Raw genomic sequence first — 143837 nt, forward strand, 5'->3', positions numbered from 1 at the left:
TGGCAGGGCTGGAGATGAAATCCTGAGGAGTCTTGCCACAGCCAAGTGGAGCACACCAGAGCAGAGCTGCCTTGCCCTAGGGCTCCTTCACAATCATGCTGTTCCGCATCTCTGCTGAATCACAATCGAACTGTTTGCACTGAGTAAAGTTTCCTTCTTCACACTCCAAATTTGGGATTCTATTTGGCATTGAATTGACGACAACCACCTGTTGACAACACTTAGTGTCCTGCTCCCATAGTCTTGATTTCTCCCCCTAAAACATTTACCTTTTATATTATCTACGTTTTTACTCTCTGTCCAGGGGTTTGGTCCTCTAGTTCACACACATTTTGTGGAGGGGTACACTTCTCAAAGTTCATGAGCAGATTTTAGAGTGCTTCCTTGTGGTACTTGTCCAAACCTATGTTCAGAATCCTATGTTCTGAATCCTACACAAACAGTGCATACAAACACACATACCCTCCCCTGAAATAAACATAAAACCTGCACATGCTCATAAACTTGTAAACACACACAAGCATGTATAAACTCCCCAATGAATAAACAGATAAACACAGCAACACACACAAACATATAAACTCGCTCAATCCTGCTTGCTGTCTTGGCCCTGGCAGGTCCCATTTTCCCTGCCTCTCTTCAGAGGCCTATGCTACATGAGGCTGGAAGGAAGTGAAACCTGCCTTGACAGGAAGTGAAACAGAATGTTGAACTTTTTTTCTCTTGCTTCTGACACAGCTGTTGAGGGGACTAAGAAAACAGTCTACAGTTTCTGGAGCTGCTTTAAGGTAATTGGGACCCCCTGGGGTGGGGGTCTGGATGGAGCACTGGGCTTATGAGGTTACCACGGGTAGCTGGGAAGTTGGGCACTTAGTCTTTGTTCACCTGGGAGGAGCTGTCCCCACTTTTCCCCTTTGGTGGGGTGGAAAAACTTAGGCTTTTCTCCACAACACGTTTTTGAAAATGGTTGTGGTCCCATGGACATTGACTCAGAATCACAAGTGCATGATCTGTTCCTTTGTTCTCAATCTGAAAACAAAGTATTTTTATAGAGTCTTCATTCACCCTCTTTTCAAAGAGAAGGAAGATGGGTAAACATAGCAATAAGGGACTTTTCCCCTTATGCTTGACCAAGCTGGTTCTGACCAGTATTAGATAAATTTTGTCTGGCAGGCCAGGAAGAGTCTCCAGATGCTGAGCCACACAAATACTTTTAGGGTTTTTAGAGAGGATGGAGTGGAGATTTTGGAACTTGGTGGCTTCCGTTATGTGTCACTAGGAAAAGAGGGAAAAAAGCCTGGGGCCATTGAGTGGAGGATGCAGCATGGAGGTAGATGGAATGGCAATGTGGATGTCGCTGTCCTCTTGTCTTAGAGATTTCAGTTGCAGGCAAACACTGTAGTCTGAGGAGAGATTCGAGGACTTAATGAAGATGAAGAGTTCTTCAAAAGTCTGGCTCTCTGGTTTGGAACTATCTATAGCTCTGACCATAACTGTAAGACTAGAGTAAGTGCTGGTCCTGAAAAGAATCTGGGATATAATGTATTTTGGTGATTACCAAACTTTCTATTTTTTGTCATATCCCTGTACCAATATTTACATAATATATTTCTTTAAAATAACTTGCTTAAAAAATTTTTTTTATTCAACCTAAACAGTGATATTTTGTATCACTGAAGATACATATATAGCACTTTGTGAACCACCGATATAGTTTAATTCACCCTTTTTACAGGTGAGCAATCTAAGACCCTTAGACATTAAGTAATTTGCCCAAGGTCTTACAAAGACATACTAATTTGGGACTGTTCCTGAGGTCTCCTATTTTAAGGTCTTGATTTTTTCCAGTATAAAATATTATACTTTCAAGTATGCAGAAACAATTCATAAATGTAATTCAAATAGATAATCATGTAAAGTGCTAAACATAGGGCCTAGTAGGAGACTCAATAAATACAAGTTTCTTTCCTTCCTCCCTTAAATCCCTACTCACTGCCCACCTGGAATAGCCACTCTCTGGAAGCTTTTAGAATCATTTAAATGCTAATATTTTGAAATGTCAAGACATGTATCTTGGTGTCACTATTGAGCAATTGGCTGTGCTAGGTAGGAACTCAACAAGTCTTTTCAATCTAGAGACACAAGTCTTCAGTTCTGGGACAATTTCTTGTATTTCCTTTATTATCTTATTATTTATTTATATTATTTGCATTAATTTTTTCCTTTTTCTGCCATTCATTTTTTTTCTTCTGAAATATCTATTATTTGGGTGTTGGAGTTTCTGAACCAATAACCATCTCATTTTCTTCTCTACTATTTTGTCATACTTTCTAAAAACTTTTTTCAATTCCATCATTTAATATTGCTTAGTAAAGTTTTAAAATTTTAGCTTCATATTTTAAGTTTTAAAAGCTCTTTCTCATTCTGTTTATTTTTCTGTTCCTGTTTTATGGATACGATATCTTTTCTTACCTCTGTAAAGATATTTATTATAGTTCTTTTGACTTTTTCTTTTATTTCCTGCGCTGTCTCTGTTTCTCTTTAGTTCCTTGTCTGTGTTTTATTTTTAAGTTTCTCTCTCATGTTGGAGCCTTTTTTTCATATGCCTTGTGATACTTTGCTCCATAGTTATATTTAAAAGTGAAACACTAAAAATTTGATTGTAATGTCTTGCTCTATGTGTAAGCAGGCCTTGCTGACCAAAAAGCTCCACTACAAGGAGTCCTCATGTTAACCTTTTATTTGGGAAATCCCTCCTTATCTGTACTTGGAGTTCTTTTCTCTGTGGTCTCAGAAAAAAATCCTTCGATATGCTACCTCCTGGTAATCTGAGAACAGGGTGTGAGAATCTGTAGATTTTCACTTACACGCTACCTTTTTTAGACCCATTGAGTCTCCATCTGAGCAATTGCCTCTCTTCCAGGCATCTCAATATTGATGGGTGGCCCATCTGTGTGGCCAGCTCTGCTCTCTCTGCTTTTGGCGGTGGCAACGTCTTTTTTCTGCTCAGCCATACCCATAGATGACGCACGAAAGCAGCTGTTAATGAGAGAGAAGACGATGCAATTGGGGGGACAGCTGGTGCTGACGAAAGAAGAGGAGCTGGCCAATGAGAGACTCATGGCCCTCAAAAGGGCTGAGATGAAGCAGGCCATGGAAACTCAGAAGTTCCCACCCAGCATGCACTTTTTCCAGGCCAAGAATCTCATTGAGAAAAGCGAGGTGTTTAATATCCTGAAGAAGATGCCAAAAGGTAGAGATTTGGAGGGATGATTCTGGGGTTCTGGGAAGTTAGGAGGAAACTAAACTTGGAGCTGTTATTGTTATTGGAGCTGCTGTACTAAATGGAGCAGAGAGAATGCCACTCAGCTACTTTGTGCCTTGTTCTTCCTGGCAAATGAGGAAAGGTGTTGTTCAAAGGTGGCTGCCGTTTCGCCCTGGAGACCAAAAACCCTGCTTCTTAGGAGACTCAGCCTCAGAGAGAGAGCATAAAGTGGGCTCTGGGTACCACTGATCTTCTCTGATAGAGCTGGAAAAGCATCCACCCATAAGACAGTATCCTGGGCTCATCGGATCCTAGTTTTCCCTTCATATCTTCCCTCACATTCCTTTCTTCTAGCCTTTTTCCAGGGGCTAAGTTACCAAATAGGATATATGAAATAGCATCTTGGATAAACACATTTCTAGTAGTATATTTCTACAGTATAAACACATTTCTTTGGATAGTAAAATAATTATCGTGCACATGTAAATTGCAGTTTGCAGCTTACAAAGACTTTACCTTTTAAATTTAATGTTATAAATAGAGATTAAAAAAAAATAAAAACTATGAGGTTGGTAAAGTAGCATCCCCAGCTGATGGAGAATGTAGGGTTTAGAGAGGGCGACACACCAAAGCTCATACAGCTGGGACACCTGCCAAGCAGCCACTGCCAAGGCCAGGTGTGAAGATGGAGCAAGAAGAACAGAGGGACATTGTATACTGTGCCTTGAGGAGCATGAGGGTCAAAGTTGGTGTCAGGTCTGAAGGACAAGCCTGGGGCCTCAAATGGTAAAACCTGTAGGACAGAAGTTCAAGTGGAAAGATATTGGTGGGGTGTTGGGGAGCAGGGTGAGAGGATCAAGGAAAACTGCAAACAGGACTGGGGAGGGAGCAGGGACTGAGGCTCATTCTCATTACATCCCTTCATGCAGTGTTGGGTGACAAGGCTAGAAGCTGATGGAGCCCTACCTCAAACCCTGATCTTTTGCTTCAAAGCCGGACACTCTTCCAGCCTACCGTGCTGCCTTTGAAGCTAAGGAAGCCTCATTTTTAAACTAGAGCAAAAAAGGCAATGGTCGTCCTCAGGAGACAAAGGCAGTGTAGAGTTCTTCGAGCTGGACAGGGAAGAGTACATTATGTTCAGTTCTGAGGAATGTGGTCAGGCAGAAATCCTTGAGCTTCCCACCACTTCTTGTCCATCTATACTGGGCTCATAGCCCCCAAGCCCTGGAATCTGGACTCAGTGCTCAACCTACCCCCTGTCCTTTTTCTTCCCTTTCCAGGGGCTGCTTTGCATGTCCATGACATCAGCATCTCGAGTATGGACTGGCTGGTGAAAAATGTCACCTACAGGCCCCATTGCCATTTCTGTCTCACTCGAAGTGGGATCCTGATGTTCAAATTTGCTTACCCAACTCCACCCACACCAGCAGAATGTTCAGAGTGGATTTTGTTGGAGAAGTATCGAAAGAAGCTATATAATGTCACAGAGTTTGACAACAGGTGAGTGGTGGTTCAGAATGTGTCATGTGCCTATCATAGGTGGGTAGAGTGCCGGTAAGTCTCCCTTGGTACACACCCATATGTAAAAATCTGGCCTTAGAAAAATCAAGAGGCTTTTTCTTTTAACTTCACAGGATACTTTGCTGCAGAAAGGCATTCAGCACTTCTTCTGTCCATAGGAAGTACCTGATATTTAAAATTCAGTTTGATCAGCAAAAAATATTGACAGCAATACTGTTGTTGCATCAAATGAAATTTGTCTAGATGTTCAATAAGACCAGAAAGAAGAAAAGTTCCCAGCTCCTGGAGCAATGACAGTTCAGCTGGTGGATAAAACAGCTTGGAAATATGATGGAAAAAATTTCCTAACAAACTTGTATAGTAATATTATAAGTGATAATTATTTTAATCATATAATCATCTGTAGAGTACTTTCATGAGGTTATTTCCTTTTATAAATAAAAAAAAACATGAAGCTCAGCATGGTTAAGGAAGTTGCCCAAGGCCACACAGTTGGTAAATGGCTAGTTGGGGATATAAACCTGTTCACGTAGGGCCACATCCAGAGTTATTTCAATCGGACCCACTGTATTAGTCTGCTAGGGCTGCCATCACAGAACACCACAGACTGGGTGACTTAAACAACAGAAAGTTATTTTCTCATTGGTCTGGAATCTAAAAGTCCAAGATCAAAGTGTAGGCAGGCTTGGTTTCTCCTGAGGCCTCTCCTTGGCCCTCCTCTCTGTGTCCTCTTGTGGCCTTTCCTCTGTGCACATGCATGTCCTGTATCTCTGATAGCAATCCTATTTGATTAGGGCCGTACCCTTATGATCTCATTTACCCTCAATCACCCCCTTAAAGCCCTCGTCTCTAAATATAGTCACACTAGGGGTAGGGTTTCAACTTATGAATTTTGTGGGGACAAAATTTGGTGCGTACCACCCCCCAAAACGAGCCTGGTCTAGGATGTAAGTACAGCAGGGTCAGATTGGCTAAGCATGCGAAGGGAAGCACGAGAGCCTGGTTGGTGGGGACGTTCTGCCTGAGCTGTCTCCTGTGGGTAGGAAGTGGGTCTCATGGTGGAGGCCTCCACTAAAGAGCCCGGATGCATCTCTTTGCCTCTCACCACTGCTCACAATGATGCATACCAGTTTCCTCTGGGTGGGAGACACAAGGCAGGGCTCCTGCAGGTGCCTTGAGGTAATAATGGCCTGAAGCACGCCTCCTCAACAAACCTCCTTTGTGTTCTGGACAGCCTGCTGAGCAATTTCACTCTGATGACCAAGAATCCCGAGGTGACTTATGCAAACCAAGATATCATCTGGTCTAAGTTTGAAACCATATTCTTTACAATCTCTGGCCTTGTCAACTATGCACCGGTGTTCAGAGACTACATCTTCCGGGGCCTGGAGGAGTTCTACCAGGACAATGTGTTCTACCTGGAGCTCAGAGCCATGCTGTTCCCGGTGAGCCAGTCTTTATTCTCTTCTGTGCTGGCTTGAGTTTCATCTTACCCTGTAAGTCTTCACAGGTTTCCTACTCTTGTACAGTACAGGACTGAATGATGGCTTCGTCCCCAAGGGGACATGTGCCTTTTCAGGGGCCACCATGAGCAAGGAACCCTGAGATAGACTGGGCTGGCCTAGCAAAACTGTGAATGTGACCCTCACTGCCTTTTTACCTCCCTTTGCTCATGATCCCAACTTCTCACCTTCTTGCCTGCTGGGTGCTCAGGGTTCCCTGGCCTTGGACTCTGAGCAATGTCTTGTGCCTAGACCTTTTTGATTTGTCTTCTTTCATATCAAAATTTAGCTTCCCCGAGTCCCTCAGGACAGTGCTCTTATTATGGGACAGGTGAGGAATGCGGTAAATGGATCCAGTTGCATGTAACAGTGGGGCTTGGTAAGTTCCTGGGGGCCCTTTCTGTGGAACCCAGTAGCATTTTATCTGGGGTCTTCTATGGGCAATGCTGCCATCATCACATAGGAGCTGGTGAAGAGCCTTGCTCCTTCCCAGGTTTCCCATGTGCCCATGACATTGTCTCCTAGCAGAGGTCAGGGCATGGCTCTGGTGGACTGACAGTGCTGGCTGAAGTGTCTATGTGGAAGGTAAGGGCCTTGTGACCCTCCACCCCCCACTTCCCTTCCTCCCTGGCTGGGGCCCCTTCCCCTCTGCCATCATCTGCTCTTGGTCAAGGCCCTGAGTGGCTTCCTACACGGTGCCTTTCCCTTCACCTTCCTCCCCTGTGGGGACGACAGACGCTCCTTGCTTCCTGTCTGCTCCACCGCAGGAGCGTCCTCCCTGATTTCTCTTCAAATCATTCTACACCCAACCTTTTCTTCAAGCTTGGTGGAATAAATTTTAACTCTTTGGCATGAAATGAGAACCTCTCACGTCTAGAATGTATGTATTCACCGCCTCAATGTTATTACTCTTTTTCTAACCCAACCCCTCCCCCCTTTTCCCAACCCAACTCCTCCCCCCTTTTCCCTTCCTCCCTATCTGTTTCTTTTTCTCTCCCTTTCTTCTTTCATGTATTCACTAAACATCTGCAAGCTCCTCCTCTGTGTCAAGCACTTGTTAGGTGCTGGGTGCACAAAGTCATATAGGACAGAACCTAAATTTAAGAAGGAAACAGTTTCTCTCTGGGAGACCATGGGTAAACAAATACATGTGACCGATATTCTTGCAGATGTTAAAGAACCATTACAGGATATAGAGAGAATACAAAGAAAGAAATGGGTTAGTGTTACCTAATGGGTGGGAGGAAAGACTAACTATGCATTATAGAGGAAGGAGAATGTTCTAATGAGTCCTGGAAGGTAAGGATGGGTTCACCAAGTTGAAGGGCAAAGGTGAGTGAAGGTATTTCCATCAGTGGGAGTAGCATAAACAAAGGTATAGATTTCTTAGACACTTATTTGGAGTCTATTTGGGACTGTAAGGAGTTCATCATGACTAGAGCCTAAGATTCTAGGGATACTCATTGAAAATAAGACAGGGGAGGTAGACAGGAATAATTATTAATAGTTTGGGCACCATATTAAATGTTGTGTTCTGGAGGTGAAAGGAAGCCACTGGATGGTATTAAGCAAGAGACTGTGAACACATTTGCAATTTAGGAAGATCACTCTGGTGGCACTAGGGAAAATGGATTACAGTGTAAAGGGACCCCCTGGTGAAAAAGGGAGACGGTTAGGGACTGGGAGACCAGTAAAGAGACCAGGGAAGCTGCAGGTACAAGATTGTGGAAGACAGAAGCAATGAGAAGGAGGAGATGTATCCAAGCCAGGTGCAGGAGGAAGAATCTATAGGTCTGGTGATGACTATACAGGGTGAGAATTCTACTATGACTTGCTGGCATTTGGCTTGAGTTTATTGGTGGTGACTGTTATGAAGATAGAAAATGCAAGTGGAGGAGCAGGATACAGAGGGAGAAACAGTCACTTTGCTTTTGAACGTGTAGAGTTGGAGATGCCTATGAAACATCCACATGAATATGTCGAGGAAGTGGTTGGATACATGAGTTTGGAGACCATAGGAGAGTTGTAGCCTGGAAACATAATGCTTGACATTCATCTGCAGAAAGGTGATCATAAAAACTGAGAGAGGATAAGGCTCCCATAGAAGACATTAGATAAGAAGAGGAGTGGGCAAAGAGGGGAGCCCTACAAACATCAAATACGATGTACAGTTTACAAAGTGGACTGAAAAGGAGCAGTCACAGACGTAAGAGGGGACTAGGATGAGCTCTTCTAGAGGTCAAAGAGAAGGGGGTTTCACATGGCAGGGTGAGGTCAAGAAACGTGTGGATTGGAAAGAGCCCATTGGATCTGGAAATTAGGAGGTCACCTTTGAGTAGTTTCAATGTTATGCTGAGAAGAGAAGCCTAATTTACAGGAGTTAAAAAAAGGAAATGCACTTGATAAGTTTGGGCCAGTTTTGGCTGAATCAAGACCTTGCCTGTGATTTGAGAAAAAGAAAGAGGGAGATAGCTAGGAGAGAACACTGGGTCCAAGAGGGTCTTTTTAGGGTGGGACTTACTTTGCACATATAAGGAAGGAGGCTGGAGAGGTTGAAATAGAGGGAAGAAAGAGGATAAAAGATGACATGATGTTCCTTAGGACAAAAGAAGAGGTCACTCCAGCAGGCAGGAAATGAGACCGCCCTTGTACCAGAGAACATTCTCCAAGACTGGAAGAAAGGCAGGTGAGGGTCAGATACAGACATTGTAAGGATAAGAGTGCAGAACTGAGGGAGGAGGTCCTTCCTGCCTCCCCTTATTTCTATAACAGGAAAGCAAAGACATTCACTGAGACTAAGGGAAGAGTGGTGTGTGTTTGAGAGAACCACCTTGGGGGATGGTCAAGTTGCTGATCCCAGAAAGATAAATTGATTCCTTAGATCTCAGAAGGCCAGCCTATAATGGAGACAAGATCTCTGGTAGTTCATGCTGGTATGTGATTCCCTTCTGTATCACCCTACCCATAGATATAGAAAATGGTTTGATGGAGCCTAGGTTAGCAGGACAAACAAAGTGGAAGTACCGGGATGAAGACCTGAGGATAATGACAAGGACGTGATGGGAGTAATGCTTCATGGGTCTCAGCTGGAGAGCACAGGGAGTGGGTCAATGAGAAGAGTGGATGCATGGAGACAAGGTGAAGGGTGGCTGGTAAGGCAGTAAGCAACCTGGAAAGACGGGAGGCAGGGAAGAAACTAGTAAATTTGAGTTTATCAGAAGCGGAGCTGCTTGGGTGATAAGCTCCTGAGCAAGATCCATGAAGTGTCAGTTCGAAGGGATGTGTATGTCCTTGGGATTTAGCATGCCCAGAAAGACCTAAGACGAAATGGCTTAGGAGAATGGCAGGAATTGGGGTGTAGGAGAAGGGGCCTCTCCTAAAGTAAGCTGAGAAAATGGGGTCTTTGGACCACTCTAAGAAAAGGTTAAAGATTATTTTGTTGGTTTGATTTTAAGGAAGGAAGTTTAGAAAGAGTAGAATGGGGAGAATTAGGAAGAATCTAAAAGAAGGGGGATCTATGCAAAATATATATGTTGGAAAAAACCCTGACTTTAGTGTCTTGCATTTGGGCCAGAAGCAAAGGATGATTGAGATTTCTAGTCCTCTGAGACGGACTGACCTCAGATTTACAGACTCCAGCTGGTGGGAGCTCAGGCCTTCATGCTTGAGGGAGGCATCTGTTGAGGAGAGAAGTCCTAGGTGAGTAAGGGGCTGCTAGTTGATTCTTTTGGTCAGTCTATTGAAGTGAACTTTCCTGAGGACTTTTTTGATGGGGGTTTGGGGTTTCGTGGGAGTGGGCTGGATTTCTGAATTTTCTATTTGGTAGGTTTACGAGAGTTTGAGCTTGTTAAAAGTTCTGAGTGGCTTGGAGAAAGTGACCCTTGGGTAGAGTTCTCTTCTACACTGTATCTAAACTAGTTTGGTCATTTATTCAAATATTTATTGAGTATACCAAGGCCATAGTGACTGACCTTCAAGTTTGGGTCAGGATCCATAGGATGGCATTAATTTGGTTTTGTTACCATATTCCATGGTCTTTATGGGCTCAAAAATTTTATTGTCTATACACCCAGAAGTGATAGGGCTCCAGAGGACTAACACATATTGATCAAATTCATTGACTAAATTCATGAGAGACAGATATATAAATAAGAAAGTTCAAATGCTGTTTTTCAGAGAAAACTATCAATCAGACTAGACACTTATGTTTATGTTTCCTGCTTGGGAAATTCTCTCCTTGAAGGCAAATCTTAACCTTTTCCAAAGCTAAATTATAGCTGTAAGGGTGTTGGTAAGCCAGAGTCCTAAAAAGCCCTGTCACTGGGCTCTGAGTGTCTAAGGGAGTTCATAACAGTGTTCTTAACTTTTGGAAAATCTGTTGCAAGCTATCACCCTTTCCCCAGAAGGAAAAAAAAGAAAGTACTAGACTAAGACTAAATGACTATCGAAGACTGTGTTTTCACATGTATCCATATATGTCTATAAAATTTTCCTGGAAATGCAATGTATAGCAACTCTGGATATTTTTACATTCTAAAATTTTAAAATGCTAGGATTCCTAAACTGACTTTACTACTCCCAGTTTGATTTAATGGGTTCAAGGACCCTCTAAGTAAGGATGCACCTGCACCAAGAACCAGTAATTCCAGTTTGTGGGTCGGTGCTCCTTTCTCTTCTTCTGAAACAAAAGCTTCTTTGACTCTCAGCTCTCCCTTTCCCTGCATTCTGGACCCAACTTTACTCTTAGCTATGTTAATACCTTCCTTGAGGTTAGCTCCAGGCTGGAAGGTGAAGAGTATTTTCTCAGGTGACAGTGTTTTATCTCCTCCAGGATCTGATGTTTGTTTGATAGTTTAATTCTGAATATAGATGTGTGTTTCTATATCTGTGTTCTTGGATGGGAATGAAGCTTACCTTTGCACCTCAATAGAGCTTTCATAAGTTTTGTGAGTACAGTAAATAAGACCTGGGCACAAACAACCCATTAAAAAGAAAAGAGAGGGTCCAATCTATCGGCTATTAAGAGAAGGATTTCTGAAGGTGAGGGGACACTGGGCCTGGACTCTGTAGGGTATTAGAAACTGCTCTTCTCAGAACAATTTCTTTCCATGTTTTGACCTGGAAAACCCTTCTCTCTCCAAGCATGGGGTCCACCCCCTCTAAGTCCATCCTTCTCTCTGGCTCTGGCCTAAGTCCCGCCTGATTCTTGTGTCTGTGGGGGTCCATGTCTTTCCCTGGAAATGCAGTGTCTCCTGTAATGTTGATTTGTTGTCTTGTGTTGTCTGTGTCATAACACATAAGCCCTGGTTTTTCAACTAGATTGCGAGCTACTTCAGACTGGCACCAAATCTGACATTGCCTGGTGTCTTCAGGAGGCACCAATAAGGATAATCATGCTTGGTAGTGGTCCTCAAACCTGGGTGTACATGTGAAAATTTGGAGACACTGTTTGAACCCCGACCTCCCAAGATTCTAATTCTGTGCTCTAGGGTAGGGCTAGGAAGCTGCAAAGTTAACCAGCCCCTCCGCCCTCCTCCTGGTGATTCTAATGTAGATAGTCTAACCTTGATCTTTCAAAGCACTTGATCTGAATTCATCGCCTCATTTGAGCCTCACAACAACCCTGCATTTTGCAGATGTGGAAACTGAGGCTTGCAAAGGTCAAAGAACTTGACCAAGGTTATGTTGGTGATAAAGAGTGACCAATAAGGTAAGGAGTAACTATAGCAGCCACACTCCTCTCATCCGGCTTGATTCTCTAGTCCTTCCACCAGAAATTGAAAGCCCCCAGGATGCACTAGGCTGATGCTTTACCCAGAGGGAGTTGGCCCCTGCTAGGGGAGTCGCTTCCTGTTGGGCCAATTCTGGCAGCTTTCTCAGTGTGGGGCGTAGTGAGGGAGATCCAGGTGGAGCAGAGGGCAGCAGTGGGTGGGAGAAAATTGCAGAGAGAGTTGAGTGTGGGTGGTTTTGAAGGCTGTTGATTTTCATCTTGAGCCTGGTGGGGAAGTATTTGGGGGAAGTTGTTGAGAAATTGAATTGGAGGGACAGAAAAAGGCCAGAGCCTGATTTCCTGTCTAGCCTTCCCCATTTCTGCGGTTGACTCTACCACCCTACCGAGCGGGGAGACTTGGACTCCAGGGCATTTACCCTGGGGACCCCACCCAGCTTTTCCCCTCTCCCCACTCTGCCCTACCCCCCACCGCCCCCCCCAGCCTCGCCATCCCGCGCCCCCCCTCCCCCCCCCCCCCCGCCAAGTCTTCCTAGAAGGTGGAGGGCTGCTGGGATTTGGGATTCCGGTAGAGGCTGAGGGGGATGGGATTTGACCATTTGTTCTGGTCTGACCCTGGAACAAAGGCCTCTTGCAATAGAGAGTCTATGCCTTAATGCCCCACATTAGCCAGGGTAGGGGGAGCCATCAACACATTAACAACTAAAAACCGTCTGCTCTGGAATTCTTTTGCTGAGCCGCACTACCTCCCCCTCTTGCTTGTGGGGCTAATTCAGGGCCTGGGATGATGTTGATGGACTATCCTGGCTGCTCAGCCTCCTATTGTGTTACTAATGCTTGATAACAAAGGCTACTTGCCTTTAGCAACAGTTGCTAGGCGGGTCTTATCTCCTGGGCTTCAGTCCCTTCCCCCAAGGCCTGAATCTGAGATGCAGACGAGGTCCCGGCCAGTCTTCAGAGTGGAACTCTTATAACCTGAGAGTTATCAACAGGAGATGGCTCTGCTGGTACTTACCGATGGTGGTGGTGGTTGGGGAAGGGGGCAGGGGGGTCTTAGGAAGAGAGAGGTCAGTGGCAAAGAGAACCCATGATGGTCATTCGAGACACTTCTTGGCTGCTGTCACTTGTGTACAGGCAGTGCTTGTGCACCCCTCATCCCCTACCCCCTAGATTTTTCCTGGATTCTTAGCATAAATCAAATATTTCGCCGTCATTAAATGTTTCACCTGGCTTTTTGCGACATGCCCACTGTTTCATGTTATTGGTGTTACTCTGTAGTACTGACAGTAGCATTTATCTTACCAGGCTGTAACTGCTATTCACCTGTCTGTCAAATTGACAAAACTGGTAGGTCTTAACCCTAGCTGTACATTATACATTAGAATCACCTGGGGGAGTTAAAAAATAAACAGGTTCTAGCCCAGAGATTCCCTAGGTAATTCTAATGTGTAGCTGGGGCCGAGATTCTGAGATGCCCTGACACTAGAGTATACAGGTGAGGGCAGGGTCACTCCGATGACAGGAGACACTCAGAGTCTGCAAGATTCTGAAACCTGGCAGACCCCCAGCTCCGACTATGCAGTAAGACTGAGTTACTTAACCTTTTTCAGCCTCAAAATCTTTATCCATAAAATGAAACCTACCTAATAGTGTGGTTTTGAGGATTAAATGAGATATGATATAAAGCTTTTGGCATATGCCTGACACACAGAAGCTCAATTAATGCTTGTTAAATGAATCATGTTCTAGTGGTGAAAGCCATTTGCCTTGGGAGTTAGAAATTCTGAGTCCTAGTTTCTGGTCTGATGCAAACTAATTTTTGCGTTTGTGACCTTGAGCAACTCTGCTCCCAAACTTCCCTTCTGTTCCTTTCAGCTTCAAATTTTTGTAAGTCCGTGATATCAGACAATAAAACTTTGTAATCTTATATTGGTTTATGAAAGTAATATGTAGTTTGAATAATTTTTCCAGAAATTTACAGTTTCCCAATTAAACTATAGTTAAAATTGAGATAATCTAAATTGAGTCCAATGTGTTTTTAATTCAAGAAGACTTGTTACATAGATATAGCAGTTTTTGTATCATTTAGTCTTAGATGAATGACACAACATTGTCTACTTGTACTCACAGATTGTTAGGACAACTGCAGATTTCGAGTTATTTTTCTGTATCGTGATAAAATTGTAATGATAATAATGTTATTAATAGTTATCATTTCTAAGTGATTTACAAATATTAACACTTTTCATCCTTGCTGTGATTCTATGAGATAGGATTGATGTGAGACAGAGTGTATCTGCACTGGGAACTTGAACCCAGAAGGCCGACCAGAACCTTCAAACCAGCTGACAAGTTTCCTCCAACACCTGGCTTCACAGAAGTGTATTAACTGCACAAGCTGGGAGACTGGGAGGGGTTGCAGGTGTCTCCACTGGAAAGGGAGCACTCTTAAGCATTCAGATTCTGTCTTAGGTGCTTCTAGTAATCCTGCAATTTCTTTGCCAACGGCCAGAGGCCCAGGAGTACAGGGCACCAGGAGACCAAGAAACGCTCCGGATGCAGCTTTAGCATCTGCAGCCCCAGAAGCCAGATCCTGTCTCCATGGCTGCCCGTGTTATGGGAACTTGTAGTGGGATTGGAACGCCTGGCTTTTCCTGGGATAAGGACTGGAATGACAGAATCGGTGACTTGGAACCTTTGCCATATGCAAACCCCCATCAGGCCTCTGATTGTATCATTCTCGCATCTCTCCATACCTGTTTAATCTATCAGATACCTTCTTTTAGGTAGAATTGTTATTTGTTGATTTTTTTTTTTAAGGTTCTTTCTTTTGTCTTCCTTCTGTTCTGCTAGCACTGCTCCACTGGTCACCTCTCCAAAATCCATCTATTCATCCATTCACACATGCTGCCAGGGGCTTAGTGCTTTTAAAACTCCAAGGAGACAGCGCTCTTCTTAAGTTAACGCTTCTTTATGGAGCTCCCGCTCTGGTGCTATAGGGCGGTGGTCCCTAACCTCTTTGCTCCTATAAGAATCTAATGCCTGATGATCTGAGGTGGAGCTCACCTCCTGCTGTGTGGCCCAGTTCCTAACAGGCCACAGACCAGTACCAGTCCATGGCCCTAGGGTTTGGGGACCCCAGCTGAGAAGATCAAAACTACAAACTATGTGGACCATACCCTCATGGGTTTACAATCCAGCTGGGGTGGTAAACTCTGGACAGGTGACTCAGCGGTCAGACTTGGGGCAGAAAACTGTTCTTCCCTTCTGGGTATCAGTTAGGTTATGCCAAGATGATTTCAAGTAACAGTTCTGGGTTGGGTTAATGCAATGATTCTCAAACCTTTACACTCAAAAAATTTTAAGGACCTCAAAAAGCTGTTGTTTTTATGGATTATACCTAGCCTATCCTGTATAATATAGTGTGTATTAGAAAATACAACTGAGAAATTTCCAAAGCACAAGACTACACAAGCGCACAAGTCATTATCTGTCAGAGCAATGTTGTCACTCATTCATGATGTAGCTTCAGGAAAATTCTGAACACTTTTTGAGAGATTAACATTGAAAATGACAAATAACATCTTAAAATTTTATGAATAGAGTTATGACTTCGTAGACTGCCTAAAAAAGTCTAGGGGACCCATAGGGGTTCCCCAATCACACTTTGAGAACCTCTGGGCTACAGCATATAGGTTCTTGCAGCATCAAAGATTTGAAGATTCTAACAGAGTGCTTGGAAGTCTGTCCAAGCTTTGGTCAGTGACAGGAAAAGCTCTCTTTAAAAATCCTTGGTAAAGTGAGAAAGAGAAAGAGAGAGAGAGAGAGAGAGAGAGAGAGAGAGAGAGAGAGAGAGAAAGTAACTTTTCCTTTGTCTTTGGTTGTGTTCTTGGGGCCTGCAAATTAAACTAACAAAAGCCAGATTAACAGAAGTAAAGACATTCCACGTTAATATTTAATTTTTATGTGCATGGAGGCCTTCATAGAAAAGAGGTGAATACCCAAAGAAGTGGCTAGACCAGGTGCTTCCATACTATTTTAACAAATGACGATAAATCGATAAATCGTGGAGAAGTGACAAGACAAAGAAAAAGAAGTTTGGGCTTCTAGGGGCAGTAAATTGGGGGAAGGTAAATATATGGGGGAAAGGAATAGAAAATAAAGGTTATTTTAGTAAGGTTTGTTTCTGCAGACCCACCCACCCAGGCACTGATTTTCTGTCTCAGGGATAAGAATTGTACTCCTGATACAGGAGAGGGGAAGGAGACATGTCCACAAACAAATTTATGTCTGTTTAGGCAGAAAGAAGAGGGCAAAGACTACTGTCTATGTTTGCTGCTGTTTAATTACCTTCAGCTCAAAATTATCCTTTTGTAAAGTGGCATATTTTGGGATAACATATGATCGTACTGGGATCATACCAATCCCCTTGAGTAAATCATAATAATGATGGGCGATACTACATACTGAGGTAACAGTACCTAAGGTTCTGCCCTCTGGGAAGTCCTGGCACCCTTTAACAGTCAGTAAGCCTGAGCAGGTCCACTGGCCGAGGCAGAGCAATCCAGGAAATTCCAGCCGGGAACAGTGCGCCCAGGGGGCTGAAGCGACCTTGGAGGGGAGTGCATGGAATGCCAGGCTTCACTGGGGCAGCAGCAGAGGAAACCAAAGAGCAAAGGCCAGTGGGGCCGAGAGAAGGGGCGGAGAGGACTTCCTGCTCATTCCACAGCCCAAGCCGCAGAGTAGATCCCCACCCCTCTGCCCGAGAGAAAGAGCAATAAGGCTGCTCTGTGGGTCTGGGGAGAAGAGGCCTGCTGGGGAGGCTGACCAGGGACAAAGGGAAGGACCTGCAGTGGTGCAGCCAGGTGAGAAATTGGAGGTCTCCTAGGCTGGGGAGAGTGGTGTGAGGCAAGTACCTGGTGGGAATCGAAAAGAGAGCACCTGGCTGCTGTGACGCCCAGGAAATAAATGAGAGCTGACTGTGGAGCGCAGAAAGGATTTTCTCCTCCAGGATGATGAGTTCCCATTTCGCCTCTCAGCCTCAGCCCTCTGAACCCCCGGCAACTCTGGCTTTGTGTAGAGTCCCTGTTTCCTAGGCCAGGACCAGTAACCCTTCAGCCACAGGCCACCTGGGATTAGCTAGTTTGCTTGCAGAGCCATCTCTCCATTTCCTGGTTATCAAACCCTTCTCACCTCTGAAGGCTCCACTCCAGTGCTGTTCCCCCAGGAATGCTCCTACCCAGTTCAAGGAACCCCTTTTTCCTCTGAGACCCCATATATTTGTATTAGTGGAGAGTCTCGCTCTCCACTAAATTAAAAACTCCTTGAGGCCAGGCGTCCTGTCCTATAGCATTTGTTTACCCCTCCCAAGGCCTAGCCCAACGTACTGTCTTCTGTGGGCCTTAATTGATGTCCATGGAAATAAATGGAATTCTGTGTATAATTTCTTCCCATCCTCCCTCACCCTACAATCTGCAAAAACTCCCACATTTTGTCCTGACCTAGAACTGCCAACATGTGCTAACTACCACTTTGAGCCGGGTGAGACCTGGCCCAGTGACGGGGAGGGCTGAGGGAGCTGCAGGGGACAAACTCCTCTTACAGCAGCAGTTTGGACTCAACCTGGGAGTGGGTGCTTTAGAGGGGTCTCCTTCACGCCTCTTCCCTGTTATGTTTCCCCCTTCCCCACTTCATCTCTTCCCTTTGTTTTGCCTACTGTCCATTCCTGGATCTTCTAACCATGTCACTCTTGGTGTCCCTAGCAGCTGTGGCCACCTCAGGAGTACTCAACTTGGGGGTGGGACAGGGGAGATGAAGTGGGTCTTTGGACCATGCTTTCTGACTCGTGTCCTGCCCCAGGTGACCTGTCCTTCGTTCATTATATAAATACTTACTGAGCACCTACCATGTGCCAGGCACTGTTCTAGGTGTGGGGACCCAGCAATGAATGAGACAGGCAGACATCCCAGCCACATGGCATCAAAGAGCATCATCATCCCAGATGGGGCTAGGACTGTCTCTGATAAATGTCAGAGGCTGTCAAAGGCATTGAACAAATAAATTGCAAAGTGCAACTTGGTTTTAGAGATAATTGGTGGTGGGGATGAAGTTTTGCTCTGCTTACCTCTGATGCCTGGTCAGGACCATGCTTCTCCCCTCCCTAGGTTTATGAACTGAACGGGATGATCCATAACCAAGAGTGGTCAGTGAGGACCTACAGAGAAGTGGCTTGTATGTTTGCAAAAGAGCATCCTGGCTTTATTGGACTCAAAATCATTTATTCGGATCACAGGTGAGAGGGAACATGGCTGAAACTGCAAGAGTTGGGAGAATGAGATGTGGGCAGAGCCCCTAGGCTGGGAAGGGATCAGGGAGGAGAAAGAGGGGTAAGAAGGGAGGCTAGGGGCCAGAGACCCCTCCATGCCAAAGGGCCCTGGGCTCGGCTTGTGTGTTTGTGTGTGAGTGCAAAAACCTGTCTCTGAAATCGCTTCTAGTTTGAATCTCTACAACCAGACTGAAATGAAGAACTGGGGCAGTTTTCCAGATAATTCTAGGCAGTGATCCTGCATCTGCTGAGGTTACTCAGTTACAGGTATAATGTTTTTGCCTGGATGTTTGGATAACGGCCCGTTTCTTTGTTTCAACTTGCCACCGGGGTTCTGCCTAAAGTCAACCTTGTGATGTGTGTGGCTTTGTACAGGGCTTGGTTGGTACCAGCCCCTGCGTGACAGCTGTCTCAGCGTCTGTGTGTGACTTCGTAGCAGCATGCATGTATGTGGCCAGGTGGTATGAAGAAAGACACATTCTTTCCCTAAGCAAGTGCAGAAAGCCTTAGAGCTTCATTTTCTTTCTGATTTTACCAAAGAGCTCTCCATTCTTGCCCAAGAGCAGCCAGTCTAAGTCCTGTGACTGCTCAAGCCTAGAGATGTAGGGGCAAGCAGCCATGGGGATCACACCCCTCAGAGCTCTAAAAGGCAGTCAGACTTCCCAGGAGCCTCCTCTCTGGCCCCATCCCCTGATCTCCTCCCCTCCATGTGGGGATCTGGGGCCCTATGGAGCTGAGGCCTGCATCTGTGTGCTCGTCAGCCAGGACGGACCCACTGGTTCTGCTCAGAGGTTCCCTGTGGGCCGAGGCAGGGAAGTTGTTAGGGCTGAGCTGCAGTGTTCCCAGAGGGCTCTGTAGGAGAGGGAATGGGCAGGGTGGGAGGACAAATTTGGGCCCACAGAAGTGAGGATTGGAACAAGTGAGCCAGTTGCCAGGCAGAGACCTTCATCCCCTTGCTGAGTTGTGCCAGGCCTTTTCTTTTGTTGCTTCTGTTGATGTGCTGCTCGTCCTGTCCCTATTCTGTACTTGAAGGGAAAGAGGTGCAGAGGGAGGCAAGAGCTTGGTTAGGTAGTTTCTGGCGTGCTCAGGCCTTGCTGACTTCAGAGGATGAAGATACGCAGATGTCAGGTCCAGCCGACCCAACAGGGACTCAGGTGGCCTGTGGCATTTCACAGGTGTCCAGTGAACAGAGAGCTGGCCTCTGTACTGCACCCACTTCCAGGACCCACGCTCTTACAGATATGGGACAAGTTTTCGACAAGGCCACTTTGCTTCATCCGGATGCAGACCAATAAAACTTGTCTCATGGGTCCTCTTACCTCGCCTGCTTCCCAGACTGTGGGGCCGGCTTGAGCCAGCCAGAGTCCTCAACAGGCATAGATTTGGGTAAAATATCTCTTGGCTGTAGCCACTTAAAGGGCTCACGATAGCCCAGTTGAGGCGGGCTGCGGGGACAGTGTGCTGAGGGTTTCGGAAATGGTCACCACGTACCCTGGACTGGACGAGACCAGACCAGCCGTGGGCACTGAGGGAGCTGCTGGGGCACACAGCTCCCTCAGCACCAAGCCACACTGTCTCCCATGCTTCTCTCTGTCTTTCTCACAGATTCAAAAACGTGTCCTTCATCATGAAATCCATCCAAACAGCCATGACGCTTCGAACCGGGTTCCCCAGGACGGTGGCAGGGTTTGACCTGGTAACTTTCTCCGCACAGCAAGGCGGTTCTTGTGGAGGGCCGGGCAGTACCCGCAGAACCCCCCCCCCCCTGCAGAGGCTCAGGTGCTGACCGCCTGCTCGGAGTTTAGCGCTGACCCTTTCTAGGGACCTGCAGGGGCATGACAATCATCAGAGAAGGGGAAGCAGAAAAGGCCAGACTGCTATGACGGGAAGTCCCAGAACAGGGGAGGGATTCAGTGAGTTGGAGCAGTAATGGTGCGTGGGCTTGTTCCCACTCCCTTGCCGTCCGTCTGTCTTCTTTCCTAGCCTGCTCTGCTCACCTGCATCCGCTCCTCAAAGCTCAGCACACGGGCCAGTGTCTGGAAGTGGAGAGGCCACACTGCCGGGGCTGTGAAAGCTGTCCCCCCCCTCAGCCCGTTTGCTCCTCCAGCTGTGTTTGGAGTGCCGCATCCATAGGTGGTGTTGCCACCCCTTGCCCCCCACCAAATCGAAGCCAAAGCTCCGTGCCGGCAGCCAGGCCATACTTCCCCCATGATGACCCATTAATCTCATTCAGGCACTCTGATGCTCTCTTATAGAATCTATACGTTTTCCCGGAGACTGCATAAGCCCTTGCCTCTGGAAGTGGATTTCAAGGAATTGTTTTGTTTGGACCCAGGATGTCCTCCTATGATCCTTGGGGGTGGCTCAAAGGGTCTGCTCTCCAGAAAAGGAGCATAAGTCCCTCTCATCTCAGCTTTTCCCTCTGTGTGCAGCACTGACAAAGGCAGCTGAGTGGGATTACTTCTAGTATGGAGCTTTTGGAAGAGTCCATATGAGGACTATAATGAACAAGTCCTCGTGGGGAATGGGAGTCCAAGGAGCATTAGGTAGCTGTTCAAGGGGTCCCCTCACAAGCTCCAAGTTTCTTTCAAGCCTACGCTCCATTCTACTACACTGAATATCCATATTTGCTTTATTATAAAAATGTGTCATCTCCTCCCCAAATTATAATTGGTGTTCTGAAGGTACTCTTACTACTGACATATAGTTACAAAGCCCCGGGGCATGTGTGGCTTAGATGAAAAGTATGATTTGGGAGTGGTTGCTTCTCTGGTTAGTTAGAGCTGAGTAGCTGAATTGCAGAGGGATTCTGCCAGGACACTGACCCACCCAGGGACCCACCTGGGATGAGTGGCTGAGCAGCATCCCCACTTTTCCTGGACCAGTTCTCCTGGCTCGCTCGCTCTACCGCTCTCCCCCTCACCTCTCTCTGTCTCTTTCACTCTTAGTCTCTTGCTCTCTTGTTCTCTCTGTCACTGTCTCTCCCCTAAGGAGCTCAGGGCTAAAGCATAGGGACTTGGAAGGTAGAGGAAGAAGACAAGGTGGGAGGGCTGAGAGGCTACGAGGCACACCTCTGACTAAGGGGGAAGTCATTTTGGGGCAAGAAAGCAGTTTTTTTCTGCCCAAATTCTACTATTGGTTATTCTTAAAAGGCTGCACAACTAAGGCCTCAAGCAGTAGTGGCAGGGTATAAGAAAGGGTGTTCGCAAGCTACAGGAGGTACCATCAACAAAGCAAGGTACAGACCATGCAGACAGTTCCACATCCCTTCTTCTCTGTCCTGCAGGTGGGGCGTGAGGACACTGGCTACTCCTTATACTACTACAAGGAGGCTTTAAGGATTCCAGCCTTGCAAGTTTTAAACTGCCTTACTTTTTTCATGCTGGAGAGACAGGTGAGCCAGGTGGAGATAATTAGGGGGGCAGAGGAGGTGATGGTCGGGAGGGCTCCGCATTGTCGCTCAACAGTATTGATGGGATTCCAGGGCAGTATAGTTATAGTCAAGTCTTTTTATGACTCCTGTCCCTTTCAAATGTATTATCTCATTTAATCCTGACAATAAAGTTAAATCTTCAGAGAAGGAATAACAATGCTAATAACAGTATCGGGCACTTTACATATATTATTTCTGATTCTCACCCCAGTCTTGCTAGGAAGGTGTTTTTATTCTTATTTAATAGATGAAGAACCCAAAGCTCCAAACTTAAGTTGTATTGTCCAAGGGTAAGTAGTGGAGTCTGAATTTGAGCCCTTTCTGATGGTCTTCATTTCGTAATGAGTGAATTGTGCCTGAGAAGTAAACTCACCTGTTTAAAGTCACACACTGGTAAGTGGCGGAAGAGAGACTAGAACCAGGCTTGCCCTGGCATCTAGGAGGCTCTGTCCACACTCTTCAGTGCTGAAAAGGGGACCCCCCCCCCCATTTGCAAGGGGCCTGACTGCCATTGTTTCTGAAATTCCATTAGCCCAGCACACCTTTGTTCCCAAAAGCTCAATTCGAGAGCTCAGTCATCTCTCAGCCCCTGCCATATTCCAGTTCTTACAATGCGTAAACCCTAAGCAAAAGGACTACCAGATCATGGCTGCAGTTTTAGATCAAAATGAAAATTTTGGTTCCTAGACCAGGAAGAAAGCTTGCTGCTGATCACCCCTGAAATCCCTGAGTACTTTAGGTACATGTCACCCTCAGGGGACCAAGGAGATGAGGAGAGAGCAGTAGGGAGCTTGAATCTGACAACCAGTCTTAAACCTTGGTTTATCAAACGATCTCTCAGAGGAAGAGTCTGAGTGCATTTACCTCTTTTTCTTGACATTTCAAGGCAATTTAGATCCAATTTAGATCAAAGCTATTCTAGAAGAGTTAAAGAATTGTTTATGGGGGATTCAGTAAGGGGATTGTTAATGTCGAAGAGCCTGTGATCTAGTTGGGAAAATCATACTTACCGATATGAAATCATTTCAACAGTGTGAAACACTGTAATACAAGATCCAGCCAAATTCTAAGATGCATGGTCCTAGGAGATTTTGCCAGGACTTGGGTATTTAATACTCAAGAGTAAAGTCCTTGTATTTTTTTTTTTTTAAAGAAGAAATCTTTGAAAAGCAAGTACTAGATAGGAAACCAGTGAAAATCCACCTAAAACACTTGCCATAATCGGGAGTGGGAATTCTTTGTTTTATTCCTAAAAATAAGAAAAGTGGAATATTCATATTTTACATTCCTCCTGGGCAGGGCGTGCATGCATCCCACAGGTTTTACAGTAAGGTAATTTGTTTATCTCACATAATATGCAGTCTCTGCAGTCCTCATTGAGTCTGGGATTTCACCTCGCTTTGTTGTGAGATGGTAAAGTCATTCATATTCAGGCATGACATCTAGTGAAGCGGAAAAACAAGATGTGTCCTCCAGGGCGTCTCTTTTTATTAGGGAGGAAGCCCCAGGAGCTCCCTACCAATAACCTCTCAGGCCAGCATTAAGACTGTCCTAGCCGCAAAGGAAGTTAGGAGAATCAGGACCTGTCATTTTCACTCTCAGCAAGGAAGGTGAAGTGGGATGTCTGGGAGTAGGCAGCCAACAGCATCTGCCACCACTCTGTTCGTACCGGCCATTGTGATCTTGAAATTGACATTGTCCCAAGAGTACTGTTAAAGATATAAATTAAAGTAAGTACATACAAATAATTATATTGACAGAGTCTGCAATGCGTTCTTATAAATATTATAAACAAAGTTCCCAGAAAATAGGTCTGGAAACAAACAAAAAGTGGAAAGGAATGAGACTGTAGGGTGAGATAAATTAAGGTTTGAAACCCAGTTTTGCTACTTACTAGCTGAGTATCCTTGTTCAATTTATAAAGCCTATGTAAGTTTCAACTTCCTCATTTGTTACATGCATATACATACATACACACATACATAAAATAAAGGCATGCCATACCTCTCTTTAACATTTTTATAAGGAAAGTGTGTGTGTGTGTGTGTGTGTGTGTGTGTGTGTGTGTGTGTGTGCGCGCACGCGCGCTCCTGTTCATTTATCTTCCTTTTCTTGCTTGAGGTGTCTGGAAACCTTTAACTGAGGATGATCTGTAGGTCAGATCCATCCTATTGAAGATTACCCCCTTTATCCCTAGATTGGCAGGGTACTTCCATAGACGGAAACCTTCTGGATGCCCTGATACTGAACTCTACCAGGATTGGCCATGGATTTGCTTTGACCAAACACCCAGCAGTCTGGACCGAGTCATGGAAAAAAGACATTCCCGTAGAAGTCTGTCCCATCTCCAATCAGGTGGGCATGATCCATGGAACCCATCCATATGATCGTCTCCTCTAACCTCAACCTCTGCTCTGATTCCTAAACTTCTTGTATAATTTCTCCTTAACCCACTTGTTTTCTGTATTCCTCCACTCTCTTACTCCAATTAATAAAGTTATTTAGGAATGTCCCTTTGCCTAAGTCATTCATAATAATGAGGCAGCAGTGAGGGTCCCCAATGGGGTGGCATTTTGGACAAAGCTGTGGACAAAGCTAAAGGGACATTGGGGTGGCCAGTGAAGTGGCAGGGGTGATCGATTCTGCTGCTCCTGCACTTGCTCAGTGCTCTCTGAACCTGCCCGTCTTGCTGTGTTCAGGAGGGCTGCTCTGAGTAGGACCAAGAGGACGACCGGATGCTTGTAGTGGTGATGAAACCTGGAGGAAGAATGTGAGGACTGGCTCTGCTCCTTGCATTAAGACTTTACCCAGAAGTCATCCCAATGTTCGGAATGGGGATGGGGATAGGAAATATCCTGAATATGCTTCACGGTCTTCCTTTCGACAACTTTCTTCATGGATTGAAATTTTTCCTTCTCCTTCGCCTCCTATGGGCAGGTTCTGAAACTGGTGTCTGACTTGAGAAACCACCCTGCAGCTGTTCTGATGGCCACTGGGTACCCCATGGTAATCAGCTCTGATGACCCAGCTGTCTTTGGTGCCAAAGGCTTGTCCTATGATTTTTACGAGGCCTTCATGGGCATTGGTGGGATGACGGCTGACCTGAAGACACTCAAACAGCTAGCCATGAACTCTATCAAGTGAGTGACCTGTGTGCTTTCCAGATCCCAGCTCTCTCACTATTCTACAACTTGTGTTTACCTCCCTTAGAGGTTTGGAACAGAAGCCTGGAAGGTTTCTGCGGGTTTACCCCACACTGTGGCTGTTTGGTTATTGCTCTTGGACTGGGCAGACATGTGTTCTGCTAGCATCTGAGGTTCCCTCATACTTCCTACCCTGTTCCCCAGCCCTTTGCCTGGGCCTGACTTGGGTGCCTCTTCTTCTACAGGTACAGTACCCTGTTGGACACTGAGAAAAAGGCTGCCATGAAAACCTGGGAGGAGAGATGGAATAACTTTGTAGCTGATCTGGCCAGGAGGCCAGAGTGAGAAGACAGCCGTTTATTACTCCGTTCCTCGGCTTCCTTCTGCAGGCTGTCTCCACTTTCTCTCAATTATTCTCAAATCCGCTCCAGTATATTCTCTACCTCCATTTATTTACAAAAACCAATCTTGTGAAAGTATCAATGGCTTCTATATTGTTTAATGTCTCAGAAATACTTGATCAGTTGACTGAAAATACGTTTGAAATACCTTGCTCTCAACGTTAGGGACATCGGCTTTCTTGGTTTTCTCCTTTTTCTCTGGCCATCGCATCCGTGTCCCTTTTCCAGATGCTCCTGCTCTGTCTGATCTCTCTGTTGGATTTTCTCAGGACTTACTCCTTCTTCTATTCCGTTCTTGTCTCTTTGCTTCCCTTCTCTTCTTTTCTCTTCTCACTTAATAATCTTTTACTAGGTAGTCCCTTGCATTCTTTTGCTTTTAAATACCACTTATTTGCTGACGATTCCTAAATCTATTTATTCATTTGGATGGCTCATGGAAATCTCAGAATCCTACTATGTGCAATTTTGAACTCTCAGTCTCTTCCTTTTCACCCTTTTCCTGGTCTTCCCCATCCTGGTAAATGACACCTCCATCCATTGCACCCAGCTGCTCAAAGCAGAAATTTCCAGTGAAGTTCTCAATACTGCTCTCTCCTCTGCTCCCTGCACAAAATGTATCTTGAATCATCCATGCCTCCCACCTGCCACCGCTTGCCTGATTTACAATAGCCTTCTGATCGATTGCCCCTTTCTTCTTTTTGCCTTTTCCAATTCATTTTTCACAGAGCAATGAAACCTTGCTTGTTTCCTTCATGACTCGTACTACGGTTTGTAATTTTATGTTTATTTCTGTGTTCATAGTCTCCTTCCCGCCAGACTGTAAGCTCCATGTGGGCAGGCACTAATGATTATTTCATATACACTATAAACACAGAGCCCAGCTCCATGCCCCAAACCTAGTCAGTACTCAGTGAAAGATGTGTCGAATGAATGGACATAACCTGTATGTACCGAGCTGGTTGCTGAGATAGGAAGGAGCAGGGCAGAGTCTCCCCAAACAGAAGACCTCATGTGATCAGATTCGGGTTCCTAGCCTGGTCTTTGGGAGAAGGAAGGAAAGAGGCCATCCCCATCCTCACTTGTCTAAAGATGTGAAGGAGAATCAGAGAATTCATTAAAAGTCCCAAGTAAATGTCTTCTCATCTGTTATCCATCACCTGATCAGAGCTCTCAGGCAGCAGCCAACCCTCTCTCCATTTGTAGTTTATCACTGTTAGTTTGTGACACTGGGAAAAGCCTTGCTGACTAGGGGTCCTCAACCACAGGCTGGTACCTAGATGGAACAAGATGACTGCTAAGATCCTGTCTAAATCTGAGAGTCTTTGATTTATTGCCCTCACCAGTCTTAGTAGATGGTGCATAGATCCCAACTCAGCTGACTTACATTTAATAAATAGTGAAAATGGAACTTAGCATAGTGGGCTTCTGTAGCAAGTTGCCATAGCTAAAGGGTCTCCCAGGAGTGTATTTCTCTGGTCTGGACTCGATGTGATCTGTTTTGGCAAAATAAACTGACTACAGTCTTGCCTTCATGCCTGGCTCAAAGGCTGAGTCCTGACAGAGAACTAGAAACACCAACAGAACCAATCTCTGAGTTACGTATGAAGATCTGGGAAACAGTCTGCAGCGTCCTCAGACCTGAGTAACGATTTTGCTAGGGGGTGGACAAGACAAAGCTGATTTCACTCATTCTTCCTGTCGGACTTTCCAGAGGGTACTCTGCCATTTACGCCTTTTGGAAAAATGTGCGCATTGATTGAATTTTTGTAAATGAAATCGTGATACACTTGGGGCATCTGCAGCAGAGCCTTCTGTTAAAACATCATTTTGAAATTTGAATTCATGTACTTCTTATTATTTATTTATTAGAATTAGGTTAAATCTTTTTTATTCCTTGTCAGATAAATTGTCTGAGCTGGAAAAAATCTAAAGGCCAAAGACACGGAGAATTTCTGACTTGTAAGTCTTGTTGCACCGCAAGTCCCCATAACCTGGCCCATGACGGATTCTGGTTGGGCCTCTTCCTCCTGGGTCCTGGAGCTTTTGCTTCAGTCAGTACAGCTTCTGGGGGAAGGTGGGGCCTTTGGGAAATTCAGACTAGGGGATTGTTGTTGCAGAGGCGAATCATCCTCTTTCCCGGATTAGAAGTTGGGATCCAACTTCGGGAAAAACCATGGAACATTTGTCTTATTATCTTAAAATAATGTGAAACCATCAGAGAAGTTGCAAGAATAGCACAAAGAACTCCAATACACTCTTTGCCCAGGTTTCCGAACTGTCAACATTTTATGTTTGCTGTATTATTCTCTCTCTCTTTTTCTGTATCTATAGATCTCATTGTTTCTAACTAGTGAGACTTAAGATTCAGACATTATGCCCTATTACCTCTAAACACTCCAGTGTGCATGTCCTAAAGACAGCGCCATTTTCCTGTTTAACTATAGTACAACTATTAGGTGAAATAGCTACATTTCAAAATCAGAAAATTAGCATTGATAAGATACTACCATGTGGCCTTGACCTTTCAAAGCTTTTATTTATTTTTTAATGAAAAAGTATTGGAGTGACGTGGATCAACAAAATCCGAAAGTTTCAAGTGTACACTTAACGGTATGTCGCACGTATTGCATTGTTTCACCGCCCGTAGTTAGATTTCCTTCTGTCATCAAGCATTTTAACCCCTGTCTACCTCCCCGCTCCTGCTTTCCCTCTGGTAATCACTAATGCATCGTCCATGTCCATTATCTGTTTGTTGTGTTTGTCGCTTTTAGATTTATATCCCACATATAGGTGATATTACGTAGTATTCAAGTTTTTCTGTCTGACTTATTATTTCACTTAGCATGATTCGAAGCTTTTTCTTTTCTGGTCCAGGACCCAATCCAGGATCACATGTTACATTTAGTTATCATCTCTCTCTTATCGTCTCTTTCAGTCTGGAACAAACCAGTGGTGGTCTGAAATTGGTAATTGTGGGATTTTGTTACACCACAAGAATCAGCAAATGTTATGGATCAGCGCTCAGTGCATGTGCCCCCTGAGCCAGCTGTTGAGCATCGACCAGCCTATGATGTCAATTCGGCCCATTACAATGATGTTAACTTTGATCACTTTGTTAAGGTCATGTCTGCCAGGATTTGCACTGTGAGGTTTTTCGCTTTGTGATAAATAGCTATATTTAGTGGGAAAACACTTTAATTCTTTGTAAACATCTTATTCCTCATCAAACCTTACCCATTGGTTCATCCATTGAGGACTATTGTCTGAATCTACCAGTACAAAGATGGTTGCTCTCCCAGTTATCTATCATGTGTAACAAATTATCCCAAAATATAGTGGCTTAAAACAATAGTAAAAAGGTATTATTTCTCACAGTTTCTTTGGTTCGGGGATTTGGCAAGGGCTCACCTGAGCAGTTCGATTTGGGGTCTCTCATGAGTTTGCGGTTAAAATGGTACTGGAAGCAGCCAGGGTTGGCCAGTCTCTGCACAGTCTTGGGACTCGGCCATGTAGTTTCCACGTGAGCTAGTGTGGGCTTCCTCACAGTATGGTGGCCGAAGTCGTCAAGAGTAAGTGTTCAGGGAACACAGCAGAAGCTCTATTGGCTTCTCTGATTTAAACTTGGAAGTCACGTCACTTCTGTCATATCTCTCTAGTCTAAACCCTCCTAGTTTCAAAAGGAGGTGACAGAGACCCCATCTTTTGATGGAAGACTGTCAGTTACATTGTAAGAAGGACATGTAGGATTAGAGATATTGTTAGAAAACATTTTGGAAAATGCAATCACCAAATGATGATTTTCTAGTTTTACTATTTCTGCCATAGTTTTTAATTTTAATTTTTAAATAATAACACTATATTTTTACATTATTAGGTGAAATAGCTACATTTCAAAAACTGTTTGTATAAGATAATACTTTTATTTATTTAAAAACATGTATATATATTGGGAAAAACTCTGGGGAAAATAGAGGTGCAAATGCATCTCTTAAGAGATGAAACTTGCAACCAAATATTTAAACTTCATCTTTACTTTTTATTGGCTAACATATAAATTTCAGGTGTACGACATTATATTTGACATCTGTGTACTCTATCGTGTGCTCCCCACCCAAAGTCTAGTTTCCTCTGTCACCATATATTTGACCCTCTTTACCCAATTCACCCTCCACGCACCCCCCCCCTCCACCGGTAACCACCATTTTGTGATCTGTATCTATGAGTATGTTTTATTAGTTTGTTACTTTTTTGTTTTATACTCTACATATAAGTGATATCATATGTTTTTTCTCCTTTTCCATCTGACTTATTTTACTTAGCATATTACCTCAATATCCACCCATGTTGTCACAAATGACAATATTTCTTTTTAATAGCTGAGTAGTATTCTATTGTATATATGTACCATATCTTTTTTATTCATCTGCCCATGGACACTTAGGTTGTTTCCATATCTTTCTGTCATATTTATTAGTTGCCATTCTATTGTAAGGAAGAACTTTCTCTTTTTTTATTTATCAGTATGGCTCATGAATTCTGATTCTAGTCAATGGACTATAATCTATTACTATCATTATTTATTTAGATACTCACTGTTCCAGCTTTGGCCATGGGAATCTGTTATACTGGCTCCTGTGACTGTGATAAATTCTTATATTTTCAATACTTCCTTACTTCCTGACACAATAAAAAGTCTTACATTAATTTTGTACTTTTCCTGTCTCATGCCAGAGAGCAATCATTTCTCCAAAAACCTCTGGTTCCTTTTAGTAGGGAATAATATTTAGAAGCCTCGATCTGGGCCTCAGATGTGCCCATTGCTACTGGTATATGTGTGTATACACACAAATAAATGTAATTTTTATATGTATATATACTAATATAATTTATAGATATTGAATACAAATATATGTATTTAAACACATTTATATCTATTTCCAAATTTATCTATCCATATTGAAAAAACTTGAGTTTGTACCCATACCTCCAATTCCAGTCAATACTATAGGATTTATTCTAGCTTCCGCCCTTCCCATACCTGTAATTCTGTTCCCTAACAGTGAGAAACCTGGCTCCCACTGTCCTCAACGTGTCCTCATCATTGCTGATTTCCATTGTATGTAGTCCGTACTGCCACCTCTGTAGCTTCCCCCACAGGTCCCACTGGTCCCAGATGCCTCAAAAGAAGATAGGGGAACCAACAAAGAAAACGAAAAGGAAAAGAAAAGGAAAATATTTGGAAGAAGAGAAACCTACAGACTTTCTAGAGCTCGAAGTGACCTTCCTGGAATGGGAACAACAGATTACTGGTTTATTGAATCTTCTGTTTCAGGGGCTTGCACATGCATGGACCTCTTCTAAGAGAAATGGTGTATTACTGATTTTTAAACTCTTCCTCTTTAAGAGGGCCCTTTAAATACGTGTAAGCCTCAGGGTCCCGCAAAATCTGGATCTAGGCCTGCACTAGGTCAGGTCTTCATTTGGAATGAGGAAAACAAGTGAGGTTGAGAAGACTAGCTAAAATGAGATAAACATCGTAGGGTCCTTAGCCTGGAAGGCACCCATAACGTCTATCTAAACCATCTCTCACCTTCTAGAAATGCTGTCTGAAACTTCCTTAGGAAGATGTGCCTGTTTAATTTTTAAAGCTCATCGGAATAGGATTCTGGAAATTGCCTATGCCACCTAGTACAGAATCCCAAAATGTCCTCTTTCCCAAAGCTGGGAGTTTGAATGGCCAATGTAGTCATGGGCTCACAACAAGAATTGATCACTTGAGGATTGGATATATATATAAAAATATATCTGTAGGCCAACATTAAGTTAACATGCTAGATTATAAAAATATTCTTTTCACATACATAATATATATTCCTTTAAATTGCAGTCATCCTAAAAATAACATAACCTTCTTTGTCCTTTCTTCTCTGTCAGGGAAGGCTGTAAATAAAACCTGTGGGGTTGGAAGAGCTGCTGAGGTGTCTGGGAGCATGGTGGGGGCCAGGAGCACTTTTGGATTGGCTTAGCCCTGAGCCACATGCCTCAGTGTTCACCTGTAATGTGCTGCCAGGGCAGAGCTGCTGAGTTTTATTGTGTCCAGACTTTTTAACCAATACCCTCTTCCTCCTCCACCTTCAGGGTGACCTGGATACAACCTTCCAAAGGGCCTTTGCCTGGGGAGTGTCCAGAGACCAAATGTTAGGGAGATGAGGTCTCTTTCCATCCAGCCAGACCTCTCTAGGGCTGACTAAACCGTCTGGAGTGGGGAAGGATGAGAGGATGGGGAATTTTTAGATTCATGGGAGATCAGAGTTGAGAGAGGCCTAAAGATCATCTTATCTAACCTCTTGGTGTTAAGGCCCAGAGGGCGTAAATAACTTTCCCAAGGTCACACAGTAGGTGACAGCTGGTTTCCTGCACATAGCTCAGTGCTCATCCTACAACACAAGGCTGATTCTCTCCTTGTCTGCAGGGCCTCTCAGTGGACTTACTTGGAAATGGGTTCCCATAAACTCCTGGTGGGCCCAGGTCAGTTCTCTGGCTCAGAGGGAGGAGTCTGAGCAGCCTCAGCCCTTACCCTACGCTTAGAGAATCCCCTTCACCCCCTCCTTGCTTCTAGAGAGCAGAATGCATCAACCCTACTGGGAGCAACAATTTCCCTCCAGGGACAGACTGACCCCTCCTGTGACCTCTGACTCTCCTTTGTCGGCCTCCCAGTCCCGGAAATGGCCTCAGTTTCCTGTCTCCCACTCCCTGGCTCCCCACCCTGCTGCCAGGAGGAATGGATTCTTGGAAACCAGGGCCTCAGCCCAAGAGCCTTCCTTTTGTCCAGGGTCCCTGGGCGGAGCGCTGGTCCCGAGAACCTCCGCCAGTTTCCCTCCCCCCAAGCCTGCAGACAGCCGTGGCCCTCCGAGACCCCAGTGACTGCCATTTAGTGGGAAATGGCCCGAGACAGAAGCATGTGGAGAGCAAATGGCGATTAATGCGAGAATGAGGATGGCAGGAAGGCTCTTCCTCAGAGGGAGCCTCGCCTAGTCGGTCACCTGTGGCTGGTGGCTGGCAGACTGCGGGGTGCTGTTGACCCCTACTGGCTACTTTTGGTAGCACAGGAATGCCTCCAGTCTCTCCCGCGCTCAGTTTGCTTTCCGCGTTCTCTGCCGAAGCCTTCTGTCACTCCTGGGAATTACACTTAATAACAATGCTTTCTGACTGTAAAACATGGCGTGGTAGCAGATTTGTAAAACTCAAGAAGTGTAGGCTAACACAGAAGTCACCCATAATTCCACTGCTTTTGATATTTTGGTCCATTTCCTTCCCACGGGGAATAGTTCTTAGGTTTGTCTCATTCTGGCTTCCCACTTCTCTGCTTTGTCACTTGCCACTACCTCCCTTACATGCTTCTGCTGCCACATCGTCCCTCCAGGGTAAAAAGGCCTACTCTTGACATTAGAACATCCTGTATGCTGCACAAATTTAGAGTAGATGGTACAGGGTGGGAGAATAGTGCCATCACAATTTTAAATTTTTATTACATTTAAAATAAAAAGTTTGAATAGATATGCAATCACATTTTGAAAATCAAAAATTATGAATAGGGATACATTGGAAAATCTTACGCCCGTCCCTACTTCCCCCAATCCTCTTTCCCACCCCACTAATTTTTTCCCACCATGTTTATTAGTTTCTTGATGCAAAACAAACAAATGCAAATATAAACATTCTGTTTTCTGATATAACAGATGCATATTATCCATACTGTTCTGAACTCAGCTCTTTTTTTATGTAACAATATGCCCTGGGGATCTTTCCACTGAGATACATAGAGAGAACTTTTTTTCTCATAGCGTTATATTGTGGGAACACATCATAGTTTAATTAACAAGGCCCCTATAGGTTGGCGCCTGGATTGTTTTGAAAATAGCTGTTATTATAAACATTGTCAGAATATAAATGCCTAATTTAGTCAATGAGTGAATAAAGCCTAGGTGACAAGAGCCCCGTGGGTACTTCCCTGGGTTTATGGACGTGCCTCTCCCTCCCCCATTCCTCCAGGATTTCAAGGAGGCATAGAGAAGGTGTTAAGTAGTCATCTGTGCATCAGCTGATGGGAAACAGTGTCTTTATAGGTCAAAGGCCCGGACCAGGCAGGTTAGACGTAGAAAGGAAGGAAAAATATATGACTAACATTTTGAAGGACAAAATTAGGAATCAGACATAATTTTCTGTAGTGGAGAAGGGACTCCCTGCTTGGACCAGGTCTTTGTCCTAAAGCAGGTTGGAGGGCGGAGGGGTCGATACCTTAGTTTGTGAACTCTGATAATGGCCTTTCTCCGATCTCTTCTTTCCTGTTGCTGCAACCCCACCCCCCTTCCCCTCCTAAGCTCCGAGCTACATCTAGGGTCCCAGGCTTCTTTTAGAAAACCTCTGTCCTTCTTTACCCCTGAATAACTCATAGAAGGCCAAATGCAATAAAACAGACTAGAGTGATGGAGGGTAAAACAAACCTGTTCCCAAGGAGAGGACTGGCAGGGCTGTGAACTCTGTCCTGCTCCCCGCTGACTGAGGGTACCCTGCTGGAGGTAAGGGGTCATGTAGGATTGGATTTGGGAAGGTCCGTGTGGGGAAGAGAAAGGGTACTAGCCTGGGAGGTCTGAGCTCTGGCTTTAGCGCTGCTACCGTTGCTACCATTCTTGTCTCTCGTGTGTGTGTATGTGTGTGTGGGTGTGTGTACAGAAATGCATATATATATATATATATATGCATTGACCAAATGCATATATATACACACACACACACACACACACACACACACACACACACACACATTGACCCTTGTCAAACCAGCTCACTTGACCTCTAAGCTCAAAGGCCTCATTGTTATCATTGGAGGTGCTGGGAAGATGTTTTCTTTGGGAGCTTTCCGACTCTGACTTTCTGTTCTTCTGTGCTCTTAAAGAAGATAACACTGAAGGGAGTAGCCGTGGTTATGGAAAGGCAATAGGAACGGTGGATAGAGGAGAAAGGGATGTCATCTTTTTGAAAAAATATCAAACCCTGGGGTAATCTTGGAAAGGTGTCTTCCAGTGAGGGCTGGTTGTAGACCACAGAACCTGGTCCTAAGGTTTAAAAAGTAAGACCAGGTGTGATTTTTGTCATGGTGCTATTCTCAATGGAATGGACAGATGCTTACTATCTTTTTGAGTTATATTTCCAAAGAAACCATAAACCTTATCTAGAAAGATTATAAAAATAGTTTTCCTCAATTCTTACACAAAAGGAAGCATATCATGTACACTACATAGCGCCTTGAATTTCTTTTTAACTTTATAATATGTACTATATATTTTAAAGAATTGATACATTCCATAACCTGCAGAGTTCTTGCTCATTCCTTGTTTTGACTGCACAGTGCTCCACTGTGGGGATGTTCTATGGGTTATTCAACAAATCTCCTATGGTGGGTATTTAAGTTGTTTCTAATTTTAAAGGATTACAAGTAATACCATAATAAATAAACTTGTGAATATAATTTGTATTTCTGCCAGTTTATTTTTGGGATAGAGTGCCAGAAGTGAGATGGATGGGTCAAGGAGTAAATGCATATGTCACTTTTTTTTTAAGGGATTGACAAATTTCCCTTTCTAGGAGTTTCCTCTCTAGAATTCAACTATGTATGAGAATGACTGTTTCCACCCAGTGTTGCCAACAGAGTACATTATCAAAATTCTCGATTTTGGGGAGTCCGATAACTGAGAAACAGTTGCATTTCTTATGAATGAAGTGAACATCTTTTCATATGTTTAAAGGTTACTTTTATTTCTTTTTCTGTGACCTGTCTATATTTTGCCTATTTCTTTTCTTTCTTTCTTTTTTTTTTTTTTTTGTGGGCTTTGGTTTTTGGTCTTTTTTCTTCTTGCTGGAGTATTATAAATTAGGAATATTACATCTTGGCTGTGATAGAAAGCAAATTTTTTTTTCAGTTTTCATTGTTGTTTTGACTTCGAAGTGAAGGTTGTTTTGTTTTGTTTGCTATGCCAAAGATTTTTAGTGTTAGGTAATTAGATGCATCAATTCCTTTTAAAAAAAATCCTTCTGAATCTTGACTCAGGAAGGTAATAAGGAAATTAAAAGATTTCCCTCATAGACAAACAAGAGTGATACTACAGATATGACGTGAAAGAGAATACAAGCGCCTCTACTGCCGGGGAGGGGTGAGAGTGGACGCGGGAACCAGAGGAGTGTGAGGAGCTCAGCTCCCACTCGTGGGGCTTCTCTCGGTTTGCAGAGCCCGGCATTCAGGAGCTGGCATCCTGGTGCTTCTCTCTCTCTCTGACTCAGGAGGTTAGTGGAATGCCCACCCAGCAGATCTCAACACAGGTGATCGTGCCCCTCCCCGCCCCCGGGCACGTGTGGAAACATTTTTGCTTGTTCCATTTGCAGGAGGGGCGGCTACTGCCAGAAATGCTTAGAAAAGCCACCCACAACAAAGGCCTTATCCTGCTCGAAATGTCAGAAAGTGCCCAGGTGGAGGAGTCCCGGCTCTGCCCTTCAGACCCTCTCCAGAGCTCTCGAGCAAAGCAGCAACAGAGACTGAGGCTGGGGAGGGCTAGAATAGATGTGCACATGGTTTGTTCTTCCCACGCCTCTGGGGCTACCACCCCTGCCTTCCACTTGGGAAGTCTTTGCCCGAGCTGCTCACTGTTGTCCAAGTCCTATAGGTATGGTTCTGACTTCTAATGGTGATAACTGAGTGTCATTTTGGCAACACTTCTGGAGCTGTCTGTCATCGTTCTTTTTCTTTTCCTTTGTTTCTTAAAATTGATTTGGTGAAGAAACCAGGTCGTTTATCCCATAGGGCATTCCCAGTCTGGAACTCACAGACTGCGTTTCCATGGTGTTCCTTAATCTTCCTCTACCCGGCCCCTGTATTTCCTGTGACTTGGTGGTTGGACCTAAAGTCCTGATAGGATTTAATTTGATTCTTTTGGCAGGACTATTTCAAAGGTGGTGGTATTTGCATGCCAGCAAATACACTAAGGCCTGTGACCTGCCCAAGACTGGAGAGGCAGGGGCAGCAGCAATGGAGATCACACCCCTCAGGGCATGGGAAGGGACTGGGCTCTGGAGGGCGGTCAGACTTCCTAGGAGCTTCCTCTCTGCCCCTCCCCCATCCTTTCCTCCTCTGTGTGAGGGCCTGGGGTCTTCAGGAGCTGAGGCCTGCACCTGTGTGCTGGTCAGCCAAGATGGGCCCACTGCTCAGAGGCTCCTTGGGGGCCAGAGGCAGGAGGGTGTTAGGGCTCAGCTGTATTTGAGGTATGCTGGCATCGCCCTGACCTGGAAGCTTGGTGCCACCTGGGCCTCTGGCTTTGGGAAGGGCTGGTGGTTTAAAATGCCCAGGAGGGCAGGTAGTGGGGTATCAGGGGAAAGGCTCTGAGCGGGAAGGTGTGGACCCCTTGGCCTGGCTAAACAGTCAGCCCAGGGGTTCACTTGGACATTACCTGCTTCCAAAAGGCTAAGAACTCTCTGTCTTCTGTTGTTTCCTTTCTTGTTCCATTTTCTTCACTCATCTATCTGTTGTGTCTTTTAAATTTTCCTTGATCTGTCTTTTCATTCCTCTCTGCCTCTCTGGCTTCTTTTCTTTTCCTTTTCATTGTCCCTTTTCACTTAGAAATCAACTCGTGTTTAACGTGGACACGATGAGGAGCAGCGGGCCTGGCAGAGGGGAGCAGACTGCGGTGCCAGGCCGAGCTGCCAGCTCATTGCCTCAGTTGCCAATGCGCTTCCTCCTCACCACCTGTACTTGGAGCATGACCAGCTCGGGCTTCAGGACAGCCAAACCCTCCCACGTCTGGGACACATGGCCTCTCTCAGGCTGGAATTCCCAGAGCAGGTGGCAAGGAATGGAGGAGCATGGACACAGGAAGGGGCAGGAGCACATGGCAAAGGCAGGAAAACTTTGGCGGGTCTGGGGAGATAGGAAGTGTCTGAACAGGAGCACAAGACTGAGAGAAGAGCTCGTCATGTTGACCAGGCGGCTTCTTCAGTTCTTTATTTTTCTCCTACAGATGGGTCAAGATGTCAGAAAGTCACCCTCTCCAACAACTGGGGGTAAGGAGAGCAAAGGTTGGAGGCGGGAGGTGGTCCGATGACTGTTTTAGCCTGGGGGGTTTAAAGTTATTTTGTAAATGTTACCTGGCTACAAATCAGGGTCACGTAATCCATCTGAGACTGGGTTACCATTCCAGCTTGCTGACCAGGACTACCACACCCACCTCAAGTACAGCACCCACACTGGGAAGCTCAGGCAGGTCCTTGGAGTTGCCTGTCTCCTTTTCCAGACCCAGAGTACAGCCAGAGTAAGGGTCTTGACACTGTTTAGAAATCAAACCACAGTCCCTTATCCCAGGATTAACAAAGCCACATCCCCTGCCTGACTTCTTCAGAGCAGGAGAGACAGGTGGCCTTGCGAGCACAAAGGAGAGAACGTGTACAGGTAGCTCTGTTGAGCACTGGAGTCCAGAGCCCTCAGGCCCCTCTCTGGGCCGTTGCTTTGTCATTATCATCTCCAGCTCTTTCCCTCCTTCCCACTTGCAACACTTACTTTCAGGATATAGGAGCGAGTGTCAGTTATTTATACTATGGAGTGACCCATTTCAACTTCCTTTGTTTCTCTTCTCCCCTTCTTATGTCGAAGTTCTGATCGTGATGTAGAGGATGTGATTCCTTGCTTTCAGAAGGGCTTGAGTGGTTCAGGAGCTGGCCTGGGGCCTGGAGTCTCACTACCGCACTGCTGGCCAGTTAGCCTGTGAACTGGCAGGGTACGGGAAGGCATGGAAGGCGTGGCTCGTCTGAAGCCAGTGGGGAGGAGGCTGTTGAGGTTTAAAGGGTATGTTAACATACAATACCACTCACTTTCCTGCTTAAATCTAGCTCTGTTGAAAATTGATGGAAGTGAAAACTTTAGATTCCAATGTTAGATTCCCCCTCCTTAGGCAATCTGGTGGTCCCCCACTCCCAGGAGGTCACCATATTAATGCTGAACTTAGTGCGGACACCCGATTGGCATAGCACACTGCAGCCCAGAACTCCTGGGCTCAAGCGATCCTCCTGCCTCAGCCTCCCGAGTAGCTGGGACTACAGGTACACGCTACCGTGCCTGGCAAAACAACAACAAAAAACCCAAACAAAAAACAGTTAGATTCCTTACTGCTAAAGGACTTTTGGAGAATATGACTTATTTGGGAGATAAAATGGGCTTGCTAACACTGGAGCCTTGATTTAAATTTATCCAGTCATCATCGGCATAGGTGGAAACCCCAGCCTTCCTCACTACAGGGAAACACTAGGACATTGGGGTACCCTTGATGGGCTGACCACATATAATCAGTTCACAAGCTCACCCATCAGGTAGATCGCATGTCTTCTGCCCTGTGGGGAGAGAAGCTGTTATTAATAGGAGTTCCTTTATTAGAGAAACATGAGAAGGAAATAAGTATTCTTCCCCAACAAATGAACTCTGTCCTCTTCTCAGGATTCTCCCACAGCAAGACTGAGTGAGGCCCAGGGAAAGTCATGTGTGTGTGTGATAAACCCTCCCGTAGTCCCTTTACTGACCATCCACCAGGCCCATTTACCTGGCTATTGTCTGTTACCCATTTTCTGCTCTCTTCTAGCCACAGACTCCCTGCTGTGTCCCTAGTGGGAACCAATGAACTCTCTAATTATTTTCTTTGTCTGTCTCCTCCTGGTGTGAGGCATAAAATACCAGTCTCTCCCCGCACCGCCCCCCCCATATCCTTTATTCCATTCTTACGTGGAAAAGGAACCTCTAATTTTCAGCCAGGCATAAGCCTGCATTTTCCAGCTTCCTTTGCTGCCATGTGTGGCCATGTGATTAAGTTTTGGCCATGAGGTGTTAGACTTCTTGAAACTGTTCCTGTAGGGAAAGGACATACCCTTTTTTGTCTCTTCTTTCTTTGATGGCTGGAATGTGAACATAATGGCTGGAGTTTGAGCAGTTATCTTGGAAACTATGCAGTGAAGATGGCAAAGGAGCAAAGTAAGAGCCTGGGTACTTAATAATTTCGTGAAGCCACAATACCTGGCCTGTATGGCTCTCTCTCAACTTTGTTCACATAGAGAAACAAATTTGTTGTTTATTTAAGCCGCTGATCTTTGGAAGTTGCTGTTACTTGCAGCCAAATCTAATTCTAATTGATACAAAGTATATGTGCATGGGTGCTTCTGCACACATGTGTAGATGCAAACACATGAAAGCAAGTTTATAAAGAAAATAGAGTATGGGTATTTATCCATTTGCCTATCAATATTAACTGAGCACCCATATGTGCAAGTTCCCATGATACAAACTACGAGGGAGACAAAAATGAATCAGAGAGAGACGCTGCCTTCAAGGACTTTTTTAGTTAGAGAATTGTTCTTAATCTCTTCCAGCTTAAGAACCCCTAGAGAATCTAAGAAAGCTTTATCAATATTTAAACCCACACACAGAGTATTAATTATAATCTTTCCTGAAAAAACCCCAGCCCATTTCTGATTCCTGCTAGAGACGGCTGCTGTTTTATGCAGCTCAGTGCACAGCTGAGGAAGATGGAAAGCAAGGCAAACCCAAAATACACCTGACCCAGGTCGAGAGCCTCTGTAGATGAAATAGCAGTGACTGTGATACAATTTTGATCACCACGCATAGTAGTTATCTATTGTTGTGCTGCAAATTAACCCAAAACTTAATGGTTTAAAATAACAGACATCGATTTTTCTCTCAGTTTCTGAAAGCTAGCAATTCAGGAGGGACTTAGCTGGGTAGTTCCATCCTGGGGGTATTTACGAGTTTTTGGCCCAGGTGTCTGCCAGGGCTGAAGGATCTGCCTCCAACGTGGTTCTCTCACTTGGCTGTCGGCAGGAGCCTTCAGGTCTTCATCTGGGGGCCTCTCTAGAGTGTTGTTAGAGCATCTTTATGACATGATATTGACTTCCTTAGAATAAATGATCCAAACAAGAGCAACGTGGAAGCCAAATAACTTTTATGACCTAGACTTGGAAATCACATGCCGCCACTTCTGCCCCATTTATTTATTTATTAAAAATGAGTCATTAAGTCTAGCCCACACTCAACAGGAGGGGAATTAGACACTACTTTTTGAAAACAGGATTGTCAGATAAATTGTGGACATATTTTAAAACCACAACACCAAGAAATCCGCTAATTACTAAAGCAGTTTGTATGTAGTTTGATAGCAGGAAGAAATTAAGAACATCCCAATCCTGGAAAGCTATGTTCCCTGGCAGGGTTTATGTGTTGAGCTCTGGTAGGTTTGCCTAATATGTGTCAGTTTTCCTGCTTAATTGTGGGTTAACTGACATAATTAAGATCTTGGTATGATCAGAATCTTCTTAAATCTTCTTGTTTGTGGCCTAACATGATTTATCCTAGAGAATGTTCCTTGTGCCCCTGAGAAAATTGTGTATGCTGCTACTTTTAGATAGAATGTTCTGTATATTTCTGTTAGATCCATGGGATCTAACATGTCATTTAGATCCATGGGATCTAACATGTCATGTTTCCTTGTTGATTTTCTGTCTCGTGATCTATCCACTGATGTAAGTGGGGTATTAAAGTCCCCTACTATTATTGTATTGCTGTCTATTTCTTAAAAATATATATTTTTAAACAAATCTTAACAAATTTAAGATTAAATATATTAAAAGATTAAAATCATATCAACTATCTTTTTAGACCACAATGGTATGAACTAGAAATCAATTACAAGAAGAAAACAGGAAAATTCACAAATATGTGGAGATTAAACAGCATGCTAGAGAATAACTGATGGATCAATAAAGAAATCAAAAGAGAAATCAAAACCATCTTGAGACAAATAAAAATGAAAATAGAACATACCAAAACTTATGGGATGAAACAAAAGCAGTTCCAGAAACACCCACCTTAAGACAAAAGGAAAATCTCAAATAAACATCCTAACTTCACACCTCAAGGAACTAGAAAAAGAAAGCAAATGAAGTCCATAGTTAGCAGATGAAAGGAAATATCAAAGATCAGAGCAGAAGTAAATGAAATAAAGACTAAAAAGATAGTAGAAAAGAAAAATGAAAACAACAGCTGATTCTTTTAATAGATAAAGAAAGTCAACAAACTTTTATCTAGACTTAACAAAAACAAAAAGAGAGAGAACTCAAATAAATAAATCAGAAATGAAAGTGGAGATGTTACAACTGATGCCACAAAATACAAAGGATCACAAGAGACTGCTATGAACAATTATATGCCAACAAATTGGAAAACCTAGAAGAAATGGATAAATTTCTAGAAACATATGACCTTCCAAAATTGAATCATAACAAAATAGAACATCTGAGCAGACTGCTTATCAGTAAGGAGATTGAATTACTAATCAAAAACCTCCCAAACACAGCAGTCCAGGACAAGATGGCTTCACTGGTTAATTCAACCAAACATTCAAAGAATTAATAACAATCCTTCTCAAATTCTTTTAAAAAATAGAAGTGAGGACCACTTTCAACTCATTTTATGAGGCTAGCATTACCCTGATGCTAAAAACAGACAAAATCACCACACCAAAAAAGAAAACTACAGGTCAATATCCCTGACGAACATAGATGAAAAAATCCTCAACAAAATATTAACAAACCAAATTCAACAATATATTAAAAGGATCATATGCCATGATCAAGTGGGATTTATTCCAGGGACACAAAGATGGTTCAATATCAACAGATCAATGATACACCACATTAACAAAATGAAATATATTTAAAAAATCATGTGGTCATTTCAAATAGATGCAGAAAAAGCACTGGATAAAATTCAAGAAAGTAGGCACAGAGGGAACATACTTCAACATAATAAAGGCCAATTTGATAAGTCTACAGATAACACCATTCTTAACGGTGAGAAGCGAAAAGCTTTTCCTCTAAGATTAGAAACAAGACAAGGATGCCCATGATCATCACTTCTATTCAACATAGTATTGGAAGTCCTAGCCATAGCAATCAAACGAGAAAAGAAATACAAGCCATCTAAATTGGAAAGGAAGAATTCAAACTCTCATTATTTGCAGATGACATACTAACCATAGAAAACCCTAAAGACTCCACCAAAAACTAATAAATAAATTCAGGAACGTTTCAGAATACTGAATTAATATACAGAAATCTGTTTCATTTCTATACATTAATAACGAATTATCAGAAAGAGAAATTATGAAAACAATTCCACTTAAAATTGCATCAAAAAGAATAAAATACCAAGAGAAAAAAGATGGCATAGATAATAGAGGCTCTGTTCATCCCTCTGGTGACCAAATCAAAGTTGTGATGGAAACAAGGAGCAGCAGCAAGGAAAAATCAACTGGGATCTAGATGAACAAGTCATACAACTAGGGAGAAATACAAGAAAGCACCCTGCAATAGCAGAAGGCAGGAAGGGGTGAGGACACGGGGCTGCCCAATCTCCAGCGGCTGAGTTGGAGGCTGCAGCAGCGGCAGAAGCCTCTTACAGGGGCCGTGTCTGCGAGAGGATTTTCGTGGTGACAGACCTGCTCGCTCTGAACACCAGTGCCGATTAGGCTGCATGCAGGGGGCACCAGGGACTTACAGGTAGACACTGTCGGAGTGAGACTCATTGGGTATGCTTGGTATAGAAGTGCCGGAGGTATCCATTGTTCCCTGTTGAGTCCTCCCCTCTACCAGTACACTGGACACAGCACCGCCATAGCTGTGATGTCACCAAACTGGATAACAGAGGATTCCCTGAAGCCCTGCCTACCCCAACTTGGGTCCCACCCAAGCCACATCCAGGTGTATCCTCAGTGAGTCAGGTGATCCTTGCTGAGATGCACACTGGTGGACGCAGCTGGCCTCGGTTTTTGGTGTGGCCTTTTGAGGCAACTATGAGCACAGCATCTGTGGATTGCCTACTGAATCTTAACAGGTGGCTCTGGAGGGGCAGAGGCTTGGGTTAAATTTGGCCTGCATCTGAACCCCTCTCAGGACTGTGCCACTGGACACCTACTTCATAAATCCACACTAAAAAGACCAGGAGACTTAGAAGCTTTGCTTAGTACATAGAAACAGACATGGAAAGGCAGTCAAAATGAGAAGACAAAAAAGCAGAAACCATATGAGAGAACAGAACAGAGATCCAGATATTGTGGAGTCAAGCAATCTAACAGATGCAGAGTTCAAAACACTGGTTATAAAGATGCTCAGTGAACTTTTGGGAAGTGTAGAGAACTCCAACAAAGAGATAAAAATGGAAATGGAAATTATAAAAGGGAACCAGTCTTAAATGGAGAACACATTATCTGAGATGAGAAGTATATTACATGGAATCAACAAAGGAATAAACAAAGTGAATAAAGAAGAGGATCAAATGCCCTATCTAGAGGACAGGAAAGCCAATCAGGACACTTAACCAGAATGGCAAGAAAAAAGATGCCAAGACTATAAAAATAATTTGAGAATATGGGACACTATTAAGGCTCCAAATATTCATCTGATTGGCGTAACAGAAGAAAAACAAGATGTTGAACAGCTGTTTGAAGAAATAATGATGAAAAACTTCCCTAACCTGGTGAAGGAAGTGGACATAAAACCCCAGGAAGCTCAGAGAATTCCAAAAATCAGGGATCCAAAGAGGCCCACACCAAGACACATCATAATTAAAACGCCAATGGTAAAATATAAAGAAAGAACATTAAAAGCAGCAAGAGAAAAAGAAAAAATTACTATATAAGTGAACACCCATATAACTGGCAGCTGATTTCTTAAAAACAACTATGCAGGACAGAAAGGCTTGGTAAAAAATATTTTAACAGGATGAAGACCCAGGATATACAACCAAGAATAATTTATCCAGCAAAGATATCATTTAGAGTTGAAGAACAGATAAAGAGCTTCTCAGACAAAAATAAGCTAAAGGAATTTATCACTACTAAGCCAGTATTCCAGTAAATGTTGGAGGGGCTTCTTTAAGAAGAAAAAACATGTATCAAAAACAGGAATAAGGAATGGTAACAACTACATTTCTATCAATAAGTACTTTAAATGCAAAAGAATTAAGTGCTCCAACCAAAAGATAGAAGTGGCTGAAAGAATAAGAAAACAAGACCCCTACATAGGAAAAGGAAGGGGAGAGAAAAAGATATTGCTTTGATGGACCTAGGAAGTATTTAAATCAGACAGAGAAAGATAAACACTATATGATTTCACTTACACGCGGAATTTAAGGAATAAATAGAACAAACTAATCAAAAACAGACTCACAAATATAGTGGACAATTTGGTGACAGACAGAAAGGAAGAGGGTTTGGGGGGCTGGCAGAATGGGTTGAAGAGTTAAAGAAGTACAAATTAGTAGCTAATGGATGGTCACAGGGATGGGGAGCAGGGCATAGGGAATGCAGTTAGCATTAATACGTTGGCTACATGGAGAGGATCACGGTAGGGAGGGAGCAATTGGGGGGATCATTTTACTAACTACATAGATGTCTAACCAATGTACTGTATACTTGAAACTAATTAAAATTTAAAAAATAAAATAAAAAAATACCTAGGAATAAATTTAACCAAGTAGATAAAATATCTGCACATTGAAACTGTATAACATTGATGAAAGAAACTGAAGAATGCACAAATAAATGCAAAGGCATTACGTGCTCATGGATTAGAATTAATATTGTTAAATTCTAATTTCGAAGAAATATACAGAGTCAATGCAATCCCTATCAAAATTTCAATGGCATTTTTCACAGAAATACAACAAACAATCCTTAAATTTGTATAAAAGAACAAAAGACCCAAATAGCTAAAGTAATCTTGAGAAAGAACGAAGCCAGAGGCATCATCATGCTCCCTGATTTAAAACTATATTGCAAAGCTATAGCAATCAAAACAGTATGGTATTGGCATAAAAACAGACACATAGATAATGGAACCGAATGGAGACCCCAGAAATAAACCCTCACATATACAGTCAATTAATCTATGACAAAGGAGACAGAATTTACAATGGGAAAAACAGTCTCTACAATGAATGGCACTAAGAAAACTGGACAGCTACATGTAAAAGATGAAACTGGACCACTACCTCATACCACACACAAAAATTAACTTGAAATGGATTAAAGACTTGAATGTAAGACCTGAAATCATAAAACTGGAAGAAAACATAGGTGATAAGCTCCTTGACATTGGTCTTGGTGATGATTTTTTGGATTTGACACTAAAACCAAAGGCAACAAAAGCAAAAATAAGTGGGTCTGTATCAAACTAAAAAGCTTTTGCACAGCAAAGAAAATGATTAACCAAATAAAAAGGGAACCTACTGAATGCGAGAAAATATTTGCAAATCATATATCTATCTTATAATGGTTAATATCAAAAAAATATATCAAATTCATATAACTCAAGAACAACAACAAAAAAACAATCTGATTAAAAAATGGGCAGAGGATCTGAACAGATATTTTTCTAAAGGCATACAGATGGCCAAAAGGTACATCTGTTGTGCTCAACATCACTAATCACCAGGGAAATGCAAATTAAAACCACAAAAGGCCACCTCTTACCTGTTAGAAGGCTGGTATCAAAAAGACAAGAGATAACAAATGTTGGTGAGGATGTGAAAAAAAAGGAAGCCTTGTGTACTGTTGGTGGGGACAGAAATTGGTGCAGCCGCTATGGACAACAATATAGAGGTTCTTCAAAAAATTAAAAATAGAATTACCATGTGATCTAACAATACCACTTCTGGGTATTTATCTGAAAAAGACAAAAAATGCTAACTCGAAAAGATACCTGGATGCCCTTGTTAATTGCAGTACTATTTACGATAGTCAAGATGTGGAAACAATTTAAGTGCCAATCCACAAATGAATTAAAAAAATGGAATATATATATCCCATGTACACATATATAATATATTATTCAGCAATAAAAAAGAATGAAGTCTTGGCATTTGTGATAACATGAATGGCCCCTGAGGGCATTATATTCAGTGAAATAAGACAAAGACAAATACGGTATGCATTCCCTTATATGTGGAATCTAAAACAAACAAACAAAGCCCCCCTAAACATAAAGAACAAGAGATCAAATTGGTGGTTGCCAGAGGCAGGGGTCGAGGGGTGGGTGAAATGGATGAAGGGGGTCAAAACGTAGAAACTTCGTTATAAATAAATAAGTCCTGTGGATGTAAAGTACAGTATGGCAACTAAAGTTAATAATAATATTATTTATTTGAAAGTTGCTAAGAGAGTAAAGCTTTAAAAAATTATCTTGGCCTTCAAAGCCGAGGACCTCTGAGTTGCTACCCTTTAAGATGGTTCATCCCGGCATCCCGCACATTTCAAATGGTGGGAACACACAGCTGTGCTCAGTAAGTCTTTGCTTAGTTATCCAATTCTCTTTCAGAAGTCCTGTCTCAACCACCCTACGAAGAGTGAGTTTTGGGGGATGTCTTATATATATAGTTTCCCCAGGCATTAGTACAGAGCCTAGCAGGAAGGAGGACTATAGTGAATATTTACTGAAAAAAAAACACAAACATTCAGTGATGGGGGTGGGGGCGGGTGACCACCAAAAAGAAACCTTCTCCCACCTTTTCCTCGCAATCAAGATTTAGTTCCCTCCACATAAGTTTCCTCGCCGAAAGTCATCAAAAACTGAGTCTTAAACCTCCGACCCAGGAAGTGAGCAGGTACATTGGCCGTGTCAACAGTGCACATCAGGCTGTCGACCCCAGGTCTGTCTACGAAGCTGCAAGAACTTGGGCCTCCTCAATGCCCCGCCCGGCACGCTGACGAGCAACGGGACACGCACAAGAGACTACAACTCCCGAGAGGCCCCGGGAGCCGCTGGGCTGCCGAATGGCTGCGCGGTGGGCAGGGCCCTGAGCCTGAGCGGCGAAGTGTGCATGTGCGTGCAAGCGGAGGCCGGATGGCTGTGCTTGGCTTCTCCTCCGCGGTCCGTGCAGCCCCCTGGCTGTGGCGGCGGGCGGCCGCGGAGCTCCCGCGCCGTTGCCCCGGAAAGGGCTACACTGTGGGCCCTGCGCAGGTGAGGACCGTGCAGGTGAGCCGGTCCGCAGAGCTTGTGGTGAGGCCGGAAACGACGGGAGGGAGGAGCTGCTGGCCGAGCGCCTCCACTGTCCGCGGCCTCATAGGAAATGGCCTTGACAAGGCAGCTGACCTCAAGTGCGCTCGGTTCTTGTCTTGAGCACAGGGTACCCCGCGCACCCTGCTCTACCTCGGCCCCCTTCCCCTCCCTCGTACTTGGGTGATTTGTCATATTTTTGGCGTGGAAGAAAAGTTACTTTAGCTAGGGCATGAGCAAAACAGATCCAAAACGCGCACCAGATTGTCTCTTGGCCTCTTGCCGCTCTTTGTCCCCAAAGTAACTCGGTAGTTTCCTCTTCCTATTTTTCTGGTCAGAGTATGATTTCTCCGCTTCTTTTCCATGATGAGAACCTTTTGGTTATGATTTTCAACTACAGTTGAAAGAGATCAGGGGACTCGAGATGGACTTTCCTCGGGTAGCTGCGCCTATAAGGGGGCAGCCCAGAGGTGACCGTGGGTTTTGCGGGGGCTTTTTCATTTGGTCCCATTCGCTTGTGGGTCTGCTTGTAATGAGCTGCTGTTATGTGTAGAGCATAGGGGAAGATTTGGGGGGTGAGAGGAAAACTGGCACAACCTCCCTAATTTATGCCAGGTACTTATGTGATATCTAATTCTCTCAACTCTGGAGGTAGGTATGACCCTGGTGTTTGTAAGGAAGCAGAAGCTTGGAGTCAGATTTTTAAGTACTTTTCGAAAACGTCAACGGCTGCTAGACGACTGTGGCATGACTCTAAGCTAGTTCGTCATATCTGTCACCCTCACTTTCCCTGGAGCCATTTTGCTTGTTCTTTAAAGGGGATCGCTTTGTCTTCTAAATTCTGTATGTAATAACGATAGTATTTTACATCTGTATAACGTTTTCACAGGGACCTTTTATTGTATTTTAAATTAACTACTGATTTAAAAAAACACATAGTATTTACTTTGTGCCAGGCACAAAGTGAGTACTTCACAATTATTAACTCATATAATTATTGTGACGACTCTGAGTATTATTATTCCCATTTTACAGATGGAGGATCTGAGACAGAGGGGTTAAGCAACTAGCCCAAGGGCACACAGCTGTAAGTGGCAGAATCTGGAACTCTGGCCAGTCTCCTGCCAGAGTCCTAGCTCTTAACAGCTGTGTTCCTGTAATTATTTTGTATATAGAGCAGCTAAGATTCAAAGAAGTTAAGTGACTTGGCTAGTGTCACAGAGCTAAAAGTGACCAAGCTGGAAGCATGGAATGAAAATACAAAGGGATTTTGTAAATTGTAATGAAGTAAATATAAAGAATTATTGCCGTCATTTATAACTAGTGTATTTATTTCTAGTGTCTTTGCAGGTCCTGAGATACCTCTGAAAGACTTTTCTGATAATGTAGAAAAAGGGAGGAAAGGGATGAAGGGATGAAGACTATCATAGAATTTAAGAGGAATAGCTTTAGAATTGAATCCTGCTAGTACTGTTTATCAGCTATTTGATCTAAGGCAAATTACATAGTTTTCTAAATTTCAGTTTCCTAATATATGTAACAGGAGCCTTATTTACCATGCAGTGTTTTCGTGAGAATATATTACCCAGGACTACTTAAAAAAAAATCAAATGATATAGAAGAAAATCAGACTGCAGATTAGAGAATGAAAAGAAAAATGAAAAAAAAATGTATTCCTTTGTCCTTTATGTACCTTCACTTTTTTCTTTTTTCCTTCTATTGTTTTTTTTAATACCTTCACTTTAAAAAAATATTAGACTTTATTTTTTAGAGCAGTTTTAGATTTACAGAAAAATTGAGCATAAAGTATACAAAAGCCCTATATATACACCCATCACTCCAGTTTCCTTGATTATTAACGTCTTGAGTTAGTGTGGCACGTTTGTTACAGGTGATGTGTACCTTCACTTTGTGTCGCATAGTTCCTGGTTCTCAAGGTACATTCACCTGAGGGTTGGAAGTGGTATTACTCCCTATATAGTTATAGATGATGGACACTTGCGGATGTTACTAAATTGTCCTGAAAACCTTCCTGTTCAGGGTAGCAGGAACTGAGGATTTGTATGTCTAAGAGCAAATCTTGTGACTATTTGGAATATGGCCACTAAGACCATTAAAACGGTATGTGATTAGATTGTGCGGCCATCAGCACAGGTGAACTGTTTGATTATTTTTTTTCCCTATGTAAGTTTTCAGAAATCCGAAAACAGAATAATATAGCAGATTCTCAGAAAACGTTTGGTTGTAAAGTTGATGAAGGGCCATAGGAACTTAACTCTTGTTACTATCACTTAGTCTTTGGTAAAAATGTTTTTATTATATGCCGTTTTGCTTAAAGTCACAGAGTCTATTGAAAATGTTTAGGGAGCAATTACTGTATTATGAACACCATAGACCCATCTTCCAAATTCAGCAATTATTAACATTTTGCCACACTTGCTTTGCTTATCTCCTCCCTCAGTCTCCCCCCCCCCTTTTTTTGTGGCTCTAAGATTTTAAAACAAATTCCTGATTGGTTGTCATTTCAACCCTAAATTATTCTATGTGTACCTCTAAGAAAATAAGGACATTTTGAATATGATCACAGTGCTATTATCACACCTAGCAACATTAGTAATTCTTTAATATTACTTAAAATCAACTCCTTTAAACATTTTCCCTGGTTGTCTCAAAGTTATGGGCAAATAAGTTTTACATTTGAACTTTCAGAACAGTGTGCTCTGTGTTCATGCTGACCAAGAAAGAAGGCAGACTGTGTGCTAGATCAACACAGTCCTTCCCCCAGGTGACCTCCTTTGAAGATCACTAACTCTTAGGATGATCAGCAAGTGCTGGAGGGTAGGTCTGCCTTATTTTGCCCTAACCCTTCCTTCATCCTTTGGGGCATTCAACAGTCAGTCAACCTGTATTTACAGGGTCTAAGCACTGTGCCAGATTTGGGGATTTGAAGGCAAATCACACCTCCTCTGCCCTTTAGACCCGTGTGGTGATTCTCTTTAAGAAGAATAAGATGATGAAATCTGAAAAGAGCTATGGTCCCTTTATCTAGGAAAAATCCAGAATTTTAAGGGATTTTATGGCCACCCTGAAATCTGCCTATGGACCCCAAGTTGGGACGTATATTCTGGTAGGATTTGTTGAGAAACAGGGAGAGGGTAAAGAGAGCCATGAAGACCATCGGGTCCATTGAGTACAGAGAAGAACCAGAACTTAAGTGGCTGGGGGCTGGTGGAAGGTGCGAGAGGACCTGGTACCTCCTGGATCCCTTTCTTGCTCCAAGGTGTTGCTGTGTGGGAGGCTGAAGAGCCCTGACTTTGCTGCGAGCTCAGTTTGAGGCCGAATTTTGAATCTAGTACTTGTGAACTGGGTCATTTTTAACTATTCCCTTTGAAATTGGTTTCTTACTCATCCAGTCAGATTATTAAGTGAATACATAATGAGCACTGTGTATAAACCAGGTCCCTTTCACTAGTTAATGTCAACTGGAGATAATGACACCCACCTCCAGAGTGCTGGTACAAGGATTCAATAAAAATACCTTTGCTATATGTCTAGTTCAATGCTCATTACAATGTACAGGTCCGGGGTTCAGTAGGATCAGCCATTGTGGCCGATTCTGTTTGTTTAGGCATTTCCTGCATGGCATGTGGAATTGGACAAGTCTCTCCCTAGCAGCTCTGTTTGCTGGGGATCAGAAGTGCTGTCTTGTTGGTTTGAGTTCCTTTTCTCGTTTTTCCAGTGCCCCTTCCCAACTCCAGCTCAGCACTGCAGCTGTCATTGTCTAAGCCTGTGGAGCTCTGCAGAAACTAGCATGAAGGAACTGGAAGACTCCCTCCCTTAGTGGTCTTCCTTGTTCGGTGGAGCCGAGACGGGATCGTTACTTTGCAGTCAGTTCATTTTCTATTTTGCTTGTTCCAGAAACTCATCTCTCAGCTTCCTTGACCCCATGCCCTCTTGAGTTTCCTTCTTGCTGTTTTGCTGGTGACTCTTACATACCCCATCCTAAAATGGTGATGTTTTTCCTGGTTCTCTGTGAATCTCACTTATGCTCTCATTCTGCGTATGCTTTTCAGGCTGTCCTCTCCCCTCTCAAGTTTCATCCGTTCTCTGAGAGCTGAGATCTTTCACATTTTCGTCTCCTGGACCTTTTGTCCAGTGCTGATAGCTCCATTTGCCTGCCGTATAGGTCTTAAGTGAAACGTATCTTTTGCTGTCCCTGGCTGCTGCTCCTCCAGAGCTTCTTGGGTCAATGAGTGATACGAGCATCCACTCTCCCAGAGTACCAAGCCAAAAAGAGCATGGGAATCCCTGTGGCCCCTCCCTCCACCCCTGCATCTGATCGTTACCAGGCCTGGCTGTTCTGCCTCCTGTGTATAATCTGCTTCCTTCTCTCCATTCCTGTTGCTGCCACCTAGTTAAAGCTACCATCATCTGTGTCTTGGATTACAGTAGGTCCCTGGTGGTGCCCTTCAACTAGACTCTTAAGTCCACTCAATCTATTCTTCACTCTGTAGCCAAGATTTTCCAACAGCACAGGTTTGATGATGCCATTTTCTTCTTTCAAATTCCTTACATTGGCCTTGGAGACCTGTAATGGCTAGTCCTCTCCACCTGCTATGAGTTAGGTACCCCTGATGCAGGCTCTCAGAGTCCCTTACTTCTCTTCATCTCTTAATGTGATGCTCAGTATAGAAGGCCCTATGCTGCTTGTTTGTCTTCCCCTTGACCTGTGTAGGCAGAGTCACTTACGCCTGCTTGTCTACTCTGTTACTGATTGGGATCTCAGATATTTGTTAAATGCATGCATGCATTTAAATCTTTCATTGCCCAACTCAAAATTCTCTTCTAAAAACCCTCTCTGTTTAATTCTCTTTACTCAGAACCTAAATACTTAGGATTGATTTGCACTTGTGAAAATGCTGCAACTTTAGTGAGTTTGTGTTTCCTAGACTAGCTGTTTGTTCTTCACCCCAGTTAATAAATGAAGGGCCAGAGCACAGTTTGTATTTTTGGTTACTCCTTACGGAGGAGCCCTATGCACAGAGTAGGTGTGTGCAGTAAGAATGGCCTCACTTGGCACCAAAAAAAGGAGAGTAGCAAACAGGAGAGTAGAGATTTTTTTTTTTGCAATTGAAAAATATCTCATATGTTAATAGACAGTTTGTAAAATAAGAATGGAATGATTTTTTTTTAAAAAGGAATGTTCAGCTTTATAAATCCAAGAAGTACAGATTGTGATGAGAGACAATTGTTTTAACTTTTAAATTAAGACATTTGGTAATTAACAAACTCTCTGATACATGTGAAAATCAATATTAGTATTACCAGTGGGTGGGTAAGTTGATACATGTTTTGAGAAAACAGTTTGTCAGGAGGTGTTACATTATTAAAACGTTTGTACTCTTTTGACTTATTACTTCTACTTTTAAGAATCTAGCTCAGGGACATTCATAATATGAAATCAGTAAGCATAAGGAGGTTCCTTGTAGCATTATTTATAGTAGAAAAAATGTAGAAAACCCTAAATGTCCTAAATGGGGAAAATAAAATGTTAGTGGATTATACTCAGTATATTATGGAGCCAGAAATGATGATAGGAGGTAGAGCTATGTATTGATATGGAAAGATAACCGAGAGATACAAAAAGAAAAAAAAAAAGGTAAAAAAAAGGTAAAGTGGAAAAGCAAGTATAACATAGTGCCATTTGTTGTGTTACTTAAAAAATTAGAAATTGTTACTATATATCCATAAAATGTTTGTGGAAAATATATGAGAGAAAATAGCATTAGGTGGAAGAAGGAGGTAGGAAACTTAAAAAATATATTCATATCTATAGTTTTTTTAACTTTAGTTTTTTTACCTGTGTTATAATAAAATATATAATAAAATTTTAAAAGGTGGTTATGATGGCTATTGTAACAGGTGAAAATGTTTGTATGTCAAGCAGAAAGATCAAGATGAAAAATTGCACATGTAAAGTGTAGTTTTAGCTACGTGGCAAACATAAGAAGAGAAGAGATGAAAAGAGAATAATAATTAGTTGTATTAAAGTGCTGGGATTATGTTTTGAATTTCTCTACTTTCCGATTTAAAAATTCCTTTATATTATACGAAAATAATTTTTAACAAAATAGTTATATGCTTAAAAATACATGACAAAGTGCTAGTTCTTTGTTACAGATGGACTTGCTCTATTGGAAATTCCATGTCCTTATTTTGCTTCAGGCCCTGGGTGACCTGAGTGTGGAGCCCCTTCTCTGTAAGGGTCTTTTCCTTCCTGGCTGCCTCTTGACTCACATTGGTGGCTCTCTCCTCCCCTCTGCAGAACCCACCTACCTTTGGGTTCCTGTTGGACATCGATGGAGTCTTGGTGCGTGGCCACAGAGTGATCCCTGCCGCTGTGGAGGCCTTCCGCAGGCTGGTGAATGCCCAGGGGCAGCTGCGGGTACCTGTGGTCTTCGTCACGAATGCTGGCAACATCTTACAACATGGCAAAGCCCAGGAGTTGTCATCCCTCCTGGGCTTCAAGGTGAGGTGATAGCCAGAGACATGGGAGCCTAAGGACCTGGTTTCCAGTAGAATCCCCACTCTACCTCTAACTAAGCCTTCTTCTGGGGTGGTGTACAGTATGGATAAATTGGGTCAGTACAAATCTTTATTTCCCTGCTGGAAGTAAAGCTTGAAGTTCAAGCCCAGCCTAGTGAGTAGAGCCTTATCAACAGGGTTATTTTTTATCCATTACATACAGATTGAGCACAAAAATCCTGCCCATGGAGTTGGCAGTTTGAGCCTACTGTTTTTGCATCCATTTCTTTTCTTCTGGGTGTCAGATTGTCTCTTTTGGATTGTCAGCCCCTGGAAAGCAAATGTCACATTTTTCTAAATCTCCACATACAATATGGGACTCTGAAATAATGTTTCTCATCAATAAAATGGAAACATTTGAATGAGTACTGTCCCCTAAAAGCAAACCCTCTTCACCCACTTGCAACTCCACACGTATCCCAGTATTGATACATTCATTCTCTTTTTAAGGGTGGCTGTAGTTTTTGGAAAGAGTACTTTGGAACCAAGAGAGTAAATAAAGTGGTGGATTGAAGGGGTGACCCTGCTTGGGTATGAATGCCGGGAGTAAAGGCATCCTGTTGGTTCTCTTCTGTGGTTTCCAGAGAGGGTTTCAAAAACATTCTGAGAAAAGGCTGCATTGTCATAGTATAAACGTTAAAAAACTAAGTCTTTTAAGTACAACTGAAAACAAAGTCAAAGTTAGAGACAGATTTCTATAACAGTGACAAAGAACATGCATACAGACCGTGTGCTTTCCAAAAGGGGTTGAGCAGGGCGGGATTGGTGCACGTCATGACCCCTAACTAATGGCATTTTCTGCTTGCTTGTTTTGTGTGGCAAGAGCCAAATTAGACTGGTGGTTCCCACACCTCTGTGGATACTTTCTAGACACTGGGCAAAGGGCTTTTTTCCCCCTTCCTTTTCTGGGCATTTTTTTTTCTTCCTAGTTGATAGAAGCTGCCATCTATCTCCCATTATTCTCCTTCAACTACGTGTCTTTCTCTGCTCTCCTCTCTCTTGGCTGTCCCTACAGGTGGAGCCAGACCAGGTTATTCTCTCTCACAGCCCCATGAAGCTCTTCTCACAGTACCATGGAAAGCGGATGCTAGTATCTGGGCAGGGGCCCCTGGTGGAAAACGCCCGAGCGTATCCTTTTGGTGCTTCTTGCTCTGGCTGAAGAGGAAGGGGCAGGACTGAGGCCTTACCTTCCATGGCTGAGGGGGGCTGTCATGAGTCGTGCTGGACTCAGGGTGCCAGGGCTCATGGGGTGTGTGGTAGGCTCTCGAGGGAGGTAGAACGGACCTCAAGTGTGGCCAGTCCTGGTGCCTGGTGGTTTCCAAAAGCCAGCCAATTTCATCAGAATCTTCTGGAGGAGCTTTCCTGGAGAGTCTTGAGTCATTGGGTGTGAGATAAAAATCAGCAATCTGTATTTTAAAAGAGAAAACTAGATGATTCTCTGATTAGGTCTGGGAAGCACTGCTCTAGTACTGTTCCTTGAAGTGGTGAATCAACTTATCGGTCAGTGTTAATTAAGAACCTACAGTGAACTCTCCTTTGGGGAGTATGCACAATCAAGAACAGAAGACTTGTCCCTGTTCTCAAGCAGCTTATTTATTTGCTCCTCCTCCAGAGTCCTGTCAAGCACTTCCTGTGTGCCACCACTGTGCTGAGGGCTCCCAGGGGGCAGAGGCCAGGAACAGCACAGTGAGATCGTGATAGAATTAAGGGGTTTGTACTTGAGGCAGGAATAACACACCCCTATGCAATAAAGGGATATTTCAGACGACATGGAATTGAAGACTTAACAGTATAGGTTCTGGTGTCACAAGTGTCAGGTAACATCCTTGGAGCAGGAATTACGTGTGGCTTCACGGAGGGCACAGCTGTGCCACAGGATAGGGCTCAGGTGTTCCAGGCAGGGCAGTAGTTCAGGAAGCTAGAAAGAGAAGGGGCAGTGAAGCTCCTTGAAACAGGAGATTGGAATGGGACAGGATAGGGAATAAGAGACCAGGAAGAATGGAGCTGGGGGTAGGAAACTGAAAGTAAATGTAGGAAGTAAGTGAGCTCACTATGAGGACAACTGGGAGTCTACAGGTTGTTGTTAATGGGCTGATCTGATAAAGCATCATTTTGGGGAAATTTATTTTGAGAGTAATCTGAAACCATGTCCAGTTAAGATTGCAAGTGGGAATTGAGGACAGAAACATGGAGGCAGGTCTTGGAGAAAGAAGGCTGGAGCTGGCTTGCCTCTCCCATGGCCTCCCCTTCCTGGCTGAATCCGATTCATCTTAATGCTTCATTCAGCTTAAGTCTAATGTCTCTGGACCCTTTGCCCCGCTGCCCAGGCCACTGAGCAGTCTCCTCTTCTGAGCTTCTCAACCCACAGTGGCAGCACTGTTCACAAAGTGCTGGGTTTGATGGACTTTGGGCTTGTGAGGAGCTCTTGGAGGGCAGAGGTTCTTGTACGCTGTGCACTGTGGTCATGCCCAGTCCGGGGCCTGGCACCTGGCGTGTGCTCACTGACTGCTGGTGCGTTGCCGTAGAGCGGCACAGCCCCGCGCTGCCTGTGCGGTCCTGGCCGGCCTGCCGGCACCTCTCCAGGACTGGCATTGGCCCTGCCGGGCTCTGTCTGGGCTCATTGATTCACTGCTCCTTGGGGAATGGGTGGGCTAGTTTGATTAGGACTGGGTTGGTTCCCATTTCTTTAAAGATGTCTTCCCCCAGAACTGTCCCGCTTTGCTTTCCTGATCTTGCTCTAGACTGGGCTTCGAGAATCTGGTTACTGTGGACGAGCTGCGGATGGCCTTCCCTGTGCTTGACATGGTGGATCTCCGGAGGCGGCCAAAGACCACGGTAATGCGGAGCACACGCCTGGGATCTCGTGTTCAGTTATGTCCTCTTGTTCCTTCATGGGCTCCTCTCACTGGCCTTGCAGTCCCTCCTTCTTAGAGCCGTATCTTGTCCACGTTTCACAGAGCTGCCTCCTTGGAGAGGCACATCTGGCCAAGGATTCGTTGTCCAGATACACAGAATGTCCTGGAGGAGGACGCGCTCCCAAAGGCTTTCTTTTCCGCATTGTTCGTGTTTAGCTGAGAATGCTTTCAGAGCCCTAGCATCTCCTTGGTCAGTAGCTTTACATCCTACCAGTTGGTGTTCCCATCGTTGCTTGGGAGAATCATTCACCTTCGTTAAATTTGTCACTGCTCTACTTTATCCTGAGCTGTGCTAACAAAGAGTTGTCCTTAAGAGAAGCAGCGTTCTTGTAAAAGTAACTGGCAATTCTGAGTGTCTGCTGTGTTTTTTTTGGGTTCAGCTCATATTCAAATTACTGGTTTGATTCTTTAGCTTCTCTGATGAGTAGTCACAGGGCCTCTTATTGATCCTCTAGAGCAGGAGTCTCCAAACCCTGGGCTGTTGACTGGTACTGGTCCATGGCCTGTTAGGAACTAGGCCACATGGGAGGAGGTGAGTGGTGGGTGAGCCAGCGAAGCTTCATCTGTATCTGCAGCCGCTCCCCAGCACCAGCATCACCTCCTCAGCTCCACCTGAGATCATCAGGCATCAGATTCTCAGAGGAGCACCGGTCCCTGGTGCCAAAAAGGTTGGGGACTGCAGCTCTAGGGTGTGACTGCCCATCTTTTGATAGCTCCTGGCCCTCTTCTTCCTCATGTGAATTCTTTATGTATCACATAACCTACATTTTAAGTCAGGCCACTGTCAAAATGTGATAAAATGTGTTATAAATAGACAGACTGACTTGTAGCATATATAACTTTAGTCCTTCCTGCAGAGCTTTCCAGTTGAATAGAGCACTTGATCGCCTTTGAGGGGTTTCTCATAGAACCTTGAAAGTTAGTAGAGAACCAAATTATCAGAGTTGGAATAGATCTCAGAACAGCTTGGAGACTGAGCCCCCACACAGGGGAAATGATTTACCCCAGGTCACAGGTTAGTGGCAGAGCCAGGACTATAATCATCTGGGCAAGGAGTGGAAGAGGTTAGTAAAGTGGAGGCTCCTGGCTGCTAATCCAACACCAAGAGAAATAAATAGTCCAGCACGCCCTGATGGCCTCCTTTGTCTCCATAGTCTCACCTTCATCTTAACTACCTGATGCTAGACTCTTGCTTGGCCCATATCTTACCTCTCGGCCTTGCTAGAGAAAGACAGCTGTTTGGCTCCTCCTCCTGGCTGAACTTCATATGTGGCATTCCTCAGTCCTTTCTGTTCTCTCTTCACTTTTCTTCATGAATGTTCTTCCTCAGTTCTTTCTGGCCTCTCCTCAGCTTGGGCTAGACTGTGAGGGTGGTCTTTGATCCTGTCTGAAATTCATCTTTTCTCCCTCCCACCTGGAAACCAGCGTGTGCTTGTCTGTTAGTGGAAAGCAGCCGTTGCATTGATGGGCCTGTTCTTTGTCTCTTGGCAGCCCCTTCCAAGGAGCGACTTCCCTGCCATTGAAGGTAATAAGGTCCTCTCCTTGTGTGAGCTTGGGGCTGGGTGGTTCTCTCTCCTTTCAGGCCCTCCAGGCTGTCGTAGCATGATTGTTTGCCTGCAAATTGGAAGGGTCGCCAGAGGGCACCTGGGTTCTGGTCTTGGATCTGCCACTCACTACTTCTGAGATATTTGTTGTTTATCTTTCCTTCATCATACCACTCGCCCTATTCCAGAAAAATTGCAAGCTTAGAACATCTGTGAGTAGAAAGGTACCTAGAGGCAATCTAGTCCAGTGTTCTTTAGCTCCATTAAAATTGGTTCTCTCCTTATATTACAAAAATATTGTTATATCCCCTTTATTAGTCTGAAATGAAATTCACAGTCTGTCCATACACATACGTTAAAAATTAATTAGTTCACTACGAAGCCCTAATTGTAAGTCATGAGAAACAAAACAAAAATTAATTAGTTCACTACGAAGCCCTAAAATTTCAGTAAGCTAATATATATTTCAATATGTAATAATTATTCAAAAAGACAAAATGAAGTAGTAATATGATTATACCAAACAGAATCACCATGAATGTTGCAGCTATAGGTGCGAACAGATAGATGTTTATAGGTGTGACAGAGCTGTGTTTTATTGGTTACTCAGAACTTAGGGGCAGCATTGTCATTGGAGACGTGATTTTGCAAAATATGGAATAACTCTTGGTAAAATTTTGAAAAATAAAGTACAATATTCTCTTGACTTAAGTGATAGTTGCATTTTGGAAGAATCAGTGTTTATTAAAACTACCAAAAAATTCTTTATGTTTGTTTACATGTAAAATGGGATTAGGGTTTAGGCTCGATTAATTACAAACAGGTTGTTCACCTATATGAGTGCCAGATGGGACACTCAAAGGTTAATGGACAGGGGGCAGTTTTTGATCGCACAGGACTGGCCTGAGTATCTAGCCTCGCTTGTCCTCTCCTGTAGTCCTTGTCATTAAGTGTCAGTCATGAGGATGAAAAAACATCCTCCAGCTTCTAGAACACTTCCTTGGAGGGCAGTGGTCAATTCACTGGTCTCATAGCTGACATCGTAGCTTCTATTTGTTGAATGCTGTGTGTCCAGCACAGGTTAAGTGCTGTATTTAGTATATCTCATTTTCGTCCTCATGACTATCATGTTGAGGAAACTGAGGCTTAGAGAAGGTAAATAACTTGCCCACAAGTGTAGGGAATAATTGATAGAGTCAGCCTTGGAATTCAGATCTCTATCACTCCAAATCTCCCTCTCCTAGCCATTAGGTTTATTGGCCCTTGGGACTTGGAGAAGTGGCCGAGGAAGGTGAGCACTTTGCCACATACCTGTGGCTGAAGCAGTGGGGAGAACATCAGTCATCAGGAAGAAATGGGCCTGAGACTTGCCGTTGCTTGTCTTGTTTTTAACTTCTTTCGTGAAGTAGAGTGGACACAGTGACAATAGGAACCTTTAGGAGGTGCCTTCCTAGGCCCAGGGCTTTATTCACCTTGGGTGGATAGGTGAGTGGTTCTTTCAAGACTGGTTCAGGGAACCGTGCCCTTGCTGGGATGAGTGTACTGTGGGCGAAGAGCTTGTGGTTGGGTGGCACCAGCTGGCTTCAGCTGGTCTCCTGAGGGCTTTCTTTCCACCCACCATAGAGGGCAGGCCCAGTGCCCTGCACCCTCATCCCTATACCTTTGCTCTTTAAAGGGGTGCTCCTCCTTGGGGAGCCAGTCCGCTGGGAGACAAGCCTGCAGCTGATCATGGATGTCCTTCTCAGCAATGGGAACCCTGGGACTGGTCTGGCGACGGCCCCTTATCCCCATCTCCCTGTTCTGGCCAGTAACATGGATCTTCTTTGGATGGCTGAAGCCAAGATGCCTAGGTGAGGACACAGTCCCCGGCATTGGTCCTGGTGGCTCATTTCCAGCTGCTGCCTGAGCAGTTCTTCTTACAGTTTCCCACCATCATTCTATATTTCAGGCCTTCAGATCCATACCCGGGTAGGCCCTTTAGTTGGCCACGATAACTTGGCCTTCTGAGAGGGATTTCAAGGATCACTTCACATACTAATTATTAAATGAAAACCGCAGATTGCTGAGCACTGGAGATATACTGAGACAATCTTTAACAGATGATCCTTGCCCTCCAGAATCTTAACAGAACACATTCTTTTTGACTAGAGGAACCCAAACAATGATCAGCTTTTGAGGTGTATTGATGCAAATTATTCAACGGCTCTCCCTTCTTTGCCTTCACCCTGTAGTATTAATTCTTTCACTTCTTTATTTCCTTTTGCTCTTAAGAGGTAGGGGCAAGAATTGTTCTGATGTTTGTATAGACCAGAGAACTGAGACCTGGTTGTAGGTGACTTTCTCAGAGGCATACGGGTACTGAGCAGGCACGTATTTCCTGCTCAGTTGTGTAGATTTCACCTGTCCTGTCTTTTTCTGAGGTTGAGCACAGTATAAGCGGCCCTTTTTCTGGCCCTGGAAGTGCCTTCTTGGAATCTGACGGCAGCTCTTCCCTATAAGGCTAAAGTCTAGAGTTTTCTCCCAGGACACTAACTCTCAGTGAACTAGGTAGGGTAGTGGAGCCTGACACTGCCTCAAGTCACGTGACTCAGTAGCCCGTAGGAGGTAGGGATTACAGTGTTCTCTCTTGTTACTTCTAAAGTATATTTCTATAGCTGAGATTAGGTAGTTTTTCCTGAAGTATTCTTCTTAGAGTTAGAGTATACTGGCAGTAGGTAAAAGGGGTTTGGTTAGATAGGCTATGAACTGAATAGTAAAGGGCAGATTTCAATTTATAAACCAGATTTGCGGTTAACCTTTCATTTGGTAATTTAAACATTGAAAATAGAATTTGTTATATAACTAAGTGACACAAATATGACTTCAGTGTATTGTGCAGTATCAGTTCAGATTCGGTTTAGCAGTAAGGGATGAAAACCCCAAACAAGAATATCTTAGACAAGATAGAAGTTTATTTCTTCCTCATAGAAAAGAAGTCTGGGGTAGGCAGTCCTAGGCTTGTGCGGAAGCGTCACCTGTCAGGGACACAGGCACCTCTGTTTTCATGCTGTGCAATCCTTAGCCCTACATAATTCAAAATGGCTTGCCTGAACTCCAGCCATCATATCAGCATTCCAGGCAGCAAGAAGGAATAGGGGAAAGTAGAGAAGAACATTTCTCCCCAATTTTGCAGATACTTCATAGAAGTGAAGCCCAGTACTTCTGATTTCATTGACTCCTTGGCTGTACCGTCGTCACATGGCCGCACACCTGACTGCTGTGGAAGCAAAGGAATGTAGTTTTTTACACCTGGTAGCAATGTGCTCAGCTGAAAATTGATACCAAGAAAGAAGGGGAGATGGAAACATCTGCCACAAATCTAAAGCAGAATTTAAAGTTAGGTTTCCAGAGTCCAAATGCCTGCAGTGTAATCCTAACACTGCCACCTTGGGCAAGTTACTTTATCTCTTTATGCCTCAGTTTCCTTACTTGTAAAATGAGACTAATGACCTCAGGGTTTTTCTGTGACTTCAGTGTGATATGACATCTCTATGCTAGACCAGTGCTCAATAAATGTTATTAGAGGATAGCAGGTCATAAATGTAGGTAATGAATGTAGTTCTTACTAGAAATAATTTCGTTTTGACCTGTCACCACCAGGGCCCTGGAGTGAAAGGTTGATGTGCAGGGTGCTACTTACACAATGACAGGTGGCCTGCAAGAGCCCAGGGAGTGAGGGCTGAGCTGCTTAGTTGTCTTTTCTGGCAGGTTTGGCCATGGCACCTTCCTTTTGTGCCTGGAAACCATTTACCGCAAAGTGACAGGCAACGAGTTACGATATGAGGGCCTGATGGGCAAACCCAGCATCCTCACTTACCAGTATGCGGAGGACCTGATCAGGCAGCAGGCAGAGAGGCGGGGCTGGGCAGCCCCCATCCAGAAGCTCTATGCTGTAGGGTAAGTTCTGTTCATTTCCTCAACCCTTTTTGACTTACCCTTCCCTTTCTCCCTACCCCTCTCACTGTCTTGTTTCCCCGTATCTGATGCACACCCCTTGCCCTCTGATTGATTGTCCATTGCTCTCTGTGTCTTACGACACTGAACTTGGATTTTCTCTTCTTTTCTTTTCCGGTATGGCTGCCAGTGATAACCCTATGTCTGATGTCTGCGGTGCCAACCTGTTCCACCAGTACCTGCAGATGGTGAAGCGCGATGGGGCAGAGGAGCAGGGGTCTGATGGCCTGTGGAAGCAACGGCCCTCAGCAATCCAGAGCTGTGCCTCCATCTTGGTGTGCACTGGCGTGTACAGTCCCAAGACCCCAGGGCCCACAGAGCCCACCCAGGGAGGAGAAGAGCCTCCCTTCCACGGGCACCGGGACTTCAGCTTCAGTCCAAAGCTTATGGAGGCGTCTCACATCGTGAATGATGTGGACGAGGCTGTGCAGCTGGTTTTCCACAAGGAGGGTTGGACTTCATAGTGAGAACTGTGCATTGGAGGCAGGGGGAGGGAGTGTGCAGAGCTGTAGGTGACTCTCATTGCTGGCTTCTGGCCTGGATCACTAGAGGTCACATCAGGGCCTGCTCCCATAGACACTCTTCCTGCTGCCTGACAGGTGTGCCCTTCTGGTCACTTAGAAGAAGAAATTGGCTTTTTCTCCTGTTGGGCAGTAGCTATAGAATTGTACCCTGGGTAACATTTGAGTAGAACTATCAGGATTTTCTGGGTCCAATTCCTGTCTGCCTCTCCTGGCAGTCTGACCTCAGCCCAGGCCCTTTACCTCTGTGCCTCAGTGTCCTCCTCAGTTCAGTGGGGACTTCTGGGAAAAGGGGAGTGATATGGAATAATGTGGAAATTTCTGCAGGACTTTTATCTGCATCGAGGGAACCACTGCATGCCAGCCAGGTGTGTAACACTCAGATGCGACTTTTTATTTCATCTTATTGCCCAGAGACTTTTGAGCTTATTTTCTTTAAATTAAAATAATCCTAATAAATATTAATTATGCCATCTCTTGTGAAGCTCTATCTGGGATGTACTAAAAAGTCCTATGGGAGAAGGATAGTGGGTGAGTGGTGTGGATGACCTCGAGGCAAAGAGATTGGTGGCATTTCACTCACTCCCATAATGTGCTGACGTCTCCTTTCCCACCTCCGTGTTCCTCCCACCCCCATCTGGGCTGTGAAGCAAGTCTGTCTAGGAAAGTCGTGCCCAGGCTTTGGCACATATTTAGCAACTTCCCTGATGTGGAAAAGAAAAAGGATCTCACTTATGGTTTATTCTAAAGGAGCTTTTTCTACAGTGATTCTAGAAAGTGTGTTTCCGTTATTCCCACTAGGAGTAATCCAATTTCATTTTTCCATGGTCTGTCACCCATGACCTTGCATTTGCCAAATCCCCATGTCAGTTCTTGCCTTCATCTTTCTCCAGCAGTTGTTTGCTGTGACACAAGCTGATTACTTCCTCCTCTTTTCTTAAAACACATTACTTGGCTGCGTCTGACTGACTTTTGGACACCTCTGTTTGGATACCTGGTATTCATTTAGAGGGGGAGGGGCCAACGAGGTGGAGAGATGGCCAGTGAAATAGGAGGGGCCTTGAGATCTGGTGTCTGGAGGCTGAATGAAGAACACATTTCATAAAGGAGGTAGTGAAGACCTGTGCTCACTCTATACCTATCATAGGTTAACCCTGTCCAAAACCAAACACAGCCCGATTCTGCTCCAGCACCCCAGTGATCTGGGTCGTGCTGCAGTCTTTCCCACTTCGGACAACAGCAGCTTCTTTCTTCTCATTTAGGCTGAAGGCTTGGACTCATCCCTCTCATTTCCCATGTCCAGTCCTTCAGCAAAGCCTGTCAGCTTTGCCTTTGGAATGGATCCGGAGTGTGAGCACTCTCCAGCCTTCTACACCCCCCGGTCCGGGCTGCTGGCTTCTCTCGCCTGGCTTGTTGCAGCAGCCTCATGTGTGGTCTCCCTGTCTCATCCCTTCCCTTCCTCCCTGCTATTTTCCACTCATTGGCCCAGAAATCAGATCACAAGTTTGATCTATTCTCTGATCGGAACCCTCCTGTGGCTGCTGGTCTCACTAAGAGTAAAAGCCCAAATTCCTTACTGCAGCACAAATCCTGTTCCCCTTCCTCAGTTCATACCAGCCACACTGACACCCTTGCCGTTTCAGCGTATATACTCCTGCCTCAGGATCTCTCTGCATTTGCCGTCCGTCTCCCTCACTTCCAGTATTGACAAGGCTCGCGCCATTCTCCCCCCCCCCACCCCCATTACTCCTTAAAAATGGGAAAAAAGAATCGTGACTGTGTCGCCTCACAGAGACTCCCCCAACTTCCTATTTTTAAAAAACCTTCATCTTTAATTTTTCTCCTAGTCCTCATCACCCCATGACCCATGTTTACTCTTTATGTCTTCTAAAATATTAAATTCCATGGACTTTGTCCACATTGACTCACTCTTGTACCCCTACACAACATGTCTGGCACTTGGTAGGGCTGCAGACCCTGTAAGTGCTTAGAGACAAACATGGCTTTCTTCTCCCTTGGGGAATATAGCAAAAGTGAAAGACTATACAGGTCTTGGAGTCAGGCCTGGAGTCAAATCCCAGGTCTGTCACTCACTAGTCAGATAGCCTTGGGCAGTTTCAATTTTCCAAGCTTCCGGTTTCTCATCTGTAAAATTGGTGTTGGCAATGTATATTTTATAAATGAACTATTTTAAGTACAGTACTGTGTTACTTAGGGTTTTATTCAGCTGCTTGTTACAGAAATCTGACTATAGTGGCTTGAACAAATAGGCAGTTATTTTTCTAAACAACAGGAAGTTCAGAGGTAGGCGTTTCAGACTGGAGAAGCAGCTCAGGGATTGTGTCAAGGACTCAGGTACTTGCCCACCATCCTTAGTGTGTATGTTTGTCCAGTCGCAAGATTGTACCAGTATACTTTCAGGTCGCTCATCCACATTCCAAGGAGGAACTTTGCCAGAAGTTCCACTTTTGGACTTGCAGCTCTTTCTGGTCACATGGGCACCAGTAGCTGGAAGGAGGTAGGTTCGGGGCACATTGCTGCTTAAACAAAATCAGAGTCTGTTAGGAAATCTAGTGAAATGGATGTTGGGTAGGCAACTAGCAGTACAGCTCCAGCACCCGGGACCCAGAAGGCATTTAACTGTGATTATTTTTTCAAGAGCCCTGGGGAAATGGATGAAGCCCTGGCCTCTGAAGCACCTTGTCTAATAGTTATCTGAGCTGCTGGGTTGGGTAACAGTCTTGCCAGCTTACATATGTTAGCCTTTGAAGACAGGCATTTGTACGTATTTTGTTAGAGCCTCAGAAAAACCCTAATGGAGACAAGCCTTATCTATCCATTTTTATAAATGAGAGCATCAAGGCAGAGATGATTCTTTCTTTCACTATGAAACATTTGTTGAAGATCTGCTATACCAGACACCATTCTAGGTGCCATAGCAGTGACCAGTCATTGGCAACTGTGCCTGCTCTTGTTGAGTTCACATTTTAGTGACGATGTGTCCAAAGTCAGTAAATGAAGTGCCTAGGACTGAAGTTGGGTGTCCTAACTCTGACCCTAGTGTTTTCTCTGAGATAGGCACAAAAGACATCACTTCCCTGAGCCCTTCCCCCAAGCATTGCTTTATGTTTTGGAGCAGCTGCAGTTGTGGATGGAGCCCAGGTGAGCTATCCTGGGGCCAAATAGGTTGAGCTTACCGAATGGAATGACAGGTGAGTAAAGAAATGAAGTGGAAAGTAAAGCCAAGTATGGCTGCATGGGGAGGAATCTTACCAGAGTCGAGAATCCTTAGCTCCGGATCGAAGTGACAGAATGACAGCATCTCTCTGTGTCTGTCTGCCTCTGGCTCTGTCCCTTTGTCTGGCACTTGTTCTGGCTGTGTTGCCCACTCCCTTTCTTGTTTTGGTTTCCTAAAGGTATTGCAAACTCTTCCAAATCCATGTCAGAGGGCAGGGCCAGCCACTCAGCTGCAATACTATAATCTTGTCTCTTAGGGGCTTTGAACCGTGGAACTAAGACACTACCAACTGCTTCATTTGCTCAGCCCCAAACTGATGAAAAATCACCTTTCTGTGTTTTGATGGAACTAAATGAGTACACAACAAAAAAGACTTTGTAAGTCAATTTGAACAGGAAGTAAGTCCATACTTATATATAATATTATTAACCTGGAACGAAACTATACCATTAGGCATTCAGAGTGAATAGAGAATCAACTTGGGTCTCTCTAGCCATTGCCTTGGTGTCAGAATATAGGGGCACTTCCTCAGTGTTCCCCTGGTGGCAGCAGCTTCTGGCCTCCTAAGGACACCTCTAGGCTGCCCAAGGCAGGTACGGTGAGCAAGCTGGTAATCTGGGCTTGCAGCAGAGCTAGAGTTGCTGTAGCAACCAGATGCTGCCTTGAGGGTGGAATTTTAAAATATCTCAGCTACAATAGTTATTTTTTTCCCAAGTCAGTCTGTTACCTCCCCAGTGCTGCGTGGTGGCGCTGAGGCTGGGCCATGCTGGGACGCCAGTTTCTCTGCCTGAGGCTTTTGGCAGCTTCTTCAAGGGTTGGAGGTGGAGGATTATCTTAGGGTGTGAACTGCTGGGGAGATGACAGAGCTTCAGCTTTTGCTTCCAGGCTCCTTCGGCTCTGGGTTCCAAAAGCCTTATGTCATTTTTCTTTTTTGGGAGGCAGAGGAGAGGGGTCTAGCTTGAAACTCCCTCCCTCCTCCCACTCTGACTTGAGCCTTCTGGCTTATACCCTACCAAAGCAGCCTTAGTATTCATGGGACCTCTTTTTGGGAGGGGAGGGACATGTCCCTTCTTGTCTACTTTTCCCTTTGGTCTTTCTAACTCCTTCTTTTGGCTTCACTGATTCACTCAACAAATGACTGCTAAGAACCTAGTAAGCACTGGGTTAAGAAATGAGAAACCACCCTTATTTTGGAGGAATTTATCAGTTTCTTGACCCTGGATTTGGCCCTATCAGATTTCAAACATTTTTATAAAGTTATAGTAATTTAGACAGTGTTCTACTTGGCAGAGGAAGAGTTACAAACCATGGAACAAAACAGCACTCAGCAATACATGAAATAGATGAAAATACATGAAAATGTGGCTTATTTAGATGTTTATTTCTTGCTCATTTCATAGTCTGATGTGGGTTAGGTGGCTAGTCTTGGCCTTACTCTTCCAGGTGGTGACTCAGGAATCCAGGCACCTTCCATTTTGTGGTGCTGTCATCTTCACATGGTCTCCAAGATCTCTGGGGAAGAGGGAGAAAGGATGAATGACTGCAAAGGAATTCATAGTAGTGTTGTACTTCAATTCTGTCCATATCCATTGGCCAGACATGGTTCCATTGCAACTCCAGAGGGAATGGGAAATGTGGTCTTCCTCTATGCCTAGGACAAGGAAATGAGATCAGTCAGCATCTAGCCTGTTTCTCTTCCCATATTGCAGTTTATTAGGATAAAGAAATTCTGTTTGCTTAGTTTTTGTTTATTTAATTTTAAGTGAAGAGATCAAGCAATATGAAGAATAAAAAGTGTATTAGAATTTTTTTGGTACAATTCTCTTTCTAATTTTATTTTTTATATTTTTCTTTTATTTCCATCCCCCTACCTCATTCCCCTTTAGCAAACATCAACTTGTTCTCTATATCTATGGGTCTGTTTCATTTTGTTTATTCATTTCTTCTTTTTCTAGATTTCATATATAAGTATTTGTCTTTGTCTGACTTATTTCACTTAACATAATACCCTCTAGGTCCATCCATGTTGTTGCAAATGGCAAGATTTCTCTCATTTTTGCTGCTGATTAGTATTCCATTGTGTGTATGTGTGTGTGTTATCACCACATCTTTATCCATTTAACTATTAATAAATGTCTAGTTTGCTTGCACACCTTGGCTGCTGCAGTGAACATAGGGGTGCATATATCTTCTCAAATTAGTGTTTTTGTTTTCTGTGAATAAATACACAAAGTGGCATTGCTGGATCATGTGTCAGCTCTACTTGTAATTTTTTCTGAGTAATCTCCATACTATTTTCCATAGTAGCTGCACTAATTTACAGTCTCACTAACAGTGTATGAATGTTTGCTTTTTTCCACATCCTCATCAACACTTGTTATTTGTTGATTTATTGATGAGAGCAATTCTGACAGGTATGAGGTGATATGTCGTCATGGTTTTAATTTGCATTTGCCTGATGATTAGTGACATTGAGCATCTTTTCATATGTCTATGGGCCATCTGTATGTCCACTTTGGAGAAATGTCTTCTATTCAGTTCTTCTGCCCATTTTTTAATTGGATTATTTGTTTCTTTGGTGTTAACTGGTATGAATTCCTTGGACATTAATCTCTTATCAGATATATCATTTGCAAATACCTTCTCTCATTCAATAGGTTGTCTTTTTGTTTTGTTGATGATTTCCTTCACTGTGCAAAACTCTTTAGTCTGATGTAGTCTCATTTGTTTATTTCTTCTTTTTTTTTTTGTTTCCCTTGCCCAAGGAAACATATCCAAAAAAGATATTGCTAAAAGTGATATCAGATGGTTTATTGCTCTTGTTTTCTTGTAGGAGATTTATGGTTTCAGGTCTTACTTTTAAGTCTTTAATCAATTTTGAATATATTTTTGTATACAGTATAAGAAAGTAATTCAGTTTTATTTATTTTTGCATATATATATATCCAGTTTTCCCAACACTACTTATTGAAGAGGCTACCTTTATTCCATTGTATATCCTTGCCTCTTTTGTCATACATTAATTGATCATATAAGTGAGGATTTATTTCTGGATTCTTTATTATATTCCCTTGATCTATATATCTGTTTTTATGCTAGTACCATACTTTTTTGATTATTATAGCTTTATGGTATAGTTTAATATTAGGGAGCATGATACTTCCCATTTTGTTCTTTTTCAAAATTTCTTTGGATATTTGGGGTCTTCTATGGTTCCATATAAATTTTAGCATTAGTTGTTCTAATTCTGAGATGAATGCTATAGGTATTTTAATAGGGATTGCACTGAATCTAGACAGGAATGACATTTTAACATTATCAATCCTTCCAATCTATGAGCAAGCTATATCTTTCTATTTAATTATAACTTGTTCAGTTCCTTTCTCCAGAGCGTTATAGTTTCAAGTACAGGTCTTTCACCTCACTGCTTAAATTTATCCTAGGTATTTTATGCTTTTTGATGAAATTGCAAATGGGATTGTTTTCTTTATTCCTTCTTCTGATAATTCATTACTGGTGTATAGAAATGCAACAGATTTCTGAATATTGATTCTATATCCTGCAACTTTACTGAATTTCTTTATTCTAGTAGTTTTTTTATGGAGTCTTTAGGTTTTTCTGTATATAGTATTATGTCATCTGTAAATAATGAGAGTTTTACTTCTTCTTTTCCAGTTTGGATGCCCTTTATTTCTTTTTTTTTTGATCACTATGGCTAGGACTTCCAATACTATGTTGAGTAGAAGTAGTGAAAGTGTGCATCTTTGTTTTGTTTCTGATCTTAGAGGAAATGCTTTCAGCTTTTCACCATTGAGTATGATATTAGTTGTGAATTTGTCATATAAAGCCTTTATTATGTTGAGATGTATTCCTTCTATACCCACTTTGTTGAGAGTTTTTATCATAAATTGATGCTGGATTTGTCAAATGCTTTTTCTGCATCTATTGAAATCATCATATGGTTTTTATCCTAAGGCAATGCATCACATTGATTGATTTATGGCTGCTGAACCATCCTTGCATCCCTATGGTGAATACCACTTAGTTATAATGTATATCATTTTAATGTATTGTTGAATCTAGTTAGGTAATATTTTGTTGAGAATTTTTATCTCTACATTCATCAAGGAGATTGGCCTGTAAGTTAGTTTCTTTCTTTCTCTCTCTCTCTCTCTCTTTTCTTTTCTTTCTTTTCTTTTCTTTCTTTTCTTTCTTTCTTTCTTTCTTTCTTTCTTTCTTTCTTTCTTTCTTTCTTTCTTTCTTTCTTTCTTTCTTTCTTTTGTTCTTTCTTTTCTCTTTTCTTCTCTTCTTTTCTCTTCTTTTCTCTTCTCTTCTCTTCTCTTCTCTTCTCTTCTCTTCTCTTCTCTTCTCTTCTCTTCTCTTCTCTTCTCTTCTTTTCTTTTCTTTTCTTTTCTTTCTTCTTTTCGGTAATACCTTTGTCTGGTTTTGGTATAAGGGTGATGATGGCTTTGTAGAATGAATTTGGAAGCATTCCATCCTCTTTAATTTTTTTGGAATAGTTTAAGAAGGACAAGTATTATTTCTTCCTTGAATGTCTGGTAGAATTCACCACTGAAGCCATCTGACTCTGGACTTTTATTTGTTGGGAGTTTTTGAATTACTGCTTCAATTTCATTACTAGTAATTGGTCTGTTTAGAGTTTGTATTTCTTCCTGGTTCAGTATTGGAAGGTTATGTACTTCTAGAAATTTATCTTTTTTTTCTAGACTGTTGAATTTGTTGGGATATAACTGTTAATAGTATTCTTCAATAGTTGATTGTATTTCTGTGGCATTGGTTATAACGTCTCTTTCATTTCTGGTTTTACTTATTTTCTCTTTTTTTCTTGGTGAGTTTGTCATTTTTTTTTGTTCTTTTAAAGCACCAGCTCTTAGTTTTATTGATATTTTCTATTGTTTTAAAAATTCCTATTTAGTTTATTTCTGTTCTGATCTTAACTATTACTTTTCTTCTGTTTACTTTGGGTTTGTTCTTTTTCTAGTTCCTTTAGGTGTAGAGTTATATTGTTTTTTGGGAATTTTTCTTGTTTCTTGAGGTAAGCCTGTATAGCTATGAACATCCCTCTTAAATAACTGCTTTTGCTGCATTCCATAAATTTTGAAAAGTTGTGTTTTTATTTTCATTTGTTTCAAAATAGTTTTTGCTCTCCTGTTTGATTTCCTCTTTGATCCATTGGTTATTTAGTAGTATATTGTTTAATTTTCCCATATTTGTGTTTTTACCAGTTTTTGTCCTATGATTGATTTATAGTTTCATGTCATTGTGGTCAGAAAAATTGTTTGGTATGATTTCAGTCTTCTTGAACTTATTGATACTTATGTTGTTGCCTGATTTGTTATCGGTCCTGGAGAATGTTTCATGTGCACTTGAAAAAAAATGCGTACTCTATAGTTTTGGGATGAAATGTTCTATAAATGTCTGTTAAGTTGTTCTGGTCTAATGTGACATTTAAGGCCATTATTTCCTTATTAAATTACTGTCTGGATTATCTATTCATTGATATAAGTGGGGTATTAAAATCCCTTATTATTATTATTGTATTACCGTGGATTTCTCCTTTTATGTCCATTAATGATTGCTTTATATATTTGGATGTTCCTATGTTGGGATTTTATATTTAGGATTTTTATATCCTCTTCTTAGATTGGTGCCTATGTAATGTCTTTTTTCATCTTTTTTTTGCATTTTTTGTTTTAAAGTCTATTTTGTCTGATATGAATATTGCTACTTCAGCTTTTTTTTCACTTATGTTTGCATGAAATATCTTTTTTCACCACTTCATTTTCAGTCTGTATGTGTCATTAGATTTGAGATGAGTCTCTTGTAAGCGGCATATAGATGGGTCATGGTTTTCTAAAAATAAAACTCGCTGGGGAAACATTGGTTAATGACACATAAATTTCAGGTGTACAACTTTATAGTATGAAATCTGCATACTCCATTGATGCTCGCCACCTTAAGTCTAGTCTCCATCTATCACCATATATTTCACCCCCATTACCCTCTTCGTCATTCCCATGCTCCCCTTCCCCTCTGATAACCACCATTCTGTTGTCTGTATCTAGGAGTTTTTTTGTTTTATTTGTTCATTTGTTGCCTTTTGTTTTATATACCACATGTGAGTGAAATCATACGGTTCTTGTTCTTTTCCATCTGACTTATTTCACTTAGCATGATATTCTCAAGATTTATCCTTATTGTCGTAGATGGCAATATTTCATCTTTTTAATAGCTGAGTAGTATTCCATTCTATATATGTACCATGTATTTTTTTATTCAATGATCAGTCAAAGGACACTTAGGTTGTTTCCATATCTTGGCTACTGTGAATAATGCTGCAGTGAACATAGGGGTACATATATTTTTATGAATAAGTGTGTTCAAATTTGGGGGGTATATAACCAGAAATGGGATTCCTGGGTCATCTAATAGCTCTATTCTTAATTTTTTTGAGAAACTTCCATCTCTTTTCCTGGAGGCTTCACCAATTTATATTTCCATCAGCAATGTGTAAGTATTCCCTTTTCTCCACATCCTCTCCAACACTTGTTATTTCTTGTCTTATTGATAATAGCCATTCTAACAGGTATAAGGTGGTATCTTGTGGTTTTGATTTGCATTATAACTAGTGAAACTGAGCATCTTTTCATACATCTGTTGGTTATCTGTACATCTTTCTTGGAAAAGTATTTATTCAGGTCCTCTGCCATTATTTATTTAGATTATCTTTTTTTTTTTTTTCCGAGTTGTGTGAGTTATTTATGTATTTTGGATATTACTTCTTTATCAGAAGTATTGTTTGCAAATATCTTCTCCCAATTGATTGATTGCTTTCTTGTTTTGTCTATGGTTTCTTTTGCTGTGCAGAAGCTTTATAGTTTGATGTGGTCCCATTCATTTATTTTTTCCTTTTACGTCCATTGCCTTTGGGATTAAGTTCACACAAACCCCTTTGAGACCAAGATCCATAAGGTTAGAGCCTATGTTTTCTTCTATGTATTTTAGTGTTTCAGGTTATATTCAAGTCTTTAACCCATCTTGAGTTAATTTTGTGTATGATGTCGGCAGTCTAGTTTAATTCTTTTGTGGCTTTCCAGTTTTCCCAACACCATTTATTGAAGAGGCTTTTATTTCTCCATTGTATGTTTTAGGTTCCTTTGTCAAAATTATTTTGCCCATATATGTGTGGGTTTATTTCTGGGCTCTGAATTCTGTCCCATTGGTCTCTGTCTGTTTTTCTGCCAAAACCTACTGTTTTGATTATTGTAGCTTAGGAGTATATTTTGAAGTGAGGGAATATAATACCTCTGCCTTTGTTCTTTTTTTTTTCCCCTCAAGATGTCTTTGGCTATTTGGGGTTCTTTGGGGGTCCCATACAAATTTGAGAATCTTTTGTTCTATTTCTGTGAAAAATGCCACTAGGATTTAAATGAAAATTGCATTAAACCTGTACATTGCTTTAAATAATATGACCATTTTAACGGTTCTCCAATCCATGAACACAGAATATCTTTCCATTTCTTTGTGTTTTCTTCAATATCTTTGAACAATGCCTTAAACTTTTCAATGTATAGGCCCTTCAATTTTTTTGTTAAATTTATTCCTAGGTAATTTTATACTTTTGTTACAATTATAAATTAAATTGTTCTCTTCATTTCTTTTTCTGATATTTTATTGTTAGTATATAGGAATGCTATAAGTTTTTGTATCTTGATTTTGTATACTGCAACTTTACTGTATTTGTTTCTTGTCTCTGATATTCTTTTGGTAAAATTTTTAAAGTTTTCTATATATAGAATCATGTCATCTGCAAATAGTGACAGTTTTACTTCAGTGTTCATAAATGAGACTAGCCTATATTTAAAAACTTTTTTTTTACAGTATTTGTCTGGTATTGATATTGATTATATTAGCCTCATAAAATAAATGGTGGCACATTCATCTTTTTCTATTTTCTAAAACGGTTTGTTTAAAATGGGATTATCAGGACTTCCAGTCAAGATGGAAGAGTTGGTAAACTCTGTGTTCACCTTCTCTCACAGCCACATCACAATTAAAAGTAAATTATAAAACAACCATCATGAGAACTACCTAATGACTAGCTAAATAGAAGTCCTCTGACTAAGGATATAAAGAAGCCATATGGAGACTGATAGGATGGGTGGAAACACAGAATGGGCTGGTCCCACACCCACGAGCGGTGGTTAAGAATCTGGAGGGACATCTCTGCTGTGGAGGTCCCCCCTGATGAGGGAGGGGGCCCTGGTCACACACTGGAATTCCCAGACTAGGGCACCAGTGCCAGGAAGAGAAGTCCCCATAACATCTAACTGTGAAAAACAGTGGGGATTGCATCTGAGTTAGATAAGGGGCTGCCGGGGACCAAGGCATTCTCTTGAGGGGATGGTACACAGACTTGCTCTCTCACAAACTTACTAGCTCAGGGGCAACAGCTTAAAAAGTACCAGTGATGTTCAAGGAGGAGCTGAATTGACTAGCTTCAGGGTGAAGGCTGGAAGGATGGGTCAGGAAAGCTCTCTGTAGGCACGGGAATGCTGGCAGACTCTGTTGTTCCTTTACTGAACCCTACCCACAATGAGCCAGGAAGGACAGGCAGAAACCAAACCTGAGATCTCCATTAACTTAGCTAACATCATTTACTCTGCCCTGGTGATTCCCTGAGACCTTGCCCCACCCAACTTACGCACACGAACTGAACCTCTTCCAGCTGCTTTCCTATCCAAACAGCCTGCCTTAGCTTGCACTACAGACTTTCCTAAAATCTCTCAAAGGTCTACAAATCCCAAACAAGCAGCAGCTGGCATTACTGTGCCCCTACCTCTCAATAAGTGGCCCCAAGCCTGGCAAGAGTGGCAGTTGGCCTCAGTTCATAGCCCAGGCACCTCAAAACCAAGAACAGGTGATAACCAACTGCAGATAACTTTGTAGCTCTTACCAGGTTGCCCCAAGCTGGGCATAGACAGCAGCTAACATGGGCCTCCACCAGAGCTCCTCCACCAGAGCTCCTCCCAAGAACTCACACTCATACATTTGGTGGCCAGCTTCAGACCATACCAGAGTACCATCTTTCTGCTCAACAAATGACACACCAAAAGGGTGGACTCAGCAGGTACCAGAGTCCCAGTTAAGCAAATCCTGCTCCATAGGATAAGCACACACAATAGCTCATCCACCGTTACAGCCAGTCTTCACAGCCAGTTAACCTGAGGGTCGATCCCTCCAACTGACATAGCAACAGCAATTGAGGCTCGATTACACAAGGGACACCCTGGAGCACCAGGCTTAGGTGTCCAGGGAGCATGCACTGCTGGGCCTCACAGGACGCCTATTGTCTAAGGCCACACTGCCAAAGACTAGGCGACATAGCAGATCAGCCTAATATATAGAAACAAACACAAGGAGTCAGACAAAATGAGGACACAAAGAAACATTTCCCAAGTGAAAGAACATGACAAAACTCCAGAAAAAGAACTAACTGCAATGGAGACAAGCAATCTCCCAGATGCAGAGTTCAAAACATTGATTATAAGGATGCTCAATGTAATTAGGGGAAGAGTAGATGAATTCAGTAAGAACTTTAACAAAGAAATAGGAAACAAAAATGGAGATAGAAAACAAAGAACCAGTCAGAAATGAAGAATACAATAACTGAAATAAAGAATACGTTAGAGGGAATCATAGTAGATTAGATAAAGCAGAGGATCAAATCATCAATTTAGAAGATAAGGTAGCAGGAAATGCTCAATCAGAAAAGCAAAAAGAAAATGGATTTCAAAAAATAAGGATGACTTAAGGGACCTATGGGACAGCAAGAGTACCAACATTTGCATCATAAGGGTGCCAGAAAGAGAAGTGAGAGCAAGGAATTGAAAATTTATTTGAAGAGATAATGGCAGAAAACTTGGTGAAGGAAATACACACACACACCCAGGAAACAGAGACCTAAAGAAGATTAAAGAGGTCCACAGCAAGAGGCCCATAATTAAAATACCAAAGGTTAAAGGTGAAGAGAAGTCTTACAAGCAGCAAGAGAAAAGCAGTTATCTACAAGGGAGCTCCTGTAAGACTGTCAGCTGTGCTGGCTGGAAAATTACTGTTTGGCTATTGCCCATGGGAACATGACATTCTAACAATAAGCTTTCTGCTTCTGTCCTCCCCACCCCACTCCCCAACCCCGCATGCACAGCCGACCTGTGGGTTGACAGTTAGTAAAAAGAAGAAAAATAGACTTGTGTGTTCAAACAGGATGAAGAATAGGGGTTTAGGGCTTAAAAATCCTGTTACCTCTACATTTCAGGGCTGCTTAATTTGAGGTCTGTGTACCCCTGGCAGACCCAGCTGGCTGAATAAAGAGTGTGTTTCGTATAACTCACTGATTTCTGGTGGTCGTGTGTCTCTCAGGGGCTGGTGGCTACAACATTTGGAGACCCCAGCAAGATCTCAGGGAGCGGCCCTGAGCTCTAAGACAAGACTGGCCTCCAAAGCGGTTGCTGTCACTGGACTCAAAGGGGTGGCCACCCTGAGACGTTCCAGGGCCCTTGAATGCCGTGATGGCGTCAATACAACCGTCAAGGACGCAACCTTTAGGATTCACTCTTTGTTCCTGATCCCGCCGGGAATCTCCAAGGCCTTGATAAAAGGCCTTTCTGTTTCTGTTGACCGGTCATTGCGGGTCCGTGGAGAGGCTGGACGCAGTCATATCTCCCAGACCGTGGCCAGGCTGCGGGATGCCGCCTCCTGTGCCCTGTCATCAGGTTCCGTCTATTGTCTTTGGTCTTGTGTGGGTTGTAGGTGGCAGACCTCTCTGGGTCCACCTACACCCCAGTAATTGTTTTCGTCTGAGTGTCTGTCTTGTGTTTTCCGTGCAAGCGATGGGGGGAGGCCTGAGTTCACAGAAGACACCCTTGGGATGTCTCTTGCCATGTTTTAAAGAAGAGTTTGTAGAGGGAGCTGATTATGGTATAAAGTTTTCTCCAGGTAGACTAAGAACATTGCGTGAAGTTGAGTGGCTGTCTTTTAGTGTAAACTGTCCTCCAGAGAGTTCTTTTGACAGAGTTTTAGTGAGGCATGTTTGGAAGATTGTCACGGGAGATCTGGGACATCCCAATAAGTGTCCCTACATTGATCAATGGTTAAACCTTGTTCAGAGTCCCCCCTCCTTGACTCCACCAGTGTGCTCTTTCTCTAGGGGCGTGAGTCTTAATTGTGGGCACCCGGAAACATACAGCAACCGAATCTCCAAGACAGCTCGGTCCCTTAGTCCTCCAATGTCCACTGGAGGACAGTGACCTTCCCCTACCCTATAATCCAGGACAACAGAGGCCAAATAGTACCGCCTCACCTCCTCGGACATGGCAGGTAACCCCTGTGGGCCTTCTGCTCCCGCTCCGGGAGGGGCACCAGCCGATACCACCATGCTGGCCATCCTCCCCTTGCAAGAAGCACCACCCCAGGGATATCACACAGACAGGCCCTTTATGGTTTATGTGCCTTTCTCAACTAGTGACCTGTACAACTGGAAGGCACAGAATCCACCTTTCTCTGAGAAAGCCAAGGCATGAATGGGACTCTTAGAAAGTGTCTTTCAGACTCACCACCCCACCTGGGACAGTTGCCAACAGCTTTTAATTACCCCCTTCACCGAGGAAGAACATAGACACATTCGGACTGAAACACAAAAGATAGCTGCGGGAGGAAGGAGAGTTGAGGAAGCAGGGAAACAGATCGAGGAGGAATTTCCCTCCACTCGCCCAGAGTGGGGACACAATTCTCAGGCAGGGAGAACAGCATTAGATCGGTACCACGAGATTCTAATTGGGGGAATTAGGATGGCTGCTCGCCAGCCAACTAACCTTTCTAAGGTAACTGAAGTTATACAGAGAGGGACCTCAGGAATCCCTTGGAGAGTTTCTTGAACAAGGCATACTGGATATACACCCCCATTGATCCAGAGGCTCCTGAGAACCAGCGGGCAATTAATGTAGCCTTTGCTACTCAGGCAGCCCCTGATATCCAGTGTAAATTACAAAAATTAGAAAGTTTTGCAGGGATGAACCTGTCCCAACTTGTTGAGATAGCCCAGAAGATGTTCAACAAGAAAGAGGTACCAGATGACCCCAAACTACTGTCATCAACCCAGCCAATCTGTTGCCAGACCCAGACCCCAAGACCCCTGCTCATGACTGCATAGATTTCACTGATGCTGTGTGTTCCTCGCAGCCAGATCTCAAAGACTCTCCTCCGCCTGAGGCTGATAAAGTTCTGTTCATGGATGGGAGTAGCTTCATGCAGGAAGGAAGGAGGTATGCTGGGGCAGCAGTCATAACTCTAACTGGCACTATCTTGTCACAAGCTCTTTCCCATAGGACTTCTGCTCAAAAGGCAGAACTCATCACCTTAATGAGGCACTGAGATGGGGAAAGGATAAGGCAGTCACACCTTTACCAATGCACATGTACACAGAACCATCTACAAGGAAAGAGGGCTTCTGACTTCAGCTGAGAAGGACATCAATAACAACGGGGAAGATCTTAGCCTTACTTGAAGCCATATGGATGCCTAAGGCTCTTGCTATTGTTCTTTGTAAAGGGCATCAAAAAAGGGAATAGTCCCAAGGCTAAGGGAAACTGAGGAGCCGATGCAGAGGCAAGAATAGCAGCCACAAGGCCAGTGGGGCCCCCACCACATCTACCGACTGTTGTCCCTTACCCAGAATTGCCTCTGTCTTTGACCTATACTGTGGAACAGAACATATATTTTTAAGATAAGGGAGTCACTAGGAACCAACAGGGGTGGTGGACAACCCCAGATAGAAAAATTGAGCTCTCACAGGCCCTTGGAAGAACTCTCCTCCACCAACCACACCAGACCATGCACCTAGGGCGAACTAAAATGCTCCAAGCTTTAGACCCCTAGTTTCACTTGTTAGAAGGGAGAAGAACCGCAGAGGAGATTGCCTCACGATGCCTGGCTTGTGCCTAAGTTAATCCAAAGAAGGGTAAGATTAAGAACATAGACATAGGGAAAGAGGAACTTATCTGGGAGACCACTGGGAAGTCGATTTCACTGAGGTAACCCCGACTGTGAGGGGCTACAAATATTTATTTGTTTTTATAGACACCTTTTCAGGATGTGTAGAGGCCTTCCCCACCAGGAAAGAATCTGCCTTAGTAGTTACTAAGAAGCTACTACAAGAAATCCTCCCTTGATTTGGTCTCCCTGGAAATTTAGGGTCGAATGACGGCCCAGCCTTCGTAGTAAAGGTATCAGAAAAATTGGCAGCTACCTAAATTTGCTATGGAAACTTCACTGCGCCTACTGGCCCCATAGTTCGGGCCAAGTAGAGTGAATAAATAGGACCCTAAAAGAGACATTAGTCAAGTTAGGATTAGAAACTGGTGGGACCTGGGTAGAACTTCTCCCCTTTGCTCTTCTCTGAGCCAAGTGTACTCCATATATTAATGGGTTCACCTCATTTGAAATTTTCTTTGGAAAATCCCCACCTTTGTACCTAGAATAGAAGATGAAAAAAAGACAGAGCTACATAACCTTGTCTTACTTAAGTCTTTACAGGCCCTTCAAAGTATACAAAAGGAGATTTGGTCCCGGGTTCATGATATCCACTCAGCCCTGGGGGATGGACTTCCCCATCAGTTTCAGCCTGGGGACTCTGTGTGGATCCAGATGTTCACTTCCAAGGGACTAGAACCCAGACTTCACTGTCAACCTGAAGATGCCCCCTGCCGTTAAAGTGGATGGCATCCCATCATGGATTCATCACTCCCATGTGAAGGCAGCGTGAGAGAAGGCAGCTCAGGAAGACGGGCCCTTAAGACTAAGACTCAAGCATACATAAGTCTAACCCTTTGTTTCTTCCTTTTTCCTTTTTAGTCCAGGCATACAGGAACATACACTGGCCTAGAGTTTGGGAGCTTATAGTAACCAAGACTGGTGAAATCATTGCCCAGAACATCACCAGCCATGGTACTCCAGAGATCTGAGTAAACCTGTGCCAGCTTGCCAGAGATCCCCTCGCTATTGCAATGGCTGGACATCACCTTGGATCGGGATCCTTCCTAGGCGGAGGAGCATACTTAGGCTACAAGTGGGGAACCCAGCTGTGGCATTTTATTAGCTGAGAAAAGCCTCTTAGAGATAGGACTCTATATTTGTCCTCAAGGACATTACCCAGGGATATCTAGCTACATAGATAACATGGGACTTGGATGTGAAGGCCAAGACCAATTTTCTTGTGCTAACTAGGGTTGTGAGACTATCTCCACTATAGATAATTATAAAAAAAAACCCCAGAATAATGATTATATTAGATTAATAAGAGGACCAAGCCCCTCCACATTCTCTCTTGGGTCTTGCAATCCTATATAATCACCATCAAAACTGGTAGCCCTGGGGTACAACACTATTGGCTCACAGGACAGACACGGGGTATCAGATTATGTATACCTGGGTATGATTCAGGATTATATTTTACTATATAGGTTAAGGACCCTCCCAGGAAGGCTAACCCTATAGGACCCAACAAACCATTTCTAGTTCCAGGACCACTCCATAGTCTTACACTTAAGAAAACTTCTGTTTCTGGAGCAACTCCAACTCCAGCTCTAGCCCCTCCAAGTAGTAGCCTAACAGCTATTAAACCCCATTGTGGCTGGCATTCGACCAGCCACAACCAGAACCAGAAGGAGCATTAATAACTATGCTAACGACAATACACAAGGTCTAAAATAAGACCACCTCAGACATAGGACAAGATTGCTGGTTGTGCCTAAACTCAAAACTCCCTTACTATATTGGGGTAGGAACTCCCCTAAACTTAACTGAGCTTTGCAAGCTAGATCTTCAAGTTGGTTCACTAGCAGAAGTAGTCCTCCAAAATAGAAGAGATTTAGATTTATTATTCTTAGAACAAGATGGATAATGTATGGCTCTAGGTGAAACCAGTTGCTTCTATGCCAATAACTGAAATAATTAGAGAAAGCTTACTACTAGTACAGAGAAATTTAGATGCCAGGGAAAAACAAAGACTAGAATCAGAACTGGTTTCATAGGATGTTCAATTGGTCGCCATGGCTAACAACCCTCCTGTCTGCTGTAGCTGGACCTTTAATCCTCTTCCTCCTCTTGTTAACTTTTGGCCCATGTTTCCCCAATTTCTTGTTTTCATATATAAGGAAGAAAATTAATTCTGTTAAACTTTTAGTAATACAAAATAGAGTCTATGAGCAAATTCTGCATGAAGAATCAAAGATTTGATTTTCTGCTAAGGCCAGTGGGGAATGTGCTGGCTGGAAAATTACTGTTTGGCTATCGCCCATGGGATCATAATACTCTAACAATAAGCTTTCTGCTTCTGTACCCCCAGCTTGCACAACCGACCTGTGGGTTGACAGTAAAAAGAAGAAAAACAGACTTGTGTGTTCAAACAGGATGAAGAATAGGGTTTAGGGCTCAAAAACCCTATACCTCTACATTTCAGGGCTGCTTAATTTGGGGTCTGTGTACCCCTGGCAGACCCAGCTGTCTGAATAAGGAGTGTGTTTCCTATAACTCACTGATTTCTGATGGTTGTGTGTCTATTGGGGGCTGGCGGCTGCAACAGAACTTTGCAGGCCAGGGGAATTGGCATGAAATATTCAAAGTGGTGATAAGCAAGGACCTACAACCAAGATAACTCCACCCAGCAAGATTACCATTTAGAATCAAAGGACAGATAAAGAACTTCCCAGACAAGAAAAAGCTAGGAGTTCATCAACACCAAGCCATTATTACAAGAAATGTTAAAGGGACATCTTTACTAGGGAAGAAGGGAAGAAAAGATAAAAAAAATGTGAATAATAAAATGGTAATAGCTACATACTTATCAATAATTACTTTAAATGTAAACAGATTAAATGCTCAAATCAAAAGACATAGGGTGGCTAAATGGTTAAGACCCATATATATTATGCCTACAAGAAACTCACTTCAGATTGAGACACACATACTGAAAGTAAAGGAATGGAAAAAGATATTTCATGCAAATGAAAATGCTAAAAAAGCTGGGGTAGTGATACTTAGGTCAGACAAAATGGACTTTAAAACAAGGGCTATAACAAGAGAAAAGGACATTTCATAATGATAAAGGGAACGATCCAACAAGCAGATATAACCCTTGTAAACATTACACACCCAATGTAGGAGTTCCTAAATATAAAAAGCAATATTGATGGACATAAAGGGAGAGACTGACAGTAATACAGTAACTGTAGAAGACTTTAACATTCCATTGACATCAGCGAATAGATGATTCAGGCAGAAAATCAACAAGGAAACAGCAGCTTAAATGACACATTAGACTAGATATATTTTATTAATAGTTTTAGAGCATTTCACCCCAAAGCAGCAGAATATACATTCTTTTCAAGTGAACATGGAACATTTTCCAAGATAGAACACATATTAGGCCACAAAACAAGTCTCAATAAATTTAAAATGATATCATTCTCTGATCACAATGGTATGAAACCAGAGATCAATTACAAGAAAAAACTGAAAAACATGCAAACGCCTGGAGGCTAAATAAAGTGTTACTAAACAGCAAATTGGATTAACAACGAGGTTAAGGAAGAACTGAAAAGGTACCTTGGGTCAAATGAAAATGAAAACACAACAACGCCAACTCTATGGGACACAGAGAAAACAGTTCTAAGAGGGAAATTCATAGCAATAGGAGACTATATCAAAAAACAAGAAAAATCTCAAAACAATCTAACCATGCACCTAAAGGAATTAGAAAAAGGAGAATGAATAAAACGCAAAGTGATTAGAAGGAAGGAAATAATAAATATCAGAGCAGAAATAAAATAGTCTAAAATAAAACAGTACAAAAGATCAATGAAACCAAGCCCTGGTTTGTTGAAAAAAAAATAAAATTGATAAATCTTCAACTAGACTCATCAAGAAAAAAAGATAGAGGACCCAAATAAAATCAGAAATGATAGAGAAGTGACAATGAACATCTCTGAAATACAAAGGATTATAAGAAAATACTATGGATAATAATATACTAACAAATTGGGCACCCTGGAAGCAATGGATAAATTCCTAGAAACATACAATTGTCCAAGACTTAATCAAGAAGAAACAGAAAACCTCAACAGACCAAGAACTGCTAACACAATGGATTCAGTAATTCGACTATTTCCAACAAACGGAAGTCCTGGACCAGAGGGCTCCACGGGTGAATTTTTCCAAACATTCAAAGAAGAATTAACACCTATCCTTCTCAAACTATTCCAAAAAACAGAGAAAGATGGAAGGCTCCCAAAATTATTTTATGAGGCCAACATTACCCTGATTCCAAAACCAAACAAATATCTTACGAATTTCTATCTCTATCTCTATCTCTGTCTCTGTCTCTGTCTCATCCATCCATCCATCCATCCATCCATCCATCTATCTATCTATCTATCTATCTATCTATCTATCTATCTATCTATCTATCTATCTATCTATCTATCTATCTATCTATCTATCTATCATCTATCATCTATCTATCTATCTATCTATCTACCTACACACACACACACACACACACACACACACAAATACATGCATGCCAATGTCCTTGATGAGCATAGGTGCTAACTTCCTCAATAAAATTTTAGCAAATAAATTTAGCAATACATTAAAAAGATCATAATCAAGTGGGATTTACTCTACTCCTAGGATGCAAGTGTGGTTTAATACCCGCAAATCAATTAACATGATATACCACATAGACAAACTGATGGTTTAAAAATCATATGATCATACCAATAGATGCAGAAAAGCATTTGACAAATTTAGCATCGATTTATGATAAAAAATAAATAAAACCTCTCAGCAAAGAAATAGAGGGAACATGCCTCAACATACTCTCAGCAAAGAAATAGAGGGAACATGCCTCAACATACTAAAGGCCCTACTTGACAAACCTACACCTAACATCATACTCAATGGTGAAAAGCTGAAAGTGTTTTCCTTAAGCTCAGAAGCAATAGAAGGATGTCTACTTTGACCGCTTTTATTCAACTTATGGTTGGACATCCTAGCCACAGCAATCAGAATAGAAATAGAATAAAGGACATCCAAATTGAAAAGGAACAAGTAAAACTATTCTTATTTGCAGATGACATGATACTATGTATAGAGAACCCTAAGGAATCCACAAAAAAACTATTAGAACTGAGACATGAATTCAGTAACATAGCAGGAAACAAAATTAATATTCAGAAATGAGCTGCAATTTTATGCACCAATAACAAACTATCAGAAAGAGAAATTAAGAAAACAATCCCATTTACAGTTGCATGAAAAAAATACCTAGGAATAAATTTAACCAAGGAGGTAAAAGACCCGCACACTGAAAACTATAAGACATTGATGGAAGAAACTGAAGGAGACATAAATAAATTGAAAGACATTCCATAGATTAGAAGAATAATATTGCTGAAATGTCCGTACTACACAAAGCAATCAACAGATTTAATGCAATCTCTATCAAAATAACAATGGCATTTTTCACAGAATTTGAACAAATAATCCTAAAATTTATATGAAACCATAAAAGACTTCGAATAGCCAAATTAATCTTGAAAAAGAAGAACAAAATTGGAGGTATCATGCTACTTGATATCAAACTACACTACAAGGCTATAATAATGAGAACTGTATGGTACTGGCATAAAACAGACTCATAGATAGATGGTACAGAACAGAGAACCCAGAAATAAACCCACACCTATATGGTAAATTCATCTATGACAAAGGAGGCAAGAATATGCAATGGGGTAAAGATAGCCTCTTTGACAAATGGTGTTGTGACAGCTGGACAGACACATGCAAAAGAAAGAAACTGAATCACTTATGTATAAGAATAAACTCAAAATGGATTAAAGACTTAAATATAAGACCCAAACTATATAGCTCCTATATAAACTCTGATATTGCTCTTAGTAAAATTTTTTTGGATATATCTCCTTGATATATCGCTTTTGCATAGCGAAGAACACCATCAACAAAATGAAGACAGCCTACTGAATGGGAGAAGATATTAGCCAATGATACATTGGATAAGGGTTAATATCCAAAATATATAAGAAACTCATATCAAAGAAACAAACAATTCGGTTAAAAAATGGACAGAGGACACAAAGAGAAATTTCCCCAAAGAGGATGTATAGATGGCTAATAGACACATGAAAAGAAGCACAAAATCATTATTCGTCAAGGAGATTAATGAAGTGCTAATTAAAACCACAGTGAGATGTTACCTCACACCTGTCAGAATAGCTCTCATTAATAAATCAACAACAAAAAAGTTTTGACCAGGATGTGGAGAGAAGAGAACCCTTGGTGCACTGTTGGGCTTGTAAATTGGCACAGCCACTATGGAAAACAGTACAGAGTCTCCTCAACAAATTAAAAACAGAACTACCATATGACTCAATAATTCTACTTTTGGGTATTTATCCAAAGAAACCCAGAATACTAATTCGAAAAGACATATGCATCTATATGTTCACTGTAGCATTATTTATGATAGCCAAGATATGGAAGCATCCTAGGTGTCCATGGATAGACGAATGGATAAAGAAGATGTGGTACATATATACAATGGAATATTACTTGACTATAAAAAGAATGAAATCTTGCCATTTGCAACAACGTGAATGGAGCTAGATGGCGTTATGCTGACTGATAGGTCAGAGAAAGACAAATACCAATTGATTTCACTTACATGTGGAATCTAAAACCAAGACAAATGAACAAACAAAACAAAATTAAATTCTTAGATACAGAGAACAAGTTGATGGTTGCCAGGAGGGAGGTGTGTTGGGAGATGGGTGATAAAGAGGAAGGGATTAAGATGTACAAATTGCCAGTTATAAAAATAGTCATGGGAAGGTAAAGTATAGCATAGGAAATATAGTGAATAATATTGTAATAAATATGTACAGTGTCAGCTGGGTACTAGATTCATTGGGTTGATCGCTTTATAAATTATATAAAGGCTCCTCATTATGTTATAAACCTGAAACTAATTAATATAGTATGTCAGCTATAATTGAAAAATTGAAAAATTTAAAAATAATATTGCTATGTTTAATACCAAATAAAATAATAAAATGGGATTATAAGTTTCTTGCATATCAATGGAACACACAAAACCTTCTGGAACAGATAAATTTTGTGGGAGAGACTTTTAATTACTGATTCAGTATCCTTAATAATTAAATTTATATTTAGATTTTTCCACTTTGACAGTTTACGAAAGCCATATTTTCCTAGGGAATATTCCATTTTTCTCTAAGTTTTCAAAATTGTTGTAATATTGTTTACAACATTAGTGTTCTTATCATTGAAAATTTCTACTGTTTCTGTAGTTTGATCTCATTTTTTATTCCTAGTATTGGTTATATGCTTTCTCCCTTTTTTCTTAATTATGCCAGATACTTGTGTATTTAAGTCAGTTTTTTAATTATTTCTGTTCTTATCTTTGGTATTTCCTTCTTTATGTTTCATTACGATTACTCTTGTTCATTCTCCAGTTTATTAATTTAGATGCATATTAGTTTTAGTCTTTCTGTTTTGAAATTTTATTTTTAACATTTTGCTTGACATAAAATACTATATTATTTTCAGGTGCACAACACAGATTAGACATTTTTGAAGTGATCACCTCAATAAATCCAATACCCATCTGATACCATACATAGTTATTATAATACTAAGGACTATATTCCCCGTGCTATATTCAACATCTCCATGACTATTTTGTAACTACCAATTTATACCTCTTAATTTCCTCCTCTTTTCACTTACCCCTCACCCACAATCTGGGAACCATCAAAATGCTCTCTGTATCTACGAGCTTGTTTCTGTTGTTTGTTTGTTTAACCTGTTCTCTACATTCTACCGTTTAAGTAAATCATATGACATCTGTCTTTCTCTGTCTGACTTACCCCATTGAGCACAATACCCTCTAGGTTTATCCATGTTGTTGTAGATGGCGAGATTTCATACCTTTTTATGGCCAAGTAATATTCCATTGTATATATGTACCACTTCTTCTTTATCCATTCCACTGATGGACACTCAGGTTGCCTCTGGTTCTTGGCTATTGTAAATAACACTGCAATGAACATACAGATGCACATGCCCTTTTAAAGTAAATATTTTGGGGTTTTTTTTGGATACATACCCAGAAGTGGGATTACTGTGTACTTCTTTGTCTCTTGTTATAGCCTTTCTTTTAAAGTTTGTTTCTTCTGGTACTAGTATTCCTACTCCAGCTTTTTTTTTTTTCATTTTCATGAAATATCTTTTTCCATCCTTTTACTTTCAGTATATGTGTCTTTTGTTCTGAAGCGAGACTCTTGTAGACAGCATAGGTAAGGGTCTTATTTTCTTATCCATTCAGCCACCGTATATCTTTTGATTTGATCATTTAATCCATTTACATTTAAAGTGATTGTTGCTAATATGTAGTTATTGCCATTTTATTATTCATATTTTTGATCTCCTTCTTACAAAGTCCCTCTAACATTTCTTGTAAAACTGGTTTAGTGGTGACAAACTCTTTTAGCTTTTTCTTGTCTTGGAAGCTCTTTTATTGGTCCTTTGATTCTAAATAATAGCCTTGCTGGGTAGAGTTATCTTGGTTGTAGGTCCTTGCTTATCATCACTCTGAATATTTCATGCCAGTCCTCGTGGTCTGCAAAGTGTCTGTTGAGAAATCAGCTGACAGTCTTATGGGAGCTCCCTTGTAGATAACCAATTGCTTTTCTCTTGCTGCTTTTAAGATTCTCTTTGTTTTTAACCTTTGGCATTTTAATTGTGATGTGTCTTGGTGTGGGCCACTTTGTGTTCATCTTGTTTGGCACTTGCTGCACTTTCTGGTCTTGTATGTCTACTTCTTTCACCAAGTTAGGGAAGTTTTCTGCTATTATTTCTTCAAATAGGTTTTTAATCTCTTGTTTTCTCTCTTTTCCTTCTGGCTGGTACCTCTATGATGCAAATGTTGGTACTTTTGACGTTGTTCTAGAAGCCCCTTAAACTATCATATTTTAGGATTCTCTCTCATTTTGCTGTTCTGATTGAATGTTTTCTGCTATCTTATCTTCTGAATCACTGATTTGATTCTCTGCTTCATCTAATCTGTTGATTTACTCTAATATAGTCTTCATTTCAGTTTTGCATTCTCCATTTCTGACTGGTTCATTTTTGTTTTCTATTTCCATTTTTATGTTTCCTATCTCTTTGTTGGAGTTCTTACTGAGATAATTGAGCATCTTTATATCCAGTGTTTTGAATTCTGCATCCAGTAGATTTCTTGTGTCTATTTTGTTTAGTTGTTTTTCTGCAGCTTTGTTCTGTTCTTTCATTTGGGACACATTTCTTTGTCTCCTTATTTTGGCTGCCTTCCTGTGTTTCTTTCTATATATCAGGTAGGGCTGCTATGTTTCCTGGTCTTAATAGAGTGGCCTTATGTAGTCGATGTCCTCTGGGGCCCAGTGGCACAGTCTCCTTGGTCACCTGAGTCAGGTGCTCCAGGTGTGTGTCCTTTGTGTGGGTTGTAGGGTCCTCCTGTTGTAGTTGAGCCTTGGTTTCTGTTTGCATGTCAGTGGGAGGGATTGACTCTCAGGCTGATTGATTGTGAGGAATGGCTGTGACTCTAATAGATGAGCTGTATTTAGGGGCTGACCCCACAGAACAGGATTTGCATTAGCATTAGCAGAGCTCTAGTGCCTGCCCAACCTGCCCTTTGGATGTGTTGTTTGTGGAGGTGGCCAAAAGCAACCACCGAGCATGCCTTCCTTGGGGCCTCCTGGGAGGGGCCATAAAGTGATCCGCAGATGTCTTCTATCTGTGATGGGCTTGGAGGTGCTTGAGAGAGGCTCAGATGTAAATTGAGGCCAGCTGCTGCTATCGCTAGTCTTGGATCTGCTTAATAAGAGGTATGGGGCATACTGAGGCCAAATGCTACTTGTTTGGGGTTTGTGAACCTTCGACAGATTTTAGGAAAGTCTGCAGCATGAGCCAAGACAGGCTATTTGTTTGGAAAAGTCACTGGAGGTGGCTTGAGTGGGCCCACAAGTTGAGTGGGGCAGATTTCAATGAATCACCAGGGTGGGGCAACCAGCATACGCCAGGTCATTGGAGACTCAGATATCATGTCTGCCGGTGTGCAGGCTAGGATAGGGGAAGGCTCAATAAAGGAATAATGCCTTCTGCCAGCACTTCCATCTGAGAAAAACCTGCCCCTCCACCCCTTGGCTTGAAGCCAGACAATTGAGTTCCTCCCCATATATGCCTGGTGACTTCTGAGCTGCTGCCCCAGTGCTGGGGCTTAGAGTGAGTGAATTTGTTAGTGAGCAAGTCTGTGCACCATCTCCTCAAGAAAATGTCTTGATCTCCAGTAGCCCTCTGTGTAACTCAGATGCAGTCCCCACTGGTTTTCACAGTTAGATGTTATGGAAACTTCTCTTCCTGGCACTAGTGCTCTGGGCTGGGGATCCCAGTGTGCAGCTGGGACCCCTTGCCCTTCATTGGGGAACATCACAGTCAAGATATTCTTCCAGATTCTTAACTGCTGCTCATGGGTGTGAGACCAGCCTGTTTTGCATCTCTGCTCCTCCTACCAGTCTCCACATGGCTTCTTCTTTATATCCTTAGTTAGAAGACTTCTGGTTAGCTAGTTTTCAGGTAGGTTGTAATGATGGCTATTCTGTAATTCAATGGGGGGTCATGGGGGGAATCAAACACAGTATTTACCAACTTCGTCATTTTGACTGGAAGTCTCTTTAAAGTATGATTATGGAGACTGAGGAGTTCCACAATCTGTCATCTGCAAGCCGGAGGCCCAGGAAAGCCAGTGATGTAGTTTCAGTAGAGTCCAAAGGCCTGAGAATTGGGGGTGCTGATGTCTCACATTAAATATGTTCAGAGTTAGATTGAGGGTGAGATGAGGCAGTGATTTAGAGAATCCTGGCTCCAACTTTAATAAAGTGAAAAGTCCTGCCACACCCATCTTCACAACATTCTTACAATAGCCACATTGGAATTTTGAGCACTTGAAATGTGGCTATTGAGACTGAGGAATTGAATTTTATATTTTAATTGTTTTCAATTACCATTAACTTAAGTAAATTTAAATTAGATCGCTGCTTGTGGCTAGTCCCCATCATATTAGACAGCATTCCTTAATGAGACAGACTACATATCTGAGAGCACTAACAGCATTATTTTCTTACCATTCTGGTTTTTAGTTTCCTCTGTAAATTATGGCCTCAAGAATTTATCTTACTTTCTTAACTGTTTATTTAAAAGGATGTTAAATTTTGTCTAGTGTTTTTTGTAATATGGGGAGGTTTTTTATTTTTTAGTTCGCAGTATTGCCAGAAGTAGAACATAGTCTCTCTTTCCATTTTCTCTCCCCTCCAATCCATCATTTCTACTATAAAGCAATTTATCTAAAATGCAAATCTGTTCATGTTACATTTCTGCTTTTAAGAGTTCTCTGTTCTCTCAGAATGTAGCCCAAGCTCAGGCTGCATATGAGGTCCTCTGTAGCCTAGCCCCTGACTGCTTCCTCAGCCTTATCGTTCATTGCATCTTCTCAGATTCAAGCAGTGCAAAATAACCTTCAAAATACTTTATCATTTACATGTCTGTCTTCCTCTTTGTCTGAACTTCTAGGAAAGGACTTGCTTTTTTTAGACTCTGGAACCCCAATACGTAGCCTAGGAACTGACCCAGGGAGGCACTGATGCTAGGACTTTGCTGTATCCAGAAGGGTGGCAGTATCACTGTAAGCATCTGTGAAGCAGCTCAGGGCACAGCCTGGCTCCAAGTATTAGAGGAACTCTGAATTGGAGCAGTTGTAGTATTTGTCTTCAGAGAGCTCTCAAAGTCGTTTTAAGGCTTTAAGTTCCTAATAAGCCAAAGCATTGCAGACTCATGCTGCTTCAGGCACAGTTCCTTGCCAGCTTCCCTTTCATTTTCTGAGAGTCAGTGTGGTAACTATGTGATCGGGCACCAGAGGACCCTGCTTGTGTCTTTTCACAGGGTATACCTGTGAAGCTCTACACACTCTCTGACAGTTCCCTTTGGATTGTTCTTTATTCCTGCTGTGAAAGAGGAAGAGGGCAGTGACAATAAAGAGAATGGATGAGTAAAGAATGGGGCCTTGGTTCAGTACCAGAAAGGGCTGGCTTTGCCTTGCTGAGCTTTCCTTTGCTGTTGAGTGACTAGGGACATCTCTTCTTTCCTCCTAGTCCATCTACTGTGGTTCCAGGAAGTCAGTGAACCATTGGCCTTTCTGTTCCAAGGGGAAAGAATATTCAGTCTCCAAATGAGCCTTACCCAGGGCCCAGCACTTAGGGAAATATTTTTCAGGTTGAAACCTGCTTGGTTTGTCCTTGTCTCCCAGGATGCCTGCAACCTTCTGCCATCCTAGGCTTGTGAAGAGAGTGGTAGGTGGGTTAGAGCACTGAGCTGAGAGTCAGAAGTCTAGATATAACCTTAACTCTGCCCTTAACTAGCCTTTTGACTAGGAGTAAGTTGGTTCACCTCTCTGTCCCTCAGTTTCCAGGTATTGTGACAATGTTACAACAATGTTTTTGAAAACTTAGAGAAAAAAATTGGAAAATTCCCTGGAAGAATGTGACTTGCCTAAACTGTCAGGGGTAGAAAAACCTAAATACCAATGTAAGTGTGTAAGATATCTAGCATACACCCCAGGTGCTCATGTGGTGCTCGGTGACTGTGTCTTCCCTTTTCTAGATATGCGTAGGATATTTGCACTCACTTTATATGTGAGAAAGTCTTTTGTCTTCTTCTCACCCTCATCACATCTTTGTCAAGTCCTTTCCAGACTCAAGGAAAAGCTGTGTGTGTGTGTGTGTGTGTGTGTGTGTGTGTGTGTGTGTGTACATAGACGATTAGGAAAAAAAACAGTGCAAAGAGGAAATCCTCCTAACACTCAGATCATCAACTTATTCTATTGTATACCCTGATTTCTCATCCTTATTATCTGTGGTGTTTTTGTTCAGGAGCCTCAGACCTGAAAGAAATTGGGGTAAAGAATCTCATACACAAAGTTAATCTGACTGATTGACAGTACATTTCCTGCAAATACAATGGATAACATCCAAGGGCTGTTACAAGTTACCAGGGAGGAAACCGTCCTCGCAGAGGCAGCCAGCCAGTGAGAGCAGGAGGGGAGCTTGTGTGTGTGGGCCAGGGTAGAGGGGCCTGGGGGTGGGAGAGTGGGGACAGATTCGTCAGTGTTCTCTCAGGAGCCAAGTTCTCTGTCTTCATCAGCTGCTTCTGGTTCTTCTTCAACTTCTTCATTAACTTGAGCAGAAGTCTTGGGCCAACTTTCAGGGTAGCTGTTGGCTGATATTTTCTCTGGGGGAGAGCTGGGAGAGTGCCTGTAATCACTCCCATTAATAGTTGGCAGCTCCCTAATCTGCTTTCTAACCTGGACTGGCTCAGCCCTAACATCTGCTGGATCTGCTGCGATGCTCCTGAGTGCAGGTTGTATCTGCTGTTTAGCCCCCACCTTGCCCCATGTGGGTGGGCCTTGGCACCAGCTGGCATAGCTGAACCTCTCACACTGTGAAGATCAGCTCCAAGAACCACTGCTCCTAATTGAGAGCAGCTTTGCTCTCTGGCACTTACCGAAGTGCAAAGCTATGGGGGAACAGAACTCTGAATGTAGCCTCAGCAAAGAATCCAGCCCAGAAAAGTCATTAGTGTCCTGTGCTATAAGTAAATGTTCCTTGGGAAGTTAAACATGAGGTAAATAGAATTATGACGATAACATTGATCATAACCAGCTACCTTTAACTGATACATACTCCACTCTGGGTACTGGGGTTAAATCCTTTGAACACATGACCTCTCTTTATACAATAGCCTGTTAAGGTAGATATCGATTCATTTTTACAGTTCGATAATTGGAGGCTCACAGAGGTGAAACAACCAGTCCAAGATCACAGAAACTCAGTGGCAGAGTTGAGACCGCTGACCCCAGAGCTCAAGCTCTTACCACCATACCTGCTCTGCCTTTCATGACAATTGGACATAGAGCTTTTCAAAGGTTGTGTGTTCTGGGGTGGATGGAAATAATGTTGGTTTTGAGTTCCAAATCTCACATCCCTATTGATTTGTTATACAGACTGCCCTTTGAGAGACTGGAGAAAGCATTTTTGGCTCAAATGGACCCTAAGTCAAGAAGCAGGTTTAGGGGCAAGTCCTGGGCCACCAACCATTGTGTTCCACTGATCCCCTCCCTTGGGTTTCATGGTGTTGTCTAGGAGACCAGCAGCAGAAGGTTTAAGGGTAATGAAATGAAGGCAGGGAACATGCAACCTGCAGAATGTGGAGGATGAAGGGGCAGGCAAGCTTCTGGCTTTGCTTTGATGCGGCTGGGATGTTTGCATTATGCATGAGCCTTATCTTTTTGATTTTGAGCCCCAACTGCTCTAGTTATTTTTTCTCTCCTAAACTCCTAAAGGCATAACTCTACCTGCTGCCTTCTTGAGGTGCTGCCAGATAGCCAGCCCCAGTTATGAACTGGGTCCATGAGCGTGAGTATATAAGCTCTGCACTTGTAGGTACAGGGCCACTGTGCCTACTGTCCACTTTGGTGGGTTGTAACATTCACCACCACCCACTTTGAGCCTTTGTTTCTATCATGGTACCAATACTTCTAAATGTCCCTTTGTTTTCCTCTCTGCTAGATACATCTTCCTATTGTTTCCAATTTCTGCTTTGAAAACCTCTGAGAATATCAAAAGCCCCACACGACTGGGACCTTATAAATAATTATTTTATCTGTCCTCTCTTCTCAAGCAGTTATATTCAGAGAACTTCATTCTCTGGATATTGGGACCCCTGTAGGTGGTTCACTGAACCCCGTGTAGGACACATGAGTATGTATATAATTACATGACTGGGGCTGCTGTTCCTGGTCCTTTTAATCGGTATGGCCTGACTCCTTCATTAGTTTTTAAGTGCATAAGGAGAGGCATAATGGCCCCATGGAAAGGGCACTGGACAGTGTAGAGGCCAAAGCTGCCTTGATGCCTGCAAGAGAAACGATGCTGACCAGGAACAGAGGCCTGAACCTATCCCCAAGCCTGGTGCTTGGAGGCGTGGCTATGCAGAGAGCAAGGCCAAGAAGTCACTCGCCACTAATGCTCTAGGGCTTCTGCTGGTGGGACCTCAGATGGACTTCTCTAGGAATTCTGTGTTTCCTTTAGGTTCCCCAAGTGCTGATCTCCCCACTCCCTTGTCACTGCTCATTGTGACGCCTACCCTCCTCTCCTCTCATCCTCCTGGCCTACAAGGCTCCCTAACGATTCTCGCTCCCCGCACCCCCCGCCCCCCTTTCGTCCTGCTGATCAAGCGAGCCATGCTTTCTCCTCTCTGATCTCTCCTCCTCCTCTCCCCTTGGAATCCAGTCCTGGTTTCCCCGCAGCCAGCCTCCCTTTCCTCTCTGCCTGGGCTCGCCCCCGCCCCGCAGCGCAGCGCCCGCCGTCACCACCGCGGGTTCAGCTACTCGCCAACCCGAGCTCCCAGCCACCCAGGGCTCGGCTCGTCCAGTCCCGCGGCTCCAGTCCGGATATCGCTGCTGCCCAACCCGGGTACGAGTCCCGCCGCTGGGGAGGAGGCGGCGGCTGGCCCGGGTCCGCTCGGCAGCCTCGCCAGCCCAGGGTTGGCGGGGAGGAAACAGCTGCCAGCCCCCCGGAGGACAATGCGCCCAGCTCTCGGGCACCCCCGCTCGGTCTCGTCCTCGTCTGGCTCTTTCCCGCCGCCCCCCGCCGCCGCCCGGCCGCAGCCCCTCTACCTCCGGGGGGGTTCCCCCCACGGCCGGAGAGGCTCTGGAGACAGCAGCACCAGCACCAGCGCCAGCCGGGGGGGAAGCGGCAGCAGACGCGGCGGGGGCGGCGGCTCCCCCAGCAGCAACACCAGCGCAGAGAGGGAGGACGACGACGAGAGCGTCAGCATCAGCAAGCCGCTGGTGCCCGCCGCCGCCGCCGCCGGGATCCCGGGGCCGCTGGCTCAGCGGGGCGCCCCAGCCACCGAGCCCTCACCCGCCGCCTTCTCCTCCTCGGCCGCCACCCCTTCCTCCACCTCCACGCCCACCTCCTCCTGCAGCATGACAGCCGCGGGCTTCAGCGGAGGCACGGCGGCTGGGGGCGTCGGCGGCCCCGGGGGCCGTTCATCTGGGGGTGCGGGCGGCACCGGCACCGGCAGCAGCGCCTCCTGCTGTTCGTGTTGCTGCTGCTGCTGTGGCCACACAGCCCGGCCGGGGCGCAGGGGTCGGCGCCGCGGCTGCGCGCCCAGTCCCGGGTGCCGGTGGGGCTACCAGGCGCTGTCCGTGGTGCTGCTGCTGGCGCAGGGCGGGTTGCTGGACCTGTACCTCATCGCCGTCACCGACCTGTACTGGTGCTCCTGGATCGCCACCGACCTGGTAGTGGTGGTGGGCTGGGCCATCTTCTTCGCCAAGAACAGCCGGGGCCGTCGGGGCGGCGCGGCGAGCGGCGTGCACAACCACCACCAGCACCACCACCATGCCGCGCCGCCCCTGCACCTGCCCGCCGCCTCCGCCGGGGCTGCGGCCGCGGCCAAGGCGCGCGGCGGCCGCGGGGTCGCAGGAGGCCCGGGGGGCGGCCCGGGGGCCGCGGCGGCGGGCGAGTTCGCCTTCGCCTACCTGGCCTGGCTCATCTACTCCATCGCCTTCACGCCCAAGGTGGTGCTCATCCTGGGCACGTCCATCCTAGACCTCATCGAGCTGCGCGCGCCCTTCGGCACCACCGGCTTCCGCCTCACCATGGCGCTGTCGGTTCCTCTACTCTACAGCCTTGTGCGGGCCATCAGCGAGGCGGGAGCCCCTCCGGGCTCGACGGGACCCCTGCTCCTGCAGCCCCAGCAGCACCGCGCCGCGGGCTGCTTCCTGGGCACGTGTCTGGACCTTCTCGACAGCTTCACTCTGGTGGAGCTGATGCTGGAAGGACGAGTGCCGCTACCCGCACACCTGCGCTACTTGCTCATCGCTGTCTATTTTCTCACACTCGCCTCGCCAGTGCTTTGGCTCTATGAGCTCAACGCTGCAACCGCAGCTTCGCCCTGGGGCCAGGCGTCGGGGCCCGGAAGCTGCAGCCGCCTCCTGCGCCTGCTGGGCGGCTGCCTGGTGGACGTGCCCTTGCTGGCGCTGCGCTGCCTGCTGGTGGTGAGCTACCAGCAGCCCCTCTCTATCTTCATGCTCAAGAACATCTTCTTCCTCGGTTGTCGTGGTCTGGAAGCCCTAGAAGGCTGTTGGGACCCGGGGAGTCGGGCCTCCCCCAGTCGGGCCAGAGGAGCCTACGGTGCTCCACCCTCTGCCCCACCGCCACCGCCACCTCTGCCACCACCTCAGGGAGGTTCTCAGCTGGGTCACTGCATCTCGGAGAACGAAGGGGGGGCCCATGGCTATGTCAACACTCTGGCTGTGGCCTCCCAAAATTGAGGGAGATAAAGGAGGGGAGCTTGCTTTCCGGTTGAGAAACCTCAGTGCTCTTGTCCTCTGACCTTCTTTCACCTAGATCTGATCAGGTTGTTTGGAAGAGGTAACTTAATAGGGCTAAAGGGCGGTATGTCCTTCTGCACCCCTTGGATCAAGACTGCTTTGAGGGAGACCAGCAGCTAATGGTGAGGGAGGAAGTTCCACTTACTCTATTCTACCTTCTCCATGCCTGACCCTAATCCTAGCCACCAAGGGGATGGATAACTCTGCTTCTTGCTTTTCCCACCTCTATCCTAATTCCTATCCATTGCATATGTGTGTGTGTTGGGGGGGGATAGAGGAAATGGGGTGCCCCAGCTGTGTTTGCTGGGCCTTGGGCCTTCCCCCTTGTTTCTTTTAGGCTGTGGTTAGAGACAACTGTCCCATGCCTTCAAACTGACTCAGAATCTACTATCCCCCTATGTGTCTATTGGATTTCTTCCAGATGGTAGATGCTAAATCTATGTCTTTATGTATGTGAAGTGTTATTTTCTTATGTCCACCCTGTGGCACCTTGCGTTCAGTAGGAGATCTGGGGAGGCCCTGCTCTCCCCACCATACATAACACCACTCTCCTCATTTCTATCTGAATTTGTGGCCATGAATTCCCAGAAAGAGCTGGGCTCCTGGGAGCGGCCCAGTTGCTTCTTCAAGGGAGAAGCTCACCCAGGATCTTCCTCAATCCTTCTCTCTTCTCAGCCTGTGGGGAGCAGAGGGTTCATACTTTAAGGACCAAACCGCACCCTTTCTTGGGTGAGTGAGCATTTCTACCTCTGTGCTTTTGACTTTGGTTGCATCATGCACTGATGCTGCTTGCAAAAAATAAAGACAAAATACTCGGAAGTTGCATTCAACATGGCCACTGGATCCAGCTGGGGTTTGGTGCCAGTGTTATTACAGGGTCTGTGGAGCATCAGCCATTGGCTTGTCCTCCTCTCTCCCTCCCTCTGCACCCAGGACTCTTATCCTTCCTGAGGTTTCTGGCTAGATGGGTTAGATCTTGGCTCAGCTTTGGTGAGTTTCCTGGATAGATGTGAAATAGGAAATCCAGTTCTCCACCTGTCCTCCCTCTAGGAAGTTTTGTGTAGACCAGAAATGGTGCTAGTGACTTTTGACCTCTGCTCTGGCTAAGAGAATCTCCAGGGAAAAGACGGGCTTCATGGAATAGGGTGGGCAAACCCTACCATTCCCAGCCTTCCTCCCTGGTATTCCTTTTATTGAGGATGATGACAAGGGACATCCAGGGGTTGCTCACTAATAGTCTTGGTGTGGGCATCACTCTTGGAATCTTTGAGGCAGGATAAGTATTTTTAGGGGAGGTAAGAGTACAGGAAGACAGTTGGGAGCAAGGCCAGGAAATACTCTCCTCCACCCTGCAGCAGGATGGGGTGGGGCGAAATTGTAAAAATTTTTGTTTCCCCTTCTCCCGTCTTAGGCTTGGGAAGTTTTGTGTGGTATAATAAACCCTGGACATGTAATAAACCCAGAAGTCATGGATTGTAGTTTTGACTCTGTCACTCACTAGCTTTGAGTGACACATCACTTTTGCTTTCTGGGCCTCAGTTTTTCACTTGGGACCCCTCTCCCCCAGCTTCTTGGGGGCTTGTTGACAGAAGACATTCTTGTAGACAGTGACACAATAGGGGCTGATAGCTTGACCACAGCTCTCCTTGAACCTCCCCCGACTGTCGCAGTGGGGAATCATGGAGGAAACATGTTTACACTCAATGCACTATCTGTGCTTCCAGCCCCTCACCTTACCAGGTCCAATACAAGCTGGTTGGATTTTGCAGCTGATTTTTTCCCTACCTTTTCTCCTTCCTCTACTAACTCCCCGTTTTCCCCTTTGAATTCCACGTGTTCAGAGTTCTGGGGCCCAGACCCTGTGTGGGCTCCAATAGCTGCTGCCTCTGTTCCTACACCCTCTCTACAGCTTTGCTGTTTCTCCGCTACCTAATCTCAGTGACTGTGAAAGGACTTTGTGTCTGAGCCATGGCCAGCTCCTGGCTGGCCCCCTTCCCTACCCTCTTTCTATTGTTTGGATGATAGCCTCCCTGCTGAGTGACTGACTATAAAATCTCTGAGTGCTTGTTTGGTTTTCTGGCTGGAGGTTTTAATAGGTTTCCATGAACTGCCACTTCCCTGAGTATACTGAGAGACAGATGGCAACCAGGCCAATTTTGGTAGAGGCCAGGCCTGTGCAGGCCCTGCTTCTCTTCCTCCCTCCACCCCCGCCCCACTGCCAGACGTCTTCTTTCAAACATTTGGTGCAAGCACCTTGTGCTCAGGGGGTCAGTCCCTTCCTGCCTTCTGGTACGTTTTTCTTGAATCCTTTTACTTACTTTCCTTGTCCCATTCACAAGAAGAAATGACCCTTAAAGCTTCATTTTCCTTACTTTCTAGGGGCATCTGTAGGGTGGGGGTCAAGCTGGAGATGTTCCCCAGAGGTCTGATAAACAGGAGTGTACTGTGCGTCCTGAGGCTGATGCCAGCAGCACAATTCAGGCCAGAATGCAGGTTCAGAATCCAGACTACCTGCCTCTAATATTTGAGCAAGGAAGAGTGTCCTCGCTGTGAGGTTGGGCAAGGTTCTCTCTGAAGGCCATTCTCATATAGCATGCCCTGGCTCTGATTCCATGTGTTTTTGTGGAAGAGCTAGCTGGCAGTTAGATCCTGGAAGAAGGGAAATGGCACCTCACTAGCATTTATCATGTCCCCCGCCTTCTCTTTTTAAAAATAAAACCAGCTTCTGTTCTGAAAATAAAATACTTGAGACTTGTGACAAGCTTCCTGTGTGGTTTAAGGTCTTTCTTGTCCTGGTTTCCTTACTAAAATTTAAAATGTCACTGTAACATTTATCACCACTTTTTAGGTTTGTGTTAACATTATGGGTTCACCTTGGCCATTTCCTTCTAAGCAGTCGCATATTGCTCAGGGAGGCCGCGTGGCTTTGGCTTTGACCTGGTGGATGTCTAGCTAGGCTTTCTGCAGGCAGAGCTAATTCAGATGGGCTCTCAGCCTGAGAGTGAGTGCCCCAGCCACCCGAAGCTTTCTCTCCTAATTCCCCGAGGGGGAAAGGAAAGACCGAACTAATATTTAAATACCTTGCCCTCCTCTATTACTCTTGCCCCCTTTAGAAGCCTGAATTCTTATGTATGAATGAGAAGAACAGGCCATGGCTTTTTTTGTCTTGCTTTTTTATTTTTGTTTTTAAACATGAACGGGACTGTAAAGTCTAAGATGAAACATTGGGTCTACATAAAAATAAAATTATGTATATTTTTTCTTTAGCACGGAGACACCAGCACTATTCAAACCAACCACTCTATGTCGTTGCCCCATGATACTTTTGGCCATTCTAAAGGCCACATAGTGGTTTGACCCAACAGGATGAGAGAGGCAAAACTAGAGCATGGTCAGAGCCTGGTCACAGGCTTGTTCTGCCTCCTACTGGCTGTGGCTTTGGGCCCTCATCTTATAAAATAGGAACAATATCACGTACTTCACAAGGCTGTAGTAAGAATTAAGTGAGGTGACATATGTAAAAGTGGTCTTTTCCCATAAGACATTTATAATCATAATGAGGGGACAAAAATTAACATAGAAAATTACAGGACAATCTTAAGGTATTAAGAAATGCCTTCATTTCTTCCTAAATTGAGATGTAAAATAAGATAATTAATTGACTAAGCATGTTCTAAATATTTATATGTTTCTTATAGTTAAGCAAGCTAGCGAGTCCTTGCCGGATTTGGTCTGCTGGAGGATATGTGAAGGCACTCTGTGAAAGGTGAGGAGGCGTAGGGGCGATCTAACCATGAATGGGCAGTGCTGGGACCATACCTGGGCCTTGTCTGAGGAGCTGAGTCTGATCCCGCAGTTCTGGCCCTAAGGAAGAGCACAGGAACATATCTTGTGCTTGACTGTGTTGAGCCCTCGATGCATAACAGCTCATTTCATTCTCATGGCACCTCTATTTTCCTGAGGTCCAGAAAGATAGTGTAGCTTGCTGAATGCCCCACCATAATTAGGAGGTGAATTCGGATTTGAACCCAGGGTCTGCCTGCTTTCAAAATCTGTACCCCAGGCACTCTTCAGACTTTAGCTGTTAATTGAGTTCAACTTACCCTTCGTTCAAGCTGTGCAGTTCTGGCTAAAAAGCAGGGGCTAGTTTTCATATTCTGCGTGAATGCCAGGCAAGAGGCGTTGAGCAAAAGTCAACTAGTGGGATACCATATCAAGGTGCAGGCAAAAGTAGGGCCAGCCAATTTTGCCTCACCCTCTCTTTCCTACTCCCTCTTGTCCTCTCAGGCCACTGTTGTATCTCCTTCCTCTCTAATCAGAAAGGAAGGATCCAGTAAACTAATTCATACTAAAGTGTTAATAACCTAAAGGGCTATTCCTCCTAGGAAAGGAAACTGGGTACCAAGATTAGGGGAAGGCATATTGGACAAGACTTCTTGGCATCCTTTAAATTATGAAAGAGGACTCCGTGTTCCTCTAACAGGCAAGGCTGGCTCAATAGGGCACCTGGCCTACCTTAACCAACCTAAATGGACAGGATGAGTGTGGACCCAGTGCCAAGATCTGGGAGAGGCGGCAGGGCATGGAAAACTGAGGAGAGGCCAAAAGAAAGGAGAGGGACCTGGGAGCCATTTAGGGGTGATGTGGGAGACACTGAGTGGGAAGTAGACAGCGGCAAGTGTTCCATCCTGGCAGAAGTCAACAGCACACCTGAACTTCACAGCTTACACCCATAGGCTGGGGGCAGTTGCTTTACTTTGTATTTTTCATAACATATAATCTATATTGTTTCCATTTTCCCACAATGAGCATATTCACTCAGCCAACACATTTATTGAGCTCCTAATATATGCCAAATATTGAATCATATATTACTTTTATAATCTGAAAAAGCAAACACTCGAGAAAGAAAGCAGTAACAACAGGAAAAAAGGCTAGATAAACAGTACTCCAGGTTCATGAACTGCTCTGGCCCGGACCAGGTCAGAGCGCTTCTCCTCGCTAAGAGGCAAAGGGACCTGAGGGAGCCTCTGGGCTCTTTAAATGGCAGCAGTGTGGGAGGGGAGGAAACATCTGCACCAAGTGACGGCCACCACGTGTCTAGTGCTTCCTGGGAACGGGACAGCACCTAAGTGTTTCACATGTATATTTCATCCACTCCTCACAAGACCACTGTGAAACAGGAATTCCTGCTGCACCCATTTTAGAGATAAGCAACTTGAAGCCTAAGAGAGATAACAAGTCACTTGGCTGGCAAGCAGTGGAGCCCAGGGCCCAGACTTGTGTTAACTGTCGCCAGCCTCTTTTTCAGGAAACTCTCCAACACACCCGACTTGAGGCCCAGGGCTGGGGCTGGAGCACCAGCTCTGCATTTTACTCTGAGTTCAAGCATACATGAGCCCCTACTGTCTTGCAGAGCCTGGGGCAGACTGTGTCTTGTGGCCCTTCCTTGGCAAGCCTTCTCAGGAGGTACTGGAACAGGGCTGGCTCTCCCCTTATTTGGGAAGAACATCAATTGCAGAGCCTAAAGGCCACAGAATGAAAATCGCACATTGCACTGTAAGTACACCTTCTCCCATGTGCCCTATTTAATATTCAGAGATCAGCGGGAAAAAAGTAAAATCCATCATACTCTGGCATCTAGAGATCTCAGTTCAAACTACTGAATAAATGTTTAAATGACTGAACAAAGCCCCTCAAAGCCTAAACGCTGCTGAAGACCTTCCTGCAGAAAGAGAAACTGGTTTAAAATCAAAGTTGTAAGCAGCCCTGTTATCAAGTGATATCTAGATCACCCGCCATCTAATCAGAACCCCTCCTCCCACCTTTTTTCTCTGACTAGAATCATGATAGCAGACAGGCAAAACTCGTGGAAATCCACCCAGGAGTTGGAGGCTTGCACTGGCCACTAGTCACAGGCTACTACACTGGGTGTTTTGGTCATGCATTGACTCTGGGTCTTGCTGCCCACGTTGAGCCACCTCTGTTGCACTCTATCAGGAAGAGGGCCAGAAAAGTGGGAAAGCCACAGCTTGGAGGACATCTGTTCTTGGAGGGGTCCCTAGGGAAGGGGAAGTGACCTAGGATCAACAAAGAAATGGCATTAAAGAGAGGGCCAAGAAGACTTGGGGAACTTTACAATTCTGTTTATATATGACATGTCTACAACAGGTAAATACATAGATGGTAAGGTTAGTGGTTGCCTGAGGACAGAGAAGTTAGAGGGCTTCGTGGTGATGATTAAGGGGTGCTGGATTTCCTTTTGGGGAAAAAAAATGCTCTAAAATTGATTATGTTGATGATTGCTAAACTCTGAACTCCTAAAAGCCATTGAACTGCACAGGGTCAACTGCGAATTGTAGGTATGTGAATTATAGCTCCATAAAGCTGTTAGGAAAAAAGCAGCAGCTTTGGAGAGAAAAGGGTCATAGTGGACAATGCCAACTGAAGACATTTGGCCTCAAAGACCAGCAGAGCTAGAATTCCAAGTTTGTGGGGAATGCAATTCAAATGCAAGTGCGCTTTTGGGCACCAGGACCGCACTGGTTTAGGCTGCTTTGCTGCCAGGGAGGGAGCCCTGGCTCTCGCAAGGTAAGGAGTCCACCATGCAATTCCACACTCTGGACATTTAATATGTGCTCACTGGAAGCTGGGTAAATGTCGAGAGCTTGGTAGGCATCTGGACACAATGATGCTCACCTCCAGGGTTACCGAAGATGGATCCCGAGAGGCTGATGGCTGGGAGGCTTCGGTTCCTTTTCTCCCTGTCTTAGTCTGTGCAGGCTGCTATAATACCTGACTGAGCAGTTTATATACAGCAGATGTTTATTTCTCAGCTCTGGAGGCTGGGACGGCCAAGATTAGTGTACAGGCAGATTCAGTCTGGTGGGAGTGTGCTTCCTGGTTCACAGATGACTATCTTGCTATGTCCTCACATGGCAGGAGAGTAGAGGGAACTCTCTGGGGTCTCTTTTATAAGAGCACTAATCCCATTCATGAGGCTCCACCCTCATGACCTAATCACCTTCCAAAGGCTCTATCTCTAATGGCACCATCTTGGGGACTAGGTGTCAATCTAAAAGTTTTGAGGAAACACAGACATGTCATCCATAGCACTCCCTCACCTGGTCCCTTGATGCTGTTGGGGTGGGTCTGGACTACACACCATCTGGGACTTAGGCCTTGATGGTCTTGTTGCTACTTGGCAATCACAGAAGAAAGAACTCTACAACTAGGAACTTGTTGACCTATGGTAACATATGACTCACAATAACTACCAGGAAATTCTTAGAGTTAACAAATTTATTCATTCTTTTATTGACAATCCTTTTCATGCTCACATGTACATCTGTGATATTTGGTTTCCCATCACATTTCAGAACCCTCTCCTCCTTGTTGAAACTTGGGGCAATAGTTAACGACTCAAGCATGGTGCTGGAGAACCCTCAGCTCCAAGGACAGATGGCATCTCAGTATGCTCTTCCAGGAACAGCTTTGAATACTGGGACTTAGCATCTCTTCTCAAATGCTGTTTTCGAACCTCAGACCTTTAAGTACAGAGTGGCATACCTTCCTCTTCCTTTCCTCACTGCCACCGCACTCCCACTGCCACCTGTCCTCCCACGCGGTTATGGGCCCTCCATATCTTACTCAATTCACTTTGCCATTGGAGCCCAGTGTGGAGCTGAGGGCTCCCAGCTGCCAGTGCTTCCCAGCCGGCAGCCCCAGAAGCATCCTTAGCCATAGCTCTCCCACCGACCGCCTGCCAAAATGTGAACTCGGGGTTTCAGACTTATCTCCCTGCTGAATGCTGTTTAGTTTCATATCATAGATGTCTACGCTGTCTCTCTCCAAGATAATCTGAGGTGGCTTCCAGGTATGTTTGGCTCTCAGCCTGCTCTTCTGCAGGGCATTCAATTTGTCCCGGGCCTTCAGGCTGATGCCCCAACTCCCAGCCTGGGCTCTGGTTACCGCTCCATCACATCTCTCATACCTCCCTCCTTCCTCTCCAGGTTAAACTTGCAGTTTGCTGATGGGCCCAGGGCCTACTCACCTCCCAGCCCTTACCCCATATGCTGCTCCCTTTCCCAAGACTGGTGCCTTCTTCAACCACAATCTCTTGGCCCAGGAAACTAGTTTCTCCTTCGGCTCATAAAGCACCTGTCCAGGAATTTTCCCTGGGCCAGGTGCACCTTCTGTGTTTCACAGCCTTGGGCAGACCTCTGGTCAGCCTTGACACTGTGCATGACCATCCTTCTCTTTGCTAATCTGTCGCTCTTGCTAGATGTTAAGCTCTTTGGTGGCCGGGGGCAATTCCAGGTGTAAAATCAATGTTGAATGAATGAACGAATGAATGAATGATGGGAACTCAAGGACACATCCACTAGCTCCTGGGAATGAGCTGTGGATTTCTGTGGGGATGGAAGATGACCGATGGTCACAGAAAGAAAAATGAAAGGGGATGCCCAGGCATCAGAATCAAGACATTTACATTTTAAAGGTATCATTTCACACATGAATATACACTCATTTACAGGCACATGTGTATACCCATGTATACACACACCCCCTTATCACAACGCTCTGGGTCTGGGAGGTCTTACATGACTGGCCTCTCTGGCTCCATGCTGTCCCAGCCAGAGTTCTTCTGAAGCTCTTGGAAAAAAAGCTGTCGCTGGAGGCTTCTCAAGCTCTCCAGGGCCTCAGGAGAGAGTGGCTCCGACAACTTTCCCAGGTCCTGCTTTTCTTCGTCTTCCTCCATTTCCGTAAGCCCATCAGGGGGCTGTGGGGAGCTTCTGGAGATATAACCCTGGTCGGACTGCACCGACTGCCGCTGCTCCTCCTCGTAGGGCGAGCATGGGTCTTTGAGGGCCACCACAGGTCTCTTCCATCCCTCCTGGGCTTGGCAGCTGAGACTCTGCTGGAAGAGTGAGAGCATCAGGCCTTCGAGCTGCTCCCTTACGTCCTCTGGGAGGGGGTCGGGCGATGCCATTGGAGTGCTGCAGAGAGGTGAGTCCTCTGAGTCCATGGGGAGGAAGAGGACACTATTCCGCCCAGGGCCACAGCCCTCAAGCAGTGGGCAGGCCTCACCTCCATCCACGACAGCCAAACGGCTAGCTGGGCTGCTTCCCTCAGCATGCGGGACGGGTTCCACGGCCTGAGCGGGAGGGACCGCCTCCACTGAGAGCACCGCGGTTTGGGCGATCGGGGCTGCCAGCTGCTCTTGGGGCTGAAGCTGAGCTTGCAGCCTTGCCACTCCCGCTCCTTCCCCGGCGAGGAGCAGGTCTACCACCAGGTGGCCCTCTGGGCCAGGCTCCCGCAACAGGGGCTTCTGCTTCACCACTCCCTTTCCTGGTGGCAGCAGTGGCTCTCCAAATATCTCTTCACTCAGGGACTCGAGGTCCTGGTCATCTGCCGAGCAGAGGTTCTCGCGCTCAAACCAATTAGGGTACTGAGTCTGCCACTCCCGGAATCTCTCCACGGCTTCCTTCAGCTGCCTGCCACTGGGGCTCTGCAAGTAGTTTTCCCCCGTGAGCTCCCCAACACGGTGCATCCGGCCAGGTTCAAACATCTCCAGGTCTTGGATCCGGAAATAAACCTCTTCAAATTTGTCCATGAGTGGGTACCTGGAAGTGATATTGAAGAGGTCGGGGATATCACTCTCACTGCTGATGTCACTGAAGTAGCAGATGATGTAGGTGCCAAAGCAGGCTGGCTTCTTGAAGTCTGGGAGTATCATGTTCATGGCTGCTGTGAAAAGGTCCCCAGCGGGTTTGCTGTGGTCACAGCGAAGCTGGATGGCAGGCTCCTCCCAGCCGAGGATGGCCTGCCACTTGGCTTGGGTGCCTCGGGAACACAGGATGATGATCTTGGAGTTGCTCTCTACCATTTCCTGCTTCTGGCGTCCCACCCAGGTCATGACCCCCACCTCTGAGATGACCTGCTCCTCCAGCAGGTCAAGGGCCACTTCGGTGCCACAAACGGTGAGCAGGAACTGGGCAAACTTTAGGACCACCTCCACGTAGAGTGGGTGGTCAGCAGAGTAGACGATCCAGACCTTCCTGGGCTTTAGGGGAGGGGGCATCAGGTCAGCAGTGGACAAGACATCTGGGGGAAACGAGAGAAGCCAAGCCTATAAGTTCAGGTGTGTGCCTGCGCTGACCTTCATTTCACACCACAGGCTGAGGGGAGGGACCAGGCACTGCTTAGCTCCCTAGCCTAAGAAATGCAACTGAGGCCTTGGACAAGCCGAATGTTGCTGTTTCACCCGTTTTGGCTGCTTGAAAAAAATCACAGTCTGGTATGTTCTGGAAAAAAGAATCTAATTTCTCTGTCTTATATTTCTAGCTGGCCTTTAGCCTATACTTTAATTATTTTAATTAAAAAGAAACAAAGGCACAAAGGCCTGCCTATGGAACAGAGATGTCTATTATAAGGAGGACTTGTTTTCACAAAATATGGTACCTGGTCATTTTTTCCTTGTCCAAGTGATTTAAAAAAACATTACCCTGGCTTTTCCATTTGAGGTGCCCTCTGTGTGGGGGTGTAGCAGGTGGGTCCTCTAAAAGGGGGCATCTCCTGAAGGGACTCAGGAGGTACACTGCAGTAGGCACCCCACCCATGTTCTCAGGAGAACCCTCTATCACATCCATGAACACACGCACACACCAAACCAAGCCCACCCATGCCATGACGCACTGACCTGTGTCTCTAGTGTCATTGCCATATTTTTCATGATAAGACCCTGAAAAGAAACAGAAAACATTGGAGCAGCACTTTTGGAAGAGAAAGAGAAACCAGCTCACAGGGCCGACTGAGGGGATGGCTGCCCCACCCGACGTAGGGCAGCCTGAGGCAGCGGTTGTCAGATGCTTGTGGGCCTTCGCAGGTGGACTGTGCTGTGTGGAATTGCTCAGATGTGAATCCTGGTTGGCCATGATGAAGTGTGAGATCTGGGAAAGTTATTAACACTTCAGAACCTCAGTTTCTTCCCCTGTAAGATGGGTCTGTAGTGGAGGATTAAATGAGACCGTGAATGTGAAGTGCCTGGCACATCGCATGCACTCAGCTGGAGTCACAAGTATCCTGTGGCACTAACCCAGCCAGAACCTCTGGTCCCTCATTCCAGTTCTGGTCCCCCCTCCCCACAGGTTTGGCCGCCCCCAAGGAGACCCCACACTTGAGGAAAAGCCCTTCCCCAGAGGCGTCCTTGCAGGAGGCATAAATCTTACAACACGTCCCTGGAAGCGGCCTCTGCTGGGTGTGCTTACATTTCCTCCTGCTATTTCTGAGGTGACAAAGGGAAACCAACACACGTGAGCAACTGCTCCTCCTTAAGATGCAATGAAGGGAACTGCAGTACAGGAGTCAACTCCTCGGCGCCACGCCGCCATGCTGCCACGCCGCCACCGCCCGCCCGCAGGAACAGAAGCCATGGGTGGCCAAGGAAGACACTTAGAGCCTTCATTCAAACCCCACCCTTCGGGCTTTTCTCCAGAACTCTCAAAAGTCAGCTAAATAAGGAGTGAGGTTTCTTTCCTGTCCCTTCCTTCCCCCTGTGGTGGGGGCACTTTAGGAAAGCTCAGAAGGGCAACAGCAAAATGAAACAAGAAGCCTCCCTGACATCGACAGAGAGCTTTAAAGTTTATGAAGCACTTGCAGAGACGTTAACTCTTTTGACCCTCCCTATAATCCTGATGAGCCTTCTATGTGTGGAAATGGCTCCCTGGATGGCTAAAGGAGCCCAGGGTCCTGGAGGGGCAGGAAAAGGCCGCGCCCCTCACCTGAGGATGCATGTTCTCTCCTGCTTAGCAGGAGAGGGCTACCACGGGATGGCAAATGCATAGTTATTAACTCACTAACAAGCTATTAACTCGCCATCAGAGCACCTTCCTTGCTGTATCATTTAATCCTCATAGCCCTGAGAGAAAGGCATTGTGACCCCATTTGCCAGAAAAGACAATCAAATCTATGATTTGTTAGCAACTTGCCTGACTGCAGACCAGTGAGGCAGAGCTGGGGTGCACAGCCCTGTGCTCTGGGTCCCCATGGACTTCTCTACCACATCATGCTGTCCCTTGCCATGCTATTCTCCCTGACCTCAGGGGTACAAGTTTGGGGGCTGCAGGATGGTGTTGCTCAGGTTGTCCCCACCTGCCTGGCTGATCATGTCTGATGGAGGGAAACACCGCCCTTGCTCTTTCCAACCTGCTTTTAACAAAATTAATTTAAATATCAATGAATCTAACTGTGGCTAATGTATACTGAGCAAATATCATGTGCCAGGCACTATGCTAAGAATTCATATGCATTATCTTATGTAATCTTTACAATTATTTTATGATGTGGGTATCATTATAATTTCCATTTTACAAAGGAGGAACCCGAGGCTCAGAGAATTAAGTAATTTGCCCAGGTATAAGTGGTGGAGCTGGCTCTGAGTTCTTAACAAGAGACAAAGTCTGTACTAAATTTGAGAGTGAAAGGTGCCTTCTGAGCACAGCCATCCAGAGCCTGGACTGGGACGGGGGACACAGGAATAGAGAGAGGAGCAGAGGGGAAAACCCCAGGACCCACCCCACAGAGCCTGGCCCTTACCGGATAGCCTCCAGGTCATGCAGAGGATCAGCAGGATGACGGAGCCCACCAGAAGGACGGAGATGAGCGTGATGAACCCGTACACCCACAGGGGGATGGAGTCTGTGGTGAACAGAACAGCATGAGTGATGTGGCCAGGAGGCCTGCTATGCTGGCCCTGAGGTCCCCCAGCCTAGGCTGGCCTCTTTGGCCTGCACCATGACACGCTGGTGATCTCGCCCATCCCTGAGTGAGGCTCTCTGTTCAGCTTTGTGTGCCCGGCCTACACAAGGCCCAGTCAAGGACTTCTCATGTGGCCCCTGAGGAATGTCCCCGCAGGGCTCCTGCGGCCCACTATGGGAAGGAGTGCTGGGCTTACCTGCAATCGAGTCCGCAATGAGAACAAAGAAACAGTATTTTTAATTATCAGCAGTAATCACAAAACCATCACTGACACCCACTGAGGGCCTGCCAATGGCCCTGGCCCTGCACGGAGCTCCTCAGACATGGGTTAAATTTGCTGAAACCATCCATGAAACACCTGAGTGGCTGGTCTACTAAGCGATGCCCCACCCTCCAGGTGGGAGGCCCAGGTTTGCGTTCCGGCTAGCACAACTGTCTGCTGCTTTCTGCCCGGCTCTGACTGTGGCCCCGTGTTAGGCTGCAGATGGCTTCCGAACAGGCTCTGCCACTTCCCTGGTGTGTGATCTTGGACAAGTTACGTAACAGCTCTGTGCCTCAGTTTCTTTATCTCTGAACCTGGGGGAGTGAGTCTTCACGTCTTAGCACTATGATTTACAACTTGTGAGGATTATAAATGATGACATGTTAAAGCACTTCATTCTGTCCAGGGAGTGTCACTAACTCTGTGACAACAACAATTCCCATTTTTCCAGTCATAGCATTTATGGATCAGAAAGATTAAGTACTTTGTCTGAGGCTACACAGCTAATGAAAGGCAGTCAGGAGTCCGACTCAGGAGAGTGTCTCCCTAAAGCCCACGTTAAACTCTGCCCCCACCCTTAGGACCAAGTCGGGGTTCAGGTCATGCTGTGGACCTTCATCCACTCTCATCCAGAATATGCCCCAGGACAGGCATTTGCTTCCTACCTGGAGCGCCTGGAATGTCTGGACAGTGGACCACCATGGAGTGTCTGTGGCAGTCATTCAGACAGCTCCTAAAGAAGGGCTGGATCTGCGAAAGCAGAGAAGAGCAGGGAAGAGCAGGGAAGAGAGGGACCCCGAGATACTGGGGGACAAGGAGCCCCCACTGCTGCTTTCCTGCCAGCAGAGTAACAGAGCTGGCTGGCTGCTCCAGGGTCTCCACGTGGCTGTTGGGCAGACCACCCATCACTGAGAGGGGGTCGAAGGAGCCTCGCCCCGGTGCGGCAGGGCTGGCGAAGGCAGGGCTGGTGTCTCACCAGGCAGGGAGCCCCCACTGCTGCTGGGTCCTTGGAGGGAGCGCCGGTGCATCAGCCACCCTCCCTCCACCCCTCGCCCATCTCGCAGAAACGTCCACTTGTGCACGTTCTCTCACACCTGTCTACACAACGCTCACCCACCTGTACTTGGTGGCGGCAGCACCACTTAGAGTTCGGTAGGGTGAGTGTGACGTTAGACCGCTGGTGGAAATTCTCCCGTGTGGGCTGAAGAGAGAGGAGAGGACGGGTGAAGCTAGCTGGACAGGAGCTGGCCACAGTGTTGTAGGATGGTGATGACAACCTTCCTCACCCATCAGTGTGCCCGCGGGAAGACCACCAGGAGAAGCACCTTTCAGGTTTCTGCCCTGGGAAGGCTACATTTCCCTGGCACACCAGGTGTGTTGTTAACTCATAAACACAGCTAGTGACTGGTATTTCCCTGTTTGCTTTGGCTGCAGAGGATCACGGGGACAAATCTCTGCTTACACCCAGCAGTGTGGCACACATTTTCTGTGCTCATTACACCTGGGCTTCATGTTATTGCCTCATCTTTATTTTCTCTCTGTCTTCACTTCCACATTTAAAAAAATCTTCAAATCTTTTTGAAATAAGTGAAATGAACAAAGCAGAACAAACAGAGAACAGAGAGAGTGCGGTAGAGGGAAGGACAAAAAGGGAGGGGGTGGTGGGCAGGGCAGAGACCAGCTACATTCTATCAACTACAGACTGTAAGAACAAAAGGCAACCTCAACCACAGCACGAACTCTGTATTCACGACATACCAAAAGGAAGGAAAAAGAGCGAAGCAGCCCTGGATCGGAACGGACTAAGCACAGCGCTGAGTGCTGGGCCTCTGGCAACAGAGCTGTTAGGATCAGGAGGAGAGGCTGAAGGCCTGGAGGCCTGGAGGCTGAGGGCCTGGAGAGGTGAGCTCCGTTTGAGGGGCTAAGAGTGGCAGAAAGTTACCATGGGTATATCCATTACGTGCTTGAAACACGTCTGGTTCGCTGTGTGTGGGAAACTCTCCAGCAGGATCTGGTAACGGGCAGATTCATTCCACAGGGTGAAGTTGACCTGCAGCTGGTGGGCTTCCAGAGTGTCCACGGTGATGTGAGGCTGCCACAGGCTGCCTGCCCAGGGCACAGACACAAGCTGGGAGTGAGGAACAGGCGTGTGTGTGCAACCAAGTAAAGCTCCCCTGGTGAGGCTGCCGGCCACAGTTACCTGAGCTCACACATGGCGTGGTTATCCTCATCTCGGGGTCCTCGCAGCCTGCAGACCCAGGAAAGAAATGAAACCATTAAGCCTCTGCCTTGGAAAGTTTGCTGTTCCAGACTGCTGATGCCAGGGATAACAACCTTTTCTTTTTGGGGAGCCTGTTCAAGGATGGTCCCTTCAAAGCAAGCCCCAGGACTGGATCATGGCCACAGGTCACACAGCGTTGGGGTGGACCTTGTTGTGTCACCCTACTCTCTCAGGGAACCCTCCAGATTCATGTGTGTTTCTCCTGAGCTTGCTTTGTGTAGCCAAAGAATCTTGGTCCAGTCCAGTTCCTTCTCTCCCTACTGTAGCTTCTTCTCCAGGATTGCCTCTGCCTTTTTATAATGAGAGGACTTTGTTCTTTGCTCCTCCGTGGAGTGTGCCATCATCGGTAGTATGATTCAGAAGGTGCGGGCTGGGTTCTGAGAATCTCCCTTTCTAACAAGTTCCCAGGTAACTTGACAAGGCTGCTGGTGTGGGGACTACATTAAGGACCACTGCCCCACAGATACCTTCTTGATCCCCTTCCCCAATTTCCTTGACTATAATGTTTCTATATTCATTTAAGAAACCTTGTGACAGATACGAATTGCCATAAGTGACAAGGACTAAGGCGGTCTACTTAAGGGACAGGGGAGGGGTCTGGGGGAGATTCACTCATTCAACAAATACACATGGAGCTTTCAATATGTGTCGGGTACTGTTTTAGGCACTAGAGATTCAGTGGTGAATAAGATAGAGGCCCTGTTGTCCAGAGATTACATTCTAGTAGAAGAGTTGAATAAATGCACAATGTCACAAATATAACAACATAATGTCAGAGAGTGATGAGTAAGATGAAGAAAACTAACATAGTGTAAGCAGAGTGTGAGTGTGTGAGTGTGAATGTGTGTGCGTGTGCGTGTGTGTGTGTGTTTGTAGGGAATGCTCCAGAGATAAAGAAGGTCATCATCATCTTTAACAAGCATTTCCTGATTACCTACTATAGGCAAGGCAATTTGTGAGGTTCTTGTGATTGCACAAATAGGTATAAGACCCAGACTCTGTCCGGAAGGGGACTGATGTTCCAAATGCAGCTGGCTTCAAACAATGAGAACAGAGAAAGAGAAGGTGTACACACATTGAATGCTGTTTTAAAAGATAAACCTGGCAGTATTCATAGGCAGGATGGCTTAGTAGGGAAGAGGAAATGGTGTCATACATGGGATGGTGTTAAAATAAATGCAGGTAGGATGTGGGTAAAAGTGAAGAACAAGGTGATGGAAGTTGGGATGAGGCTGGGAGCAGGGGTTATAACTCTTCCAAGAGTGGCTTGTCTTCCTGATACTTTCTGGGCAGGAAGTGCTTCTCTGGACAGAGGGAGAGACTCTGGTTCTCATAAAACTCCTGGGGCTTTGGGCCAATATCCCCTGTTTGTGCCAACAGAGAACAGGCTCTGCCTTCAGGGAGTAGAGGCTGCAGCCACACACCAGAGAGCTCCCTATCCTTGGCATCCGTTTGTTCTGTGGGTACCACATGCTGACAATGGTAGCCACTGTCCAGCTGAGCAGGGATGCTGATGTCTGGGCCACCTGCTGCTTTCTTTTACAGAGCCATGTGGGGAAGGGAAGGGCTTGGTAGGGCACTCTTACCAGGCACGAGGTAGTTCATGGACTGGTGGTTTGGGTCTCCATCAGGGATGGGCTTGGGCAGGTGGTGAACGGTCACCTCATATTCCTGGCCAGGTTCTACCACAAAGTGACTAAAGGTAAAATGCCACTGTAGAGAAGGGAGGAAGGGGAGGTTGGACAGGTCACATACCATGCCTCTCACTCAGCTATACCCAAAGAAGCCCACCCTACTCACCCCTAAAAGATCAGTCAAAATAAAAAGAAACAACCACTATAACAAGATCCAAAATCAGAGGCTTCCATATCTTTGCTCTTCTGTTTCCTTTGATCTTTCCTGCCTATTTAGAAAAACCCATATCTGGCCTCATCAGTATAGGGTCATACGCAAGAGAATCTGGGGGACAGCACAACAGTACTCCTCCCCAATAGCCTTCTCAAAGTGCAGAACGATGGTGTCAGAGAGCCGAGCCAGAGGACTTGGCGTTATTGGAGAGCTGGCACACAACAGGCAGCTAAAAACTATTTGTTAAATGACTCTTCCTCCTTAAATGGGAAAGCCAGGGATCGCCTGAGAATGTTCTGGAGCACAAAATTACAGAGGGATGTCTAGAGAGATCCCCAGCCACCCTGGGCTGGCATGTTCCTTTGTTGCAGAGATGATAGAAAGTGTGGGGAGATATTTTCTAAATGGTGCAGAAGACAGATATGGACTCCAACTCCTATTCTAATTACTCAGCTCATTTATTTTGAGCAGGGTGGAGTCCTTGGTTTCTAAATTATCTGGGCACTTGGTCATCACCATCTGCCTAACAGTCAAGTTTGGAGGCCCTAATTAAACATGGGAGAGTGGAATCTGCCTTTGCTGCCTGTGTTTGTGGGAGATCTGCAAATGGCCACTTTTTGCAGATTTACAGTAGCAGTTTTCGAACTGGAGCTTGCATCAGAATCACCATGCGGCTAGTTAAGAGATTGCTGGGCCTCATTCCAGAGCTTCTGGTTTAGCAGGTCTGGGTTGAGGCCCTAGAATCTGCATTTCTAACAAGTTCCCAAGTGATGCAGATGTGCTAGTCTAGGGACCGCACTTTGAGAACCATGGCTTTAAACAAAGTAAATGAGAATGAACAATTTACCATCTGGTTGTGAGCATCGAAAGGAGCTGAAATTGCTGCAGAACTCATTTGGTTGTATCCCTTCTACTATGGTTCTCTAGTCTAGGCAAGGCTGTTCCTTTCTGGAGGCAGGGCCCAGATTAATCTCAGGCACAGACGAAGATGACAGGAAGCAGGGCTGGGGAAGTCCTCTCCCCATTCAACTCTCTTTATAATGACTAGCTAGGGAAGTTGGAAGGAAAAGCAGGGCTAGGCGCGTCTAAGAAGTTTCCAAAAACATGTTCTGCTCCTCATGATCTTAATAGGAGCTGGATTCTTACCCGCTTGTGATGACTCCGCAGTTTGGAGAGAAACTCAAACTTGACACACAAACGCTCATTGGTGTTCAGCTGAAGGACAGATAACTCTGCACCCTCCAGGTAGAGGATGCTGGCTGAAGGTCAGATGGTGGAGAGAGACACAGATGCAGATCAATGAGACAAACTACTGGGTGTGTCACTTCCCTGTTGGTTCTGCTTGCTCACTCTTAAAAAAACATCTGTCTGTCTTAACCCAACCCTCCATTTCCTGTTCCTCCCAGCTTACTCTTGGAACGAAGTTAGCCTCCTACCCTGCAGACAGTTACACCTCAGCTGGACAAGGACCAGTGACAATTTATACTGGGCTAGAAGCAAAGGCTTGGCAAATTGGTGGCGAGAGCACGGGCAACAGAGCATGGATGTCTAACTCTGCCATTCCCACCACCCTTAAAGAGGCTGCGACGGCAGTAGGAGGTGGGGACTTACCAAGAGAACACCCTCTGCCCTCCCCCAGGCCCTGATCACAAACTGGGGCTGGCTCTTGTTATCCCCGATCTTCTCAATTCTGTAGTACAACCCCCTATCTCTAAAAGATTTGGGGGATGTTGTTTCAAGAAATGACAGCCCCTAAATTAAGGGAAAAAGCAGGCTGACAAATGTGTTACCATCTTTCCAGTAAACATTCGATATTGCAGTCACAGAATTAACCATTTGACATTCCCCCCCCGTCCCGGGTGATAAAAGATTTTAGGCTGAAAAAAGGCTTTTCACGAAAGATGGTAGAATGAGAACATATTATGGGCTAACAGCTAAAACACTGAAGAAGTATTAACTGCATGAAATGGTGGATCCTCTCAGTACTGAATTTGGGCCCTCATGTCTGAGCACAGCTCTGGGAACCCAAATCTGAATCTGATGGGAGAGCCAGATGCTCGAGTTTATGGGTTCACTGGACGTGGGTAGAATCTCACAGGGCCCAATGACATGCCCACTCACCATCTGTCTGCAGTGTCCATTTGATTTGAAGCACAGGGACGTGGTCTCCATGCTGGGTGTGGGCAAACTGCAGCCGCACCTTAACATCTTTTGGGGATGAAGGAGTCAGGTTTCGAGGGTGGATCCAGCTGTCATCCAAGCAGGTACCTGGTAGCCAGGAGAAGCAAAAATTAGAGATTTTCATGTTCTGTGAGAAACTGAAGAAACTGTAAGAAAGTAAAGCATGCAAGCAAGATGCCTGGCAGTGAGTCCAGAGAGCTGGATCTTAAACAGTCAGGGGCCTGTGATCTTAGGCAGAATTCTCCCCTTCCCTGTCCTACTCCATCTTTTCTCATGCTTGTCTGGGGTCACTGCAAAGCTCTGAAGTCTAAAAGACATTTCAGGAGAGAAGACAAAGCACACAACTTGGTTTTGAGATGAAGCAATGGTTGGAAATGAGAGCAGAGGAAGGATGGGGTAGAACTGCTTTACTTTTATATGTCAGAGTCCCCAATGAACACAGAAACTTGAAATATGTGCCTCCTTCCTCAATTAAAACACAAAATGAAATCAACGCCACAAATGTCTCTCACTTTACAGTGACAAGCTCTGGCAAATCAAGTTGGATTACAGACCCACTGGGGAAGCGCCCAAGAGGATACTCTTAAAATTCAAAGGACAGTTCTGCTTTGACTTCCTGACCTTCGCACAATGAACAGTCTTGATAGGAAGCACAGGCGTGTGCATGCAAGGCTTTCAAGGACAACTCCTGCTGAAGGCTGTAGCCCTCACCCTAAACCAGGAGAAGAATGGCAGCTCTTCTCTCAGGGATCAGCACGAGGTTGGCACTTTATTAACAAAGCAACAAGTACAAAAAAAAGATGACTTACTATTCTTGACTGTGCAGTTTAGCCCCTGTAGGAAAAAAGAAGGAAGTAATTACAGCTGTGAAAGAACTTTAATTCACAAACCAGGCTCCGGACTTTCCTTTGGCTCGTTCTTGAGAATGAAATACACACAGCTATCCCTTCTCACTTTTGGGGGCCAGTCTCAGGGAAGGGAGCCATATCCTCCCCACACTTGCCCTGTCCAACTGAAGAGAAAAAGAATAAGAAGTGGGTATAATGGATGGCAAAACAGAACTGGTGTTTTCTGAGTAACCATTATGAGCTGGGAACCTTCTGACTTTAAAAGACACTGACAGGCTTCTGCTAGGGTGTGCTGGTGAAAAGTCCTCTAAATCTTCTGAGGCTTCCAATCTTCGGTCTGAAAACAGTGCTGCAAGAGGTGGGAATAAAAGCTCTGGTCTCTGTTACCGAAATTTCACTAAGTCCCTATAGACTCCTTGAGGCAGATGTGCCAGATGCTGTTTTGGGTGATTTATACATATTGTCTCAAGAATCCTCATAACACACTTAGGACTAAGTGTCCTTAGCTTCATTTCATAGATGAGGCAACTGAACCACAAATGGTATATTAAATTGCCTCCCACTTTAGTAATATGTGTTAACTCTAACCCAGAGGAGTTCTGGAGGGCCAGATTTAGAAGCCCCAGTTACAAACATTTTTAGGGAAATGTAATCACCGGGCTTAAGTCTGGCCAGCTGATTCTGCTTTGGAAAACCTGCACATACCCCTGGAATCAAGTTGCCTCAAGATACCTAACACTGTCAAGCCTTGATTTCTTCAATTACAAAATGTGAAGAAACACAATACCAACTTTACAGTGTTGTGTAGGATTAAATGATACAAATAGAAATAAAGATCTTGGGACAGGGTGTGGGCTCATAGCGATGGTGGTGTGTGCGTGTTACAGACTTTTAATGTCTATTATAAAAAATTTTAAACAATGGACATATATTTGTGTACTAGTTATACAATTAAGTGAAATAATACATGCTCCCACACTGTAAAACAGGAAGCTTACTAGAAGCCCTAGGAGAATCATTATGAGGAATTTTGTTGCCTGCTAAATGAGACAATATTTGTCCAGTGCCTGGCATATAATGGCTGCTTTTTAATTATTGGCTCCTTTTCTGTAGAGCCTGGCATATAAGAGCTCAATAAATGGAAGCTATTATTATATGAGACGACCTCCACACACTCAGACACGGCAGTGGAGCAAGGGCGAACTCAGGCTCAGGTGTTTCCAGTTATCTTAACTCACAAAGCGAACCAAAACCATGTGTGGGCAGAAGTCTGATGTTGAAGCAGACCAGAAATGTGACTTTTAAGGGCAACAGAGAGGTTTGGTATATGCATGTAAGCAGGGCTCTGGGGAGGAGGGAGGCAGGGCTAAAGAATGTGAGGAAGACCATAGTTTGCTCAGAAAGCAGATGAAGGGATAACGTCCTCAAGCATGCTCCTGAGGTGATTCTAAGCTTGTCATTTCATCCATAGTCTACCCTTCTGGGACACCAGCTCATAAGCCCTTGGGGTCTAGACTTTCTGTATCCTGTTCAGGTCCTTAGGATTAATTCTCACCTACTGGTCCCAGGGCCATCGCAGCCCTGTGAGACATTCCTCACATGTTCAACAACAAGTTGCCTCTGCTCTCTAACAAGTGTCACTCTGTTTCTTGAATGGTGAGATTAACTTCCTTGAATGTTTTATTTCTCCTCCCACTTTAGACTCTTAGAACCGGGGCACAGAGGAAAAGAATCTGGTTCTTTCACCTTGAGATGGGGAACTCTTCTAGAAAAGGCAAACAGATACCCACTTTGATGACTCCCTACCATCCACTGGTAGCTACTCAAACCCATTGCAAGATGGATGCACATAATGAAAAGCTCTAATCTTCATGTAGACTGAGGAAGTGGAAAGGTTTGAAAACGCATTCGGTTAGTTGATTAACAATGATGCCAGTGGGTCTCCTCCTCTAATCCTGTGATTGACAGAAATAGCTTGGTATTTAGTATTGTTTTTTGTCTTGGTTTCTGATAGTCACTGTTGTACATAATTATTTTCCTTCTTTTACTATTTTGCTTGTAGTTTTTATTAAAAACAGTTCCTGAACCTTACCAAATACCTCTCCAGCATTTATTAACAGAACTTTGTAGATTTTCTCCTTTATTAATATAATGAATTATGTTGATTTGCTGATAATGGGCCAACTTTGCACTCCTGAAATAAACCCAACTTGATTATGGTGCATTATTCTTTTAATAATCGACTATTGAATTTGCTAATTTTTTATGCAGACTTGTTTGCATTTATATTCATAGCTGAGACTGGTGTGTAGTTTTCTTTTTTTGTACACAACTTATCGAGTTTTAGAATTAAGCTTTGCTAGTTTTGAAGAATAGCTTTCTCTTTTTCTGTGGTATTGCATGCCCATTAATAGGGCATGGCTGAATAACGTGACATCTAATTTAAATTTCGTTGTCCATAAAAACCAAAAGGGTTGAAAGGACTGCTATCTACTATGGAATATTATGCAAATATTAAAGAGAATTAGTTACATAGATATCTATTGACCTTGAGTAATGGCCAAAATATGTTGATGAGCGAGAGAAACAAGTTGCAAGGAACTTTTTATATGATTCAATTTTCTATGGAAATAAGTGATGAAAAAAATCTTTCTTGTATATTTATATATGCTTGAATTACATATATATATACATATACATATATATATATATACATAATTGTATGAGCATATAAAAACATGTGGATAGCTATATATCAGAACATTAACACACTGGTTACTGGGGGTGAAGGGATGGAAGAGATGGAAAGAGGGAAGATGAGGGGGAAAGGATATGAACAAAACAGAAGAATATGCATACAAGTGAAATAAAGAGTAAAAAACTCCATTAGAAGTCGTGGAATGTTGACCACATATGCATATTATCTTCTCCCCCTTCCCAAACCACATGAAAGTTTTAGGAAAGAGAAAATTTTTATACCTATTCAAAGATAAAGAGGAAACATCAGTAGACAATATGAACAAATTTTTTAAAGATGAAGTAGAAGGAAGAGTGGGCAACTGGCTCAGCCTGAGGAGAGGAACTTCAATTTGAGCACTGAGAAAGGAGATGCTGACAAGAAAGGGGCTACAGGCTCATTAGCATCCTTTCATGAATCAGGTCTTAAAGACAGCAGGCCCTCGGGAAGTAGTAAGGCAAAGGGATACAGGGGTGGAGTCATGGGAAAGTCTACAGATGGGATTTGGGGAACCTTAGCCTCTGTGTCCCTGCCCTGATCTCAGAATGCTGGCAGTCAAGCCTGGAGAAAAGACCTGTCCAGATTTGGACATTTGAGAGTCAACTAATAGGCCACGTTCACCACAAGCCTGATCTCTTAACACAATGGCTGATAAGCCATATCTACACAGAGCAGCATTCAATCAGCTCTTTAGATCTCATTCATAAAATATTCTCAGACAGCCAGACATCTGAGAGGGGTTTTCTGTATAAAAAAATAGATAAAAAAACAAATAAAAAAAATGTTCTTGGAGGAAATAAAACAATGCTGGGAAAAGAATAAAACTAAAACAAACAAAATTATAATAGTTTCAAAGAGATGAGAGGACACTCTGACAAGGACAGGATACTGAGGAAAAATGAGCAAGCAGAGACTAAAAATGGACCTTGAAAATAAAAGTTCCATTGAAGGGCTGGATTATAAAACTCTGGAAATTTCTCTGAATGTAGAATAAATACAAACGAAAATAGGAGAGAAAAAATGCAAGAATATTAGAGGATTCAGGAAGTACAAGCTATGATTAAATGAATTTCTGAAGAAGATTACAAACAGAGGGGAAGAAATTATTTTAAAAGATTCTAGAACTAAAGGATACATATTTCCAAATTTAAAGCTCCACCAAATAGCCAACAAATGAAAAGAAGAGCCAGACCAAGGCCTAACATCATGAAACTTTTGGAATACAGGAATAAAAAGAAGATCCTAAGTTTCCAGATAGGAAAAAAAAAAAAATAGGTGCCATACAAACAGATAAGAATCAGAATGGTGATGGCACTCATACTATTTGCTAGAAGGCAGCAAAGCAAAGCCTTCAGAATTCTGAGAAATTACCTTTAACCTAAGATTTTTATACCTAGCCAAATCCAAATCATTAAAAAAGTGTGAGGGTAAAATAAAGGCATTGTTTTCAGACATGTTATGACTTGAAAAAGAGATCTAATACACACACACACACACACACACACACACACACACTCCCTCATACCTTCATACCTTTTCCTAGGACACTGCAGGAGGACATGCTCCAGCAAAATGAGGGAGTTAACCTCTGAGAAGGAAGGCACAGGATCCAGGACATGGGAGCTGTAAGCAAGACAGTATATCTAATACGACAGTTGTGCCATAGGCCTAGAGAGTAATCAGTCCAGATTGGAGCTGAGAACAAAGGGCTCCAGGAGAGAGTACTCTGGGGGAAGGGGGAATGAAATTGATGGAATATCTGATGTTTGTGAGAGAAAAAAAAAAATAACGAACCTGAGAAAAAACTAAGACTAGTTACATGGAAAATTATGGAAGTAAAGAATTAAAGCAATTATCATCTTCAAGGGGAAAAGAAATTATACCAAAAAAGAAATATAATCAAAAGTACACATACTTGCCTCATCAGTTAAGATTATTTACTTGTTATTACATAAACATTGACTATTGATTTAACTAAAGTTGGTGTATAACTGCAATGGGAAGGCTAAGAGGAGAAGCAGTGGGAGAAGGGTAATATAAGACATTTAGACTTTCATCTATTGCAAGTCAAAAGATAGTATCTAAAAGTGACAAATCAAGAATAACAGTATATTTAGAAAGCCGGAGACAAATGCCAGAAGAAATACTGAAAGAAATATAAGTGATCATCTTCAGGGAACGAGTTTAGAGGGTGGTGAGAGGTGGGACAGGGATCCACTCTTTTTTGTTTTAAATATCTTAGTACTATTTTTAAAAGATTACTATATATTACCTTGATACAAATTAATAAAAGCTAGAATTTTATCTATAATGTTACTCCAAACAAATGAAAGGATTGAAAAGTGAGATAAACAAATGAAAATATTAATTTGTTTAGGGGAAGGAACAGTCAACTTTTTTCCCTTGTAATTTAATTTTTATATAGAATGTATGTTAACATAATGTTTTTAATAATGTAAAATATGTATTCAGGGTTTTTGGACACTACTAAGACAGATCTTGTTTTATTCCCCTCCAACCAATCACCCCTAATTTCTCTACTTCAAATATTCATTTTTTAAAAATAGTAGGTTCAGAGTATTTGAGCTATCTACTTATGAAAGGCATTATGTTAGGCCTTCTACAGAAATCCAAGAGGGAGAATGTTTGCAATAACGAAGATGACAATGGCAGCAGCTCATATTTATTTTGTGGCAGGAATCATGCCAAGCATTTTATACACATATCCCACTTAATCTTATAACAGTCCTCCGAGTAAGTATGATTATCCCATTTTACTTATGAAAAAACTGAGGCATAGGCAGGTCAGCTAAGTAGCCCAAGGTCCCATAGAGCCTACACTCAGGCCCATGCAGCTTTGTTTCAGAACCCATCCATGCTTCTATTCACTGCTGTACTGCCTCTCTAAATTAAAAAAAAAAAAAAGAGAGAGAGAGAGAATACTTACCACAGGTGGGCCAATATTCTTTACCCATAGTGGTGAAAATTAAAAGGAAGGAATAAAAGACGGTATTTACTCTGTGCATTCAATGGCCACTACCAAGTGCTAGGTAAAGAGAAGTAAGCTCTGAAGTCCAAGGCAGAGCCCTGATTTGATTCTCAGCTCAGCACTCACTTGTGGTATGACACTGGGCCAGTCACCTAGCCTCTCTCACACAGGTGGATCATGGCAGCCTGGCAGGTTGCTGTGAGCGCTGAATGAAATTATACATGCTAACCCTTGGCATGGTGCCTGCACAAAGCTGTCAGTAAAGGTTAGTACCCTTGTACTTTCCAGTGCCACAGCCCACATGGTCTGGCACTTTTGCACATCTAGAATTTTATTTGCTTTCCCCATAATCCTGTTAGGTGAGGATCACCTCCTTTTATAAACAAAGGCACTGGCTCAAAGCAGTAGAGTGACTGACCAGGGCTGCAGAGTGGGTGACAGGGGAACCCCGGTCTTCTCACTCAGCCAGGTGTCTTCTCTCTTGTACCGCATCACTTATGTTTTCTATTTGATGCTACAGTCTCTAGATGGAAGGCTGGCCTGCCAGGAGCAATGAGAAGTCAAGTATGATGGCCAAGGAACCTGTTAACTTTGCTAGTTCCACAGCCCCAATGGCCTCAGCCATGACTGTCCAAATGCCTGTATATACCAACCAAGACTGCACAGAACATAACTTTTCACACTCTGGAAGAATGGCATAGCTGGAAACAGCTTCTGGCAACCAAAAGATAAAGGTTAAAGGAAAAAGTTGTTTTACCACAAGTCAAAACCACGAGAGCTCGGGGGTGAGGGGGAAAATTTCTAATGCCATACACATCCTGTCTGAAAAATTGTGTTAACACTCACACTGACCAACTCTCAGTCACTGTCTTTCTTTGTGGGCCTTCTTCTGGGTTGGCAGTCAATGAAACCTTATTAAAGCCCAGGCAGGGGAGGCCAACAAAAGACTGTCCAGGGAACTGCAATTACTTATGGTTTCTCCAGTATTGATTCCTGTGGGGAACTCAAAGTCATCCAGGTTTTGAAGCACTAAACCCAGGCAGCCAGAAACAGGGCTATGCTTGGTTTCAGTTTATTATTGGCTTTCAAGCAGAGCTAACCAATCATTCATCATTCACTCATTTCTGTGTTCTTTTATTCCACAAACGTTTATCAACCCCCTACATGCTGTGTTTGCAGCATTGGGCTAGGAACGGAATAGGCATGCAGAAGGCTCTTCTCTGTCTTAGAGAGGTACTGAGAGCTGAATCCAACTGGACTTTGAACAGACAGTTATAGTCTGAAAAGTGGTATGGGCCCACTTTGAAATGGCTCACCAGCCCTCTGAGGAAACCCAGGCACAGGAAGCCTAAAATGCCCAAGATTGTGGAGACTGTAAGTGGTGAGATCAGGATACAAACCCAGGTCCTCTGAAGTCAAGTTTGTGGTTTTCCCTCTTCTCACTCACTATACGGGGTTGCTTCCACTAAAACATCAGTGGAGGGAGAGAAATCTGAAGGGTGTGGTTTTTTTTAAAAAGAGACTAGTTAATGAAGCCGGAAAGCTGTTTGTCATGGAGATGAGTTGTCTGTGAGTAAGGTTTTAAGCAGAGGCAGTGGGAAGAAGAAAAGAGCTTCGATTTCGCAGATAAATCTGGCTAATAAGCATCTCTCCTTAGCCCTCTCTGGAATCATGCTGTGCCCCTGCTCCAGATTTCCAGTAGTTTCCCACTGAGCAATTAAAGTCAAATGCTTTTAGCCCAGCATTCACTCCATTCCACAAGGGAGTCGCTACCTCCCCCTTTAGCTTCTTCTCTCACTTTTCAGCACCTTATCCTGCCCACCCAAGGGCTGTGGCTCAGCGCCCCTTTTCCCCACTTAGAATGCTCAACGACTCTGTCTTTGAAGCTTCTACCACCCATCAGGGCTGCCTAAATGTCTTCTCTGCCACAAAGAATGCCCCAGCTGGAAGTAATTTTTCCCCCGTGTGTACTTCTGGATATTCACTGGTTGTACAAAATGCACTTCTTCCAGGTAAACCTTGCATCACAGTTACCACCTTCAAGCCTTTTCCTTCCTGAATGATTTAAGTCCCTTAGACATTAGGGTTTCTTTATAATTTCAGTTCCCAGCAACAGTACCTTGTATTTTGCAAGCACCTGGCAAATGGCAATCAAAATGTGAACTCGCAATCCTGCACAGTAGAACAGTTCTATACCAAGTCTGCGGGAAGGATCTGCTGAGCATATATCCCCTCCTTTGCCCAATAGTGGGAATCAGAAGGACATTTCTCGACTCATTCACATTAATTTTTTTCCTCTGCTAAGTAGGCATGCCCCCTCCACCCTCTTTTGGTAAATTCTCTACAAAATTAGATAAGGAGAAATATCTCTAGGGTTGTTCCACATCCCCTGATTCAGAAACTGAGTATTATTGCTCAGGATAAGTAGTGACAGCGGCAGGAAGGCTGCTGAGGAAACTAGAAAGTGGAAGAGGGGAGTGCTTAGAGGAGAGAAGTTGTGGAGGCAGGCACAGTAATTTGCTGTTTCTTTTTTTCCCCTTAAAGATGGTCTTCCACAACAGGGCCACTACCCGGAGAGGGTGGGTGTGTCACTTCCTGTGCGCACAGCGCGGGTATTGACAGATGCAAACCCGCCGAATTGTGTAAGTGGTGGTGGTGGAGGGCACTGGAGGGGCGGTGGCACCAAGTTGGCCCGAGTCCTCCAGCTGCCATTAGCCACCCTCCGCACAACTGTCCCTGGAAGGTTACAGGCCACGTTTCACCGGAGGCTCCGGCCCCTGGGCCCCGCAGGCCGCCCCGGCTCGTGCGCACCGTTCTACGGCCACAGGGTTCTCGCTTCCGCCGGGGAGTGGGCTGAGACCTGCCGGGGACACCACCCTCTAATCTCGCTGCTGCAGGCTTGTCGGGCTCCTCTAGAGGGGAAGCCTGGATGTCTGATCAGCCTCCCGGGCTCCGGCCTGGGCCACCCGGGCACTGTCGGGGGTCTGAAGGGCGCACAGCAGGGGCGAGGGAGCCTGGCGACCCGGCAGGCCCCTTCCGAAGCAGCTCCGCCGCACCTCTCGCACCAGGCTCCGCGCCTCTAGGCCGGTTCCCAAAGCCTGGGGCCCGGCGGACGTGTCTGTCCCGCGTCCCTCCCAGAACGCCGGTCAGGTTGTGCAACACGCGCCGCGAACTCTTTTCCCTGCAGAATTCCTCTTCTCCCGGGTCCTCAGCAAAACTCCCACCGCTCCGCGTGTCCTCCCTGGCGCGCCCGCTCCTTGTGCCCAAGCCGCGGACTCCCTCTGAAACCCCAGCACTGACTTCCCGCCCGCCCTGCGCGGGCCGGGGGCTCCGGCCGCCTGGCCGCCCCTCCGCACCGGCCCCGCCGCACCCTGGCGGCTCCCGCGCCTCCGGGACGCGGCAGGTCTCACCTGCTGAGAGCAGACGGGTGCCGGGTGGTCCAAGAGCCGCGGGGAAGCGCCACCCGGGGCCGGCCCGCTCAGGAGCAGCAGCAGCAGCAGCAGCAGCAACCCCGGCGGGGGCCGGGGAAGGACGCGCGGGGGGTGGCGCGGAGCTCCCATGGGCCCCAGCACTGTGGCGGAGCGTGCGGCCTGGGGCTGGGGGCGCAACGACCGCACGCCCGGGCCTCCCCTAGCTCAGCAGTGGCGAGTCCGCCGGCTTCGCCCGCTTCCGGCTTCCACCCCGGCGGGGGGGCGGGCCGCGTCGAGGGGAGGGCTCCGGCTGGGCGCACCCCGCCGCCGGCCCAGCCCGGGCCACGCGGCCCAGGTGCGCGCCCGCCCCGCGGCCCGCCCCGCGCCGCCCACCGCGCACCGCCCACCGCGCACCGCCCACCTCGCACCTCCCCGCTCCCCAACCCGCGCCTCCGCCCGTACCGCCCACCTCGCGCCTCCCCGCTCCCCAACCCGCGCCTCCGCCCGTACCGCCCACCTCGCACCTCCCCGCGGCCCGCCCCGCGCGACCGCCCCGCGCCCCACCCGTACTGCCCGCCGCGCGCCAACTGTCGGCTCTGTGCTCTCCAGCCCGCTCCACGCGTCATCCCGCTCTCACCCGCATGCCAGAAGTTTCGGTTTTTGTTTTTTTCCCCTTTGCTGTCGCCCCGCGTCCGACTTCTCTGCGTTGCCGTCAGGCCCCAACTCGAGTCTCAAAGTCCATCTTCTTTCTTACTCCCTGGCCCTCTTTACTCCCACCCCCCTTTAAACTGTTTCTCTTTTGCTCTGCCTTTTTGGCTTTCCTTTTGCATCTTCCGGAAGGCAAGGGCGGTTCGGCCCGGCACATTCCTGTCAGGCTCGAGGAGGCGGTGGGAGCGGTCATTTCCCGCACGCGTTATGCGCACTTGGGGAGACGAGATCCCTGGGGGCCAGGCACCTGGCCCGGTACCATTCTGCGTCCCGCAGAGCCGAGAGTGCCGTGTTTCCCAAGAGACTCCCAGTCTGCTGGAAGACTGTCCTCGGCTCCTTACGTCTCCGGTTGTGATGATTCATCGCTCAGAACATGGGCCGGCAGCATCCTCTCCTCTCTGTCCAGAGTCCGACGCTGCCCTCTCTCCTGGGTTCCCGCGACTCCCTCCTGCCCGGATCGTGGCTTCCAGCCTCGCCCTCGCGTTTCATCCTACACGCTCCAGACGTATTTGCGTTTCGAAAACTGCGTTTTTATCCCCTTTAAAACGATATCTAAATTTTTCATCTTCGGTTTAAATAGATGTAGAAGATTTAATTGTTATTGAAATTTGACCTTTATAGCAGGCAGCTTCTAAGATGACTCCCATAGTGCCACCTCTTGATAGTAGTCACATCCTTTTGTGTCTCCCTCACCTTGCTGTGGGCTGGGCCTGGTGACTGGTTTCCAACAATAGAATATGAATAGAATGAGACAAAATGATGGGATATCACTTAAAAGACTAGGTTACAAAAATGCCCAGATCTCTGGTTGCTCAGCCTCTTTTTGGGTTGCTGTTGCTTCCTTAGGGACAGGCCCAAGTGGCCAGGAGCTAAGAAGGGCCTCTGCCCAATAGCCAGTAAGAAATTGAGGTCCTCATTTCATAATTACAATTATTAATGCATAACTGATCAAAAGACACGTTTTGATAAGAAATTATTAAACAAACATTTGAAATTCACTTCTTATGAGTTTGTGTAAGTGTGGACTAATATTGCTTATTCATAGAATGAGGCTGCATTCATCATTTTAAATATTTTAGATGCAAGCCTTTGAAAACCTTGTTTCCTTAAATAATTCTGCCAGTAGTTTTGTCATAACAATGTTATTCATTTCTTTAAACCCCTTGTGAATTATATGTGAAAAAGCACATAGCCATCTATCACCAAATATTTTAAATGATTTGGCAGTTGAAAACTTGATTGGGTCCTTCTGTTTTGGAAAAGAAAAAAATTGTCATCAGAGTTCTCTTAGACATCAGTATTTGGGGTTGGTTTTGTTTTTGTTTTTATTGTTTGTTTGTTGTTGTTGTTTTTAGTGTCTAAGAAGTTTTTATGCCTCCAAGGCTGGTGGAAGGCCTGTCTTTCTTTTGAAAGTGGAAGAAGGGTACATGTGAAGAGGATGTGGGAAAGGAGAAGACACTCTACCTACACTCGACCCCTTGATAGCTGGCACTTCCCAGGCAGGTAAGTTCTTGTTAGAGGACACAGGGATGTTGAGGTTCTGAAACTCTGTTATAAATATTTTGCTTTGGAGTCAGCTAACTTTTTCTGTAAAGGGTCAGATAGTAAATATTTTAGGCTTTGCCATCCATGTGGCCTCTGTCCCAGCTATTTTAACTTTGTCCTTGTAGTGCAAAATCAGCTATGCACAATGTATAAACAGAGGAGTGTGACTATGTTCCAGTAAAACTTCAATGATGAATACATTTCCCCGCAACCATTTAAAAATGTAAAAAACACCTTAGCTCCAGAGGAAGTAAAAAACAGGCAGCAGGCAGATTTGGGCCACAGGCCCTAGTTTGCTGATCCCTGGCTTAAAGTATCTATGTAGGCATGTCCCTGGGAAAGTTTATAACCTCAGGAAAATGTGTGCCCTAGTTTAACATTGCCATCCTGGTTCTAAATCCTGCTTACATATTAGAATGACATAGAGTGGTTAAAAAAATTCCACGCCTAGCCCCACCCTCTCCATACTGATTCTGGTTGGTGTGGGGTGGAATCTGAGCATGAGGTTTTTTTTTTTTTTTATGTTTTCCAGGTGATTCTAACGTGCAGCCTGACTTTGGACCACTGTTCTAATTGCCATATGCTCTTACACACCTCTCAGGGCATAATACTACTTTGTGCTACAGTTACTGTATCATCCAGTCAAAAACTAGATAGTATCTATTGGAAGATAAAGTCCAATTAAAATTTTTTAAAAATATAAACAAATGGGTGTCTTTGATGGAATGAACTATGGCCTTGCCTTGCTGCAGATTGGTCCTCCTTAATGGCAGGTATCCTGGCTTCCTTACCACTGTGTTCCTCTCATCCTTCAGTGCTTAGCTGGGTGTGATGTGTTGAGTAAAATACTTGCTGAGTGCACATCACCAGCGTTCTCTTATTCTTACTTTTTTCTTATTCTTACTTTTCTCTTCCCTTCTTCTCTGCCCTGACAGAAATAATAGATGCTCAATAAACATTTGTAGATTCATTGATTGATTGTGAGAGGAGCTGGGATCAAAAATTGGAGTCAGGTAGGAAGAAATTGGAGAACTTGGTGTTGTCTTGGGCGATGGAAAGAGGGAGCTGGCCACTGCTTCTATTCCTGTGCCATAGATTGGATGAGATTAGAGTCAGGAAATAAGGAACTGGTCTCGGATTGACTGGCGTTTGTCTTTCCATCATCTCCCTACATCCTCCACTAGTGTATAATCTCAATGAAGAAAGGGACTGGGAGTCATTTTCTACTATATTCCTGGTTTCTAGAATAGTACCTGTCTCATTGCAGGCAATCAATAAATGTGTTTTGAATAGCAATTGAATAAATATGTCAACCGAAGTTTACTCGAGCAGGAGAGTTTCTGTGTGCGGAAAAATTATTTAGAATAATTAGTGTTTTAATTATTAGTCATTTACATTTGAGTTACAAAATTTAAATCCTAGTTTTTCTCAAGCTTTTAAATTCAATTTATAGATCTTGCTAGTCCATTTATTAATCTCGTAATATTTATATACGATAAACAATTACTTAACTTGTTCTTTGAGTCATGTGCAATTAACTCATAGATTTAAGATTAAATCATCTTTAATCATTTAACATTACTTGCAACTTGATTAAATTTTGTTAGACTTTAAACCGCAATCCAACTTTTATGTGTCTACTTCTCTCAAACATTTCAAATGCTGATTGGGTCGACTTATAAATCTAACAAATAAAATATTTCTAAGCATTTGAGCAACACTTTCAAATCTAATAAATTAACTACTACCACATGGTAGTAGGATATTACGGTAATGGCAATAATGGTACGGTAATGCTCTCTGAGTAATCCTCTCTCACAGTGACTCTGAGCTTGGTCATTGATTTGCTTTGGCCAGTGCAATAGTAGCAAACGTGACACATTGGGCCTTATTCTCTCGTACTGTCTTTAGAATCTGTAGACTTCCATGTGAGGAAGCCCAGGCTAACCTACTGGAGGGTGAAAGACCATGTGGAGCAGACTTAAGCCATCCCAGTTGAGGCCTCCTAGACCAATCAACCTTCTAACTATTTGGCATTGACCATGCAGCCTGACCATTCAGCACCAGCTGGAACCAGGCCAGACCAGAAGACCTGTTCAATAGACCCAAGAACAGAGAGAAAGCTTAAGCTACTAAGTTTGATGTGTCCTTTAATGCAGCAAAAGCAAATTTATATGCAAACTGAAATCTTTCTTATTGTAATGGGCCTTTTAAGCCAAAGTTTTTTTCCTTGAAACCTGGATCATCCATCTGTTTTACAACGGATTCTCTTTCACAACTTTTGCCCTCCTGATTTGTATTGATGAAGTAATGAACCTCTCCATCCAGATTTTAACTAATTGCTTGATTGGATTCCATACCCTTCTAATATTCATTTTCTCTCTTTTATCAACTTTCATTCTAAAGTCATTGGTCAATATCTCCCTCATGGGCAATGGGTCAATTTCCCTTCTAAGTATAAATTTTCATAGTTTAAAATGAATAGAGTCTTTTGTCACTTAATGATAGGGATATATCCTGAAAAATGTGTTGTTAGGCGATTTTGCAGTGCAAACATTGAACCTAGATGGGTTGGCCTATTACTTACCTAAGCTATAAGGCTCCTAGGCTGCAAACCTACATGACATGTTACTGTACTGAATACTGTAGGCAGCTGTAACACAATGGTATATGTATATCTAAACATAGAAAAGATACAGTAAGAATACTGTATAAAAGGTAAAAACCGGTATCCTTGTAGGGGACACTTACCATGAATGGAGCTTGTGGGACTGGAAGTTGTTCTGGGCGAGTCAACGAGTGAGTGGTGAGTGAATGTGAAGGTCTAGGAAACTAGTGTACACTACTGTAGACTTTATAAACACTATGCACTTAGGCTACACTAAATTTATTTAAAAAATTTCTTTAACAATAAATTAGCTTACTGTAACCTTTTTACTTTATAGACCTTAAAATTTTAAAAATTTTTTGACTTTTTTAATAACAACTTAAAATACACACACATAGTACAGCTGTACAAAAATATTTCTTTATATCCTTATTCTATATTAATAACTAATGCACTATGTTATGACATTATGATGGCTATGACATCATTAGGACTTTTTCAGCTCCATTATAATCTTATGGGACCACCATTGTCTATGTGGTCCATGGTTGACTGAGAAGTTGTTATAGGGCACATGACTGTACACAAATGTATTTAAAAATTTCTTGGTATAATAAACAATTCCAATAAGAATTAACATTAATATTAAGATGACAACAAAGAGAATAACATGATTATTATTAATATATTTTATATAATCATTCATTTCATGAGTTGAAATTTTATTTCTAGTACACTTTGTTTATTTCCTTTAGCTATCCTTATAGGCTCATAATCTTTTCTCAGATTTTTTTCAGTGAAATATAATAATTATTTCCTTTTTATTGTTGAAATTATATCATCTCAGCTTATGGAAGATCCTTTAAGATTGCTCTTGTCTTCTTGTGCTGCCCCAGTTTGTATGAAAGCAACCCATAATATTTAATATGTTGTATTTCCATTTTCATTTGTTTTGAGATAATCTTTGTACTTCCCTTTTGATTTATTCTCCAACTCATTGGTTGTTTAGAAGTGTGTTGTTTAGTTTCTACATATTTCTAGTTTCATACCACTATGGTTGGAAAAGATAGTTGATATGATTTTAATATTCTTAAATTTACTAAGATTTGTTTTGTGACCTATTATATGATCTTTCCAGGAGAATGTTCCATGTGCACTTGGGAGGACCATAAAATTAAAAAAAAAATTTGACTCTTTTGTAATAACACAGCTTAAAACATACACACAGACACACAAACATACATACACATTATTAAATGTGTATTGTGCTGTTAGATGGAAATTTCTGTATATGTCCATTAAGTCCATTTGTTCTAACATGTGGCTACATTCTAATCTTTCCTTGCTGATCTTCTGTCTGGACAGTCTATCTATTAGCAACACCATTTTTTTTTCAGAGGTATGTTCTTAGTAGAGTTGGAAATTGCTACTTTTCTATTTCTATTTCTAAGAGGAAAAAAGCATTTAGTCCTGGGATTGGTAAGCTGAAGTACATGGATAGGCTCTATGAAGTTTGTAAACATTCGTAAATGATTTACAAAATGTTTTTTGTGAATTTGCTTTTCCCTGAAAAGAGAGTTCACAAATTTCTTCAGATTCTTAAAGAAGTTTTGGTATTAACAAAACAAAACATCCACCACCACCACCACCACAAACCACAACATAGATTTAGTCTAATCTTTTCACTTAGTGACAGGTAAGCTGAAGCCCTGATGGAGTAAATCACTTGCATAAGGTCACACGGTCAGTGGCAGAGTCCAGGGTAGAGGAAGAGAGCAAGCCAGGTGGTGAGCTCAGTAAAGAGGTTAAATGTTCTGAACTATTAGACTGAGGTTCTTTCTCTGACATGAAACCAGAGTAGGGAATCATTACACCCAGAAATAATTATTAAATTATATTTTAAAAAGGGGAACACTGAGATTTGAAGGAAGAGAGAGAAGGACTGTAGATGATGAAACAGAAATAACACTGAGAGAAATTAAACGAGATGAATCAAAAGAATCAGAGGTTTAGGAGTGATTCTAGTTTCAGAGAGAGATTGAGAGAGAGATTAGGTGAGGGGTGTAGAACTATGTGAAAGTGCTTGTCAGCAGCATGACTAGAGAATGGTGGTCACTGAGAAGAAAGCAAAATGTGAAAACATTTGTAGAATATTTATCAATCAAAATCCCACCAGGTTTTTTCATAGGAATTGACAAGCTGATTCTAAAATTTATGTGGAAACTCAAAGGATTGAGACTATCCAAGCAATCCAGGAAAAAAAACAATTGGGGAAATTACACTACTGGATTTTAAGACTTCTAAAGCTACCGTAATCAAAACTATATTTGATGGTACTGACATAAGGACCAACAAATAAATCAATGGAATAAATAGCCCAGAAATAGATGGACACTTATACAGGCACTTGGTTTTTGACAAAGTGCTAAGGCAGTCCAATGGGAAAAGGAAAGTCTTTTTAACAAGTAGAACTGGAACAACTGGGTATCCCTACAGAAAAAAAAAGTGAAATTCTAGCCCTACCTTACATCATACATAAAAATTAATTCAGGATGAATTACAGATCTAAACATAAAAGTGAAAACTCTAAAGCTTCTAGAAGAAAACACAGGAGAGTATCTTTGTGACTTGGGCATAGATAAAGGTTTATTAGGACACAGAACTAATAACATAAAAGAATAAATAAAGAATAAATAATAAATTAAGCTTCATAAAAATTAAAAACTTCTGTTTATCAGATACTTAAGAAAATGAAAAGAGATAGGGAAAGATATTTTGCAAGACATATATCTGACAAAGATCTGATATCCAGAATACATAAAGGACTTAATAGTAAAAGGACAACTCAAAATTTTAAAAATAGGCAAAATATTTCAATAGCCACTGTACAAATTAATATGTATAGATAGGTAATAAGCCCATAAAAATGCTTATCGTCATTATTCATTAGGGAAATGCAAATTAAAACCACAATGAAAAACCGTTACACATCTATCAGAATGGCTAAAATTAAGAACTTTGACAACAAATATTGGTAAGGATTTGGGACAATAAGAACTTTCATATATTGTTTGTGAAATGAAAAATTATATGATTATTTTGGAAAAACATCTAATACCTTCTTAGAAAACTAAACATACATCTACCTTATAACTGAGCTATTGCATCTTAGATGTTTACCTAAGAGAAATAAAAAAACTATGTCCACAGACAGACTTGTATAAAAATGCTCATAGAAGCTTTACTTATGGTAGTGCCAACCTAGAAACAGTAGTTTGGCATACATCAATAGGAGAATGCATAAAATGTAGTATATTTGTAAAGTGTTTCAAACTATTGTTAGATACAATAGCATGAATAAATTTTAAAAATGCTACGTTGGTGAAAGAAGTCTTACACAAAAGAGCACAAACTGTAGGGATACCCAGTTGTTCCAGTTCTACTTGTTAAAAAGACTTTCCTTTTCCCATTGGACTGCCTTAGCACTTTGTCAAAAATTCCATTGATTTATTTGTTGGTCCTTATGTCAGTACCATCAAATATAGTTTTGATTACGGTAGCTTTAGAAGTCTTAAAATCCAGTAGTGTAATTTCCCCAATTGTTTTTTTTCCTGGATTGCTTGGATAGTCTCAATCCTTTGAGTTTCCACATAAATTTTAGAATCAGCTTGTCAATTCCTATGAAAAAACCTGGTGGGATTTTGATTGATAAATATTCTACAAATGTTTTCACATTTTGCTTTCTTCTCAGTGACCACCATTCTCTAGTCATGCTGCTGACAAGCACTTTCACATAGTTCTACACCCCTCACCTAATCTCTCTCTCAGTCTCTCTCTGAAACTAGAATCACTCCTAAACCTCTGATTCTTTTGATTCATCTCGTTTAATTTCTCTCAGTGTTATTTCTGTTTCATCATCTACGGTCCTTCTCTCTCTTCCTTCAAATCTCAGTGCTCCCCTTTTTAAAATATAATTTAATAATTATTTCTGGGTGTAATGATTCCCTACTCTGGTTTCACGTAAGAGAAAGAACCCCAGTCTAATAGTTCAGAACATTTAACCTCTTTACTGAGCTCACCACCTGGCTTGCTCTCTTCCTCTACTCTGGACTCTGCCACTGACCGTGTGACCTTATGCAAGTGATTTACTCCATCAGGGCTTCAGCTTACCTGTCACTAAGTGAAGAGATTAGACTAAATCTATGTTTTGGTTTGTGGTGGTGGTGGTGGTGGTGGATGTTTTGTTTTGTTAATACCAAAACTTCTTTAAGAATCTGAATGGTGGATATACAGGGCTGACTACAAGTTTTCAACTTTTCTGTATGTTTGGAATTTTTCATAGTAAATGGGAAAAATTCAAATTGGGCAGTTATCTAAGAGGTTACCTTTAAAATGTGAGGCACTAATTTGCAAAAAAAAGGTATGGGCTTAAAATGTTCCATTACTGTAAGACTCTTAGAAAAGCCTCACCTTATTTTTGTGCAGCTCAGGGAGGATTGCCCTGGAAGTAGATCCAGCTGTTCTGTCATGTTTTAGAACCTCTGTCACTGGAATCTTTAACCCATTTCAGTCCCAAATTTTGGACTCAGTAGCCCCAGCTACTGAGATGATAATTCTCATCTACTTAGTATGGTGAGTATAGATATACACTACTCTGAAAGTGTAGAAATAAGCATAGAGATAAGAAAAAAAAGTACAGCAAATTCATGATATTACTACTTTCTGTTAGGTTTAGAAATAAAATTTGAAATCATCATGGTAATTTATATGTATTATTTCTAAGTCATTTGAAATATTTAGGAGAATGTTATGTTAGAGACTCTGATATATTATACTTGTGATATTAACTTGAAACACTTAAGATATTAGTCTTAATATTTGATATTAGTCTTATAATTTATTTTGGAATTTGTAAAAAGTGGAATGATAATAGATTTGTGTAATTTGAAATGGGTTTAAGAAACTGATTACTTTTGTAGTCGGTGTTCAGACTTTTAAGGTAATTTGATTTATGGAATCTTTAAATTAAGGTTTAAGGTCTAGAAAAGGAATTTAAGTGTTTAGGATAGTTTTGTTGAAAAGACATGTAAGCCTAATTTATTAGAAGTTTGATGAGCTTGAGAAAAAGTAACTACATTACTTTCATAGCTATAGTTTGAAATGCCTAGGAAACCCAAGTAACCAAGCTTATTAACATATTTTCCTAAAACATAAATATTGAATACCTTTTAAAGAATTCTGTTGTTAGCTGCTAAGGTAAAACTTAAAAATATATACCATTTTACAATCAAAGTGGTTTGGGGAGTAGGGGGTGAGAAACTATCCTTTCTGTTTGCTGGAATCTGAAAAGTTTTTTGATGAAATGGCTCATGGGAAGGGCCTTGAGAAATGAGAGAGAGGACAGGAGAGAAAGGCAAAGGAAACATGGAAAGGAAAAGCAAAGAGTTTTTCCAAAGAATGCAAGTAGTCAAATGTGACTGGGTCATATAGGAGTTACAGTGGGAAGGTAAGCCTGCTTAAATCATTGGACTGTGACAAGCCACTGGGGTGTGCTGAGCAGAGAGGTGTGCTATGAGACCTCTGTCTCAGCAGACACTTCAGGCAGTGCAGTGTAAGGTAGACAGACTCAGTGGGGCCTGAATGCTAGCACACATATTCAGTCCTTTGTCTGATTTTTTGTTTATCTGTCCATTCACCCATTTATTTACTCGTACAATCTTTCATATATTTGAGGCTTATGGATCACTTACACTGTCAGGCTTTGTGCTGTGGGGACTCACAGATGACACGATATGGTCCCTGCCCTCTAGATGCTCACTGACATGTAGGAAAGACAGATGGTGAATAGACAATAGCAATACGGCAAAGGCCTGGAGGACTTGCTGTTCAGTGAGATGAGGCAAAGCACCCTAGAAAAGGTATGTGATTATATCACTCAGAGATAATGAACTATTTAGTGTGGTGGCAGCGAACATGGAAAGGAAAAAATGAAGGAACGTGTTCTTTTCATCTTTCTTTATAACATCTCAAACATGAAGAAAAGTTGAAAAGATAGTACAACTAAACCCGCATACCCACCACTTCAATTCATTAACACTCGGTCATATTTGCTTTACCTATATCTGTATGTGTGTGTTTCAGAACCACTTGAAAGTTGTAGACATTATGACATTTGACCCCAAATATTTTGGCAAGCATCTCTAAGGATAAATTCAGCTCACTACATTAAAAAAATGCCTTTATTACACCTAAGGAAATTAATAATAACCCCCTAATATTCAGTTCATATTCAAATTTCCCTAATTGTGCCTCTAAATGTTTTTACAGTTGCTTTTCTTAAGCCAGAGTCCATTCAGGTTTCACATCTTGTATGGGGTCATTATGTCTCTAACTCTAGAACAATTCTCTCACTTTCTTTTTAATGACATTGAATATCCCACATTTTCTATTTAAAGATTTCCTTGTAATGTATCTTAGCATTATTTTTTCTATTCCCTATACAGCCTATAAGCTGAAGTAAGGTCAAAAGGCTTGATTTGATTCAGGTTAACCATTTTTGGCAGGAATACCTCCCAGGCAATGATGTATATTTCACATGACATCACATCAGGAGATCTCTAGGGTCAGTCTGTTCCCACTATTATTTATTTAATTTATTTTTTTCCACTTCTTATTAAGATATAATTCACACACCATACAATTTGCCGATTTTAAGTGTACAGTGCTAAGTTTGATCACTTAGTTAAAGTGGTGACCACCAGAGAAGAGAGAGAGTTTGAGTTCACAAAGATTTATTGAGCTTGATGAGCCAAGCCCTGCATGAGGCACAAGATTCAGGCAGCAGGACTGAGAGTTTAAGAGGTTCCACATGACCTTTGAGAGTATAGCTCCAGTAGGGTGGTAGGGACAGAAGTCAAATCCCTAGGAAAAAGTGGGTGTTGGGAAAGTGGATTACCACAGAACAGACCTAATATGGGAGGTCTTAAAAATCATAGGAAAGCAAGTGCTGGGGAGGTGGCTTGAAGGGGGTGCAGAGTAACCCTCTGGGCAATGCTGGGTGAAGCTTAGGCAGCCAGCACGCCTTGCTTCTCCTTTCCATGTTCATATGGCCTTATTCCTTCTGCCCCACTGCTCATCTCTTCTAGCCTTTCTCATTGTAGTTCTACATTTATTCAGAACAGGTTTACAGACAAGCACAGGAAATCTGAAGCCCAGGTGAGAGGGGTTGGGAGGAAATCAGTATTTGCTGAGTGACAACCCAGTGCCAGGCCCTGGCACGGGCTTCACACATGTTATCTGCTTTAATCCTCACAACCACCCTGTGAGGTGGGTATTTTATGGAAGAGCAAACAAGTCTGGAGAGATTTAATAACTTACCCATCGTCGTATAGCTGGGGTTTTGTGTGCATAAGAATTAAGTCTGAATATCAGTTTTGAGGAAAATGGCAAAGTTGTTCTTGCTCTCTCTCACCCTCACCACCTCTATTCTTGGATGTCCTAGGGATCTTCAGTCCCTGGAACCCTTTTCTTTCTTTCTACAAACCTCACAGCCTCTTTCGACCTCTTTTCCTTCTATACTCTGTCTTAATTCAAAGTTGGTCACATGGACCCTCACTTACATTGAGCCAGGCAGGCCATCTCTATTCATGAGTTTATGGACTTCAGTCAGGACCACTTTGGACTCACCTGAGGTCAGGGCCCAGGCAGTGCACAGTTCCAGGAAGTTCCATCAGTACTGGAATCTATGTGAATGGTGCTCCCCCCACCCCCTTGCATTGTGCAGCCCACAGCATAAGCACCTGAATGCCAGATCCCAGCTGAGGTTTCTTTCTCTCTCCTTCCCTTCTCCCCTGACTTTCTTCCTTTCTTCCTTCCTTCTTTCTTTTTCATTTTTTAGTATGGAACCAGTGAATAAGATGTTCACAGGACATAATATGAGATCAAGGTTATGGTCAATGTGATTAGGCCCGGCTACCTGGTGCATCCTTGTTACTTATGGATGCAACCTGAAGTTCATTATTCTCAGTTGTATACACAGAGTAAGAAAAGGCCAGGGGTACCCAGAAGCATAGACCTGATGCTTTTTATACTGTTTTTAGGATAACAGATTCCAGTAATCCAGAACCTTCTGTTTTGTACAAATCTCTAATGACTATACTTGTCAGTCAGGGCTGTGGTGGTCAAGCCATTCCTAAGCTGGCATTGTTCATCCTTAGCTCTCCAGCAGGTTAGAATGTGTAAATATATTTACCTTGAGAGCCTGAGTTTGCCAGATGATGGCTATTTGGCCTGACTTTATGTTTGCCTCATAGTTTCCCTTAGTACTAGAATCTTAATATGATTTTGTCTGTTCCCATGTAGTTCTTTAAGTATTCCCAGTCAACCCTGATGGACTAGGGCTCAACAAGTCACAATATTATGGCTCCCCGTTACCTGACACGGTTGCAGCAAGATGGTCACCAGGAGCAGCATGGGACCCAACGCCCAATGTGGCCCTTTTCCTTCCTCCCTGGCATTTGGTTCTCTGGGGCAATATTTGATAGTGGTGGCTAATTCCACTTGCAGCAGTTTTATCTTTAAATTGCAACTCATATTGTCCTTGATCTTTCTCAGCCACCTGTCCTATGTTCTCTCAATTCTCTGAAATTACCAGACATTGCCTAATTGCCCATTTTTGGGTTACATATTAGTTGAATATTAGTCTGGCTAGGGGCAAAAGACAACTGAAGAATATTGGCTTAAATGTTGTATTTCTTGACTTCTGGTCAAGATGATGGAGTAGGTAAATGCTGTGCTTGTTTCCTTTCATGACCTTATCAAAATTACAACTAACAAACAGAACAACCATCAATGAGAATTGCCTTAAGTCTAGCTGAACAGCGACCCTATAACTAAGGATATAGAGAAGAAACCACATCAAGACTGGTAGGAGGGGCAGAGATTTAGAAAGGGCTGACCCCATCCCCATGTGTGGTGGTTGCGAATCAGAAGGGATAACTCAGCTGTGAAGGTCCCCCTGAGGAGCAAGGGGTCCTAACCCCACACTGGGCTCCCCAGGCTGGAGCACCAGTGCTCGGAAGAGAATTCCCCACTACTTCTAGCTCTGAAAATCAGCAGAGATTGTGGCTGAGTGACATGGAAGGCCGCTGGGGTCCCAGGTGCTTTTCTTAAAAGGCCCACACATCAACTTACTCTCTGACAGTCTCATCCACTCTGAGCTCTAGTGCTGGGGCAGCAGGTCAGAAAGTGCCAGGGACATACAGGGAGGAACTGAATTGTCTGTTTTCAGAGCGACGGCTGGAGGGGCAGCTTTTTCCCAGACAAGTGCTGGCAGAATCCATTATTCCTTTGTTGAGCACTCTCCACTCCCAGTATGCAGCTGCAGGGGGCTACCATATCTGAGTCTCCATCACTTTGGCTAACTGATCATCCTGCTCATTCCATGAGATCCTGCCCCATCCAATTTGCAGCTCATCCAAGCCACTTCCATCTGCTTTTTCATACAGATAGCTTTCTTGACTCATGATGTGGCCTTTCCTAAGATTCTGGTCTCGGCATACTCCGTACCTCTTGCTGAGCAGCCCCAAGGCTGGCGCTACTGGCAGTTGGCTTCGGTTTGTGGCTTAGCCTCTTGAGGCACCTTCAAGCCCAGCATGGGTGATGGCCATTAGCAGATTGCTTGGTGGCTCATGCCAGGTGGCCCTGGGCAGTGAATAGGTTGTGGCTGAACTAGGCCTGCATTGGGGCTCCTCCCAGGAGGCCCTGGGGCCAGCACACCTGGTGGACAGCTTCCGACCAACTGGAGCACAATCAGGGGTCACATCTGAGGACAGCAAACCCAAAAGGAAGACTGGGAAGGCACCAAAGCCCTGCCAAAGTGAATCCTGCACAGAGTGGTCAGCCCCTGCACAACAGGTTCTCCACTATAGCCACCAGCCAGTCCTCACAACCAATCAGCCCCAAGGATAAATCTCTCCCACTAATGTACAAACAGCAACCAAGGCTCAACTACAACAGGAGGACACACATAACTCACACAAGGGACACACCTGGAGCAGCCTGCTTGGACGACCGGGGAGATGGAGCCTCATAAGACACCTACTACATAAAGCCACTCTACTAAGAACAGGAAACATAGCAGCCCTACCTAATCCTTAAAAACAAATACAGGGAAGCAGCCAAAATAAGGAGACAAAAAAATATGCCCCAAATGAAAGCACAGAACAAAGCTCCAGAAAAAGAACTAAACAAAATGAAGATAAACAATCTACCAGGTACAGAGATCAAAACACTAGTTTAAGAGGAATCTCAGTGAACTTAGAGGAAGAGTAGATGAACACAGTGAGAACTTTAACAAAGAGATAGGGAACATAAAAATGGAGATAGAGAGCATAAAAAATACCAGTCATAAATGAAGATTACAAGAACTAAAATGAAGAACACATTAGAGGGAAGCAACAGCAGAATGGATAAAGTAGAACGTTGAATCAGCCATTTAGAAAGGAAGGTAGCCAGAGACACCAAATAGAAATAGCAAAAAAACCCCACAAAAAACAGAAAACATTGTAATTTTTTTACAAGTAAAAATTCAGGCTCCTTCTATTTTTTTCACTCCACTATCCATTGGGGAATGTCTTTGTCTGCATCTGAGGATGGCATTTCAGACAGGGAAAAAAAGAGGGGAAGGAGAGCCCTTTCCATTTGAAGATATGACCTGGAAGGTGCGCACCTCACTCCTACTCACATCCCCTTGACTGGAATGTTTTGGGCTACAAGAGAGGCTTATTCAGAGCACCTATGAGCCCAGGTAACAATTCTCGTACTATGGGAAAAGGGTAGGATGGCAGCATCTGCCATAGGCTGTGCTTTCAAAGCTTCCATTTCCATAGGCCATCCTTTAGGGCTGGTCATGCATAATACTCTCATTTCCTCCTGATGGTCTGGAGTTCAAGACGATTTGTCCAAATCGTTTTAGAGGGAAGGCAATTTTGAGATAATGGGATGCTATAGTCTGTCCAGAGTCTACCATTCCCTCAGACAGGGCACTGGGCCCTAGCCTCATGGTTCCCATAGTCACTGCTGTTGAAATGAAAAAAAAAAAAAGGAATACTTAATAGAGTAATACCCACATCTAGCCCCATGTCCACTCCTCCATGTTGAGTTGCACTATGGAAAGGTCGAAGTGAGTATATTCACTTTTTCCAGTTGATAGCTCCTGTATGCAGTTCCTTTTTTGGTAGACAGTATGTCCTCTGGCTTAGATTGGGGGTGGTGCTGTGTATTTGCTTATCCAGAAGTCTATTCCATCTTATATTTATTTCCACTACCTCCTATAGATGGTATAATGGGCAGAAAGTCCAGGTTGTGTCTGAAGGAGGGCCAGTTCTGCACGTCAAGGATGGTGACATGAGTTCTTTCATTAGAGCAATAGCTGTGTTTTTCCCATATGCTAATCCTTGGTCATTGGTAAGGATCCTCACAATTAGAGCTACAGTATTCTCCATCACCACTATCCTCTTACACAAAACAGCGATGATATGAAAATGGTCTCTCTCAGTTATGGTATATTATATGCATATGTAACACACAGTTCTCATACATTGTTGCTATGTAGATATGAGACCTATACGTACCATTGGTCAGGTGAAGACCCATTGGGTCCTGGCCTCGTGGATGCATTATAAGTGTAGAACAACATCCAAGATGTGTCTTGGCACTGTCACTGCTTTATCTTAGGATGCCGGATCATGATCTCATGCACAAGCTACATGGTAACATGCTTTCAATGTCCTGATTCTTTATAAACCAGAAATCCTCCAGATGAGATGATCCACCTGAACATTTCAGTGGCTCAAGGGTATATCTTTGTTAGGTGGCAACTGACTGGCTCTTAAGTTCAGGATATTGGTTAAGTCTTTAGTTTCACCACAGCTCCTATCCTACAAGGAATTCCCCTTGATGATCTACCTCTGGGTCTTCTAGGCCCCAAGAACTCTGTCATCCTCATTGTGATGGCCCTGGAATTTCCATAGATATTTGGGTTATGATTTCCTCTTGGCTGCTGTTTCAGAGAACACCAATTTACTGTCCTGGCCCTTAATTTGTCAGAGTATACCCTCTGGTCATAGTCCAAAGTCTTGGTGACCTGGTCTATTTCTGGGCAAGATGTTATTTAATTCAAGCCAAGGCACTGTGAAATACATAATTTTCAAAATCTTTCTTGGCCCAAGTAGGTTGTTACTTATTTACTGACTTATTCAGCTCCTCTAGGCACTGGAGATACCATAGAACAGGGATCCCCAACCCCAAGGCTGAAGACTGGTACCTGGCCTTGGCCTTTTAGGAACTGGGCCACTCAGCAAATAGTGAGTGGTGGGCAAGCCAGCGAAGCTTCATCTGTATTTGCAGCTGCTCCGCAGCGCTAGCATCGCTGCCTCAGCTCCACCTCAGATCATCAGGCATTAGATTCACAAGAGCACTGGTCTCTGGTGCCAAAGAGGTTGGGGACAGCTGCCATAGAGAACAAAATAGTCCTAATGTGAACTGGTGTTACAAACTCTACTTTGTGTTTTCGACAAGGTGGTATTGATGAGTGTTAACCACCTCTGATGGGTGGAGCAACTTATGGGTTTCCAGGGTGCCTTCCTCACCACACACAGTGTGGGCCTCCACTATGACACTGCAAACTGGTACCACCTCCCTCGGCTTCACTGAGTCTGCCTCTGCTGCTT

The 143837-nt window shown here is 43.9% G+C and overlaps 4 protein-coding genes and 1 long non-coding RNA gene across 6 annotated transcripts; 3 read left to right on the plus strand and 2 right to left on the minus strand.

The window, feature by feature from the left end:
* The first annotated feature begins 622 nt into the window (after positions 1-622).
* On the plus strand, positions 623-29553 carry ADA2 (adenosine deaminase 2). Its single transcript, XM_036237011.1, is given in 11 exon segments — positions 623-788; positions 2924-3253; positions 4546-4765; positions 6021-6231; positions 18181-18308; positions 19947-20037; positions 21628-21688; positions 21691-21735; positions 23972-24129; positions 24712-24914; positions 25163-29553. Coding segments are annotated over 10 exon segments (1533 nt in total). The 5' UTR covers positions 623-788; positions 2924-2937; the 3' UTR covers positions 25263-29553.
* A 7783-nt stretch (positions 29554-37336) lies between these two features.
* Positions 37337-47114, minus strand: LOC118613702. Its single transcript, XR_004955721.1, has 4 exons — positions 46980-47114; positions 39132-39254; positions 38719-38746; positions 37337-38187 (listed from the first exon to the last, which is right to left on the minus strand). It is a non-coding gene; the product is annotated as an uncharacterized LOC118613702 (long non-coding RNA).
* Positions 47115-47287: 173 nt separating this feature from the next.
* On the plus strand, positions 47288-63501 carry HDHD5 (haloacid dehalogenase like hydrolase domain containing 5). Of its 2 annotated transcripts, none has more exons than XM_016125882.2 (8): positions 47288-47449; positions 53796-53999; positions 55071-55183; positions 56797-56890; positions 58462-58495; positions 60190-60364; positions 62262-62450; positions 62638-63501. In XM_016125882.2, the coding sequence occupies exons 1-8, from the start codon at positions 47318-47320 to the stop codon at positions 62969-62971; spliced, it is 1275 nt and encodes a 424-aa protein (XP_015981368.2). In that variant the 5' UTR covers positions 47288-47317; the 3' UTR covers positions 62972-63501. The 2 variants fall into 2 exon arrangements, with proteins under 2 accessions (XP_015981368.2, XP_036092232.1); XM_036236339.1 differs by having other exon boundaries at positions 47289-47434.
* Positions 63502-94796: 31295 nt separating this feature from the next.
* TMEM121B (transmembrane protein 121B) lies at positions 94797-99688 on the plus strand. The gene has a single exon (XM_016125870.2). The coding sequence runs from the start codon at positions 95116-95118 to the stop codon at positions 96868-96870; it is 1755 nt and encodes a 584-aa protein (XP_015981356.1). The 5' UTR covers positions 94797-95115; the 3' UTR covers positions 96871-99688.
* A 4526-nt stretch (positions 99689-104214) lies between these two features.
* IL17RA (interleukin 17 receptor A) lies at positions 104215-126533 on the minus strand. Its single transcript, XM_016125857.2, has 12 exons — positions 126246-126533; positions 117071-117095; positions 116202-116348; positions 115227-115339; positions 113819-113945; positions 112152-112199; positions 111894-112057; positions 111069-111152; positions 110617-110701; positions 109528-109629; positions 107633-107674; positions 104215-107037 (listed from the first exon to the last, which is right to left on the minus strand). The coding sequence occupies exons 1-12, from the start codon at positions 126393-126395 to the stop codon at positions 105530-105532; spliced, it is 2595 nt and encodes an 864-aa protein (XP_015981343.2). The 5' UTR covers positions 126396-126533; the 3' UTR covers positions 104215-105529.
* Positions 126534-143837: the final 17304 nt, after the last annotated feature.

This window comes from Rousettus aegyptiacus, unplaced genomic scaffold (assembly GCF_014176215.1).
Source record: "Rousettus aegyptiacus isolate mRouAeg1 unplaced genomic scaffold, mRouAeg1.p scaffold_m13_p_2, whole genome shotgun sequence".
NCBI classification, from domain to species: domain Eukaryota; kingdom Metazoa; phylum Chordata; class Mammalia; order Chiroptera; family Pteropodidae; genus Rousettus; species Rousettus aegyptiacus.

Excerpts from the sequence above, each read along its gene's own strand:
- HDHD5 (XM_016125882.2), top strand. The coding sequence starts at position 47,318 with ATGGCTGTGCTTGGCTTCTCCTCCGCGGTCCGTGCAGCCCCCTGGCTG. Across the intron at positions 47,450-53,795 it reads CGCAGGTGAGGACCGTGCAG|AACCCACCTACCTTTGGGTT; the intron begins GTGAGCCGGTCC and ends TCCCCTCTGCAG. Across the intron at positions 55,184-56,796 it reads CTGGTGGAAAACGCCCGAGC|ACTGGGCTTCGAGAATCTGG; the intron begins GTATCCTTTTGG and ends ATCTTGCTCTAG.
- TMEM121B (XM_016125870.2), top strand. The coding sequence starts at position 95,116 with ATGCGCCCAGCTCTCGGGCACCCCCGCTCGGTCTCGTCCTCGTCTGGC.
- IL17RA (XM_016125857.2), bottom strand. The coding sequence starts at position 126,395 with ATGGGAGCTCCGCGCCACCCCCCGCGCGTCCTTCCCCGGCCCCCGCCG. Across the intron at positions 117,096-126,245 it reads CACCCGTCTGCTCTCAGCAG|GGGCTAAACTGCACAGTCAA; the intron begins GTGAGACCTGCC and ends TTTTTCCTACAG. Across the intron at positions 107,038-107,632 it reads CAATGACACTAGAGACACAG|ATGTCTTGTCCACTGCTGAC; the intron begins GTCAGTGCGTCA and ends CGTTTCCCCCAG.